At 40.9% G+C, this 144,179-nt stretch overlaps 1 protein-coding gene across 2 annotated transcripts; it reads left to right on the top strand.

The window, feature by feature from the left end:
* Positions 1–38,588: 38,588 nt before the first annotated feature.
* On the top strand, positions 38,589–106,276 carry PCGF5 (polycomb group ring finger 5). 2 transcript variants are annotated; one of them, XM_080822582.1, is made up of 10 exons: positions 38,589–38,762; positions 40,786–41,074; positions 58,100–58,196; positions 66,708–66,763; positions 66,878–66,937; positions 69,437–69,585; positions 85,997–86,095; positions 89,176–89,265; positions 96,422–96,481; positions 102,366–103,808. In XM_080822582.1, the coding sequence occupies exons 2-10, from the start codon at positions 40,963–40,965 to the stop codon at positions 102,411–102,413; spliced, it is 771 nt and encodes a 256-aa protein (XP_080678708.1). In that variant the 5' UTR covers positions 38,589–38,762; positions 40,786–40,962; the 3' UTR covers positions 102,414–103,808. The 2 variants fall into 2 exon arrangements, with proteins under 2 accessions (XP_080678708.1, XP_080678709.1); XM_080822583.1 differs by lacking the exon at positions 96,422–96,481 and having other exon boundaries at positions 102,366–106,276.
* The last annotated feature ends 37,903 nt before the right edge of the window (positions 106,277–144,179 follow it).

Below are 144,179 nucleotides of genomic sequence, written 5' to 3'. Positions count from 1 at the left end.
AGGAGTCAATGATAATAGCTTTATTGCATGAAATACCTATATTTTCTTCATTTAATCATAATCTAATATTCTGAATTCTACTGTCTTCTAAGGCTCAATTAAAGCGTCAATACCAAATGTGGTATCCAGAAAAGGGTTCTTTTGGATACAGTTTTTTATGATTAAAAAAAGGAAATGATGATAAACATTAAAATAATTGGAGAAGTATCTTAGCTGATCTGGTGTATCTGTGAAAACAGAAAAGCTTTGAGTGTTTTAAAAATTGATAAAGAAAGGCTCATCTTTTGGGGCAGTTTCTGTGGTTATAAGATTTGGTTGTGGAGACTTTAGGTTCCACTTTGGTGGGCTGAACGTGTGTTTACTGTCAGTTCCTGCCGAAACCCCCCTGTAGTGATGGTGTGAATGTGAGAAGCGGCAACAGCAGATGGGAGACACCAACACATTTTCAGAGGACGAAAAGCAAACACACGGTGGCAGTGGACTTAGTATAGTGGGGAAAGTTGGTACTTAAGTGCCCTGAAAGGAAGTTGGGAGTAGATCCTGGAAGAAACAGCCAGTTTATCTCCCAGATGGTTCTGGAATGAGAGGCTCTGGAGCGGGGCTGAAAATAAGGGAGTGATTGCAAGTCTGTGAAAATGACCAGCCCTCAGTTCACTTTCCCCGTCCCATACAGCAAGATGAAGCCCTTGCTGGACACTGGATATTTTTCTCTGATGAAGTTGAAGTAAATTAATTAATAGTTCGGATTTAGAGTTACCAGGCAAAAAATAATAATAATTTAAAAAAAGGTGAAATGCTCAGTGAAAACAGAGGAATTTAATGAAACCCTGTATACTATACAGTGAGACCCCGTGCTCTTGTTCCTCTGCCCAGTCCTAGGAGAGGGAGGTAATTAACCACCAGGCAGGGTATTGAAGGATTCTTGTCTGCCTGTAAAGAACGGTCGTAGAGGGGAGACCTACAGATAGTGACGTTGAGGGCCCACACTGAAGAAACTGACTTACTACCCATTCTTCCTAACCCACCAGGCAACAACCCTCTTCCCTCAACTCCGTTGAGTATACAGCTTGCAGTCAGCATTTTAGCACCTTACTCTTGAATACAGATAGACATGAACACTCTTTCTAGTATGACGGAACATAAGGCCACTAGGATGGAATGCCTGCTGGACTAATCCTCTAATCGTGTTTCCTCTCTTCTATCTTTTTGCTTTTATTTCTGCTTTATCATCTGCTCCTTCCAGTGATTTTTTCAGCCATCTTATTTTTAAACTTCTAATATCTGTTTCTTCTTGTTTATATAGGCTCCTTCTTATTTTATGATTTATAGGTGGGTTTCGGAATATGAAATTTAATATCAAAAGAGATAGCCAGAAGTTTTAAAAGTAGTTTGCCTTTAGGAAGTGGGTTTGAGGGTGACGATGAGGTAGGACAGGCTGCTGCCGTGTTTCCATTTTAAGCATGGTAGTATTATATGAATTTTAAAGTAATCTGTATGAGTTAGGTTGACAAATAAAATCAGTAAGAAGAAAAAGTAAGGCGGTGCTAGTAAAGTGGATTAGGGAATGATTTACATGTATCCAGAACGTTAAAAATATACATTAAAAGTTAAGAAGTGATTTTTTTTTTTTAAGATTTTATTTATTTGTTTGACAGATAGAGATCACAAGTAGGCAGAGAGGCAGGCAGAGAGAGAGGAGGAAGCAGGTTCCCCGCTAAGCAGAGAGCCCGATGCGGGGCTCGATCCCAGAACTCTGGGATCATGACCTGAGCGAGAGGCAGAGGCTTTAACCCACTGAGCCACCCAGGCGCCCCAAGAAGTGATGTTTTGATGTTAGAATCCTTCCTCACAACTGGGATTCCTGCCCTCCGTCTGTCTCAGAATCACTGGAGGGAGGTTTTTGAAAATTCAAATGACTGCTTCTATCCTAAGATTCTTATTTATTTGGCTTTGGGTGGGCCCCTGGGAATCGGTAATTTTTAAAAGAACCGCATCAGCTTCTGATACATGGCTCGGGGCTAACTCCTAGCTAAATACTTTGAACACCTTTGCTCCCTCTTAATTGTTTCTTTTATTTTTCCTATTCTCTCTCTCTTCCTCTCTGTGTCTGTCTCTCTGGGTTTCTATCTGCTTCGCTATCTCTCTGCTTCTGCTGCAAATCAGATCTTTGCTCTCAAGTCAGTTCAGAACTGATACAGTCTATTTCAGGTCGGGAGAGTAGGAGGGAAGAAAGGGAGACATGGGAGAGGCCATTTGGATGACCATGAATGAGAGTGGCTACACAGGGAGCTAATACTTGTTTCCTTTTGTTTTGTAGAAACTACTTAAATTAATGACCTTATCTTGAATTTCCTTGGGGTAATTTTGGAGCTCAACGTCAAGTAAATTTGAACTAAATTTGTTATTTCTTTACCTGCAGTTATGCCTCTTAGGGCTAAATCAGCTGCACTCTGAGGTTATCCTCAAGTTCTTTTACCTCCCTTGGGTTTTGCCCCAGCCTCTCCCAGCTGTGGTCTACCACATGTTCACCAATAGCAGCATTTCCATTTTGCACTTGAGAGCATGAGCAATTTTCATGGCTTTCTAGTTTTCTGTGAGGGAATTCTTAGAAGGGTGGTTAGCAAGCAAGAGATGGAGGAATGTAAGAATTACATAATTTCCCAAGGGTGGAGGTCTTGTTGCATTGGACCTTTGACTACAGAGAATTTATACATCTAAAAAAAGAAGTGTTTGTTATATGGAGGAGAGAAACATTTTAGACTCCGGGGACAGACTTCCTTAAAAAAAAAAAATCTGACAAACTTCAGGTTTATAAAAATATCAGTTATTACAGAGAGTAAATGTTTCCTTTGAACCTTTCCCCGGTCCCATCTCCTGCCTCCGTAGATCCAACGACTTGGGAATCTGGTGTGTTTGTGATTTACTTGTAGGCACTTCACATCAAGACAGTGCCCTGCTGCATGCAGTGGTAGGACGGACCGCTCACATTCCATCCAGCACAGGGAGCGGTTTCTGCTGGTGTCTGAGGGATTACTGCACATTTAGCGCGTTTACACAGCTAGCCCAAGCATGATCTCTAAGGTGCGGCGTTGGTTCATCTCATCAGTCAGTCTTACTTGGAGCCTGCCCCCATGATGCAAGACTCCTCTAGGCCAGGGCTTCTCACAGTTTACTGTGCCCACAGATCACTGTGGATGGCATTACACTGCAGATTCCAATTCAGTCCATCTCAAGAGGGACCTGAGATTCTGCATTTCTAATAAGCAACCAGGGGGTACCGCTGGTCTACAGACCACACGTAGAGAAGCAAGGTTCTGGCTAGTGGTTCTCGGCCCTCGTTCCTCATTAGAATCATGTGGGTGCTTCTTGGAGCTATCCTTAGTGATTCTAATTTAACTGGTCTAGGGTAGAGCTCTGATATAATACGTGTGTGTGTGTGTGTGTGTGTGTTAATCCCCCAGGTGACCCTAATGTGCAAATACGGTTGAGAGCCACTGTTAGAAGTTCTGCCCACTTTCGTTGTGACGCGTGGGTAAAGATCTTCATGGGTGGACTTTGCAGCAATCTGGGAAGCACGTTATATAGCCTTTCTGTTGTAGATACACTTGCTTCATGGGTATGGTCCATGGAGAAGAGATTCCTCTTGGATTGCCAGGTTCCTAAAGATGCGATGGGAGTGGCAATTGGTGGGGAACATACCTAGGAAGAAAAAAAGGGGCCTTTTCATTAAAATTGTCACCTGATACCAGAATGAGGTTTGAAGTGATGAACAAATGCAAAATTGGTGTCTCTTCATTCAGGGGATCCTTCTATTTTCTACGTCCTTTCAGTAAGAGATTATGGGAAAAGTATGTTATAAACTTTGATGCTTTATGTTTTCTCCAGAGAAGTCCATAAATTTGCTTCTTACTATTTCTATGTATATGTTTGTCTATAAATATATGTACTTGCAAAGTTTCTGCATAACCAGAATTCTAGTATGTATTTATATTTTTCCTTTGCCAATTATTTAGAAAAATTTAGAGTATTTTCTATGCATTTACTTTTGGGTCTTAACTTGTCCTAAAAAATTCAGTGATAGCATTCTGATGAAGGGACTGTTATTCTCAGGAGCTCCCAATGCTAATGGCAGACTGGTGATTCAATTTGCTCAAAAATCACAGGCCTTAGCCCAGTTCAAATGTTAATTGTTTTATTGTTATTATAAGGATGATCCTAGTAGCAAATAATGCAATTTTATGTATATTAAAATTATGTGATTACAATTTCTTGGAAACAATAAGCTTTAAAATCAATGGTTTGAAGTCAAATATAATCATGCTGCTAAGACATTGGAATTCTCTCCTCCACCTCCCCACTACTCAGTCATAAAATAGGCCTTTGATCTTATTTCCTTAACATTACCTTGTCTACTTCATGACTACTGACTTCAGTCAGATACTCATTACTTCTCATCCACTTTAACTTTCTCCCTGGACCTCGCTCCCTCCAGACTTGCCCCTTTCAGTTCTTCTGCCAGAATCCTCTCTAATGGAGAGAAATCTGTGGTTCTCCTTTGTCTGAGGATAAAATCCCAATGTCTGGACTGTGATGCAGAGCCTCCAGCCTGGCCCTCCCCTTCCTCTGCCCTCATTACCTGTCACTTCTCAGGATGGCAGTGTATTCATTCCTTAGCTGAGCTTGAGGATGGGGGAGTAAATATTGGAGGCATGAATGAGCGGTTTAGGAGAAGGGGACAGGAGGTGGCATGAGGGCTACTAAGTGTGGCTGCTGGCGGGGGAGGCTGGATGTAGGGTGAGACCAGGTAGCATATGGCCACAGAGTTACAGAAGCAGAGGTGCCCGACTTGCACCTGCATTCTGCTGGGTGCCTGACTAAGCCTTTCCACTTCTTGTCTCGACCTTTGTACGTGCTGGGTCCTCTGTGGAAAGCACTTCCTCTATCTTCTTTGCCCAGAAAAATCTTTCTCCTCCTTTGAGAAATGCCAGTTGATCCTTTTCTCCTTTTTCCAGATATTCTCCCTTCGTTCCCATGATATCTGATCGTCTCCCTCCATTCTGCCCCCGTTGTTCCATTAACCAGCTGCTGTTACTGCACTTACCACACCACCTGTTCATCCCGGGGTCTGCTAGATTGTGGATTCAGCAAGGGCAGGAACTCGGTCTTTTGATATTCCAGTTCACAATACAGAGCCTGACATGCAGTACACATATATAATAAATGCTGGATACATTAAAACAGGTTTTCTCTGTGAAGTGTTGAGAACCTGCTCCTACCGGACTGGGGGTCATTTTTTTTAAGTTTATTTATTTATTTCAGAGAGAGAGAGATTGAACACAAGTTGGGGGGAGAGCAGAGGGAGAGGGAGAAGCAAACTCCCTGCTGAACAGCGAGCCTGACGTGGGGCTCAATCCCAGGACCCCGAGATCATGGCTTGAGCTGAAGTCAGATGCTTAACCGACTGAGCCACCCACCCAGGTGCCCCTGGGCATCATTTTAAAAATGAATTCCACTTAGCAGTATATGACATGAAAAATTTTATTGCTTTAAGTTTTAACTGATCTACCCCTAACAAATATCTAAGTTAATAAGATCTGTCCAAATATACACATATAGGTACATTATGTATATATGTGTGTATACATACTTATCTGCATAAAAATGGAAGAAAATTAGAGGCCAAAGAGTATGAATAAATATTAAATAAGACTTCATAGAGGCCTGCACAATGCACATGACTGATCTGGTCTCTTTTAGCTGGGCTCCCTTGGCTAGTAGGGAATAGGTTAAAACCCCAAGGAACATATGAATCAGTATTGAACACATGTGTATTTTCAAGTTATGTTGAAGTTACGAGTATAGAAATGTAGTTTTGAAAAGGTTTTTTCAAACCATGTAGAAACATGGGGATTTTAACTGCCAAAATAATTTTGTACAGTTTGCAAATGAATAAAACCACAGAGAAATTAAGGGGTACCTTCTTCCTGACGTAATGGCTTCCCACTTTTCCTTATGAGTTGGGGGAGGGAGTTGAGTTCTGTTGCGATGTGTCATTAAAGGGCTGTGTTGTCAGATGATCTTCCCCACCTCTCTAAGCTTCAGTTTCTCCATGGATAAAATATGAGATTTGGTCTAAATTATTACCAAGGTCATTTTGAATCATCTGTGATTCTGTAAAGTTATGAAACATGGCCTGTAACCATGGTGAGGAAAGTTGATTGGTGATTCCAAAAATAGACTTATTTTCTCCTTCTGCAGAACATTGATGCTCTCCCATTGAAAAGTCACTCTGTACATTGCTGTAATAAACAGGTTTCTTGATTTTTTTTTCTTAATGCTGAGTGTTCAAAAGTGAATGAGAGATTGTCTAAAGAAATACCAAAGAAACTCTTGTCTCTTGTTTTAAATATAGATCTGAATTATTGTGCTCTTTTGCATTCCTGTTGTAGATATTCAGAAAGCAGAAGGTAGTGATTTGGTAAATTAGAAACTATTTCGCATCAGTTCCTGCTGTCTTTTGTGTTTGCGTGAGAACCCCATTCAAAATATGTCTTATTTATTCCCTTTAAAATATACTTTCCTTTGTTTTTGTTTTGTTGCTGGCAACAAGTCCTTATCTGCAAATACTTACAAGTTTTCTCAAGATCCTTAGAAAACAGTTATTTTTCTCTATTTATAGATAGATAATCTTGTCAGACATCATTACATTTTCTCCCTGAAGCCCTTTGATTTCTTGATGTGTTGCACGATAAGCCTATCCTCCGAGCAGGGATGTCCAAAGGGGCCCTCCTGGAATCAGTCTGAGGTTGCAAGGTCTATGGCCATGCCTTGCCCCTTGGGGACTGTCCCCAGTCTGCAGCACTCCACCTGAACTGAGATATCTTGACCTAGTTGGGCCAAATACAATGCTGGTCGGCAGAATCTCCCTGTCTGTGAAAATCTGTGCTGGATCCAACCCTTTGAAGCAGAGAATCAGCTCATTAAATGAACATTTTAAATGCCTAGAGAGATAATAGAAATTGAATTTTCACTCTGTTCTGTAATAATATGTATCCAAAGTATCATATCACTGTCCAGCTCTGTGTGATCAGATGAGTCACTGACCCTCTCTGAGCCTCAGTTTCCTCCTCTGTAAAGTTTGGATTTGATTTCTAAAATGCCTTTGGCTCCAAAATTCTTTTTTTTTTTTTTCTTTATAGCTTTGTCATCTCTCTAGCTCTAGACTGACTGATGACAATCTGTAGTCTTAAACCCCAGCAAGACTTAGTCCTTTCCATGGTGCTTCCTCAAACCAGTAATGTTCATTTTTCTACCCACAGGCATTTGTAGAGATTTTTTAAAGGCATCTATGATTATTTTAGTCCAATTTTTTTGTACAGTTTGAGACCACATGACCTCAACAACTCAGTTGTTTTGCTTGTGTGCCTGGATAATGACATAAAAATAAAGCATGCTTCTTTTTGTAGAAATAACCAACTTTTTTTTTTTTTTCCCAGCAAGCATTGCTGTGAGAACTGAGCTGGTTAGGGAGAACTGAGCTAGTTAGTGAGAACTAAGCTGGTTAGATACTGTTGACCTCAGCTATGAGGCAACATTAAGAGAGCAATTATTTGGGGGTACCTGGGTGGCTCAGTGGGTTAAAGCCTCTGCCTTCAGCTCAGGTCATGATATCAGGGTCCTGGGATCAAGCCCCACATCGGGCTCTCTGCTTGGCAGGGAGCCTGCTTCCTCCTCTCTCTCTCTACCTACTTGTGATCTCTGTCTGTCAAATAAATAAATAAAATCTTTTAAAAAAAGAGAAATATTTTTTAAAAAGAGAGAGAGAGCAGTTATTTGGTATTTACCCATATTCCTCATCATCAATCAAGAATCTTTGTTCTAGTGTATTAAAACCATTGAAACTAAAAACAGTCTGCGGAAGTGGGGTTAGAGAATGTTTTAGGATAGGATAAGTTTATTTATTTATTCAAAAAATAGGGGCGCCTGGGTGGCTCAGTGGGTTAATGCCTCTGCTTTCGGCTCTGGTCATGATCCCAGGGTCCTGGGATCGAGCCCCAAGTCAGGCTCTCTGCTCCGTGAGGGGCCTGCTTCCCATCCCCCTCTCTCTGCCTGCCTCTCTGCCTACTTGTGATCTTTGTCTGTCAAATAAATAAATAAAATCTTAAAAAAAAAAAAAAAGCCACCGAGCGCCTACGAGGTAGTCTTTGGATTATCAGTGAAGAAAACAAAGATCCTTGACCTTATGGAGTTTATTTTCTAACAAAGGAAGACAGACAATAATCAAAAAGCATACGAAATATTTGTTATATGGTTTGTTATAAAATGATAAGAGCTATGGAAAACAGAAAGCTGAGCAGGAAAATGGGAATGAAAAGTGGGTGGGGAGTGGAGAGCTAGATTGTAGTATAAATACCATGGTCAGGAAAGGAGGTGTGGAGGGCAGAATAGCCCCCAAAGGTGTCATGCCATAATTCCTAGAATCTGGAGATGGGTTAAGTTGTATGGCAAAAAGAACTTTTGACCTTTAATTGAAGTTACACACCTTAAACTATGGAGACTGGACTGTCTTGGCTAAACCAACCCAATCAGAGAGCCCTTGAAATTAGGGTTATGGTTAGAATCAGAGAGATGTGGCTGAGGTTAAAATCTGAGAGAGACTTAGCCCAGAGTGCTAGAGGGTGGAGGCGTGGAAAGCGTGGGGGAGGAAGGAGGGAGCCTCCAGGAGCAAAGAGCAGCCTCTGACTGATAGTCAGTGAGGAAACGGGACCTCAGTACTACAGCTGCAAGAAGCGGAATCTGGCCAATAACCTGGATAAGCCTAGAAGTAGATTCATCCTCAGAGCCTTTTGTAAAGTAGTGCAGCCCCACTGACACCTTGATTTTGGCCTTGTGAGACTCTGGGCAGTGGACCCAGCTGAGCCAGGCTCTACCAGAACTTCTTACCTACAGAACTATCAGATCACAAATAGGTGTTTGTTTGTTTTTTTATTTCTTTTCATCGTAACAGAATTCATTGTTTATGCACCACACCCAGTGCTCCATGCAATACGTGCCCTCCATAATACCTACCACCTGGCTCCCCCAACCTCCCACCCCCCGCCCCTGCAAAACCCTCAGATTGTTTTTCAGAGTCCATAGTCTCTCATGGTTCAGATGGAGAGGAGAAGGGAGTTGAGGGAAATAGGTGTTGTTTTAAGCCCCTGAATCTGTAGTAATTTCTCATGGCAGCAATAGAAAACTAATACTGGGAATAAGAAAGTTAGCCAGGTTGATACTTGGGAAAAGAATCTTTCAGGCAGAGAGAACAATGAGAGCCAAGTTCTAACATGAGGTCTGCTTGGGATAGTAGAGACTGAGCAAGTGGCGAGTGTGGCTGGAATGAAGAGAGCAAGGGGATGAGTAGTTGGAGTTGAGGTCAGAAAGGCAACTGGAGTGGAGGGTGGAGACCATAAAGGGCTATCATTCCAAGTGAGCCACGGAATCATTGCACCATTTTGATCAGAAAAGTGATATGATTTGACTTAATTATTAAGATCATTCTAGCTCCTCTGACGGTAGACTGTAGGGAAGAAGCCAGGAGACCAGTTAGGAAGGCGATAATAGAAAATCCTGACGCAAGATGGTGGTGGCTTAGACCAGTGGTAGTGGAGATGACGAGAAATGGTCAGATTCTAGATATATTTTGAAGATAAAGTCATTTCTTTATGACTTAGATGTGAGATCTGAGGGAGAGAAAGTAATCAAAGATGACTCTGTAATCTGGGACCTATTAATAGGAAAAGATGAAGGTGCTGTCAACTGAGAACTGGAAAGCTGAGGGTGAAGGAGATCTGGGGTGGAGGGAGGAGTTAGTGTTCAGTTGGAGCACACCAAGGATAGGTTGTCTGTTAGACATCCAGTAGAAGATGCATAGTTTGGTAGCAGAATAATGACTTCCAAAGATGTCCACAGCGTAATCCCCAGAATTTATGAATATGTGTCTTTAGGTAGCAAGAGGGACTTTGCAAGTGTGATTAAGTTAGGATCTTGAGATGGAGAGACTTTTCTGGATTACCTGGGTAGGTCTTTTTTTCTCTCTGACCTCTTGGTGTTGCAGTAGCAAAGCACACCGAGAGTGACCAACCAAGAAGGCAAAGGGCAAATGAAGAGAGGTCAGTGTCGTGGAAAGCAAGTGAAGAAAGCATATCAAGGAGGAGGTAGTGGTTGCTTATGACAAATGCCACTGATGGGTTAGTGAGTTGAAGAGTGTGGCAATGCTCACGAAAAGCTGAGCTGCCAAGGAGAGGAGCTGCTAAGGATGGTCTGAGGGCATGGGTTGGGTGACTGTTTCAGTCGGAGAATGGTGAGTTCTTTGTGGTGCCTGGGGAGAAGGCAGAGAGTGCAGGGTGGGGGAAATGCGGTGGGAGTCCGGGGGCATTCCCTTCAGATGCGTCCATTTTCTCAGAGGAATAGGAAGTTGATCAGAATGAGGATGGGGAGGGTGGTTTGGGTGACTTAACAGAAGTGTTATTAATATTCCTAAATCATTGAATATGTCACATTTTACTAAGTCAAATTTACATGCTATCCTAGCCTGGGTTCCTCTGAATATCAGAATGTGGACAAGTTTATGGACAATTCATTTATTCTGAGGAGTAATCCCAAAGAACACAATTTGAGCCTGGGAAGAGTTAACAGGGAAAGAAGGAAACCCAGTTTAAGGCTCATTCAGCAACTTGATCACCACTGTGGGCAGCTGAGACGTGATCTCACAGGGGACTGGCAGCCCAAGAATGTACCTCAGAACTGTCCAGCAGAGAGACAGGGAGAGGGAGGGGTAATTCATTTTCCTGTTCTTGCTCCTGTCCCCTGCGGGTCTGGTGCTTGCCCACCGGGTGTGGAGTCCATCACAGGACCATTCCCGTGTCCGAATGCTCAGCAGGTCCCTACGGATGAGATGAGGGTGCAGCTCAAGTTCCATGAGGGTGGCTTGACAGCATCCCCGGGACCACATGGAAGGGGCTAAGACTCTACTCCTTGGGTACATGGTTTCCATCATTCATCTTCTTGTCCACTTTTTTCCATGCTGTGTGGCTCATCTTGCCCAGTGAAGCCACCGCCTGGATGAGGAGCTGCTGGGGCTTTGGGGTTCACTGGTGGACAAGCTGCAGTCCCTGCCTTCGAGTCTCACGTCTGTTGAGGAGCTCCCAGGTTCTTTTTATTCTGGTTCTTTTACCCTGTGTGGGAGGTGGAGCCCCACGGAGTCCTTTTTAAACAGAAAAATCACATGATATGGTTTCTGTATTAGAAGTGGACAAGGGAGTTGATAGGCAGAATTCTGGTTATCTAGTGCTGAGTGACAAGCCACCCCCAAACTTAATGATCTAAAAAACAACAACAATCATCTATAACTCTCACGGTTTCTTTGTGGTGGGAACTTAGAATCTGGTTAGCTGTGTGGTCTCTCTTCATTCCACTCGGCATCAGGAGGGAAGGCTCAAGGGCTGGGGGCTGGGGGCTGGGGGCTGGGGTCGTCTTCAGGTTTGCTCTCTTATGTGGTGCCTGGTCTGGGACACTTGGGCTCCTCGAACGTGCTCTTCACTCTGTGAGACCTCCCCGTGTGGTCTCTCCAGCAGAGGCGTCAAGGGAGCCAGATTTGTTACTGGCCACTGGGGGCTCTCAAGACGCACGTCCCCAAAGAGAAAGAACCGGAGGAAAGCTATATCACCTTTTATGACCTAGTCTTATGAGTCCCACTGGATCACATCTGCCTAGTCACAGGCCTGTCCGGATTCAAGAAGAAGGGCCACAGACCCACCTCCGGCTGGAGAAACACCATCCTGTAAATAGAGCATGTGGGAGCATGTAAATGAACATGTATGTTGGTGCTGCATTTTAGGAAGTAAAGTCTCACGGGCAGTATTATCATCACCATGACTGCTGGCATTTTGTAGGAGCTGACTAAGGTCCGGGCACTGTGCTAAGTGCTGGTGGTATTCTATTCTTTACCTCCGGATTTGTAACGTAGCCCCCTTTTTACAATGAAATAGTGAGACTCAGTGAGGTTAAATGACTGGTATAAGCTCACAAAGAATTTCTAAATTTAGTGATAAAAGGGCAAATAGTTGTAAAGAGTATGTAGGAGCCTTACTTCCAGAGGGAAACTTAACCATGGATCCCTTGAGGGACTCCTCCTTCAGCAGTTCCTGCACGGTTTCCCACCACCCCCATTCCCTCCTCCCTCTTCCCCCCTCCCCCTGGTATCAGCCTCTTTTCAATTTGTTCATTAAATTCCAGTGATGTTTTCCTACACATTTTTTGTGCATGCAAATCATTTCAGTTATGTTTTGAGTCTACAGATTGATCCCAAAACATAAGTACTATGAAAAGGCACACAAACGGATTTAAAAAAAAAATTCCTGGGTCATAAATTACTGGTATGTTGAAAACTTCTTTATGTAAAAAGGACACATTTTCTTAAACCAGTGAATCTCAAACATTTTTGCAATCCTGGCAGGTTGGGAACTCTAGTATAACTTGAAAATACTATCCTCCCCACCCCATCTCCCCCCGTCCCTCCCCCCAGCCACTTCTTCTCTCCTGCCTTAAGACTGGCCATCCTGTAGCACCCAGAAAGCCAGTAGCTCTGAAATCCTATTCACTTTAAACCTCGTCACTGAACATCTCATAAACACTACCGCTCTCTATGTGTTTAATGAAGGAATTCCACAAACGTAAAACTTCCCAAACTGCTGATGCTTCTGTCATCTTCTGCATCGAGGCATCCAGTTTTTAGAAATTAGAAACATATTTGGTTTTAGAGCCTTGCCTAGGTGCTTAAAAGAGCTAATAAATAATCATTTGTTATTTTGGCCTTACAGGACAAATTTAAACACACACCTTCCAAGGAAGCAGAAACATTATTATTTTTGTCTAGATTCACATTGCCATTTAGAACAGAGTTCTTCAGAGGCACCTGGGTGGCTTAGCCAGTTAAGTGTCTGACTCTTGATTTTGGCTCAGGTCTCTGGGTTGTGGGATTGAGCTCCGCATCAGGCTTTACACTCAGTGGGGAATCTGCTTCAACTTCTCTCTCTCCCTCTCCCCCTCCTCATGCTTGCATTCTCTCTCTCTCTCTCAAATAAATAAATAAATCTTGAAAGAAAGGAGGAAAGAAAGAAAGAAAGGGAAGAATTTTTCAAGTTCTTCTCAAGATGATCCATTCATTAATTCAATAAATATTGATTATTAAATGCCAGACACTGGGTGTGGCCATGGGTTGGGCGAGTCTACAGTAGTGAATCAAAGAGACAAAACTTGTCTGTCCTCATGGAGCTCACATTCTAGTGGGTTGAGACAACCAATAAATATACAACATATAATCTGTCAGAGAATGAGAAATGCTGTGGAGAAAAATCAGTCCACAGAAGTGTCAGAGTATATCCCTGTACCTAGTCATGTTTCCATGGTTCCCATCTTCCCCAAGTAGAAGGACTTACAGCAGCCCAGAAAGCCCTGTGTGATGTGGCCTCTCTTCTCCCTGACCGCAGCACCTTCTCCATTCCCGGTCACCTTGGCCTCCTTGCTGCTCTTGGGCATCGGCATCATTCCTGTTGGTGGCCTTTCCATGTCTCTGTTCACTGCTGCTCTTCCTTCAGAAAACCATAAGACGAACTCCTCATCTCTTTTTGGTCTTTGCTCAGATGTGTCCTTCTTGTTAATGTCTTTCCTCATTTTAAATGTTAGTCACTCTCCTTATCTACTGCTTGCAATGCTGACTCTCCAGGAGGTCACAACCCATCAGAGGAGGTGATGGGATGCCACCAGCCAGGCACCATCAGAAGCAGAACAACATCATGGGCTTCCTCTCCAGAGGCAGGTCTGCCTTTGGTTGGAGAGCCCTTGGACTTTCAGTGTCGTTGGGTGAATTCTCAGTAAAGGCCCTGCCTGGGGTTAGCACTGCGGGGCTCTCCCAGGCTTCTCCAGTAGCAGTGATCCAACCCTGAGCTTAATTAGCAGGAATTCCCAGAGTGGCACTTGCCTTTGTCATGCCGTGGCATTGTACTTCTTAGGGACTGGATGTAGTCTCCTGCAATAGAGGGCCCTCTTTTAGATGGATTGTTTCTCCCCCGTGATTTTTGCCTGGGTGTGTTTGGTATGTTTAGTCTGCTTCTCCTCCTTGGCAAGGCCATTCTTGTTTTGCTTCTCCCTCTCATTACCCACCGTGACTGCCTCTTCTGAGTCCTCTGCTTCGAGTTTCACTGACTATGCTGACCTTTTATATATTTCTTGTTTCTGTTCAGAAACCAAAACAGCATCTCATACATGGCTGGCTTATATCTGCCTCATTCCCATTTTATTAAAAAAAAAAGACAAAAAACCTTTTTTTACACCTTGTCTCTATCGCATCTTTACAGCATTAACAAGAACATCCCTACTTCCACAGGCCGTTCAAGAGTTTATGACTAAACACCATTTGAAATGTGATTTTTGTCATGGGTTGGGTTTCCTGGGAAGCCAACCCTGAGGTGTAGTTTAGTGTTCGGCATGTTTGTTAGTGGGTGGGAAGGAAGTAAGGGAAAAAAGAAGTTGAATTTTGGTACAGGCCCAGCAATGACCTTGGTCAGCCCCCCTCCCCCCCCCCCCCCCGTATCTCTGCAGTTATAATGGCTCTTCAGAGTTGTCTTGACTTGCGCTGGAATAGTCAGGCCTTTACCCTCCAGCAACCCTCAGTCATTGCCTGTTGGCCACCTTGGGAAAGTGTGTGACCTTGAGCAAAAAGAGCCTCTGCAGCAGAGGTCATCCCTGTAGAAGCCAACAACAGCCCCAGCAAGTGTGGCAAGAGGGGGGATCTGGGCAGTACCTCTCAGCGTCTTCCACGTTAACGTAGGTGCCGGGCAGAGACAGCTCCGAGCGATGATGCAGTGCTTTCGGTATGAAGTAACCTCCATTGTCACTTTTAGTTCGTGATCGAAATTTGCTTTATTTAACTGAAAGCATAGGCTGTTGGAGCCTGAAGAGGCCGTAGAGAACCTCTGTCCAGCCCTCCTATTCAGTGGATGGAGAAATGGAGTAATAAGGAGAGGAAATCTCAGTTTGGTTTCCCCAGAAACAGACCCTAAGACAAGGATTTGAAGAGTAAATGGTTCATATGAGAGCTTCTCCCCCAGAAATATCAGCCAAGAAGTGGGCAAGTGGGACAGGGACGAGAAGAAAGCCAGCAGAGTTGCATTTGCAAAAGGATTACTTCTGTGGGTCCCTGGAGCTCAGTCCCTTGGGGGAGCTCCGGAAAACAGTGCACCTACTTCAAAGTTCCCCTCTCCAAAGGGCAGAGAAGCTGGCATATTTGCCCAGCGGCTTGCCCCATCCATCCTTGGCTGAGGGCAATTTCCTGGAGGCTCTAACTTCCCTGCATTCCCAGCTCACTCAGGGAGGAGCCCAGCCTGTTCCCAGAGCCAGAGTCGAAGCCGCAGGTGGTCACAGAAGGCTGCCTGCCCCGTGGAGAGGTGAGCCCAGAAGGACGTAGGAGGGAGTGGGAGGCAGAAAGAGCGGGGATCTAGTCCCTCCTTCTGAGAAACAGTCTAATTGGTGGGCCAAGCACACATGCAGGCCTGAAAGAGCACAGAAGTTCACAGGCATCTGTAGCAGTTTGTGGGGATGATCCTGTATTCAAAGCCGTGCATTGCACGTGTTAGTGTCCAGGTGCTGCTAAAGGGCTGCCTGAGAAGAGGTTTTTTGTTTTTTTCATTTTTAAGAACAATTCTCAGTCAAAATTTTGAACATGGATTGATGTGGCCTGAGGGGCAAGGTAGCATACCGGTGACGAGTTGGGTGCCTTTGGAGAGGGCCCATCTGGTTTTTCATCCTGCTTCCATCACTCAGTGATCATTGAATGGTGGGCACGTGAAGCCTCAGTCTCCTCCTCCTCTTAAAAATGGGGACAGTCATGGAACACATAGGAGTGTTCAGAGCACTCATGAAGTAACTGATGTAAAAACACTGAACCAAGAACCTGCCACGTGGAAGGAGTTTGATAAACGTTAGCGGTGGTCGTGATTCTTGTTGCCAGAGAATGGTAAGGTAAGGTCAAGCGGGAAAATGATTAGGGCATGAGATTCAAGAATCTAGAAGAGGAATGCTGTGAAGTACAACCTCTGGGATGCTGGGGGAATTGAAGGGGAAGGCTTGATAAAGTCGAAAAGGGCTGCTCCTCAGACCAAGTTCTCATGGGAGCCTGGGTCCAATCAGAATGAAAGTTTTGGGGGAAACCCAATATGTAAAAAATACAAACAGAGCTGCTCGTTTGAAGGTGGAGTGGGGAGGCAGGGTCCTGTGTTCTCCCCTCCTCCCTCAACCACCCACAGCCTCTGAGGGAATTCTGAGAAACCCCAAAGCTGTGAGAACAAAAACAATTTCTAAAGAAGGATTTTAAAAAGCTACTGTAACACCTCATTTGGTCTGTATTGAGTTAGTTTTCCAGAAAAACATTTTTTCAGAAACTCATCTTGGTTGAAATTTTGTTTAAGTGTGTTACTTTTTTGCCTTCTTAACAAGGCTGAATGAAAATCTTTTAATTTGTTCTTGATGATTTTTGATTATAGTAATGAACATTTAGTTAGGGTTCTGTGCTTTAATGTGGTGATTTCCAACCTCAGAGGTTCTGAAGAGTTAGGACTGTTAACTTAACTTAAATTGTGCCTTTTAAATTGTTACAAGAAGCAGCATGGCTTCAGGGAGGGTCTTGGAATTGGGAGCCAGACTATCCAGGTTTGTCCTTCAGTCTGGCATCTTATTAGCATAAAGACCTTGGGCAAGTACTTAACCTCTCTTTGCCTCAGTTTCTTCTTCTATAAATTGGGAACAATCATCCTATTTGCCCGGTATGGTTATTGTGAGAAATAGATAAATTTTGTTCTCTTGATGCTTAGAATAGTGCCTGCATATAAAAAGTGTCATATAAGTGCTGTTGTGATAATAACGGTGATGATGATTTTATCTGTTTTTATAATTCTTCCATCGTTGTCTTTGACGTAGCTTAGTGGTTAAGCCTATGGGCTCTCAAGCTAACCAAAATGGACTCCCACCACCACTGTGATCTGGGGAAAGTTCACTAGTGCTCTGTGATTCAGTTTATTCATCTGAAGAGTGGGACTAATAATACAAACTAGTTATAGGATTGTTGTGAGGATTAAGTAGGATAAAATTTGTAAAGCCCTCAGCACAGTATCTGGAGTATTGTGTTATAGTCATCATTATTATTAATTATTAAGGTTCTAGATGAAGGATACTATAACAGTAATGTAATATAGAGCCAGAAGTTTTTACTATATAACTCCTTCAAAGCCTTAGAAGAAGGTTCCTAATTGTTACTTCATTGGTTTTTAGTTAGTAGAGTTTTGGGTTTTTTAAAAGATTTTATTTATTTGACAGAGAGAGAGAACACAAGCAGGGGAGCAGCAGAGAGAGAGGAAGTAGCAGGCTCCCTGCTAAGCAAGGAGCCCAATGTGGGGCTTGATTCCAGGACCCCGAGATCATGACCTGAACTGAAGGCAGACGCTTAACTGACTGAGCCACCCAAGTGCCCCTAGAGATTATTAATCTTACTTAAACAACAAACATTTTCAATTTGCTTCTTAACATTGGAGTAAGGAGTAGATGGGCAGAGGGATTAACCGTTGATGCTGTGTAATACAGTGTTCATTATCAAACACTGACTCAGGACTTTTAGATATATTTGTGTGGAAGGAATTAGATATTTTTTGATTAAAAGGTTGACATGATTAGTATTCATACAAAGGGATACTGTCAAAGGAAGAAAAACAGTAAAGAACTGTGTTGGTAGAAATGACTAGAAGCAACACAGGGTAGGCAGCAGATTTTCTGATATAGAAGAGAGACCAAACGTGATAAAAAGCAGGCAAACAGTGGTTTTGCAACCTTGGTTGGGGGGTGGGGAGAATGTTCAGCCACCAGCCGCCAGTGTACCCCTTGATACTCAACATTTTAAGAGCTAAATTAGGTCTGCAGATCATGCCGCTATCAAGACTAACCCATTGCACGAGGATTTTGTATAGCCAAAGTTTTACTGCATATTCAAGTGTTAAGAAAAATTAGCCAGTGCTGGAGAATAAGGCACAAGGATGAATGCATGTCCTTGCAGTGTTATGCTGGAGCGTTGTCAGACATACCCAGCCAAGGACCACATAATTCTCTAGGGAAATGTTCCTTTCTTTAACTTACTAGTTGCTATTGATCAAGACCCAGATTTTATAAAGTTAAATGTTAATTGTAGATAACTTGCAAATTACTTGGCTCTGGTGGAGAAGATAACCCCAAAGTTTAGAGTTTCAGTGACCTATAGGACCAGTTTTATATCTGAACTATTTTTAAGCTTAATGTGTTCTTTCATAGACTATACATACTTCAGTCTTTCCTATTCTCACTGAACCAGATGTATCGTCCTGCTGGTTTTCTCCTTAATGATTTAAATAAATATTGGTCACGTGCTTAATTTATATTTATGTAAGAGTCACATCTTTAACTTCTTCAAAACTATATCCCAACAACTATATCCCAACAAGCAACCTACCTGTTAATGGAAATTTCCTTTCTTACTGTTTGCTACTTCCCCTAACATTTTTATTTTTCATTGTAATTTCAAAATTGGGATATATTTTATAGGTCTTTTATTTATTTTTTAAATTAAAGGCATTCTGTGAAAAACGGAAGCAAGTGTAGGTAGTTAAAATTTTTAAACCTGATTCTTTTAGGCTAAGGCGAATCGTGAACCTAATGGTTGCAATAAGATCCACATCTCCGAAATGTGTGTAAGCTGACGTAGCACTTTTACACAGCTTTCGTGTGATTGTATCGCTAGCTGGTCTCTGTGGTAGTTGATTGAGTTTGTGGACCATGACATCAATGATTGTAAGCGTTCCATTTTATGTAATCAGAACTACAAATGAGATAGTGATGAAATTTAGAGAACGTGTTCTTTAATAGTTACTTGCATTTACAAAGAAATGTTTTAGAATTATGATTATATGTTTAATTTGGATACAGTCCTGCCCACTCTTTACTCCTCATAAAATATTCTGACAAGACATATGGTAGGGAAGAGAGGTATTTGTCAGGGATGTCTTAGACAGGATCCCAGCATTGGATCATAAATTTAACTTGTGACTTTCAAGGTTGTCACTTGGATTGTTAAATCCTAAGATTTTCATGAAACACTTCTTATATGTTGCTCCTCCTTTTGTTAGAAGTTTGCTTTCAACTGTCTTAGATGCCTTAACTAATATTTGTGTGATAGATATTTAATATTTAATTCTTTTGGAATGGAAGCTCCATGAGGACAGGTTGTGTCTGCTTAATTCATAATTGTGTTCAGGCACCTGTCACAGTATCTGGTATGCAGTAGGCCCTCAGCGAAATAATCCAGGCTGAGTGACTACGTGCTTGCCTTCACTCTGTTATAAAACAAGGAACAAAAAAACAAGAAAAAACAAAACAAGGAACACATTTAGAACTTGATCACAGGTGGATGATTTCAAACGCTGGATGTCGCTGGAGGTTTAGTTCAGGCCTTTCCCCACCAGTAAGAATCATGGACATCGTGGACACACAGCATATCCTTCAAGTTCTCTTGTTGTCTTCTGTCTCAAACTCATCCATTCTCGACAGTGTTGGTTGTTGTTGTGTAATTAGCCAGTTTGGAAATTACCAAAATAGGAAATAAATTGACAGGAAATGATAGAGCCATTTCTATCCAGACAAACCTTTGGCTCTCAGAAGTCTTGGAAGATGATAAACCTGAGAACCCCCAAAATGCTAAGAGAATAAAAGCAATTAGTTGTACATAGCAAAATATCCCCCACTCCCAATTCATCATTGTTGTCCTTTTTCTCTCTCCTCCATCTCTGATTCCTTCTCCGTTTAACTACCTTGGTTCCTTTTTCTGAAAATGGGTACATTGGGTATTGATTTGGTGCTGTGTAAGCCACCAAGTTGAAGAAATATAATAAACTGCCTTTAGCTGGCACAGTGTCAGAAGTTTCCTAAGTGTTCAAAGTTTTAGCTTCTTTCTCACAAAATGCCAAAAATAGAGATTTTTGTAAAATTCAGAGCATGTATTCAGTGTGTTTAAATTGAATATATATGTAATTGAATACATTATGTATTAAATTTGTAATTTTTTATATAAACAACTCCTTAAAATTTTGTGGGAAAACCAAAGTCTAGGTAATACAGGTTTAGTATTCTCATCTTTCCAGTCCAGTGAGATTAGAACTATAAATACACTCATTTTTATTTTTTTTTAAGATTTTATTTATTTGTCAGAGAGAGACAGAGTACAAGCAGGGAGAGTAGCAGGCAGAGGGAGAAACAGTTTCCCTGCTGAGCAAGGATCCCAACGTGGGACTCGATCCCAGGACCCTGGGATCATGACCTGAGCCAAAGGCAGATGCTTAACCGACTGAGCCACCCAGGCATTCCAATACACTCATTTTTAAAGCAGCAAATATATTTCTATCTTCTCACTAGAATCACTAAATTGGGCAAAATCTTCATCTCCTTGATTCTCTGTGTCATCCATTCTTGAGCACAGTTGCTCCCAAATAGTTTGAAAGGATATTGTTAATTTTCTTTTTTCTGAATTTCCAAATTACAAAGAGCACATATCCACCATCCCTCCCCGAATCAGCCCTCACCAACAGTATGTGAGTAAAAACATTACTTGTAGTCCCAGGTAGCAATATCCCAAGTGACAGTATTGTATCCAAAGTTCATTTATAAACTAATTGTCATGAACCAAACCTAACATACATTTTTTCCTCTAAAAATTTTGTTATAAATATTGGAAATGATGGGTTTCATGTCTCCTATCTGATGTGCACCCTCTGCCTGCTGTGCTCTTTCCTGATTTTCTCCCACAGTTTAGTCCCCCACCTCATTCAGATATAAGCTCTATGAGAACGGGGTCTTCGTCTGGTTCACCTTTCTATTTCCTGTGACAGGAACAGGCCATGGCACATCATAGAAGAATTATGAGGTGCATTTTCAGAGAATGGGCTTTTAGCCCAAAAAGCACTTTTTCCTAAAAATCTTTTAAAGAGGAATTTTTTTCAGCCTGCCATTTGATTATATTCAATTTCAGGACCATTTTGGGTGGGGAGAGGGTGCAGTTGATGGTATTCCGTCTTCTTCAGTAGAAGGCTGGTATGAGGGCCATTTGCGATAGCATCATTTTTCTTTCACTTTTTTCCCCCTATTTCTAACTTTTTATTTTGACCAATTTGAAATCTACAGATAAGTTGCTGCAATAGTTCAATGAACATCCGTATACTTTTCACTTAGACTTACCATTTGCTAACATTTTACCATATTTGTTTTATATATCTATATACATATATTGTTACAGTTTCTCACAGAACTACTTAATGTTCAAGAATAAGTTGCAGGTGTGACTTTTCACCTCTGAATGCTTCAGTTTGTATCACCTAAAAAGGAGATACAGTTGCCATATTCAGGACAGAAACATTGATACAGTAGTACATCTAGTGTGCAGACCTGTCTCAGTGATCTTTAGAACAATATATATTTAACAACAGCAAAGAAGTCTTAATCCAGGAAACAGTCCCAAATCACAGATTACATTTAGTTATGGAGCTTCTCCAACCTTTCTCAGTGTTCTGTGTCTTTTGTGACATTAACATTTTTGAAAAGTACAGGCCATTTGTTTTATAAAGTGTCCTTCAATGTGGACTTATTTATAGCCCCTCATAGTTAGAGTCAGGTTATGTATTTTTTGGCAGAAGTGGTATTGTCTCCTCCTAAATCTATCAGCTCAGCAGGTCCATGATGTCAGGTGGTCCCATTACTAATGGCATTAAATTTGATCACGTGATTTGGTTAATGTCCAACAGATTTCTCCACTGTAAAGATACCTTTTTCCCCTTGTAATTCAGAAGTAATCTGCGGAGAGATACTGTAAAACTATGTAAAGATCCTACTCCTCAACAAACTTTCACCTAATGGTTTTAGGATCTCTGGAGATTCTTGCCTGAATCCATGACAGCAATGGTGGTTGCAAATTGGTCATCTTCTGACTCTTTCGTTCCTCATATATTTGTAAATTGTAAATGCCATTGTATATGCCATTGTAAAGAAAGGCTTCCACTTTACCTATTTGTTTATCGCCTTATTACAAATATGGATTCAGGGAGGGGCGTCTGGGTGGCTCAGTCGTTAAGTGGCTGCCTTCAGTTTAGGTCATGATCCCGGGGTCCTGGAATCAAGCCCTGCTTTGGGCTCTCTGCTCGGTGGGGAGCCTGCTTCTTCCTCTCCCACACCCCCTGCTTGTGTTCCCTCTCTTGCTGTGTCTCTCTCTCCCTCTGTGTGTCAAATAAATAAATAAAATATTTTTTTTAAAAAAGGATATCTTCAAAAAAAATCAAATGTGGATTCAGGGTTTCATGGATTCTTTTCTTAAATTCAGTGTGTTATAGTACATTACCATAATTTATTTCAATGTTCAGATTGTCCTAGAATTGGCCTGACTACACTGAGCCCTAGCATCTGGGGAGAGAAATACTTAATCCCAAGAGTAGGAAATATTTTTAGTACATTCACAGTGCTTCTGAAATTTTAATTGCATACAAATCACCTGGGGCCCCAGATTCTGCATTCCTAACAAGCTCCCGGGTGGTGCTGATGCTGATGGTCTGTGGACGGCAGGTGAAGTAGCAAAGCTGTAGGAGTCTGTAGGCCGATCTGGAAGACTTAAAATACATCTTGCTCTACCTCTATTAGTATGAAAATTCCCCTTATTAACATGGAAGAGACTGCTCATTTGAAGAGTGTGTGAGCTCTGCTAGGCATGGGCAGAGAAGAGCTACACCCCAGCTACCCGATTCCCAGAAATCATGATGACGTGGAGCACTGTATTGCACTCCTTCATGCTTACTTTTGAATTTCTTCTAGAAATCCTGACCTTTCAGGGAGCTGTCTTCAGCTCCAACAGGGATCAGGGGAAATTGTGCCACCTGATTGGAGGATGTGTCTCTGTGTTCTCCCTTAGACCCAACTTTATTGATACCAAGGGAAGTTAGGCAGTTTGAGCTCTCCTCCTCAAAATATTTATTTATTTATTTATTTATTTATTTATTTATTTATTTTTGGCTCCACAAAAGTTATGAGTTTCCTGTCATTGGCTTTTGGCCAGTGGATTTGGATTTGGATTTGGATTTCGATTTGGATTTGGATTTCAGTGGCTTTTGGCCAAATAATTTCCTTTTTCCCTTTTAAAGTTATTTTTTGACAAATAGTTGTTGGCAATCCGGCGCTCTGCAGTTTGTGACCACTACATTCATAAAAATTCCAGATGTCCATGGAATTTTGTATTGCTTCGTCATCTTGTCCAATCTGTTCACATTTTTATCAGTAATCCTTTTTCCCCTTGTCATGATTTCACTTACCTGTCTGTCATCTGACTTTTCTATTTCCCCTTACTTCACCCTATTAAGAATGGATACGGGGCACCTGGGTGGCTCAGTGGGTTAGACCTCTGCCTTCGGCTCAGGTCATGATCCCAGGGTCCTGGGATTGAGCAGCACATAGGGCTCTCCACTTGGCAGGGAACCTGCTTCCCCCTCTTTCTCTGCCTGTCTCTCTGCTTACTTGTGATCTCTCTCTCTGTGTCAAATAAATAAATAAAATCTTTAAAAAAAAGAATGGATAGAGTCTTCCCTATTGACAAAGAGCTTTACATCTGAGGGAATCCCTCCATGGAGGTTGTGGAGGTAGCATCAGAAATCAGAGGACAACAAGTGTGATGGACTGAGTGTTTGGGCTACTCATCAGCATTGGGAAATAAGTGAGTGTGGAACCCATGGGCACATACCAACTCATTTAACAAAATCCAAAGGATTTCTAAAATGAAGGTTTTGTTTCTGTTTGTTTTTATGTTTGTTTTAATCTCTGCCCATTTGTATCTTCTGCTGTTTCTGGCATTTAAATAGATAACTGATAATAGTATTAGACTAAAGTAAAGCTTAGGCAATTTCTGACTTATGAATGATTCACAAGTTCATATGCCCCCATCAGTGCTCTCTGTTAACTCCCAATTCCCTTCAGAAAACCAGCTCCCACTTCCCTGCTAGGGGATGCTGTCTTACTGTTATTGCAAAGAATCTCCCTGCTCCTAGAGCCTCCATCTCTAACAGAAAGTGCTGTAGCCCTTGTGATCTCTTTCTTGGTCATGGCACATAATAGCATGTTCATTGAATTATGTGGGGTTAGAAGGAATTTTATTCCCCCCTCTCTGAGTAACGTGTTACAGAGGGTGTTTAATATGGCCACACGATGAAAATATTATGTCTGAAAGCTAACCTGGAAATCTAGTAAGATACATAAGCAAGTAAATACCTTTTATGCTTTGTCTGTTGGAGTATGCAACCTGAAGATTTCTAGTATCAAACTGTATAATTGGCTTAGCCTGGTGATAGATGATTGTCCCTTAGAGGTTCAATGGTTGCTATAGAAGCTCAGGGCCAGAAGAACTGTGCTCTGTGCAGGCCACTACTAGGGTATTTGGGGACTGGGTCATGGCTGGGTGCCAAGGCCCTGTGGAAAGCAGAAAGGCTGTTTCAGTCCCTCAAGTGCTAGACACCTTGTACCAATTAGACCACACCTGCTTTCTGCTGGTTGGCCTCTCCCTTTCTCCCACCTGTGAGCTGCTCTTTAAAAAAAAATATCACTGAAAATGAGAAACTGTTCAGGTTCTGACTCAGATCTCTGTGTATCTTTACAACCTTTTGAAACTGTGAATTCTGGTGATGGTAGTAAGTAGGAGAAAATTTGCACCTATTCTCTCATTCATTTTAAGATTGAAAAATTCTCACACAGGTGAGCTGCTTCACGCACATACAAAAAAAAAAAAAAAAAACTCAGCAGGACTGGGGCAGCACCCTCCACGGTGCGCAAAACAGAGTTTGACATATAGGTCCTAGAAGTCCTTATTCAATGATCCAAGCAAAAAGCAAAATGGCAACAGAGTGCTTTTATTTTCATTTCCCATCTTATCAGCTTTTCAAAACATCATTTTAATTGCAACGAACTTGGATCCCTCGTTATATTTCCAATGCTGTATTTGAACATTGCTTGAATGTCTGTCCCTGGCTGTTTATACACACACATATGCATACACCGATTTGCTGTATCCAAACGCAGGAATGCCTGCTCAGCTGATGTGATTAGCTGGAGGAATTGGTTGTTAGGTTGAAGAATACCCTGGAGATTATTATAAAGTCTGCCAACATTTACTAAGCATCTGCTAAGACCTGAGCTGGGCCCTGTCTGTCCCTGCCTTTAGGTCATCTACCATCTTTCCTGATAGATTACAAAACACAAAGCATGAACACTAATACGAAACCAGCTAAATACCAGGTGCATGGGGCTCCAGCAGTTCTCAGAAAAGAGAGAGTCCAGTGAGGTGGAAGGGTTGGAAGAATGGACAGTTTGGAAAGATGTATCATTGCAGTTGGCCTTAATGGATGGTGAAAGGTGGAGAAAGAGGAGAACATTCCATTTAGTGGTGAACAATATAAGCAAAGGCAGGTGGTTTGCATTCACAGCTTTTTTTGTGGGTCAGTGATAGCTTGGTCCAGTTGTGGTGTTCTAGGTTGGAAAGAGTGGAGTTAAGATGTTAAGCTTGCTTGGTACCAAGTCCCGGAGGTGCTATGCTGCACAGAGCAAAGTGATCTAGAATGTGCTTGAGCAGCACCTGAGCAGTCCTGGAGCCACTCTGCTACGTCCCACTCTTGCCTCCATCTGTCCTAGCTTTGTGCTCCTGGTTGTCCCACAAACTCCGTGCCACTGTTTCCTCACATGTAAAATGAGAACGGTGATTTTATTTATCTCGCAGGGTTGCTGTTGGAGCAAAAGAAATAATAATCACACCAATTGTTTAGCACATTCTGGGTACTTGGTAAGGCTCATCGTATCATTAATTATTAGCAAGGGAGATAAAGAGTGGCAGCTGTGCCTTAGAAAGCTGACTTTGATTCAAGATAAGCTGATTGAAGCTCCAGGCTTTCTGGATTGCCTTTTGTCTGGATGGAATTGAAGACAGAATTTTAGAGGTGTCTCCGCAATCTCCATCCTCTGTAGGCAGGCATGGGAAAGAGTCTGGGGTGGCATGTTGCACAAAGCCATTCTGTTTCCACTACATCTCCCTTTCACAGATTTTAGAAATGATTGTGCTTGATAATCATTCAGAAATGATCTGGTAGGTGTAATCAGCAGTGTTCCTTAATGGCCACAGAGAACTCAATGTTGGTCAGTTAGGGGAAGTGAATTGTTGAGCTAGAAGTAACTGGAAGTTTATTTGCTTCTGCTTCTTCTTCTTCTTCTTCTTTTTTTTTTTTTTTTTTTGGTTAATATTTTATATTGTGTGCCCAGAGGCTGCTGTGCTGACAGGGATAAGATAGAGAATTGAATCTGAATAAATCAAAATGGAAAATAGCTCTGAATATCCCTACAAGAATTGCAGTGCCTAACTTCGATAACTCATGCATGCTAATTCTGTTTGTTGTACTTACTCTTTGGGTGGACAAGAAAACGGAAAGCAGTTCTCTCTATAAAAACAGGAATTCCATTTCATACCTTTCCTTGAAGTTGTTCTTTCTCTTAGCTGTAAGATTTTTAACTGGAAGTAAGTTTAATTCATCTAGTAGGAAGTTTGAATTTTTACTATGCTTCTTTTTATAAAAACATGAATAAGCTGTACTTCAGTCCTATCTTCATGGTGGAAAGTTGTATGAAAAAAATTTTACAGCATGAGCATTATGCTTCCTGAAGAAACCGCATCCTCAAAGGATAATGTTACAAAACATTTACATTTTTGTTTATCATGATAACTTTTACTTCCTAAGTGTTACTTGTCTATATTTTGACTCTGAATATTATAGATGTTTTCATATATGGTATGGAGTGTTCTTATATGCAGTTTAAAAAGGGTTTCAAAGGTCAAAGTTTATAAATAGTTCTGGTATAGTGCTCCAAGTATAATGCCATCATGTACTGACAGCAATAGTTGTTAATTCTTGGTGATATTTATGCCTTATAAAACATAATAGAAATAATCAGTTAAAAATGAGTGTGACTGGGGTGCCTGGGTGTCTCAGTGGGTTAAGCCTCTTCCTTCCGCTCGGGTCATGGTTCGGGGTCCTGGGATCGAGCCCCGCATTGGGCTCAGCAGGGAGCCTGCTTCCCCCTCTCCCTCTGCCTGCCTCTATGCCTACTTGTGATCTCTCTCTCTGTTAAATTAAAAAAAAAATCTAAAAAAAAAATGAGTGTGACTGTTATGTTTGAAGAAGCACATCTCTCTAGTTCTTCATCTGTGCAGTCTTTAATATATACTGTGCATATGTGCGTGTGTCTATGTATACATTTATGTGTGTATGTACCAAGGAGTCCCTGTAACTGTTTGGCCATGTGTAACACAGAGTAGTTCTATGCCAGGTATTGTAAGTATTACCTTGAATCAGATTCCTTTGAATGGATCCAAAAGAATGTCTAGAATTAAATACATGATAAATTGATTTTAAAATAAGTATATTCTGGCTTATATACTTGGCAATTATATTAATATGAATGGGGATTCACTACCCCTCCCTTTCTGTGTAGTTCAGTCAACCCCTGTCTGGCTTCCTTCTTTTCCTAGTTACCCCAGTGCCATCATCCTGACTTTTCTCTTAACTCCTTTCTTCTACCCACTGTATCTACAATTCTCTACCCTTTAGGTCAGTCCATTTAATCCTTTGTGCTGCTTCTCTACCAGCGTGGCTGGTTGCAAATCAGTACCGCTAGAAAGATGTTATCCAATTCCACAAGGTTCTCGGTACCGATGGGTTTTTTGGTTTCAGTTTTGGGGTTTTGTGGGAGGGGTTATTTGTTTTTATTATTTTTATGTATGTGCCTGGACAAATTCTCTCTCATTTCCTAGCCATGATCCTAAATTTGATCAGTTTCCATAAATTCTTTAACACAGAGGTAGCTGAGCTGTGGTTCCCTCTTCTGACAGGAACCCAGGAGGGAATTTCCACTCCCCTACCACAGAGAGTTCTGGTGCTGCTGCTCCAGTCTCTGCCTGGGTCATCATATGGCCATCTTCCCTCTGCATCTGTATCTGCACATGGTACTCTCCCTGTCTTTCTCCTGTTCTTATAAGGACACTAGTCCTATTGGAGTAAGAGCTCAGCTACTCTAGCATGACCTATTGTAACTTCATTATACCTTCAAAGACTTTATTTCTGAATAAAGTCACACTCACAGGTATGGGTTAGAACTTCAACATGTCTTTTTGAGGGACATAGTTTAATCCATAACAGGTATTTAGAATACATCTGTGTAATATTTAACACGTAATACTTAACATGTGTGTTGAGGGTTTGTGTTTCATGTGGCATACATATTAAGATGATGAAGTTAATGAACCAAGGATAGAAGTGTGAAACATTCACATGGTTGTTGAGTATGGGTATTGTATCACACATGTCAACTTTTAAAAGTTAAATTCTCTTTATTCAGTTTTACTGATGACTAGTTTATTGTTAGATACTTCTAAAGTGATTTAATTTATGTAACATAAAGTCTTCATGTAAGCACTCATGCCTGTGCTTATAAATTCGGTTCCTAATTACAGAAATTCTTTCCTTTTCCAGCAGAAATGAGTACTCCACTTAAAACTTCAGACTTTATTGGTAAAAAAATGATTAAAGAATAAATTGTTCAGGAAATACTATAAAGGAAACTGATCTACTAATTTATAATTATCAAGTTCCAATTAACTTCCTTGTCAGTATTTGTGATAAGCATCATTCTTCTAAAATTTTTAGGAAGTGAAGTACCACTGTAAGTTGTTCAAATCAAGAACAACAATTCTTGACAAAACTTACCTTTTAAAAGCACAAGTGAGTACATGTAATTGCCTCTCTTCCTTGGATTTTTCTGCAGTTTTTCTTAATTTAGTCAGTTAAAATGCCAATATTCAAATGATCTAATATTAAAGCCTCCTCCTTTATAATTCGGAAGCATAGTAGTGAATGGACCTCAGTTATGATAACTTATGTGAAAAGTACTTTGAAACTCTTTTACCCTTTCCACAGATTCTTCTTGATTTGTCTAGAACAGTCATCCAGAAAGCTGGAAGGGAAGAATATCATTACAACCTATCAGCTTCATCATAAGAATAGAAGCATCCCTCCCTCTCCTGAGACTGTCAGGCCAGATCTACTTCCCAGAGCTCCAGTATCCTCATTTTAAATATGTCCTCTCTTGTTGGAGCTGCTGTTCTTCAAAGGAAACAGGATGGTGAACGCTTACCACCTTGCCCTTCATGGCCTCTTCTCAGACCAGGATCCAGGCTGCTGAAGCTGGCCATGGGGAGACTGGTAGTGACATAGGCACACATTCCCGCATGACTTCCCCAGGTCAGGCCAGCTTGTAGTGCTATCTCAAAGTCTGTAAGCAAATAGCTTACCCCTCGAAGCCCTGTTTTTTCTCAACCCTCTAGAATCCCAGGTAGAACGGGGAAATACTTTCTTTTTAAATGCCACTGGGACTCTACAGTGTCTTGAAGTCGGAGGTGAGAGACTAAGTCTGCTCTTCAGCAACCAGGAGAGAATGTTTTTATTTAATATTCCTTTTCTCTTCGTTGGCAGACTTTCTCCATTGTGATGTAGGAGAAAGAGCAGATTATATTTAGCTTCTAAATAATGAAAGATGGTTTCTGTCTGAGTTATTTGATGATGATGATAGTGATGATGATGGTGGTGATGATGACGGTAGTTGAGCCATTCTGTCTATCCTATTCATTGCCTGGAAAATAGAAATCATAAAGTTAAAGTGTTACACTAAGACAAGAGCTTATTGGAATTGTAGAAGTTTTTAACCCTGGGACACAGTAAAGTTTTTATCGGATATCATCTGTACGTGTTCACAGAGATATGCTCTTGATCAGGAATAGATCTTGATCAGAAATAATACCCCAAAGGCCAAATCTAGTTTGCTGCCTGTTTCTTAAATAAAGTTTTATTGGAACACAGCTATACCCATTTGTTTGTTTATGTGTTGTTTTGGGCAGATTTACCCTATATGGGCAGAGTGGAGTTAAAACAGAAACCATGTGATCCACAAAGCCTAAAATATTTATCTAACCCTTACAGATAAAATTTGCCAACCCCTGCTCTAGGTAATGCTTCCAAATTATAAAACCATATAATTGAAGAACTTTAAGGGTCATTAGAGATTATGTATCCCAAGTCTAAAGCAATGTCATAGATGGGTAGACCAAGGCTCATGAATGGTCATGAGCCAATTGCCAATGGTCTTAACTGTTTGCTGTGATTTTCTTTTCCTTTTTAGAAAAGGAAGATTTTTCTTCCTTTTTATCATGGCAAAATGTACATAAAATAAATTTTACCATGTTAACCATGTTTCAGGTGTGTAGTTCAGTGGCATTAAATACATTCATACTGTTGTACAACCATGTCCACCTTCTATCTTCAGAACTTTTTCACCAACCTAAACTGAAACTCTATACCCATTAACCTAACTCTCCACTCCCCTTACCCCTAGTTCGGGCAACCACCATTGTACTTTTTGTCTCTATGAATTTGACTACTCTAGATACTTCATTTGAGTAGAATCATACAATGCTTGTCCTTTTGTAACTAGCTTATCCAAAATTTTTTCTTAATTGAAGGAAATGTGCTTTATAGAACCAAGAAAATTCTAGCCTTATCCCTGACTTATTTACCACTTGACTTGTCCCAAAGAAACTGAACAACTTAATATTCTCAGCTCTTAAAATGGCACATTTTATTATCTTTCTCTAAGGAATTCAATAGTGTCATAGTATTAGTCAGCTATAGTTTAAAAAAAAAAAGAAAGATCTCAAAATTTACAGTAGAATAGTACACAGATATTAATTTCACAGTTCAGGTATTTGTTTCCAGAATTTTGGTATAAGGGAACACAAATGAATACTCAGAAAGTAACTTTATGGTCATTGGAATCAGAGTCAAAGATGAGGGAGGATAATTCAAGTCTCATGAACCAATGATGGGTAGGCTCAGAGCATACTTCTCTGGTTACTAGTTCAAAATTTGCCAAATTCAGGGTCTCCCTGTCCTAGACAATGCTGCCTATGCACAGCTCACATCTTGCCCTTTGCTTATCATTCTTTTTCTATTAGCATAAAGCGACCCAGATGGGGTAAAATATAACGATTGTGTTTTAGTTTACTGTCATGTTTCAGTTCTGCCTCCCTAAGACTATCCCTAGGTCACTCATTTGAAATTTTGAGTGTTCATAAAATTCTTTAGATATCTGTGCATCCTATTTCTTGATTTCACCTTGAGTAATTTAAGTTGTGATTTTCATATTTTACTCATTTGCCACTTAGAAGTAACATTATTTTAAAATTCTTATAGGGCAAGAAAGGGCAACTGTCAGGAAAGTTAGGTGACTAAGTGTTGCCTGTACGTACATCCTCAAAGCAAGTAGATCGTACTAACGCATTTGTTCTAAGTATTTGTCATTAGGCCTTAAATTATGTCTTTTGTTTTATTTCTGTTTTGTCCAAATAGCGGGGAAGGATATGGATATGAAATTCTCAAGATGAATTCAGTGTCGTTTGCTGACTAAGTGTACTAAGTGCATTGCTGGTATTAGTTCCTTAAAATCCCCTTAAACCCCCCTGAAATATGTACTTTTATTATACCCATTTAGGTTATGAGGAAACTGAGAGACAGAATAGTTCTTTGCTATTCTGAGAGACAGAATAGTTCTTTGCCCTATGACATATAGCCAGTAAGAGACTGTGCCCGGGATGGCTCAGTCAGTTAAGTGTCTGCCTTTGGCTCAGGTCATGATCCCAGGGCCCTGGGATCAAGTCCCACATTGGGGGTGGAGGTGGGGAGGTCCCTGCTCATTGGGTAGTCTGCTTCTCCCTCTGCCCCTCCCCCCTGCTCTTGATCTCTCTCTCTCTCTCATTCTGTCTTTCTCTCTCAAATAAATAAAATCTTAAAAAGAGAGAGAGATTGTACCAGAACTTGAACATTGGCAGTCTTGACTGCAAAGTCAGATTTCATTTATTTGCTTGTTCATCTGTTCATTCATTTATTCCAACAAATATTTAATGAGATCCTGTTATTTTTTTTTAGAAGATTTTATTTATTTGTTTGACAGAGAGAGAGCACAAGTAAGCAGAGCAGCAGGCAGAGGGAGAGAGAGAAACAGGCTCTCTGCTGAGCAGGGAGCCCAATGAGGGGTTCGATCCCAGGACCCTGGAATCATGACCTGAGCCGAAGGCAGCCACTTAACCAACTGAGCCACCCAGGTGCCCCAGAGATCCTGTTATGTTTTAGAATTGATTCAAGGGATATAGCAGTAATGATAAAAGCCTTGTCCTCATGGAGCTTATGCTGTTAACCACTTTTCTTTATATATATATATATATATATCAAAGATATTATTTTATTATTATAACCACTTTCTATGAACCATTTTGTATTCTCCTTCATCATGTGTTCTAAGACGCTTGGATGCTAGTGCTTTTTTCAGCTTCTCATCAAGAAGCTATTAGGAGGTTTTGGTAAGTGGTAGGATCTTTTCCAGTCAGCTAGGATAACCCCTTTCAACAGACAGAAATGAAGAAACCATTGAGGACAAATACTGTTTCTTTCTTCTTGAACTATCACAGACAAGTTATCATAGCTTCTGAAACTTCTGTGGGGTTTATCACCCTGAAGGCCAAGAATTAAGAGTATCTACCTCATAAGTAATGCTCTGCTTTAATTTAGGCCTGTGTTCTCTTAATTTTCCTGCAAACCTGAACACAAAGTAATCAGTATCTTGTCATTAAGTCTGAATAGTTGAAGACTGTATGAACACACACTAATTTGCTTTTTGTTTTCAAGAGTGTTTTTTTGGTTTGGTTTGGTTTTGATCCAAGACAGAATTGTGAAGTACAAGAGAGAAGGTTGTCTTTGGTGCTGTGCTCTCCTCCTCTTTCAGTTACACTTTCCTTCCTCCTGCTGGTTCCCAGACCTCCCCGCCAGCAAAGTGTTACAGTTAATATCCTGCTGAAGTGTTAGGTCATAACTAAAGCCTCCTGCCCTTCCCTGGCCTCGCTCCCTTCCTTTAGACTAAGAAGTCTACTAATCCTGGTGAGTGAGGAGCCCCTAGCTCCAGAGGTGGCTTGTGAGGACTTGACTGTGACCATGCCCAGAGATTTTGCATTTTAATGGAAAACATTACGTTTCTGCTACCCCTTCATCTGAGGGGAGTAAATAAAGATTTTACACACACTTCTGCAATGTCGAACTAACCCAGATTATTACACATTTGGGGGGAATTAGTTTTCTTTGTGTGTCTTTGAATTGCTTAGTATGAAATACTTAGGTTTTCCCATCTTTTTAAAAATTGGGTGTGATAAATATTGAGTCCAGAGGAAGGAATACTTGGTGACCATTGCATGCCTTACTTTATGCTGTGTCCTAGATTCATGGCCTTGCCTGGAGTGTCTCATTTATCCTGTAAATTCTCTCAGCATCCAGGACCTCTGCTGGGTGGTACAGGATTACCAGGTACTATTCGACTGCTGGGGGTCTGCAGGATTGACACTTAAACCTTATATTTTTACAGTCCTTTACAGCTGATAATTTAAAAAACACTTATCATCTCATTTAACCTTCTATATGCTCATTATAATAACACACAAATATAGAAAGAAAAGACTAGTGATTAAGGTAACATTAATCTCAGTTTTCATAAGAAGAAAATGAAGCCAAGGGAGGTTAAGTGACTTGCCCTGACTAAAAACCAGGTTCTCTTCCTAGGTCCAGTGTCCCTTCCTCTAAACCACAGCTACCTATAAAATGAGGACTTTTTCAAATCATGTGCCTAGTCTCCTCTGGTATTTGAATGTTTATGTCACTAAATTTTTATATTGCACTTGCCCCATTTGAATTTCATATCTTTTTTTGGTAGGGCTTTTTTCCCTAACTTTTCTATAATCACTCCTAACTTAGAATCATCTACATTCAGATTTGATGGAATATTCTTAGTTTCTGCATGTCAGTCATTTGTCCACTGGTGATCCTGAAGGATTTAATCTGACCTCCAAAAATAACAGTTGTGGTTTTGTCATGATGTTTTAAAGTATCCACAGCCCTGATGATGGGAGTGATGGGAGTAAATGCAGTTTTTCCTTATAGTCTGTACCTATTTTAGTTACATTCTCTGTTCTTCCAGTATAAATGGAACTTGCTGCAGCCAACTGTTGAAATCGCAGTAAAGAAAATACAGCTAGTTTTTTCTGCCTCTCAAAAAAGGGGGAAAAAAAACAAGTTTTGTTAGTCTATCTTTTTAGCATAATGTACTTAAGGCACTTTAAAATATTTATTTAGCTAGTTGCACAGTCTTTCATAGACTAATCTTGCCCCTCTACCTAATGCTATTTATCTGTACTCCCTTTTAGGTATATTGACTTAATTTCTCTCTTTTTTTCTGGCATTCCCATTTATTTTTCATATCCATAGCTTTTAGTATTTTCCCTTGCAGTCTTTATTACTGGCAGAGTCTTGAGCATGTAGGACTAATTTTTTGACCACCAATAGCACTCCTTCCTTCAGCTGGAGTTTTTGTCATTTAATACTTTATTATTAAATTTGGTGTATTGCTCCATAATTGTTTCCTGTGGATAAGTCTCTATTCCCTGTTGTGATTTTAATTAGTAGTCCTAGATGGCAGGGATTATGCCTAACATATCTTTGGAAAGATCCCTCCAAGAAGAAGCCAGACAAAGAATACACAGAATACGTCTTAGAGTGTGTGCAAATATTCAGCTTTTCATCCAGTATTTACTTAAACGCTTACCATTTTGTCATCCGTTCTGCTAATGAAGCACAATCAAGCCATGGGTCACCTGGGCTTATGCACTAGTAGGAGGTTAACCAGTCAATTCAAGACAGTGTGATGTGGGACTTCAGAGAGTAAGTTGAGTTGTTATGTATGTATGTGGTATATGTATATCAAAAAAGCTCTTCAGCAACATCAAGGTGTCTGGGAAGGTAGCCTTTGATATTGTCAGATAACTGAAGGATAAACAAGGGTTGACCAGATTTAGCAAGGGTGGGGACAGGTAAGGGAGTTGGGACAGGATGCGCTTTTGAAAGAAAGAAGACCCATCTCTCTAGCTAGAGGGTAAAAATGTTCATTAGGGCTACAGCATAGAGTTCAGGGGAAAGGCTATAGACGTGATGGGGATCTGGAAAGGGCTTATTAAGTGTTTGAGCATCAACCTAAGAGCACGGGTTTTTAAGCTGGGGAACAGCATGATCCAATTTGTAGTTAGAGAGTCCTCTGGTTGTGCTATGGGGAATGGTTGTACAGATAAGAGCTATAGCTAAGAATTCATTGAAGTAATGGAGGGTAGAGATAATAGTAATCTCAACCTGGGCAGGTTAAGTGGAAGGATTCAAGAGACATTTAGTAGAGAGAGTCCTTGAGAATTATTGATTACAGGGGAGAGGTGCATTACAAGAAAAAGAGACATGGCTGAGGGTGATTGGAGGACCTTCGGTTCTGTTCCCTTCTCATACCTCCATCACTGATTTTAGGTAGTCATAGATTTTGAGCTGTCATATCCATGGCTATAAAATAAATACATTTGGGCCCAGGGGAATGCTTTAAATTTTACTATTTTCTAAAATCTCTGTAAGAAGACTTTTATAGAAGATAGTTTTATGTTAGAGATATTCTATATAAAAAGATTAAGTAGCATACCGAGGTACATAAAATAATTTACAAAAATGAAAAAGCCATCTCATTTAATATCCCAGAGGAAATGTAAAGTTCTAACCCCATTTTTATACATTATGCTATTAAACATCAGTTCATTGATAATATATTTATTAGCCAAAGACAGAATGTGAACTTTTCAGTATAGAATTATCCCTACCCAGCCTTAACTGAAATAAAAATCTAGACATAAAATATAGGTAATGAAAATGTTTGTTAGGTATACAGGTAGATCCAAGTAGTTGCAAGAGTTATCAGGAGCCATTTGTGGTTCCCTGGAAGAGTCTGGATCAATGATCAAATGAAACAAGTTACTGCTTTGGGATTACACTTCTTTGGTAGGAACTCACCAGTGGCAACTCCCTCCTTGATACCATATAGACAGTCATTTCCCTCTCTCCCTTTATCCATTCTTCTCTCCCTTTGTTCCTTATTTTCTTTCAAGTTAACTTGTTTCTTACCCAACCTCCCTTAAAATCCTGGACTTAAGAAGTTCCTTGAGAAATGGAACTGGTACCTTTGTTTTGGTCTTGGTTTTACCAAAAGCAGGTCTGTGATTATGAACTTGCCACTTTTCAGGATCTTGGTTTCTACATTTGTAAAATGAGAAGGCTGAAGTAGATTCATGATAAGGGGAATCCCAGCTATGATTCTTTTATCTGCCCCCCCCCAGTCCTGCATATCCAGTTGCTTCCAGGCCTTTGTTTGTTTGAGGGCCCCACTGGTACTTGAGATTTGTTATCAGAGCTGCCCTCTCACATTGAGGCTTCTATGGTTTGTTCCAGCCCCACTGCCAGCACCGGAGGACTGAGAAGTGAGTTACTGGAAAGCATTCCCAGGTGAGGCGGTTGCTGAAGAGGGAAAAGGAGAAACCACTGAACATTTTACTACAGATCCTCCAGGGACACAAGGCACAGGCTGTGTTTGTCTCTCCCACCCCTAAGTCCACCATCTGCAGTCTGGGTTATGGCAGTGCACCCTCTACACCTGTCTTCAGGTCCTACTCTAGCATATTCCTCACTCCTTCCATTTCTAAGGAAAGCCTTCCTAATATCCATCCTCAAGCTCGTTTCCTCAGGGAATGCTGATTAACCCCACTTACTATCAATCACCAATCACATTTAAGCCCGCCCCCACCTCTGTAAGTGTTATTCTTTAAAAATATATTTTAAATGGGTTCAGATGCAAAATAGGAAAATACCAATTTATAACAGTATATACAGTAGTGTCTTCCATTGCTTGAAACAGGGTGACTGTTCACATATTGATCTGTTTTTTCTCTGAGATGAAAGATCTGAAAGTACCCTTCACCTATAAAGTCATTTAACCAAACTTGTTTTCTGTGCTCATTATGAGTGCTTGACTTATTGAAGCTGATCCTAGCTTAAAAATTGGCATGTGTGCTTTTGCAAAATGATTCTTATAAGGACTATAAAAACGTGGTCCTTGAAAGCTGTTTGAGAAAATGTATTGCTCCTGCTGTGGTATTAGCAATGGTATTTTTTTTAAATGTTATGTCCCCTCTACATAAGATTAACTATAAATTGGATATTTTTAAAAAGATGTCTTTCCCTACTGTTTTGATGTATTCAAATTCGAAATAGATCTTGGAACACCTGTTTGGTTGCTGGACCAATGGTTGTTGGGTTTGTTGGTGTACCACTAGAACCATCTCCACAATCTATCCCTCTGATAGTAAGGATAGTGACTACTTTCAATAGGAGAGAAAACAAATACTTTGCATTAATCCTCCACCCCAACCCCAGTACTGTCAGTTCCCCAGCCCCCACCACTCTCACTTCTACAGAAGCAGGATGATATAATTACAACACCTTTTCCTTTAATACATAAATTGAAACCACCCTTAACTGATTCCCTTTGGGATGTTTGTTTTAACTTTCGTTTTACTGGTGGAGACCACACTGATTTGCCTGCCACCCTAGGATTACTTGATTGCAGTCTTCTAAGAAGCAAAGAACCAGGTCTAATTTAATGTTTAGCAAAATAGAGGTTGTGGTAGAAATTTGTAAGTTTTTGGAATGCAGTAGAATAGGATTGAATGACGTTAAGGAATCCTTTAATGCATGCCTTTGAATAAATCTTTAGCAGTGAATGGTCTCTTGTAGATCTCAAAGCCACTAGAAAGAGAACTGGGGTGTTTGTTTTGAACCTTGCAAATAGTAATAACTCTTTACCTTGCTGCTGATACTCCCACCCACCAACCCCCTTCCCCCACCACAACGCTCCTGCTTGCTTACAGTTGTCAACAACCCCCACCCCACAGTAGCAAGTTCGTTAGTGATTTTTACATAAGGTGCAAATCAAGGAATGTCTTCGTCCCCGCGGCGCGCAGGTGGGACTGGCTTGGGGAAGACGCAGCTGAGTAGACACTTTCGCAGGGTGACTCATTATCAACACTGACCATTGCTTTTAAACCCACCAGGGAGAATGTACCAGACATTGTTATGATGAAAACAACCGGGAGGGGTGGTGAGGAGAAAAACCGAGATAAAATTTGGCCAAGGCCACGTGTCGCACTGAAGCCAGGGCAGCAGGGCGGGCGGAGAGGCCAAGGCACCTGCGAGGAGCGCGGGCAGGCGGGCGTGGCCTGCGGGCGTGGCGCCGGGGGCGTGGCTGGGGGCGTGGCCGGCCGGCGGCCCCGGCGGTTGAAAGGGGGTGGAGTTGCCCTTGGAGGCGGCACCGGCCCTGGGCCCCAAGGCCCGCCGCGCCCTATCGGGCCCGAGCCGAGTGGCCCCGCGGAGCCGGCGCGCTCCCGCCTGCAGGGGGAGGGCGGACGGGGCGCGGGGACCGGCCAGGCCGCGGCGGGCGCTGTTTCTCTTTCACTTTCCTTCCCTCTGAGGCCGGAGCGCTGGCGGGCGAGGAGCGGTGGTGGCGGCGGCGGCGGCGGCCGCGGGGTAGGTACCGGGCGGGCTGGAGAGGCGGCCGAGGGGCCCAGGCCGCCCCCGCGCTCCCCGCGCAAGTTTGCGCCCGGGGCGGGAGCGGCATCTCCAGGCACCTGCTGCGGCCGGCCTTGCCTGAAGCCGGGAGAGCCCCCCGGGGCCGGGGATAGGGGTGGCCAGCGGGGCTCCGGGGGCTTCGGAGCCGCGTCCTGCCCTCGGGCGCGGAGAGGGCGGTGGGTTGCCGGCCCTCGGCCCCGGGGGAGGCGGCGCGTCCTCCCCCGCGTAGACCCGGCCGGGCCGGAGCGGCGCGTCCTCCCGGCCCGGGCCCGCGCACCTGCCGGGCGGGCGGGTCGGACTAGTGCTCGGACCGCCCAGGGCCGTGGCGCCGGGTCCCGCCGGACGACGCGGAAAAGTTCCGTGTCGCCCCGTCACTCCAAGTACTTGCTTCCTTTAACTGTCTTGGTGACAGGGCTCTGTGGCTTACTCTCTTCATACCTCCCGAGGTCGGGACCGTGCATTTCTTCTTTCAGAAGACTCTCAGCTCTGGAGCTTCCTGGCAAACCTGTGGAAAAGGCAGGGCCGTTAGTCCCTATGTATAGCGGAGAAGCTGAGACCCGAGCACGGGTATTAAATGCCTTTACTGAAGGTCATACAGGACTAAGGACCAGAACCCAGACCCCCTTGGCTGTTATGTATGCTCCCTTTATGTTACACCTTGGGCATAACTTTCCTGAGCGGGTGGGATGATACCACGCAGAACCTATTCCATGCACATTCTTAATGGCGATGTGTCCATGGAATGATGCCTTTTGCCTCCCGGCTTGCTTTATACCTGAGAGTTAACAGCTAAGCTAGGAGAAAAGTTCCTGTTTATAGGATTAACTTAGGAAATCAATACCTTGCTTTCTCAGAGAACACATTTGTTTGTAAGAAACCTTTTAAACTTTATTTTTCTTTAACAACCCCATCTACCAGCCAACAAGGCTAAATATTTCTGGGGAAAAAAAATAATGACTTTTAGCTTTTACTGTGTGCTAGCTTTATGTATATGGTCTCATTTAATCCTCACCACTCAGGGAGCTGGCACTCTTATTTTTATTTTACAGTTTAAACAAACAGATTTAGAGAGGATAAGTAACGTTGCCCAGGTTATACATTTACTAAGTGTGATTAGTTTCTATCAAAGATTGTGTAGTCTAATAGAGGACCTAAAGAATGAATGTAACTATGAATCAAAAGGAAAATGTTACAAAAGAGAAGGATTAAATTTGAGAGTACACTGAGAGTAACTTTGGAGAAGGGTTTCAAAGAATGTAGGTAGGATTTAGACAAAATAAGGGGGGGCTTGTTGGACACAGGGTATATTGCCTATGCAGAATGGACTGTGAGGGAGTGATCCTTTCAGTTTGCCTAAAGAAAAGTGTTGAAGGGTATGCTAATGTCAGCCTGTGGAAGGTCTTATATGGAAAGCTAAGGAATTTAAATGTCTTTCTGTTTGTAAAAAGGAGACATTGGCAGTCTCTGAGAAGAAGGCCCAAATGTGATAGAATAAAATAAAGCTGGTAGAATGTAAGATGGACTGCAGGTGGAGAGGTAAGCTTAAGTAGGGTGGCTATGGATGAAATGAAAAAGGACATCAACTTGATTTCACTGACTAGATGTACAAAATGGAAATAGGAAGCATAGTGGTAGGGAGGACAATGACTTCAGTTTTGAATCTTTTAACTTGTATTGGTAAGAACTCCTAATAAAGCAGTCGAGCAGATAGCTAAAATGCATTACTGGAGAGGTAAAGATACCAAAACTGGAGTTAACTGCCTTGGGTGTCATTTTTTTAGAGGTGATAGTGAAGCCTCCAGGATTTGATGTATTTGTCATCCTGAATTAAATCAAGGCAGGTTTACAAATTAATGTGATAGTAAGAGACATGTTCTGTTCAACCATTCACCTGTAACACTTGCCGCTAATATGTTATTAATATAGTATGAGGAATTTGACAGTTTTTTCTCTTATCTTTTTAAAATTACTATGGAAACAGATATGGGAAAGCAGAATCACCAAAAGGAGTGATGACCAGCGATCTCATGATAAATCTGGATGTTAGTTCTCATGCCTCAGGACATCCAGTTGGGAACTCCACACCAGCTCCTGGGATCAAACTTCATCCACTTACTACCCCTCTTTGCCTGAACTACTAAAGCCTAGCTAACCACGAATGGCTACCCAAAGGAAACACTTGGTGAAAGATTTCAATCCTTACATCACCTGCTACATCTGTAAAGGGTACCTGATCAAGCCAACTACAGTGACGGAATGCCTCCATACCTGTGAGTATTCTTTTATGTCCTTTACCCATCAGAAGTTATGGGTTACACTTGTTCTTTTAAAACTATCACTTTTTTTTTAATATCTAGATTTTCACTTTCAAAACGATGAGTATTCCAAGAATCATTAACTTTGAGTTTATTTTCAGGATTAAATTTGTCATTGGGATACCAGTGGCATGAAATTTTTCTTATTTTTTTTCTTATTTATTTCTTATGTAATAGTTGACTTTTATCTAATCTTAATGTTCTAAAAATCATAAACATGTTATTGGTTATAGTTTTTTTTTTAAAGTGAACTATTTTAGGTTTTTGATTTTTTAAAAAAAGTATATCACACACACTCACTCGCTCTTTCTCTGAAATAATAAAATCTTTAAGAAAAAATAAACCAAGCCTAAATAGATTTTGGGAAAAAAATATTAAAAATTAAGTATATTGAAGGACTTGATCTGCTCCCAGGTTTTGTTTGGGTATGCGTACTTCAGTTCATTGGCTTTTTTACATCCCTTTATTGAGGTATGGTTGACATACCAAAAAAGGTATATATTTAATGTATGCAACTTGATGAATTTAGGGATAAGTATAGACCCATGAAACCATCACCACATCTGTGCCATAAACCTGTCCGTTACCCCCAAAAGTTTTCTCCCAGCTCTTATTTATTATTATTTTTGTGATATGAACACTTAAAATTTACCCTCTTAACAAATTTTAAGCATACAACACGGTAATGTTAACTATAGGCTATTCTGTGCAGTGGATCTCTAGGACTTACTCATCTGTTTGACATTCTGTACCCTTTGACCAAAAACCCTGCAGCCTCTGCATCACCTGAGAACTTGTTAGAAATGCACATTATCAGGCCCCACTCCAAAATTACTGAATCATGTGCTCCCTTCGGCAGCACATATACAAAATTACTGAATCAGAAACTCTGGGAGTGGGCCCAGCAATCTGTGTTCAGTAAGCCCTCTAGGTGATTCTGAAGCATGATCAACTTTGAAAATCTCTGTTCTAATATTATCATATCTGTGGAACTCTTACCAAGTTTCTTTGTCACCTAGCCTATCAGTAGAAGAAGGTGTGGTGGATCAGTGGTGGTGAGGTCCATGGGTGTGTACTTTGGAAAACCTTTCCAAGTGATGGCAATATATATTACCTTTGGTTATTATTGGCCTATGCTATTCAATTAACTGTGAATGGTCTTGAAATATTAATTTACTGTTGCCCTGTATCATTATTTAACCTGAACATTTGCCAGTTCAGTATCATCAAACAAATATTTATCGAATACATACTGTGTGCCAGGCACCATCCATTCCAGAAAGGATACAACTGTGAACAAAATAGAGTAAAAAATCTATGCTCTTGTGAAGTTTAACATTCCAGTGGAATTTAACATTCTAGTGTTTATTAATAAACTGATAATAAACATGTGCCATGTTAGATAGTGATGAATGCTATAAAGGGAATAAAGAAGGGCTGTAGGTAAGACAGATGGGGTTATTTTACATAGAGTGTCAGGGTTAACATCTTTGATAAGATGACATTTGAATGCAAACCTGAAGGAACTGAGCTCTGTGGATATATGGGAAGAGCATTCTAGACAGAGGGAAAAGCCAGTATAAGGCTTTGAGGCAGGGAGGTTTATACAACAGCAGTCACTGCAGATCCCCTGAAAGATTAGAGTCTTCAACCAGAGTAAAGAGGTGTGAGACTGGGAAGAGTGATTGGATTGTGGATGTATTTTTGAGGAAGAGCCAGTGGATGTGGCTACTCTAAGACAAGGACTTTCTGTTACACTTCCATGTTTCCTGCTATACCAAGCATGGTACCAAGACATGGTCCCAGTCTGTTTTGTTTTGTTCCTTCTAATATTTTTGCATTATTTTCACATTTGGATTTCTCTAGCAAAAACCATCAACTCTGGAAAATGAGAATAAAGCCCAGATTCTCCCAATTTCTGCCTTTCTTACACAGATTTTATATCTGTTTTTCTGAAAGAAAATTTTCTCTGGGGCATAATGAAATCTCAATTTAAATGTCACTTTTGGGGAGGAAAATGAAAGATTCCAGAAGTATAAACAGGTTATAAGCAAGGGCAATGCTTATGTTTGCAATAGCAGTTTAAAGTCTAAAGGGGTAAATGACAGTTTAATTGCACAAGTCATTCTAGCCTGAAAAACTCCTTGGCTGTCATCAAGCCCCTTTACTGAGAGAAAACGTACGTGGCTGAAGTGGAATTAAAAAACAGTGGTGAGGGGTGCCTGGGTGGCTCAGTGGGTTAAAGCCTCTGCCTTCGGCTCAGGTCATGATCCCAGGGTCCTGGGATCGAGCCCCACATCGGGCTCTCTGCTCAGCGGGGAGCCTGCTTCCTCCTCTCTCTCTCTCTCTGCCTACTTGTGATCTCTATCTGTCAAATAAATAAAAATCTAAAAAAAAATAACAACAACAACAACAAAAACCAGTGGTGAATCATAAATGTGACCTTTATCATCAGCAGGAATACAGAATAGCAGAGTTAATGATGAAGAAGTAAGGTACTCAACCCAGTGTCTGTGGAGACCTGACAATCCTATAGTACTCATCTTAATGCACTTTCTGATCCCTCAATTTCTGGGTATTATTTTGTTTGTATTTATGTTGGGGCTTGTAAGCAAAAACTATCCTATTTGCAAAGTACCCTCTTATTTGTAATGAGAGTGCTGCAAAGCAGTGTTCCTCAGTCATTGGTTGGGTCTTTGATTTTACCCAGTTTTCTTATGTATAATGTGGGTCATATTTAATGATACTGCGATTTGAGAGAGTAAGAAATAGAAAAGTCAGATGGCCAAATGGGACAGGAGGAAAGTGAGAAATGTTAAGTGACATTATAGTACACCATAATATTTTTTATCTTGATTTAGGCAAATAAAATAAATAAGAATATCTTATTAAAATAACTTTGTACAAATACTATGATTTTGTGAGTCTTTCTCCCATTGAGAAATTCTGGAGCTAACCTTGCCTGGCTTACCCATCGATGTAGAAATAAGGGCCAACAGGACCAGCAGGATGACTGACTACAGTAGCCCTTGAAGATGTTAGCTCCACAGCTGCACGGAAGAAAGAGAAAGGGCCAGTTAGAAGGATGGGAGAGGCAGAGATGGCAGGGCAGACTGTGTCCCAGGTTCCTGGCAAAGAGTTGCAAAAAAACCAAAACAACAAAACTCTTATAAAAGTCCCGTTTTAAGTATGCTCATATCTCACCTGTTAACGCCACTTCTCTTCAGCAGGCCAAGGACACTTGATAAAAAGATAAAATTTTAAAACGAGGTAGAAATTAAAACAAATTAGTCATAGCTTTGAATGGTCACTTCATGCTAGATGAATTAAAATCCACATTAATTATGGTTATAGATCTGTGAGATAACTTTAACTCAAATTAAAAAAAAAACCTTAAGGAAATAAACATGTCTAGCAAAATAATAGATAATTATTGAATTACTTTAAATAATTAGTTGTCAGGCACTTCACTAGCCACTGGGGTAGAGTGGTAAAAAAGACAAATTCGGAACGTAAAATTTATCAAGAAAAACTGATAAGCCAAGAAGAAATTTCTACATGTGTATTTGGATCTTTTTCTTTTCTGTGTGAGCTCATCTACTGTGGGACTTAAGCTGCATGTGCTGATGTCTCCCAGATCTTTATTTCTGGCATAGACCTTCCTTCTGAGTTTCAGAATCCTACTCGATATGCACTTGGATGTCCTAAAGCCACTTGGGGCTCCGTATGTCGAAAAATGAATGAATGGGATGCCGACACTGAGTTATCCCACCAGGAAATAAGCTCCACACTTGACTCTGTTTATCCTCCCTAACAAAGTGGGGACCAAGTCCTGTCTGGCTTCTTTCTTTAATATCTCTCAAATCTGTCCCTTCACTTATGCCCCCCTGTTACTGTTCTCTCAGACCCTCATTACTTCTCACCAGTCACTGCAGCCCACTTCTAACCTGTGTCAATGCGTGATCATTTAAAGTAGCTTCTGTCTTCAACACTCACTCTTCAACCACCCCAGCATTTCCTAGAGATATCCTACTGCTCTCAGGAGAAATTAAATCTACTTAGCTATGCCCACCTCTTCCTCCCTCACCACCTACTTCACACACATGTACATACTTGGCTCAGCTGTGTGTTCTCCTTGGAATGCACTTAGCCCATATGCCCAGCTAGCCGTTACCCATCCTTAAAAACTCCTCTCCTCCAAAATACGCCACCTACCTGGAACCACAGGCAGATTTGGTGTATCCTTGGTACCTGGTACTTGAGTGCTTAATAATGATTAAATGAATAAATAGATGGCCAATTTGTTGATTATTTTACTGTTTTTCCTTTTAAAGATTCACATGCAGTAATAAGTAGCTTGAAAGGCAGGTAGGCAATGTCAGTTAGGATTTACGTATTTTGAAAAACTGTCTTCTGCAGTAAAGGTGGAAGCCATGTAGGTCTTTGGGAGAGATGCCGGACTGGAGACCAGAGATTGGCAGTTCTAAAGTAAGGGATGCTCTGTCTCTTGTACCAGGATCCTCAAAGTTTTCGAGGTTACTTAGAGTATATTTGCTTGCGGTTGTATAGATTGTTGGCTTAAAATGAAAGACTTTTCACGTAACTTAACTTAGAAACTTTCACTTAACTTAGAAACAAAGGAGCTTTGTTCCAGGAGCAAAAATGTGAAGAATACAGTACATTGGTTCTTAACTCTTTTGTGGTTAGAGGACTCCTTAAGCGTTTGATGGTTCTTTCCTCAGGAAAAAAAAAAAAAAGAGGGTTATACACATAGAAATCTGTGGTACGGGAAAGGAAAGCTTTCTTCTTTGTGCCCTTTTAGAGATTATGGTGGTAATCCCTTCACTAGGTACAAATTCTTTGGAAAAACATTGTTGTACTTAGCTTTTAACTTATGCATAGGAGACAGATTAATTGATAATTAAGCGTAGTTGATGTGACAGTTAAGGGACTTGGTGATTTTATGTGATAATTAGTAAACATGAAGGAACAATTAATCAGAAGATGATAAAATTTAAGTATGACCAACCGTTTATTGTTTTGGAAAATGTGTTAGAAATACACAAGTATTTTAAGGTACAGAGATCTCTTGATGTGTAGATATTCAATGTTTAAAACTTTAGGTTACATACACTTGCTATTCAAAGTGCGGGCTCCAGGCTAGTGGCTTCCACCAGCAGCAACATTATCTGGGAACTTGTTAAAAGTGCAAATTCTTGGGCCTTGCCATATACCTGCTGAATCAGAGTCTCTGTGGACAAGGCTAGAAATCCGTGTAATAAGAAGCTCTTCAGGTGATTTGTGGTGTACGAGTTTGAAAACCACAGCTCGTGACCAGACATTTATAATACTAGCATATTTCAGTCAGGCAGTTTATAATCAGACAGTAATTAAATCATACCATAATTAAAATAAATGCTAATAAATGGTAAACTAATAGCTGTTATTTATTGAATGTTTGCTGTGTTTGTGGTCATGAGCTTTACATTTATTATCTTATTTAATCTTCCCAAGAACCTTCTAGTTAGGTGGGATTATTTAACCATTCAACACCTACATTGTCCCAGTCATTCTTCTAGCCTGTGGAAACAGGGCAATAAACAAGATCTGCCTAATCTTTGCCCTCCTGGAACTTGTGGTCTAATAGGAGAGGCAGACAATAAGCAGGTAAACAGTATCGTTTCAGATGCTATGTGTGTCAAATGCTGAGAAAAAAATAAAACAGAGGAAGGTCTTTCTTGGGAGTTACCAGTTGAGCAGAGACCAAAATAATAGGAAATAGCAAGTTGTGAGAAGGCTTGAAGGAAGAGCATTTCAGATTTTATTCCAGTATTTTTCACAGAGACAGGACGCAGAATGTTTAAGTAACAAAGCTAGTAAATGCTGGAGCTGGATTCTGAGTCCTGGACATCTGACTCTGGCATCTCTTCATAATAAATTATGGCATTTTCCTAAGTTTATTTTTTCTTCTTTCTGCTTGGTTTTGTCTTTTGAAATTTCTTCAGGTAAACAGGTGAATTTAAGTATATGTATATGTATACACACACACACACATATATGTATACATATGTGTATATATATAGGCTTTATATGTATATAAAAAGCCTCTTCCTGCTGTTTGCATGACAGGATACTTGTCTTATGTACCCAATCATGATATGAATTTATTAATTCTGAATAAATAGCCATTATAATGAAGTTACAAATTGAACTTTTCAATAATGTATTCTTTATAAAATTCAATTTTTAGGGCCAAGACTTGTTTTTAGAATAAAAACCAAAGGCCTAATTGGAAATTACATTTAAAGTCTCAACAGGTAGCAAATATAATGTTTCAGTATTGTATTAGAAATGAGGTCATTGGTACACTGTTAGATCTTTCAAACAATATTTTGGCAGAAACTAGTCATTCATGAAAGTGATTATAGCATTCATTTTGATGATTCTTTTTAAGTAAGTAATTATAGGTCTTAAACAGTCTAGGTGTCATCCGTTATTAACAATAATGCTAAAGAAAAATTGTATTAAATTTATGGTTCTTTTAGCTTTTGAAACTGCATTAGATAGTAAAGAATGTTTAAACAGTTGAGAAAAATACAGTGGACACTCAAAGCCAAAACTAGGGGCTAATAAATTAAAAAATGAAATTGTCTTATATTGGCTTCTGAGAATAAATTATATCTAGGTCATAATCGTTTGGAAACAATACCACTGACAAGAGTGAGAAAAAAATATCTACCCTAAAATATGTAATTATTAAGAGTTAGAAGTCACGGTTAGTGCACAGGTATGTTTAAGAGTCTAGCACAGGGACTTCTGGGTGACTCAGTCGATTAAGCATCCAACTCTTGATTTTTGGTTCAGGTCACTATCTCAGGGTCATGAGATCAAGCTATGCACATTGGGCTCCATGCTGAGTGTGGAGCCCGCTTAAGATTCTCTCTCCCTCTCCCTTTGCCCCCCAAACCGCTGACAGCATTCTGTCTCTATGCCTGTATAAATAGAGTTTGTTAAAAAAAAAAAAAAAAAAAAGTCTGACACATGGTCGAATGTAAACAATATGAATAAGTACAGTTCAAACATGTAGAAAAGACAAAAGATAATTTCTCTTTGGATACTTTGAAGACTTTTTATAACTGCTGATGTTTTATAATATACTGGTTTTTACCAGACAACTATATTATATCAAAAATTTAAAAACCAGTGGACAAAGCTTTGTTCTCTCAGAATGCTCAACCACGAATTTCTTTACTCAGTTAGCAGAAAATTATTGTATTTTAGAAAACTAAAACTTTTAAATTTGTGTTGAGTTAACTTTTTTAAATTGTCAGAAAAATTGCTAGTAAACTCAAAGAAAATCTCTTCCCTTACCTAAGTTGAAAATGTAGGCTGACCTCTGACTTGACTACAGTAGGACACTATAGGCCCTAGAATCCTGCCTGCCTCTATGATTCCTAACCCCATGTCCTTGTTTATTCCATAAATATTTACTGAGCACCTTCTCCTCCAGGTACTATACTAGGCACCCAGGACACATGAGGCAGCACAGAAGGCAATAGGGAAATCATAGTGTATCGTGGAAGGTGCTAAATGCTGTAGAAAAAAGGAGAGGCAAGCTGGGTAAAGGGAATTGGGCTGTCAGTGAGATGTTACAATTTAAAATAAGCCTATGTTCAGGGTAGACCTCATTAAATGACATTTGAACAGACTGAAGGAGGTGAAGGAGTTAGCTAATCACAGATCTGAGGGAAGAATATTTCAGGTAGAGAAACAGCAAGAGCAAAGGCTCTAAGGAGACAAGTGCCTGTCAGGCTGCGAAGTGGCCAGGAGCCCACTATGGTTGGACGGCGGGGAACGAAGCAGAATTGGGAAAGCTAATGGGGTGGTGTGGGCCCCAGGCACAGTGCACGGTTATTGTGGGGCCATCTTAAGGATTTTGGCTTTTACTCTGAGAGAAATGAAGACCCAATTCAGCAGGGTTTTGAGTGGAGGAATGACATGATCTGACTTAAATTTAAAAGGATCATTCAGACGACCATTGAAAATGGACCTGTTAGGAATAATTACAATAAGCCAAGCAGGAGGTAGTGATGGCTTACACAACGTGGTGGTGGTGGTGGGAAAAGTGGTCAGATTCTGGTTCTATTTTGTAGGTAGAGTTGTATTTGCTAACGAACTGTCATTAAGAAAAAGGAATCAGGGGCACCTGGGTGGCTCAGTGGGTTAAGCCTCTGCCTTCAGCTCAGGTCATAATCCCAGAGTCCTGGGATCGAGTCCCGAATAGGGCTCTCTGCTCAGCAGGGAGTTTGCTTCCCCCTCTCTCTCTGCCTGCCTCTCTGCCTACTTGTGATCTCTCTGTCAAATAAAAAAAAAAAAAAAAAAAAAAAGAATCAAGGATATCTTCCAAGATTTTTGGCCTCAGGAATTTGAAGGATAAAGATATCATCAAATCATACAGGAAAAACTCTGGGTGGAAGATCAGGTAGCTATATTTTGGCAATTGAATGTCAACTGTGAGACATCCAAACAGAGATACCGAGTTGGGAGGTGGACACATGCGTCTGGAGTTATGAGCATATGGTTTGTCAACAATGGAAGCACCAAGGGAATGAGTGTACATTGAGAAGTTGAAAGACTGACCCTGGGGCTTTAAGAAGGAGAGGAAGAGGCATGAGTTAGGAGGAAAACTGCTTATCCTGTCAAGGAGAGGAGTCAACTAGATCGGCTGTGTAGAGTAGGGGGGCACGGAGACTAGACCTCTAGGTTTAACTACATGGAGGTCACAGATAATCAATGGAGTGGTCAGGAGCGAAAGTCTGGATAGGTGTGAGAAGATGGACATTTCTTAATTTCCTGGTTTTGATAATTGTACTATGATTATACAAGTATTTAACCTTAAGGTAAAGAAGGTGAAAAAATTAGAGCGGTGCTGGGGAGTGAGTGAATGAGTGTACTTCACTCTGAAATGGAGTGATAGCTCACAAGGGAAGTAGGGTCAACAGAAGTTTTTTAGTTTTTGGTTTTTAAGATGGAAACATATGTTTGAATATTGTTGGGAATCTCAGCAAAAGACTAATGTAAGTAAAAGGGGAGAAGCACTGGAGCAATGTTCTTGGGTCACTGGGAGGGGTCTAGTGCACAGGCCAAGACTGGCTTTAGATAGGCACGGGAATGTTTTAGAGATAGGCAAGAGCAGAGAGGATAGATGCTAGTAAGTAAATAGATGTGGCGGTATGAATTCTCTTTGTTTCAACTTTTTTTTTCTTTTTTTCCTTTTGCTTTCAGTAAAAAGGAAGTGAGGTCATCAGTGGAAAGTGAGGATGGGGAGGAAATGTTGGGGATTTGAGGAGAGGAGAAGGTATGCAGTATTAGCAAAGAGCCTAATGGACTTGGGGAGTTGAGTGTGACTGCCTGGCAGATGCGGCACCCATGGTGTTCATGGTCAAGAATTAAGGTGAGAGACCAATCAGCATGGTGCATGTGTTTCTCCTAGTGTTCTGCTGTAATCCTGCAGAAGCAGAGTATGTAGAGAGTTGGATTTGGCCAGGGTGTAATATTTTAAACGAGCCAGGTCTGCTGAAATAAGAGAGAGGCAAAGAGGTGAAGTGGAAAACAGCAGAACTATTCAAGAACATGTGTAAGGAAGTGATTATATTGATTGATCATGAAACTTCTATTGATAAGGAAGGGAGATGAGGGCAGCCCTGGACTGACTGAGCTACCACCAGACTGTATCTTGACCTTGGAGTCGTACTTAACTCCTTAAACCTGGCTGTGGAAGTGGGATAAGCTTTCCAGCCTTTCTGAACCTTTTGGTCTCCTGGTCTATTTGGTCTAAGATCCCGCTACCATGCTTAAATCCCAAGATTCTATCCTGACCCTGTTCAAAAAACGCTGCTGCCTGTTCCTCCGTCTTGTAGAGACAATAATAAAGCATTCTACTCAATAGAAAGGAATGCTGTTCTTAATGTTCTCCGTGAAATTGCAACTCATGTGAGCCTTTGAAAGAAATGTGCCATGTATAACGTAAGAGAAAGATGTTCGTTAGTTCCTTATGTAAGTAAAATCAGAAGACACTGTCTCATGGAAGCAAATTACAGCTATTCTGGAAAACTTTTATAAAAATGTCAGTTTCACACATTAAGAATATGTATCAAAAGCAGGAAACTGATGCCTCTTCTCTTTGCAGATGACCACGACTTACTTACAGACTGTTAGCAGATAATAGATAAATATTTCAAAGGCAAACTGTATCAAGTGAGTGCTATCAAGAAGGGTATATAAAGATAGTGATGTGCTTGAGGAATGAAGGAAAAGTATGCTTCTATGTTAACAGATAAAACTAACACATTCAGATGATTTTAATAAAGGAAGTCAGCATTTGATCATTTTCAATAAACAGGGCATGACTAATGAATAACTACACCAAGGACACGAAAGAAAAGAATATTATTGTTTTACTATCAGTGATAGCAGAATTAGTGCTCATGAAGAGAAATCTGTGTAGATTACTTTGTGTCATCAAAGCTAGGAAGCTAGCTCTCTGATACAGAAGAGACGTGGGTGGACCATACATCCAAGATAGCAACAACAAATGGTCCTACCTATTGTGAAGAACCCCCTCCACCAAGAATCTGAAAATATGGGTGTCTGGGTGGCTCAGTCAGTTAAGTGTCTGACTCTTGATTTTGGTTCAGGTCATGATCTCAGGGTCATGAGATCACACCCCACACTCTGGACTCCACCATGAGGAGCCTGCTTAAGATTCTCTCTCTCCCTCTCCCCTACCCCACCTCTCTCTCTTTCTCTCTCTCTCTTCCCTCCCTCTTTTTCTCTGTCCTTCTTTCTCCCTCTCCCCTTCTCTAAAAAAAAAGGGAAAAAAAGAATTCAAAAATAAGGAAGTAGGATAGATAGCCCTTGGATAGTTAAACTATGAAATCAACAGATGATCATGCTTCAGAGCAGGTATGTGCAAAGTGATCAGGAAAAGACAGAACATGGTAAGGCCTAGACCAGTGGGACTGTGATGAAATTATATTAAACATAGAAGTTAAGGAAGGAATGTATAATGGAGAAATGGTCAATCTTGGACCCTCTACCCCAGAAAAAAAGTAATATCACATGTAGAGACCAGCAGTTTCCATTCTGGTGAAGCAGTGTGTCATAAATATCATACTTGAATTGCAAGACTATCTCTAGGGTGCACATGGCTGCAGAGGATTAATACCAATACATGATAGACATTTCAAGTTCCATTAGGAAGCTCATCTGTTATTTAAGATGGACACATGAAACTAATCATAGTCTGATGCCATTCAATATATTCAGTTCCTCAGAGTCTCCTCCTTCTTATTTTACGCTCATCCAGTGATCTAATATATAGTGATAGCTCACATGAACTGAATATTTACAAGTTCGCCACTTGTTTATACACTTTACATATATTATCTCATTTAATCTTCACAAGAACCCTGTGAGATAGGAGCCTTTGCTATCTCCCTTGTACATAGAAAAACACAAAGTAATTTGCCTAATGAGAGAACTGGGATTCAGATCCAGGCAGTCTGCTGCAAGATTATTTTTATCTAGAGCAACTTTGTTGTACTACCTCGCTTCTCATGTAAATCTGCATTATGAGGAAAGAGTGCATTAATCCCATATTTTTTTTTATTACATCTTGTCCCTTGACAGTGATTTCCTAATGGTGAATAATAAAGTGACTTCTGACTGAATCCTTGGTCAGGTTTCCCCATTCTTTGGCTGCCTCGGTGAGAGAGCTTTGCAAAGTTAGAATCCTGGTGCTAATCTCCCAGAGATTCAGATTTAACTGGTCTTGGGTGTGGTTCACAAATCCGTTTGTTTTGTTTTTTTTTTAATCTCACTGGTGATTGCGGTGATTTGAGAAATCACTGCTTTTTAAAAAAAATTTTTTTAAAGATTTTATTTATTTGACAGAGATCACAAGTAGGCAGAGAAGCAGGCGGAGAGAGAGGAGGAAGCAGGCTCCCCACTGAGCAGAGAGCCTGATGTGGGGCTCAATCCCAGGACCCTGGGATCCTGACCTGAGCCGAAGGCAGAGGCTTTAACCCACTGAGCCACCCAGGTGCCCCTAAAAAAATATTTTTATTGAAGAATAATTGACCTACAATATTGTTTTAGTTTTGAGTATACAACATAGTGATTTGGTGTTCATATATATTATAAAATGGTCACCACAATAAGCCTCGTTACCATCTGTCGCCATATAAAGTTGTTACAGGAATATTGACTGTATTCCTTATGGTATACATTACGTCCCATGTCTTATATATTTTATAACTGGAAGATTGTACCTCTTAATCACCTTCACCTATTTCATTCATTTCCCCATCCCCACCCTCTTCCCCTGTGGCAACTATCAGTTTGTTCTCTATCTATGAATCTGTTTCTGTTTTGTTTGTTCCTTTTTTTTCTTTTTGAGTCCACATATAAGTGACGTCATATGGTATTTGTTTTTCTCCAGCTTATTTCACTTATCCTGTAGGTCTACCCATGTTACTATAAAGGGCAAGATTTCATTCTTTTTTTTATGACAAATACTCTCTATATATACCCAGAAAAAGAACCACTGCTGTAGATGATACAAGGACTCTTACTGTATTAATTTGTACAACAACCTAGTTCAAATATGAGAAATGGTCAAAGGAAAGATTTGGTCTTAGTAGGCTTTAGGCAGAAGTTGAATGCTGTTTGTGATGGGCTACATATAAGCATCAGTTAAAAATATGAAATCTTGAGGTGCCTGGGTGGCTCAGTGGGTTAAGCCTCTGCCTTCGGCTCACGTCATGGTCTCGGGTCCTGGGATCAAGCCCCGCATCAGGCTCTCTACTCAGCAGGGAGCCTGCTTACCCCCCCTCTGCCTGCCTTTCTGCCTACTTGTGATCTGTGTCAAATAAATAAAATCTTTAAAAAAAAAAATGAAATCTTAATGAAGGGACCAAGTGTTACAGACATTAAGATGTGTTGCATCAAGGTGTGGATTTTAGGCCTGGAGCTGCACAGCCTGAGGGTGGATATGGTCTCTGGTACACAGCTGGCCAGCTGTGGGCAGCCTGCTCAGGCACTCCGATACTGCATTTCTCATTTGCCAAAGGGGGTGGTCAAAGTCCATCCTAGAATCCATACAAAGCCTTGAGCGGAGAGCCTGATCCTTGGTTAGTGCTCAGTAAATGTTAGCACTTGTTTCTGTTCAAGTGTTTTTCCAAGTAGAGAGATCTTTGGCAAGCCCGACTCCCTTTCCGACTCAGGTGTTTTCTTGTGGCTACAGCACCTGTTTGTAGAGTAGCTGGTGAGAGTGAAAACTCTAGTTGGTCTCCATACACAGTCTTAACCACGGGGGGGACTTTCTCAACATCTTTCTTGGACCAAGGGAATTAACCAGCACAGCAGCTGAGCAGTTAGAAAGCTTGGTATTAAATCTTGAAGATATTTTAAAAATTTATTTTCCAGCTAATATAAACAAAATTATAAACTAAGAATCAAAGGTCAGTTTTGTAATGATGGGTTTTTTAAGCATCTAAGGGAAAGAAAATCCTCCTTTTACTTTTTTCAGTTTCATTGAAATTCTGGCCTGAATTTTCTCAGGTTCTAATTCATATGAGGTTGTGCTTTACTTAACAGCTTTTAAAAGCATGTAATGTATTTTCTACAGTTATTTTTTTAAAGGAATAAATAAGCTGCTTAAAGGGGCTATTCTGTGCAAAATACTTAGCTTAAAAGGAGATCTTATTCTACAAACAGACATTTTTAAGGTTCCCAAATTAAGGGGTAAGGCATTCTTTTTCTATGTATATATAGGCCTATAGAAATAAAATTAGAAAAAAATGTGTCACACAGGCTGTGTTAGTTAAGAAAATGGGCTCTTGATTCAAACCCTGGCTTTTCTCACTTACTCAGTGATTTTTGGCAAATTACTAAAGTTCTGCTCAGTTTCTTCAGCTGTAAGAGACCTAATATTACCTAATAGGGCTGTAATGAGGATTAAATTATTAAATAGTGTTGAATTAAATAAATGAAGCATTTAGAATGCTGTCTGATACAACTGGTATTTTTATATAACATTCTTTTCCTTTGTGAAGTCAAAATCTTTAAAATTTGACATAAAATTTGTGATTTCATATCAGAAAACCTAGATTCAAGTCTCTGTGCTGCCATTCATCAGAGTAGGCAGGTAACCTAGCCTGTGGAAACCTCTTCTTCATATTCAAAAGTAGAAAAAAGTACTGTATCTCAGGTGTTGGTGTGAAAAATAAATTCACCTCCTGACGGGGCTTTCTGCATCCCTCTAAAACAGCTGTCATTCAGTAGAAATAAAATGCGAGCCACTAATGTAGTTTTAAATTTTCTGGTAGCCACATTATAAAAACAAGAAACAAATGAAATTAATTTTAACATATTTAATTCAGTATATCTAAAATATCATTTTAACATGTTACATGTTAAGTAACATTTTAACATTTATTAATATAACATTGATGAGATTATTTTTTCATGCTGAGTCTTTGAAAGCTGATGTGCATTTTATACTGAAAGCGCATCTCAACTTGAACTAGCAATATTTCAAGTGCTCAGCCACATGTGGCTAGTAGCTGCAATATTGGACACTCCACATCTAGATCCCAATGAATATTCCCCATCAGCATCCTTGGGCACTGGTGCTGCCTTCGCCTTAAGCAGTGAACACAGCCTTGTTCTTGAAACTGATGCATGTCTGGTTGGATGAGCCTTACATTTCTTCCTGCAGCAACCTAGATTAGTATGTTAGGCCCTGGGAAGACAGGCTCCTACCCATAATCTTTTGGCTGACCTGGATGAGGACTTGCTCTGGGCATGTCACGTGCCTCTATTTGGGCCAAGGCTGGTAGACAGCCAAGAATTCCTAAACCCTTTGAGTGTGATAAACATTTTGAACCACAAGGATGAGAGCTCCAGGGTCAGATCAGAGATTCAGGATAGGATCAGGTTTGTAATACTCTTCATTCTTGCTTCTTATCTGTCCTTTTTTGCCTTCTTTCCCAAATTTCAGAGACTTATCTAGTGTCCTGGGAAAAGAGCAAATACCAGCAATCTTTTAAAAGATTTCAGCTTCTCTGTTCTCCACTTTAGTATAGCTTACCAAGAAAGTTCTCCCTTCCCAAACACTGACCTTTTTTAAAAGACATTTAGAACCTTTTTGTGGCCAAGAATTGTGGAAGACAGAGGAAGTACTCATATTTAAACCCTTTAATTTTTAAGGTTTTCTGATATTGTCTTAAACCCAAATTTGAGAAGAATTTTAACGAAGGGGTATTATCCTTAAAGCTGTATGTAATGGTAAAAAGAGGTGGAGAAAATGGGATTCAGATGTACTTATCCAACAAAAAAAATCTCATATGTCATCTTAGAAAGTCTTTCCCTGGCCAGGCTAAAATAGCTGCCAGGGCTCAACACTCTGTCTACTTTTTTTTTTTTTTTTTTTGTAAATATCACGTGTTACTAACTAAAATTCTTTGTTTGCCTTTCCAAATAGAATATAAGCTACATAAAGGTATGGGCTTTGTTTTGTTTGCCCCTACATCCCCAACTCCTGATACAGTATATGGCCTTCAGTGAATGGATGAGCAAGCGAAAGGAAATACCAAGATACATTCTGTGTATATGCTAATGACTTTAAAATTAGATAGCTAATAGAATTCTTCCTTGACCGTTGTTGCTCTGACCAGTGTATGTGATACGCTCGAATTTTCAGACCTAATCTCAGAAGAATCCTAGTGTTTACTTTTGATCAGTTGTTTAGATAAACTTTTACTTCTTTTAGGTAATGTGGGGCATGAGGAGAGGGAAAAGAAGTAGTTTGTAGTGGAGTTGAAAAGGGAGTTGGGAGGCACCTGGGTGGCTCAATTGGTTAAGCGTCTGCCTTCAGCTCAGGTCATGATCCCAGGGTCCTGAGACCAAGTCCTGCATCAGGCTCCTTGCTCAGCAGGAAGCCTGCTTCTCCCTCTCCTTCTGCTGCTCCTCCTGCTCATGCACACCCTCTCTATCAAATAAAAAAAAAAAAAAAAAAAAAAAAGAGTTGGGGTAGCTGATCCATAGTGGGTAAAAATTTCAGATTATACAGCGTAATAAAATAGAGGAGAGCGGTATTGGGATAGGGAATTAGATTTAAAAAATTTTATAGTTCAGGTGCTGTAAATATGTTTAAGGTTTTTGGCAAGACAGTTGACATAGTAGGTAATAAAAACGTAGGGAAAAGGTGAGAGAGATAGCCAGAAAGATTTGTACTACTAGAGGAAGCATAGGCTAGTAGCCAAAAATCCACAAATCATATTTCTATTGTCTTTGTTTAGAATCTTTATTTAAAATCTTACTTATCCCTGTCGGTTTCTTAGTTGTCCTACTTTTCCTCTCGTGCCTTTGTACCAAGTTGATGCCACTACCCATACTTCATGCTCCGTGGAATTACAGTGCTTGCGAGCACAGACTCAGAATGCTCTGCAAAGGCTAGAAGTTCCATTGTAACTCCCCACTTGTCCCGGGAGCACCCTGCCAAAAGAAAGTAATCCAAACAGGTTGAAAACTCTCAAATTTTATTAAGAACTGTTTATGTTGCATTCAAAAGAAGTCCTTGCAGACTTTCAGGTATACCTCTCTTTGTCCTTCTTTAAATGAGAACTGTTGTTTTATGTCAATATACCAGCTTTTCCATGATAATATGAATAAACTATTTGGTTTGTGAATATATTTAAGAAAGCAAGCAGCAGAGTAGTATATACTTTTTATATAGTTAACTGTAAGCTTTGTTTCAGTTGGCTTTGTTTGTTTTTTACAATGTTAGAATTTTAAGTCTTATAAAGTTTGGTTAAAGAATAGCATTCTGCCTGTAATAGGCAATTCTTACAGACTGTTTCTAATTACATTAAGTTCAAATGATGCGTTTTAATCTAACGTCGTCTTTCTTCTTAGTCTGCAAGACTTGTATTGTCCAACACTTTGAAGATAGCAATGACTGTCCGAGGTGTGGCAACCAAGTGCATGAGACAAATCCATTAGAAATGTTGAGGTAAGTGAATGTACTCTATAGTTCATCTAAGTTATATGAACTCTTACTATATTATATTATGCATCATAATATTTGTTAGCACCTTGACTCAGTTAATACAGGTTTTACAAATTTTTTAATTTTCATCTTAAAGCATTTTGTTTCATTTTAAACAATTTTATTAAGAGGAATTTAAAAATAAGTGTACATATTAGACATTAAATATTTAAGAAATATATTTCCAAATTTAAAATTATAACTTTATCTCAGAGCTACTTTAGTTGTAGTTATTTTCAGTATTTTAATATTCTGCACAAAACTCTGCTTTTATTGGGCAACACGGTAGTGCTGGCAGACATAACAGTGAGAGAGGCTGACCTTAGTACTATTAATTTTTTAGTTATATCAAAAAAGTATACAAACATTTATGTAAAACTTAAAGAATTTTTTTAAATGACTACCATTCACTTAAGAAGTATAATTATGTAGTTTTAAAGCTGAAAGTAGTCTATAAGATCCTAATCTAAACCCTTTTTTTCCAGATTAGGAAACTGAAACTTAGAGAAGTGACACAGCTTTTCCTAGGGCTTCAACAAGCACACATGTCATTTCACAGCTACATGCCAGATATTCTTACCACTAAACCCATTTACTTTCTTCCTACTTTTCCTACCATAGCTCCACCACAGATTAACTGTGTGATTTTAGGGAAGTACACATCTAAAAACAGCTAGACATTCTCTATTTAGCCCCTCTGCAACCCTCATAATTTGTGATGTTGCCTTCATTCTATAAACCTGGATTTGCAAGTCTTTTTTTTTTTTTTAAGATTTTATTTATTTGAGAGAGAGACAGTGAAAGAGGGAACACAGCAAGGGGAGTGGAGAGGGAGAAGTAGCCTCCCCGTTGAGCAGGGAGCCTCACCTGGGGCTCGATCTCAGGACCCTGAGATCATGACCTGAGCCAGGTGGTTAACCGACTGAGCCAACTAGGCACCCCTGGATTTGCAAGTCTTACATTTCAGACTTTTTTTTTTTTTTTTAATTTTAGTGCATGTCACTGGAGTAATTTTTCTATAGGTAAATGTCAAGCACAGTGGTTTTCAAAGTATGGTCCCCAAACCAGTAGTAGCTTGTTAGAAATGACAATTCTTGACCCTACCTGGGACCTGCTGATTCAGCAACTTGAGAGTGGAGCCCGTTTTAGTTAATAGCAATCCTCCCAGGTGTTTCTGATAAAAGCGAGTGCTGCAGAACCACTGTTCTACTGTAGTCTGTCGTCCTGATCTGTGCTTCTCCACCACTGGTGATTTTGCTCCTCCCTTTCACTCCCCCTACTTATAGCAACATGTACTTATAGCAACATCTGGAGACTTTTTTTTTTTTTCTTTTAAAGATTTTATTTATTTTCTGACAGAGAGAGAGAGATCACAAGTAGGCAGAGACGCAGGCAGAGAGAGATGAGGAAGCAGGCTCCCTGCTGAGCAGAGAGCCCGATGCGGGACTCGATCCCAGGACTCGGGGATCATGACCTGGGCTGAAGGCGGAGGCTTAACCCACTGAGCCACCCAGGCACCCCCTCTGGAGACGTTTTTGATTGTCAGGTCTGGGTGGCACTGCTGGCATCTAATAGGTAAAGGCTAGGGATGCTGGTCCCCACTGAGGATCCTATGATTCCCAGAACAGCTTCCTCCCACACCAGAGAGCCAGACAGTACAGAGGTCAATAAACCCTGATTTAAGTCACTCAGAGAAGAACAGGGCAAACTCTTCCTCTTAAATTTTTTTCTGATGCTTTATCAAAAACTATACCAAACAGTTAATAATAATTACCTACTCCATTTGAAAGTGCTATGTTGGAAGAAAAATTAACTTTTGGTTTTGAGTGTTAGATATCTGGAGGGATCCAATCACCATTTAATCAAATGTAATCCCTTGGCTAAAGTATATCACATTTTTTTAACTTTTTCTTTGGAAATAATTTAAAACCCACAAAAAGTTCCCAAAATATAAGAAATGCTTATATTCTCTTTACCCAGATTAGTTTACTGTTAACATTTTATCCCATTTGCTTTATCATGCACATGCCTGCCTGCTCTCTGTTTTTTCTGAACCATTTGAGAGTAAGTTACATGCCTCCTGGCTCCTTACCCCTGATGACTTTAGTGTGTATTTCCTACAACTAGAGATACTATCTTACATAACTACAGTGTGATTACATTGGTATAATATTTTAATCTATCCTCCATATTCCAGTTTCATCAGTTTAATGATATCCTTTATTGAGTTTTTTCCTCCTATCCCACTAAAATTGTTCTACAAAGGATGAACTTTTAAAGACAAACTCACAGAGATGATAAGAACAAGAACTCGGTAGTGGCATGGGGATAACTCCTGGAATACAGTGGGAACCAGTGAAGCCTTGGGGTAAAGCTGAGAAGTGATAGGAGCAAGAATGGGAAGTGGAAAGCAGACTGATGGTAGTGATGGTCGAGCAGACTCAGGAGAGCAAGTCTGCTGGGAGGTGGCAGGTGGAAGAGCTTCACCAACAGGTCCCCCAGCAGGCTTTCTCTCACATGCAAACTTAGGTAAAGGGTGCTGTGGGGGTCTAGAGGGGCCTTGGCAAATTCTGATTTATTCCTAGAGCTGAACATACTGCTGCCAGAACATAAACAGATTTTGTTAGCGAAACATAAGGGGGACCAAGGCTTCTTCAATAGGTAACATTGTGTCTGCTACACAGCTATCAACAGATTTTCCTCCTACATACTTTCTTAGGAGCTATTGGAGGGTGGGCTGGAACCTAAACTGAGAAGGAAGGGAGTCTAACATGGGAGCGAGATGCCAGAGGACGGCAGTTGTGCAGAAGGCCGGGAGAACAGTCTGTGTCAGTGCTCTTCAGTCTCCTAGCCATTAGCCACATGCGGCTCTTGAGCACTTACAATGTTGCTAGTACACCTGAGGAATGGAATCTTAAATTTTATTTAATTTAAATGAAACCCTGAAACAATAGGAAGACCTTTACATTAAATAGAACCTTACTGTTACATAAATTAAAATTACTAAACAAATGCATTGTTAAATATTTTAATGCATAAATAGAACATTAGAATTTTACACAAAACCTGTAAAATACTTTTGTTAATGCGCCCATTAGAAAATTTAAAATTACGTATTTGACTTATATTTCTACTGGACATCGCTGATACAGATGGTAGGAGGAGGATGGAAAATGCTCTGAGGAATCATTCATTCACGTATTTACTAAATGCCTGCTATGTTCAGGCGTCATACCAGGTGCTGTAATGGGCAAAATAGATAAAGATTTTTGCCCTTGTAGGATTAATATTTTTGTGGGGAGAGATAGACAACAAAGTGTATAATAACTTATATGGCACATTAGAAAGTACAAAAGGGGAAAAAAGGAGAAGGTGCTGGTGAAGGCGATCGGGAGTGTGAAGGGAGAGGCTGATTGCAATTTTAAATGAAATGGTGAGGATAGGCCTCATTGGGAAGTAAGCTTTGAGCAAAGAATTAATGGCCATGAAGGAGTTAGCCATATATAAATCTATAAAGCGTGCCTGTACCATATAAAGGGAGCAGCCAGTGCAAAGGAACTAAGTCGGGAGTGCACGTGAAACTTGTCTGAAGAACAGCATGGAGACCAGTGAGGGAGGGAGGAAATAGTGGGAGAGGAGGGCAGAGAGACAATGGGAGTCGTGTATGCCACTGTAAGAATGTCACCTTTTACTCTGAGTGAAATGGAGAACCACTGCCAGGTTTTGGTTAGAGGATGGACATGACTTGGCGTAAGAGGATCATCTTGATGACCCTGCTGAGAATACACTGTACCTCGCAAGGCAAAGGCAGAAGCAGGGAGAGCAGTTAGAAGCTAATGGCGGTGGGGCACCTGGGTGGCTCAGAGGGTTAAGCCTCTGCCTTCAGCTCAGGTCATGGTCCCAGGGTCCTGGGATCGAGCCCCGCATCGGGCTCTCTGTTCAGTAAGGAGCCTGCTTCTCCTTCTGTCTGCCTGCTACTCTGCCTACTTGTGATCTCTCTGTCAAATAAATATATAAAATCTTAAAAAAAAAAAAAAAAAAGAAGCTAATGGCGGTGATCCAGGTAAGAGATGGTAGCCGCAGAGGGCGCTAGAGATGGTTATATCCTAGATAGAGTTTGGAGGAGGATCCAGCAGGATTTGCTGGTGGGTTGGATATAGTAGAGTATGAGAGAAAGAGCAGACCCTGACCTGAGATGCCTGACTGGGCACCTGGAATAATGGAGTTGTCATTAACTGAAACAGGGAAGACTAAGGATCGAGCAGCTTTGGGGGAGGGGTAAATTGGGAGTTTGGCTCTGGACATAATGCGTCTGTTAAACCTTTCAGAGAAGAGAGCAAGGCGGCAGGTAGATATCCAAGTCTGTGGTTCAGGGAGAGGTCTGGCTGGAGAGAAATACTTGATGGTATTCAGCATGTAGAAGGTGTTCAGACTGTGAGACATGGGATGAGTTCACTTGAGGGAGTACAGAGAAAGAGGAGAGGACCAAGGGTCGAGCCTTGGAGCATTTCCGCATTTAGATACCAGAGTGAGGAGAAGGAACAAGCAAAGGAAGTTGAAAAGGCCCAGCCAGTGAAGTAGAAGGAAAATCAGGAGTGAGATTTAGAAGCCAAGTGAAGAATGTGTATCAAGAAAAGAGAGTGATCAGCTGTGTCAGATGTTCCTGGAGTCAGGTCAGGTGAAGACAGAATTGGTGGTTGGATTTAACAACAGGAAGTTCATCAGCCTCCACAAGAGCACTTCCAGTAGAGTTGTGAAGCAAAAACTTAATAGGTTTCAAGAAGAAAAAGGGACAAAGAATCATTAGAAACAGTGACTACAGGCAAATCTTACAAAGAAATGGGATAGTAGCTGTTAGGAGAATACAGTCAAGAAGGTTTCTGTTGAATTTAATACAGGCCAAAAACAAAAAAAACAGGAATGTTTGAAGGGAATAGTCCAGCGGAGAACAGAAAGTTAATGGTAGAGTGGAGTGGAGGGGTGTTTGGTGAAGCAGTGTTCTTGGGTAGATAAGAGGGAATGGACTCTCCCAGAATAAGAGAGAAGAGTGGCTTTCTATAGGAGCACTGACCCATCCTCTGTGTAGCAGCAGGCTGGAGGGCAGAGTACATGGGGTGCATGTGCTGTAGGCACGTACGGTGGTCAGAGTCTGTTGAAGTTTTTCAATGAGGAGAAAGTGTTTATCTACCAAGAGATAGGATTGAAAGATGGGATGTAGTGGTTTGAGAGAAAAAAATGTGTTATCCAGGAATGTGAGAGAATAAATTGACTGGGAAAGAATTCCTAGCGACTTAGAGGCACATATTGGAGTTGTAGTTAGGAATTTGTAGAGGTGTGGTGGTGTTTTTTCTAGCGATGTATAGAGGTTAATGGAGAACTAGATTTAGCCAGTGTTGTAGTTGTACCAAATAATTTCAAGCAAGTGTGAGAGGGACAAACAAGGGAATTGAAGGTACATGCAAGGGTGTGGTTTTAATGACTGACCTTGGAGTAAATCAGTCCTAAACTGTGATAGAGGGCGTCAATTTGGTGTGAGGGATGGCTCAGAGGAACAGAAATGAAACTCGTCAATTCCTGATCTGTTGGAGAACAGTGAGACCAAATTTTTTTAAAGAATTTGGAAATAGGTACATAGAAAATGAAAGCAATTACTAACACTAGAGAAAGAAAAAAGTTGAATGAGGGGATGTCTATAATCAGAGTACACTGTAAATATATAATTATAACCATGTAAACACTGGTTATTAAACCAAAAAATGGTAATAAAAGCATAGCAGGAAGATGAGAGTAGTATATATATGTTGGGAAGAAAGAGCTGGCAAGATGATATCCAAGAACCAAATCCTTACTTTCTATAAAAGGAAGTCAAAAGAATCTAGACAGCAGAAAAGGCATGGCTACCAGAAGAAACAAGTTGGATTTGAAAGTGGCTGCCTCTGGGGTTGTAAGGAATGGGGAGGGTGGATCATGAAAATGTTGTATTTTAATATAAGTTTTGTGGGGAAGTTTGATCTGTAAATTTTGTGTGTGTGTGTGTTACTCTGATAAAAAACAGTAAGAAAAATATTTCTCTTATGTTTACTACTACTAAATAGTCTGGGGGAAAACTTTGTGAACGAGTTAGTATTTGAATTAAGTCTTGAAGAGTAAGGTAACATTGGTTGTGTTGGAGAGCAAGAAAAGAGTGGAGAAGCCAGAATGAAGAGCATGAGAGAGAAAAACAGATTGGAAGTGACAGGCATTCTTAAGGATAATTGAGTAAAGCAGGTGGCTAGAGAAGAGAGACAATAGTACCAGTTAAGTTTTAGGTTGAACTCAAGTTCTATAAACACTCAAAGCCAGGTGGTGGGAAGAAATTAGTTCCTGAACAGGCAGATAATGATCAAATTAGTGCTTAAAGAAGAGTCACTATGAGCCTGTCAACTTAAAGGGAAGGAGCTCTGTGCTGTCCTATTAATATGGCAGCGGTTGGCAGAGTGGAAGCATGGAAGGTACGGGAAGACAACGTGGGAAAAACATGGAGAAAGCATGGTCATTGGGGCTGGGTGAGTAAATGTGGGAACTGAGAGGGGGTTGAGAGAAGGCTCAGATAATTCTTGCAATTTGAGTCTATTTGGGGGAGATATGTTATCATTTCTAAATTTAATTTTTAAAAAGTAAGACAGAGGTATTCAGTATTTTGTTGAAGGATAGATGAGACGGTCTTGAACAGTGATGGGCAAAAGAAGGTGCTTGAGATCTTCAGCATTGGTTAGAAACACGGAACTTGAGCTCAGCAGAGAGATGTAATGTATGTGTGTGTGTGTACACATGTAATCTGCCTGTATGCTAGTTTTCATGCCATGAATTTGGATGCAGTTATCAAGGCAGGCAGTCTGTAGAAGAGGTCGAAGAGTACAGAGTGCACAGCAATGGGGAACACTCAAATTTTGAGGTAGCTGGAGGAAGAAAAATACTTAGGGACAAAGAAAAGTAGACAGAAAAAAGAACCAGGAAGGGGAATTTTCAAGGGGCAGTGTTAGGCAACACTATCAGACTGCTATAGAGGAGCGCCTGGGTGGCTCAGTGGGTTAAAACCTCTGCCTTCAGCTCAGGTCATGATCCCAGAGTCCTGGGATCGAGCCCCACATCGAGCCCCACATTGGGCTCTCTGCTCAGCGGGGAGCCTGCTTCCTCCTCTCTCTGCCTGCCTCTCTGCCTACTTGTGACCTCTGTCTGTCAAATAAATAAATAAAATCTTTTTTAAAAAAAACTGCTATAGAGAAAAATGACTTTTAAAAATCATCTACAATTTTTAAACTGTAATTCTAAAACAAGAATTTAAAACTATTTAGTGTGGAAGTTATGATTTCCCTAGGTAAAAGAAGCAAAGCCCAGGTTGTGTGGCAGAAATAATGTCGATCATGCTTTCAGACTCTTCTAGTTAAAAGAAAAAATTGAGAAACTGCTAACAGCTCGAAAAGACAATAGGTTCAGCAAAGGTTTTAGGGTTTTTTTTTTTTTCAGATATGAGAAAGTTGTCCGTATTTGTATTCTAGAAGAGTAATGCTGCTGAGCCCCGTGTCAGGGATGGGGGAGAGAAGAGGGCTATGGGAGCACAAGAGACTGAAGGACCAGCCATGGAAAGGAGGCATTTTACTCCTCCATGGCAGGAAAAGGAAATGGGGAAAAGGCCAAGATAAATATCTACATTTCTTATCTAGAAGATAGAATGACTAAAAGGTCTAGATTGTTTCAAAGAAAGGAATGGACATTATTCCTTTCCAGGAACTAGCCAGAGTTGTGGGAGAGAGTTTGAGAGCAGGTGTACCAGCTGTATCAGCTGTTGTTGCATAACAGACCAGCCCAAATTTCATGTTTAAGACAGTAACAAAAGCTTTTATTATTCCTCACAGTTCTGTGTGGTTCACAGATCTAGGTGATTCTTCTCGTGTTGGCTGGCCTCACTCAGGAGACCGCAGTGAATGAATGAGTCTAAGATGGCCTCAGCAGGGCAGCCTGGTGCATGCATGGTGTCCCAACCTCCAGACTCATTCTCGCAGTGGCGGGATTCCTAGAGCGAATGCACAGAATTATGGGAGGCCTCGTAAAGCTTTGGCTCAGACTAAGCACGGTGTCACCTGTGCCACATTCTGTTGGCCTAACAACCACATTTCAAAACTAGCCCATGTATATCCTCAAGGTGAGGAAGTAGATGCCATCCTTTAATAGAGGGAGGAATTTCCAAGCCCTGTTCAGAGAATAGAGCCATAGAGAGAGCTGGGGACTGGGACCATTTTTGTAATCGACCTGCCCCTGCAGGAAAGGCTAGAAATGGGTGAGCTCTGCACGCAGAAGAGTTTGGGATAGTGGATGTGCTAAAATTGTCTACGTCTTGTATTTTGTAATACCTGTAAGATACAGTCTCTAACTGTTTAAATAGTGGATTGCGGTATCTTCATTGTTAGTATATTCTCTTTTTCTCCCCTTTGGAAGGTTGGATAATACATTAGAGGAAATTATATTTAAGCTGGTCCCTGGACTACGAGAACGTAAGTTGCTTTTTGGCTTCTTGCAGATTTTTATGTTCTGTGAAGTCACCGTTTCTATTAAAGATTTCATGATTGTTTCCATTATTTTTACACTTCTTTTTTCTTTTAAATTAGAGGAACTTGAGCGTGAATCTGAATTCTGGAAGAAAAATAAGCCTCAAGAAAATGGACAAGGTGACTTTTTCTTTTGTCTGTATCTGATACACTCCCTCAAAGTGGCTAGGTTTTTGTAGCCTTGGTGAACTAGTATCTCTTCAAGCTCACATTTCTCCTGTACAAAATTTATGTAGCCCTTCATTTATATTATGATCCTTTTGTATAAAACCATGAGATTTTATATACATGCGTGTAAATCTGGAGTCACACCAATGAAGGCAATTGGAAGTAGAGAAAATTGGGCTTTGGGAAGAGAAAAGGAAGATAAAACTGAAACTCCCTACTGATTATAGTAGTATTTTCTGGGGAACTAAAGGAAACTGAAGAAATAGCCATAGTCTACAACTAAACCCTGAGGAGATTTCTGTTTTATTTATTTTATTCTGTATGTTTGTTTTATTGGAGAAAGAACCAAGATGTGGCTGAGTGCCAAATCAGGGGATCTGTCTATGCTCTGATAATCTGGAATTATGTGTTAGTAGGTGGAACTCAGATGATACAAATTTATATATCCTGAGATATGAAAAATACTTCTCCGTGCTTATGGGAATTTTCTCCACCACTTATACTAAGTGTCCACATGTCTCTTCTGGGTCCCAGGAGACTCTGCCTTCAGTAGTTTTTAATAATAATCTCGGCAAAGTGGCAAACCTTCCTGGGCAGAGAAAAGGCTTTTAGTATGTATAATTCACACAAGGGGGATAAAAGCTATATTTTTACCTGAAATGAAAAGAAATAGTATGCTTTCCCATTGTTATTTAATACGAGATTTATTTCAGGATAGTCTAAATACCATTGAAATCTTTTAAGGATGTATTCGAGTTTTTATAGGCTCATTGTGAGCTCAGTCTTCCACCTCTCTTTTTCCCTTAAGATCATAAGATTATCAGTTAGATATCATTAAGATAGGTTGAGGAAATCCTGTCTTTCTCTTTTTATCTGTAAACTGAGGATCATAGTTTTATTAGTTCAACTTAACTGTTCAAGGCTGGCTTCCAGTAAGGGGAGGGGTGGGGCTTAAGAATAGTTTTCAATTACTGGAATAAGGTAGTTAGGGATTATTTTTTATCTGTAACAACAAAATGGGCAAAGAAGCCCATGAAAAAACATGACTTCACTAAAGACTTGTTTTACCCAAGTGTAAATTGCAGTTTAGATAGTAGTGCTATAATGAAAGTATAATATAAAGTTGACTAAATGTTCCAATTTTTGACTGTCTTTTCAAGAGAACAGGAAACCAAGGGATTGTCATAAGGTATATAGCAGGTTTAGTCCACTCAGCATATCATATGGATAGACTCATGAAGGACTACAGCCTACTTTGTGTGTATCTCCCTTTACCCACATTTCTCCCTTTTTAAAATATTTTCTAATGTTTTGTCTTGAGTTTGGGTAGAGAATGTCAGTCTTTTCTTGGTGCTGGGAGTTTGGTTCATAAAAGGTAGCTCCTGCCTGTGTGAGTTCAACATAACTATATAGAAGAAGGAATGCAGAAAAGAACCCATCGGCCATTTATGATACAACTGTAAATGCTTTTATTAGACATTGAAGAGGAGCTAACCTTTTTTTTTTTTTTTCCCCTGGGATTTTCTGTACCATAATGCTTGGCTGGTTAGTTCTTTTAAGTTTCAGCTTGGATATATTTTATCTGGAAATCTTCCCTGAATTTCTGCTTCACCCCAAGTTTGGATACCTCTCTTATAGGTGCCCACATAGTCTATTTTTACCTCTTCCATCAGAGTCCTTATCATACTTCTCCATCTGTCTGTTTTCTTTACTTGCCTCTATCCTGACCACTATGACAGTGAGGATGAGAACACTCTAGTTTCAGTAGTCCCCCAAGCCTAGCACAATGCATATCAAATACAGAGTGAAAGGGACTCTCTTAATAAATGAATTGGCACATGAGTTGTATTATATGTAGGGTGCAGGTATTTCATAGGTTCAATACATTTGTATATAGCAGAGTATGTGATTCAGATTTCTTTCATGGATTTTTTTAAATGTTACATAGCTACATACATGTTTTAAAAAGCTAATTCATTCTAATATCTCACTAGCTGATTTTGTGTCTAATAATTTGAAATTTTGAGAACTCAGTATTTTATACTTTGAAAAGAATACTTGTTTCAAATTTGAATATATGTGTATAAAATTTGGAATATTTTTATATCCTGTCTACTTTCTAAGTGGTCTAATCATTAATTGCAGTCATTTTTGTGGCCAGATATAGCTAGCTCTGAATCTTTCATTTGGATTTCCCAGTGAGCCTAGAAATGTTAGGTTATATTAATAAGTCAGTGATGGATTTTTAAAAATGTTTCCATTGTTGAGTCGGTCAGAACATTTTAGAGATATTAAAATTTTCAAGTATTCTTCATCAAAACAAAAATGGTTAAAAAGCATTTCTTAGTTTTTTAAAACTTTTTTCTTTAATGATTTTTTGTCTTAATATACTGTTTAACTTTAAAATCAACTTTGAGTTATATCTAACTTAGTTTTGTTTAAAATATGCAGATGATACTTCAAAAGTTGACAAACCTAAAGTAGATGAAGAAGGTGATGAAAATCAAGATGATAAAGACTATCACAGAAGTGACCCACAAATTGCTATATGTCTAGATTGTTTACGAAATAATGGACAGTCAGGGGACAATGTAGTAAAGGTGAGTGGACAAGCAGTTATATTTTTATAATCATTTTATAGTAAATCTTTGATAATTTGTTGAAGAATTTGACTAGTGTTTGCTTTCAAAATTTTTATTAACAAAATAGAATGCCATTCCCTAACAGCCCCATAGCTGCAAATGACCAAACAAGTGCTTACTATTCCCAGCTGCCACAACTGAACAGTCCTGGGCCAATGCCACCACCTAGTGGCTAAGTCCAAGAATCACGCCTCCAGTTTTCTGTCACCTCCTTTTATACCTTTGTTGGGAGTTCATATACATTGTTTCTCCCTGTTGGGAGTTCATATACATTGTTTCTCCCTTTTTATGTGTGGTAAGCAGTTCAGACTCACATCATTACATCACATGATGGGCAGGGTCTCCAACTCTTTCATTCATCCTCTCCTCATTTTCTCCTTTATTTTTATGTTTTTATTTATAACTCAAAAGCCATCCATGTCATGGCTAATACATTTTATAAGTAATATAACTGGTTTTGAAGTAAAATTGGGTGTCCTAAAGTGCCTGTGAGCTTTGAAAGTCCTTAAAGGCCCCCAAATAGTCCCTGTAGGATCTCCATTTTTAATCCAGTTTCCCCCTGCATCTACCTGCTAATTCGACCTTTTTGTGAAGGATCTATATACGAGAGAGTTTAACACACCCTATTCACTTTTATTTTCTTTGGTCTGTAAATGCTGTTATTTAAGTAATGTTTTCTGCTTTTTTATTGAAAGCAACTTCCCTTTACATTATAAATGTTCACTACTTTAGCTCTTAAATAGTTTTTTGTCAATGATTGAGAGTATTGTTTTTCTCTTTATACTCCATGTTTTATGCAAATACCTATATTCAGTGTCCCTTATTTTCTTCCTCTATAAATCTGTGAATGGGTTTTTCACTAATACATTAAATGATATTTTCCTATTAGGAAATTAAAAGTAAATAATTTTCAACTCAGATTAAGTTTCCCAGCATCTTACAACAAAGAATATATAGGAGCATAGTGATTCAGTGAAGGAACAAGTAATAAAAAAAATTCTTCACTCAAGGAACTTAACTTAGGACTTTCACGTACAAACCAACAGTTATAATAAAATAATCGATTTAGTTAAGAGGGGTTGGTTGGACCAGGCATGGAATGAGCTGCAGCAATCTTTAGAGAAGTAGCCATGGGACTTATTTATCCTTCCGGGCTTCTCTTGGATTTTATGCTGTGGTGCAGCTCCCCTTCCTTTTTGTAAGTCTTTTTTCAGGGTTTTTAAAAACCTTACATTTATCTCATTGCCAATCATTTCTATAATCCTCTTTTTAAGAAATTCTTCTTGGGGCGCCTGGGTGGCTCAGTGGGTTAAAGCGTCTACCTTCAGCTCAGGTCATGATCCCAGGGTCCTGGGATTGAGTCCCACATCGGGCTCTCTGCTCAGCAGGGAACCTGCTTCCCTTCCTCTCTCTCTGCCTGCCTCTCTGCCTACTTGTGATCTCTGTCTGTTAAATAAATAAATTTTTAAAAAGTCTTAAAAAAAAAAAAGGAATTCTTAATGGAGATTTTGATCATCTTTACCTCTCTGATACATGAGTTACCAGCTTGTAAATTGTGTCATGTATTTTGAAAAGTCAGTAGAAAAGCTGAATATCTTTTCATAAATAAATGTGAAGTCTACTTCTTGTAAGATTTCTAGTATGAAACTTATAAAGCATTGATTGAATTTTAGAGATTCATCTGAAAAGTTACCCCTTGCCTTGATATTCTCTTGACGTCTTTGACACTTCACCATCCCAACTGACCTTTTATTCATTCACTCTTTCTTTTGTAGACTTTTCTTTATCCTTGTGCCTTCTATTCATAAAACAACTTTCATAGCTTATGTGACTTCTGCTTTGCTACCCTGATTCCCACCTTTTTTCTCTGGCCTTTCCTACACTGTCTCTACTTCTTCCTGGATTCCACTTGATACATGTATCTCCTAATACCTTGTCTTCCACTCAATTACTCTTTCTCTGGATTTATCCTAGGAGGTCAGTTCTACTTTGACTTCAACTCTGCAAAGAACTTTTAAATCTCTATTTCCAACTCTGCCACCTCTCCCAAGTTGAAGAATGAAGTCTTTAACTACTGTCAAATATTTCAGTTGGAAGTTTTACTAACATCTGAAACTTAACACGTTTAAAGACAAATTCATTATGCTTTCACCTAACTTTATTCCAAACTTGCTATTTCGGTTATCACTGCCGTCTTTCTACCAATCATACACGTTCAGAACTTTGGAGTCATCTTTGACCTTGCACTGTTTTCCTTCAACCAGCCATAGGTGCTGAAAACTTTCCCTCAGTCTAGTGCTGCTCACCTTGGATAGATTTTTTAAAGCAGTCTCTTAAGTGTTCTCTGTACCCTTAATTTCTCTTTCATTATCCAGGATTGAGGCTACAGCCTAAAGGTGTGGGCCAGAGCCATAGCCAATATCGGGGGTAGATAGTAAATATTTTGGGCCCTATGGAACGCCCAACAAAGATATAAAAGGAGAGATGAAATACGCTTTCTGTAGCAACTACTCAGCTTACTCATAGTGCTAAAGTGACCTTAGATGATAGTGAATGAACTGGCTTGTGTTCCCATAAAATTTTACTTACCAAAATAGGGTAATTTTGTCTTGAGGGCTGTGGCCATATTTTGCCACTTTCCGGCCTACAGAGTCAAGTCTTACCTCCTTAAGTTAGCATTCATGGCCTTTCACTAGCCCCTATCTTGACAAGTTTTTCTTCCCTTATACCTATCAGTGAATCCTCCTCTCAAGACCAATGATTTTTGCCTTATATCTGACAAAGGATTATATTAAGAATGTTTAAAACGTCTAAAACAGTAATGCTTCTTTTGGCAGGTTCTTGCCTTTTCTCACCACTTCACTATGCTTCTGTCGAGACCCAAGCAGAGACCTCTAGTCTTTGTGATGCTTTTTCAACCCTAGTGAATCCCTTCTCTGAAATTCTGTAGAATTTGCATTTATAACTCAGGCGATTATTTATTAAGTCGGCATTCATTGTGTTCCTGAAGGTGGCAGGTTGCTTTTACTGTCTTTTGTCTTTTGGAGATACGTCTTATCCTTGAAACTAGATTGTAAAGCCGTTCAAGGCAAAGAAACCGTGTCTGTGTTTCTTTATAGTCTTCTCAGGTATCTCACTTCTTTGCAGTAAGGTGTGATTCTCAAACGTGGTATAGCTGCATGTACAGTTTATACAGCATACTTGCTACTTTTGTAATTCCAAAAGTCAAAGTCAGGAGCAGGAAGGCAGTGAAAATAGTAGCATAAGGACCTTCAAAAATTCATTCTTCCATAACAGAAGTGAAAAAACTGCCACACACACACACACACACAACCCCTCAGAATCAACTTTCTTAGGAATTTGATAATTAATCAAAGGCTTGGAGAACCTGGGTGGCTCAGTCATTAGGTGTCTGCCTTCAGCTCAGGTCATGATCCCAGGGTCCTGGGATGGAGCACCACGTTGGGCTCCCTGTTCAGTGGGGAGCCTGCCTCTCCCTCACCCACTCCCCCTGCTTGTGCTCACTATCAAATAGATAAAATCTTAAAAAAAAAAAAAAAAGGCTTGCAGAAACTCATAGAGCATTTGGTCAAAGAAAATGGTGTGATCAGTGAGGTTTGTGGCATTTTAATTTGCCTTAGTTCAATCCCCCAACTCCAGCTTTGGAGTAGAGTAATAGCCCACTAACTTTCCCGCTGTAGCATTTCAGGCACCAAAGGGCAGAACAGGTGGAACTCTTTCAAAGCCTAATTGCCAAATAATTGTCATTATTTGACCTGTCCAGTGGTTCCTGGAACACCCCACTTATAGGCCTTTCTGTATTAGGCCTGACATGGAGCTTGTCCAGTAGAAAAAACATCTGTGAGCTGGGAAGGGTAGAGCATTTTTCAGAACCAATTACAGACAAATATTTGAACTTCATGGCTGTCTTAGGTATAGATGACATTTGGAGAAAACGATAGACAACCACAAATCTTAAAAAGAAAACCTGGTGAATAAGATGTCTATAGATACAGGCTTTGAGCCTATAGGAGCTTTGAAAAGCTCTAACATACTCCTGGGAATCTCCAAGTCCAAGCATATACTTAGGACTGTGTACATGCTCAGGAAAGATCTAAGTAGCCTTAAACTCTCACCTCTGGCTGACCTTGAGGCTCTGCACAAGCAGGATGTGGGGATTAAGGCAGAGTTGTCAACAACCTGGTTGAGTATTGGAGGTGTGCCCCAAAACACATGGTCTCCTAGCAAAGACTGGGAGATTTATTAGTTCCAAGTGTATAAGGAAATCTCTGTTCAGTCACTAGCCAACAGGTAGGTGGAAACTTCAGTGGCCACATATTATAAAGAATACAGGCTTCACAGAATTCGTGTAGGAAAGTCACTAAACAAAGAGAAACAGCAAGACATAGCCACAATAACAAAGCCTCTGAAGCAGGTGGGAACCTGATTTCCACTGTTGCCACATTATATTATTTTAAACGTCAGGTTTTCAACAACAACAAAAAAATACGACACAAATAGATTAAGGTGTAGCTCATATACAGGAAAAAAGTAGTCAATTAAAACTTCCCCTGAAGAAGTCCAGACATTGGACTTATGAGGTACAGCGTTTAAGTCATCCATTTTAAGTGTGTGAAGAGAACTTAAAGAAACCATATGTCAACATTTAAATGAAAGTGTAAGAACAGCAGAACTGAGGGCCAGATAGGATCCTGAGCTCACCATGTCCCACAGACACACCAAAGCAGCAGCTGCATCTATTGCAAGTAATTTTAAAAATGACCTCAAGACTGGCAGAACAGATCTTCCACAGCTAATCCTCGAAAGGCAGCTACATCAAAAAGGGTAAAAGGAGTGAAGATATGATTGGGAACCATACTAACCACAAACAGGAGGGACATCACAAGCACAGAGGAGAAAGGAGATCAGACCCCATCCCAGTCACCCTCAGCCCTGGGGACCCACTCTGGGAACATGAGTCCCTATAATGTCTGGCTTTGAAAATCAGTGGGGCTTAACCCCAGGAGAGCTAGTGGGTGATAGGAAACCAAGTCCCCACCCTCAGAGAACCAACACAATAACTTGGCCTAAAACACAACATAGCGGCCACAGTTTGAAAAGAATTTGCGATATACATGAAGGGTATTTATCAACTAATCTCAGGACGTATACCAATGGGACAGGGATCTGCAGATTTCTCCAGGAACAAAACTGTTTGCAGGTGCCATTTTTCTCGCCCTCCCCAGGCTAGATAGCTGGATGCTTACAGAAGCCAGTTCTGACACTCTCCATCTACCTTGCTAGCACCACATACCCAGCGTCAGGGTTCCCCTGCAGATTTGCCCCACTGAACACATTTAGTTCTGCAAACATCCCTCCAAAGTGGCTTCTGCCCTGCCTTACCCAATAGGCAGTCCCAGCCAGGACTGGCACCACTCCAAAGTGACTCATGCCCTGGAGAGGGGAACATTTAGCCCCCACACACCCTTAGTTCCTGTAGCCAGGCCTTGTAGCTGGCTACACGGGGAGTGAGCCCTGTCCTTCAGTGTGCCTGCAGCTGTTGCAGAGGCTAATTGCAGACGGCTAAGCTGAGTATCAGCCCCACTCACCAGTGAGCCCATGGCAGCTGCAGCCAAGCCTCTCAGTTGGCCATGCAGGAAGCAAGCCCTACCCATCACCGTACCCACACCTTTCCCAACAGCTAAGTGAAGACAGGTGAGCTGTGTGCTGGCCACCACCCACAAGCAAGCCATGGAAGCTTCAGCCAGACCTCTTAACAGCATGGGGAACAAACCCTGCCCAGTCTGCCCACAGCAGATGCAGCAGGTCATTGCAGCCACCTGGGCTAAAGGCCAGCTTCACTCACCAGCATGTCCACAGCCATCACAGTTCAGCCACACCAGGAAGGTGTATGCAGCCCACATGGGGAGCACACCTGGAGCATCTTGTTCTGGTGACCAAGAGGTATTGTGCTACAGGGACCTCTTCTACACAAGGCCACTTATTTCAAAACCAGGAGATGTAGCTGACTTACCTATGACATAGAAATGGAGACAAAATGAGCAGACAAAGATGTCCCAGATGAAAGAACAAGATATAAAATTATAGAAGAGGAAAACGAAATGGTCATAAAGATACTTACCAGACTTGGGCTGCCTGGATAGCTCAGTCAGTTAAACATCTCCTAGGATCGAGCCCTACGTCGGGCTCCCCACTCAGTGGGGAGTCTCCCTCTGCCCCTCTCCCTGCTTGTGCATGCAGGCATGCTCTCAGATAAATAAAAATCTTAAAAAAAAAAAAAAAAGTTACTCATCAGACTTGAGAAAAGAGTGGATGAACTCACTGAGAACTTTTCAACAAAGAGATAAAAAAGAACTAGTCAAAACTGAAGTGTAGAATAACTGAAATGAAGAATACACTAGAGGGAATCAACAGGAGATTAGAGGATGAAGAAAAATGGATTAACAATCTGGAAGGCAGGGTAATGGAAAGCAGTGAAGCTGAATCACAAAAAGAAAAAATAATAAAAATGAAAATAAAGGTTAAGAGAATTTTAAAAAATCATCAAGCATAAAAACATCCTCATATAGAGATTCCCGAATCAGGAGAGAGGAGGAGGCAGAAAACTTATTTGAAGACATAACAGCTGGAAACTGTCCTAATCTGGAAAAATAGTCCAGGAATCACAGAGAGCCCCTCATAAGGTGAACCCAAGGAAGTCCATACCAGACACACAATAATTAAAATGGCAAAAAGTGATGACAAAGAGAGAATCTTAAAAGCAGCAAAAAACCTTAGTTACATATAGGGGAAACCCTTAAGAATATCAGCTGATTTCTCAGCAGAAATTTTGCAGGCCAGAAGTGCTGAAAGGAAAACATGTAAGATCTACAACCAAGAATAAGTCAAGTTATCATTCAGAAATGAGTGAGAAGAGATTCCCAAAGAAGTTAAAAGAGTTCATCACCACTAAACTGGCCTTATAAGAAATATGAATGGAAACTCTTTAAGTGGAAAGAAAAGACTGTAACTAGTAATAAGAAAATTATGAAAAGAAAAAAAATTCACAGGTAAAAGTAAACACAGTAAAGATAGATCACTTATAAAGCCAGTATGGAGGTTAAAACACGAATTAGTAAAATCAGTTATATCTACAAAAGTTAGGGGGATACACAGAAAGATATAAAATACATCAAATGTGGAGGACGGAGTAAAAAGTTAATGCTTTTAGAAATGTGTTTAAACTTAAGAGATCATCAAGTTAATATAGACTGCTGCTATAGACGTAGCATGTTATATATGAGCCCAATGGTTACCACAAATTGAAAACCTACAAAAGATATACAAAAAATAGAGAGAGAAGAATCCAAGCATAGCACTAAAGAAAGCCATCAAACCACAAGGGAAGAGCAGAAGAAGAACAGAGAAGAAATATAAAACAACCAGAAAACAGTTAACAAAATGGCAATAAGTACATACCTATCAAAGATTGCTGTACATGTAGATGAGCTGAATCATTCCATCAAAAGACTTAGGGTAACTGATGGATTAAAAAAAAAAAAAGACCTATGTATATGATACCTCTAAGAGAGTCACTTCAGACCTAAAGACACACATAGACTGAACGTGAAGGGGTAGAAAGAAATTTTCCATGCAGATGGAAGCAAGGAAAAGAAAAGGGCAGGGTAGTATTACTTATATCAGACAAAACACTTTATAAAACAAAGACTGTAACAAGAGACAAAGAAGGGCACTACATAATAATAAAGGGATCTAGCCAACAAAAGTATTTAACAATTGTAAATATCTGTGCATCCAACATAGGAGAACCTAAATACATAAAGCAATTTTTAACAGACAAAGAGAGAAATTTACAGTAATAGTTGGCCACTTTAACACCACACTTAACATTGACAGATCATCCAGACAGAAAATCAGCAAGGAAATGGTGGCTTGAACAACACATTAGACCAGATATATACAGAACGTAACAGATTTAAGTCTGGACTTAACAAATACGTACAGAGTATTCCATCCCCAAACAGAATACACATTCTGTTCAAGTGCACATGGAACATTCTTTAGGATAGACTACATACTAGGTCACAAAACAAGTCTCAGCAAATTCAAGAAGACTGAAATCCTATCAGGCATCTTTCCCAATCATAATGGTATGAAACTAGAAATGAGTTACAAGAAAAATACTGGGGAAAAAAAAAAACAACACACAAACACCTGGAGGCTAAACAACTTGCTACTAAACAACCAATAGGTCAATGAAGAAATCAAAGAGGAAATTTAAAAGTACATGAAGACAAACGAAAAGGGAAATACAGCCATCCAAAATCTTTGGGATGCAGAAAAAGCTGTTCTAAGAGGGAAGTTTACGGGCACCTAAACTTGGTTAAGCTTCTAACTCTTGATTTCAGCTCAGGTTATGATCTCAGGGTTGTGAGATTGAGCTCTCTGCCTGTCTCAGCACTAGGCATGGAACCTGCTTGAGATTCTTTCTTTCTTCTTCTGGCCCTTACCCTCCCACTTGCACACAGTCTCTCAAAATTAAAAAATAAATAAGAGGGAAGTTTAGAGCAATCCAGGACACCTCAAGAAACAAAAATCTCAAACAATCTAACCTTATACTTAAAGGAACTAGAAAAAGAACAAAGCCTGAAGTTAGCAAAAGGAAGGAAGTAATAAAGATTAGAGGGAAATAAATGAAATGGAGACTAAGAAGATAAATAGAAAACATCAGTGAAACCAAGAGCTGGGGGGTACCCCGGTGGCGCATTTGTTTAAGCAACCAACTCTTGTTTTCAGCTCAAGTCATGATCTCAGGATTGAGACTGAACCCTACATTGGGGCTCTGCACTCAGTACAGAGTTTGCTTCAGATTCTCTCTCCCTCTCCTTCTGCCATTCCCCCTTAGTCCTTCTCCCCACTCACACACATGCTGTTTCTCAAATAAATAAAATCTTAAGAAAAAGAAGAAACCAAGAGCTGGTTCTTTGAAAAGACAAGGAAAATTGATAAACCTTTAGCTTGACTCATCAAGAAAAAAAAGAAGCCTCAAATAATATCAGAAATGAAAGAAGAGAAATAACAATTACACCAAAGACATACAAAGAATTGTAAGAGAATAGTATGAAAAATCCTATACAAACAAATTGGGACAACCTGGAAGAAATGGATAAATTTCTAGAAACATATACTCTTCCAAAACTGAATCAGGAAAAAATAGAAAATTGGAATAGACTGGTTACTAGTGACAAAATTGAATCAATAATCAAAAACTCCCAACAAGTGAAAGTCTAGGGTCACACGGCTTCAGAGGTGATTTCTACCAAGTATTTAAAGAAGTTAATACTTATTCTTCTCAAAGTATTAAAAAAAATAGAAGTGGAAGGAAATTCGTTCTACAAGGCCAGCATTACCCTGATACCAAGCCAGAAGAAAGACATGACAAAAAAAGAAAACTACAAGCAAATATCCCTGATGAACACAGAGGCAGAATTCCTCAATAAAATATTAGCTAGTTGAATTCAAAGATACATTAAAAGGATCATTTACCATGATCAAGTGGTATTTATTTCAGGGATGAGAGGCTGGGTCAGTATTGGCAAATCAGTGTGTTATATCATATTAACAACAGTTATAGGATAAAAACCATATGATTTTGACAAAATACAGCATCTGTTTATGATGAAAACTCTCAACAAAGTAGATTTAGAGGGAACATACTTCAAAATTTTTTTTAAAAAGGCCATATGAAAGGCCCACAGCTAACATCGTACTCAGTGGTAAAAAACAGCTTCTCCTCTGAGATCAAGAACAAGACAAGACTGTCCATTCTTGCCACTTTTATTCAACATAGTACTGGAAGTCCTAGCTGAGGAGACAAGAAAAAATAAATTCTCAGACAAGAAAAATAAAAGTCATCCAAATTGGTAAGGAAGGAGATAATCTCATTATTTGCAGATGATATGATACTATATATAAAATACCCTAGACAACCAAAAATCTTTGGAACTGATACATGAAGTCAGGGAAGTTGCAGGATATAAAATTAATATAAAGAAATCTGTTGCATTTTACACATCAATAACAAAGTAGCAGAATGAGAAATTAGGAAAACAGTCCCATTTACAATGGCACCAAAAATAATAAATTATCTAGGAAATTTAAAGAGGGGAAAGATATATACTCTGAAAACTAGAAGAAATTATAGATGAAATTGAAGATAACACAAATGGAAAGATATGTTTGTGAATTGGGAGAATATTGCTAAAATGTTCATACTAAGAACAGTCTACAGATTAAATGAAATTCCTTTCAAAATACAAATAACATTTTTCAGAGAACTGGAACAAATAATCCTAAAATTTGTGTGAAACCACAAATTTTGAATATCCAAAGCAATCTCAATCTTAAGAATTGTGAATATCACCACAGTCCCAGATTTCAGGATATACTGCAAAGCTATAGTAATCAAAACAGTGATATATTGGCACAAAAACAGATCCATACATCAGTGGAATAGAATGGAAAGTCCAGAAATAAACCCTTAATTATATGGTCAGTTAACCTACAACAAAGGGGCAAGAAAATACAATCAGGAAAATACGGTCCTTTCAATAAATAGTCCTGAGAAAACTGTACAGCTGCATGCAAAAGAATGGAACTGGACCACTTCATTATATCATACACAAAAATAAACTCAAAGTGGATTATAGACTTAAATATGAGATATGAAACCATGAAACTCCTGAAAAGAAAACATAGGCAGTAATCTCTTGGACATCAATCACCCTTGCAACATATTTATGGATGTCTCCTTGAGCAAGGGAAACAAAACCAAAAATCAACTATTGGGACTACACCAAAATAAAAAGCTTTGGCACAGCAAAGGAAACTACCAACAAAACAAAAAGGCAACCTACTGAATAAGAAGATATTTCCAAATGATCTGTCTGATAAGGGGTTAATATCCAAAATATATAAACAATTTAACATCAAACAATCCAATAAAAATGTATAGAGTACCTGAATAGACATTTTTCCAAAGAAGACAGACAGATGGCCAACAGACACATGGAAAGACCCTCAACATCACTAATCATCAAAGAAATGCAAATCAGAACCACAATAACGTAATCACCTCACACTCCTTAGGATGGCTATTATCAAAAAACAGAAAACAGCAAATGTTGGTGAGGATGTAGAGACATTAGAACCTCTGTGCACTAATTGCATTAAAAAAAAAGAGTAAAATACTTAGGAATATACCAAGAAAGCATAAGGTTTGTATATTGAAAACTACAGGAGTGCCTGGATGGCTCAGTGGGTTAAAGCCTCTGCCTTCGGCTCAGGTCATGATCCCAGGGTCCTGGGATCGAGCCCCACATCAGGCTCTCTGCTTAGCAGGGAGCCTGCTTCCTCCTCTCTCTCTCTCTCTCTCTCTCTGCCTACTTGTGATCTCTGTCAAATAAATCAATAAAATCTTAAAAAAAAAAAAAAGAAAGAAAACTACAAAACATTGAAAGAAATTAAGAAGGCCTAAAGAGTAGGGGCACCTGGGTGGATTAATTAAATGTCTGACTTCCAGCTTAGGTCATGATCTCAGGGTCCTGGGATCAAGCCCCCACCACAGGCTCGCTGCTCAGTGGGGAGTCTGCTTGTCCTCTCTCTGCCCTTCCCCTCTGCTTCTACTCCCTCCCTCTCTCTTTCTCAAATAAATAAATAAAATCTTTAAAAAAAAAAAAAAGGTCTAAGTAAATGGGAAGATATCCCATGTTTGTGGATTAGAAGACTTAATATTGTGAAGATGGCAGGCCTACCCAAATTGTTCTTCAGATTCAGTGATAACTGGAACCAAAATTCCGATTGCCACTCCTGCAGAAATTGACAAGCTGATCCTAAAAGTCATAGAAATCCAAGGGACCTGAAATAGTCAAAACAGTCTTGAAAAAGAACAAATTTGGAGGACTCAAAGTCCCAATTTCAAAACTTGCTTCAAAGCTACAGCAGTCAAGACAGTATGATACTGATAAAAGCATAGACTTATAGATTAGTGAAAAGAATTGAAAGTCAGAAATAAACCCATATATTGATAAGGAATTTCTTTTTGGCATGGTGGCCATGATAATTCAGGGGGGAAAATTGTCTTTTCAACAGATGTTGCTGAAACAACTGAATATCCATATGCAAGAAATGAAGTTGGATCCCTACTTCATGCTATATATGAAAATTAACTCAAAATGGACCCATAGCTAAATGTAAAAACTAAAACTTTAATATTCTTATAAGAAACATAGGGATAAAATTTCAAGACTTAGATTTAGAAGTAGATTCTTTTTTTTTTTTTTTTTTAGGATTTTATTTATTTATTTGACAGATCACAAGTAGGCAGAGAGGCAGGCAGAGAGAGAAGAGGAAACATGCTCCCCGCTGAGCAGAGAGCCCGACTCAGGGCTCCATCCCAGGCCCCTGGGATCATGACTTGAGCTGAAGGCAGAGGCTTTAATCCACTGAGCCACCCAGGCGCCCCTAGAAGTAGATTCTTAAAAATGATACCATCAGCACAGGCATCAAAAAAATATGTTAGATTTCATCAAAATTAAAATTAAAAACTTTTGTACATCAGAGAATACTACCAAGAAAGTGAAAAGACAATACACACAATGGGAGAAAAGATTTGCAAATCACATATCTGGTAAACCTTTAGTATTTAGATTATATAAAGAACTCTTACAAATTAACAAAAAGATAATTCATTTTTTAAAATGGGCAAAAGTATTGAACAGACATTTCTTCAAAGAAGATGAAAAATGGCTGGGGTGCCTGGATGGCTCAGTCAGTTAAGCATCTGCCTTTGGCTCAGGTCATAATCCCATGGTCCTGGGATTAAGCCCTGAATTGGGCTCTCTGCTCAGCAGGGAGTCTGCTTCTCCCTCTCCCTCTGCCCCTGCTCTCTTGTGCTTGCTCATTCTAATAAATTAAAATCTTTTTTTAAAAAAGATTTAAAAATTGACCAATGAACACATGAAAAGATGCAAAACATCATTAGTCATTAGGACCTATGCAAATCAAAATCACATGACATACCACTTCACACCGAGTAGGATGCCTTTAAATTTTTTTTTTTCAAAAAGGAAAATAGGATAGTGTATAATAAACTCTAAGCTAGAGTCAAATACTAATACATGCTACAACATGAATGAACCTTGAAAACATGCTAAGTGAAAGAAGTCAGACACAAAGTTCACATATTGTATGATTCCTTTTCTATGAAATGTCCAGACTAGACAGTCCATAGACACAGAAAGTAGATTGGCTTTTGTCAGGTTGAGGGAGAAGGAAGTAGTAGTGACTGCTAATGAGTAAGTTTCTTAGTGGGATAATGAAATGCCTTGAAATTAGGTAATGGTACTGGTTGCACAACCTCATGAGCATATTAAATATTACTGAAGTATACACTTTAAATGGTGACTTTTATGGTATTTGAATTATATTTCAATTTTTTAAAAAAAGTCAAAGTCAAGCTTGACAATTGCTTTAGCTGGTGAAGGTACTAGCCATACCATTCCAAAGATGAAAGAAAAAACACTGTTAAGAGATTTGAATTTTAAAAAACAGAGGTGCCCGAGTGGCTAAGTCGGTTAAGTGTCTGCCTTCAGCTTAGGTCATATCAGGGTCCTGGACTGGAGCCCGCATTGGGCTCCCTCCTCAGCGGGGAGCCAGCTTTCCCTCCTCCCTCTGCCCCTTCCCCCCACTCCTGCTCCCTTTCTCTCACTCAAAATCTTTTATAAAAAAATAAAAACAAAAAAACCTCAAATAATCATAAGAATTAGGATTTGTTGAATTGTATCTTACAACTGGAAAACTGTGTAACCCATAACATTGACCACTAGCTGATTTCAGATCTAATCTCCTAACTCTTCTAAAAAAAAGGTGGAGGGGAGGGGATAAAGGGTAAAAATCCTTCTAGGGTAACCACCTTAGAAGCAGAAGAGCCTTTTTTGAACTGTTCCTCTTCTGGCCTGAATTTGAAGGAACAGGCTAGAAGCCAAGGGCATTGTAACAAAGGTAACAGATCTTTTTCCATATAATATTTCTTCAGATATGCAGGGGAGGGAACCTAGAATGTTGATCCCACCAGAGCAAATGGCAAGGCGTGGGGTATACAGCTGCTTTCCCAGGCAGCAGTCTCCCCTTAACCCATGTGTACAGTACAAATGTTTCCATTTTTTTGTCTGTGTTAGGAAACGAAATGGCGGGAAAGAAGCACTCTCTTAAGATCACCTCTTTAAGTTTCTCCCCACCGTCCCGTCATCTCTGCTAACACTCTTAACTGTCATTGCCCCTCTTAAAATGTGTTGATTACTTTTCAGAGACCTGTATAGCAAGTCTATGGTATATCTAGCTGGGAAGCAGCAGGATTACTTTGGTATAATTGTAGAGTGTTTGTATAGAGAGAAAATGCATACTTGTTATATTGTCATTTTCTAAGTACTTCCAAATCAAATATTAAATAATTCTTGGGATGCCTGCATGGCTCAGTCAGTTAAGCACCTGCCTTCAGCTCAGGTCATGATCCCAGTGTCCTGGGATCAAGTCCCACATCTTGCTCCTTTCTCAGCAGGGAGCCTGCTTCTCCCTCTGCCTCTCCCCCTGCTTGTGCTCTCTCTCTCTGAAAAGTAAATAAAAATCTTAAGTAAATAAACAAATAAATAATTCAGGCCAGAATTTTGTTAGAGATTAATGTCAAACCTTACTGAATTATAAACTCCCGAAACAAGCTTTTGCCTAGTTTTTAAAAGCTTCGCTTAAATCTCTGACACCTCTATACTTGTTAATAACTTCTGAGACGTTAGGAGTGGTGATGCCATGATAATTTCTATAGGCTCTTTAAACATCCGAGATTTCTCTGAAGATGAGAATACATTTAGAGTGTCTTTCAGTAATCACACATTATACTCTTACATACTCTTATATACACACGTTAACTTAATGGGGACCCAGAAAATGTGGTAAGCATCCTCTATAAGCTGTTTGGAACAAGGAAATAGACAGGAAACCTTAGGGTAGTTGAAATGTTGTGAATAGATATAGGGAAGATCTGTTTGATTATTTATCCCTTTGTTTCCATGCCATCAAGAGTATCAGTCTTCCCATTTGAAATGGCTAGAGTATGTTTTGCTTTAGATGTAACTTTTGACTTCTGTTTTCTTTTAATGGATACTTTACCATCTGAATAGTGACCAAGCACCATTTGTAAATTTGTTTCTGTTGGTTTTCTGTTGGAAATATATTTTGCTAGGAACACATTTGCTAAGAACAGATATTAACTGGATGGCTTGCTCTTTTCTTTCTCTCTTTTTTTTTTTTTTTTTTTTTTTTAGAGAACAGGCATGTGTTGGTGGGGAGGGGCAGGGGGTGGAGGGAAAGCAAGAATCTTAAGCAGACTCCATGCCCAGTGTGGAGCTCAAGGTGGGGCTCAGTCTCACAACTCTGAGATCATGCCTGAGCCTAAATAAAGAATCAGACACTTAACTGACCTAACCACCCAGGCACCCCATGGATGGCTCTGCTTTTGGCTTAGTGAATTTAAGAACAATTCTGCTTGCTGACCTAATACCCTATACATATATGTAGAAGTAATACTTTATATCTTTGAAAGATTCAATTGCTGGTGTTTGTTTTACTATTGGTTTGGAGATGTAATTTTGTTTCACAAATTGGTTCATTTTTATCATTTTGACTCATTGGCAGTTTGAATGTTCATTCTGGATTGGTTCTTATATTTTAGTGATGTTCATGCTTAAAGAGTAAATTAGTACTGCTAATGGGAAAATCAAGACACAAAGAACATTGTTTTTCCAGTAAAGTACTACCACAGCCCATCAGACATCTGACTTTTAGTTGTAGGGGATCTTGTGGCCTATCTGGCCTCTGTTGAACCCGGGGCTCCTTAGAGCCCCATTTGAAATCACTGCTCTTTTATAAAAAATAAAGTTCCTAGACTTTTTAAAAATATCCCTAATACTTTTAGAAGCAACATTATATAGTAAAATATTTTATATGCTTTTTGTGATCTTTATTTTTTATTAAACTTATAATGTGTTGTTAATCGAATTGTCTAGAGGTGTGGAGATTGTCAGATACCCAGGATTTTCCCTATACATTCTTGAAGAATATCATGTAAGTATCCAAGAATTAGGAACATTTTTACTCACTAGTACTAAGGAGTTATACTTTGAAATGTTTTCAGAAAATATTTTGAAAAATCCTTAAAATGACAGTGAAAGTGACACCGGTGGTTTCATTAAAAATAAAGTAGAATATTTTAATTAGTAATCTTTATTTCCTTTAGGGTTTAATGAAGAAATTCATTCGGTGTTCTACACGTGTAACTGTGGGAACTATTAAAAAATTTTTAAGTTTAAAACTAAAACTTCCAAGTTCTTATGAGGTAAGTTGTTATTCTAATCTAGATCATTTTGATGATTCTGATCTGAACAAAATTCTAACAAAAGAAGTAAAAATTAATGGAAAATACATTTAACTTTTTGTGGAAACTTAGGTTATTTTCATGTTAAAAATGTAACTTTGAGAATATAGTATTCTATTTGTATAATGTGTATTTTTTAATTTAACATCTGACTAAAACTGGCTACTAATGCATTTAGTGGTTTACAATTAGAAGAGATACTTAAATAGCTTAAATGTTCCCTAAATAATACTACAGCTAGATTTTTTTTTAATGCCAATATGCTTTAGGTTCCTTTCTTTTTTTTAATTAAAGATTTTTATTTATTTGACAGAGATCACAAGTAGGCAGAGAGGCAGGCAGAGAGAGAGAGAGAGTGAGTGAGTAGGAAGCAGGCTCCCTGTTGAGCAGAAAGCCCGATGTGGGGCTCAATCCCAGGACCCTGGGATTGTGACCTGAGCCGAAGGCAGAGGCTTTAACCCACTGAGCCACCCAGGAGCTCCCCCCCCACTTTTTTTTTTAAATGAGCACTTCAGGTTCCATTTCTACTTTATAGACTTATCAGAATTTAAAACATTGTGTTTTTAAAAAGGATTTTGTAAATAATTTTCCTTTAATTGTGTCATATGCAAAAATGATATTGTGTAGCAGTAGGTAAAACCAGCATAACTGCATCTGCATAAATGCCATTTACCAGTTTCCTTATGGAGAGATAAATTGCCCTCATGGTGATCACAGCACAGCTTGTAATGTGTTCAGTGTTTGGAGAATGTTTATGATCCTAGGAGTAATGAGGAGACATGGCTACCATTTCTCACCTGTCCAAATGACAGTGTTAACTACTTGAATTAATTTCTCTTCCTCCTCTTTGGGTTCTGATAGTAGTAGCTTCTGAAGAAACAAAAGACTGAGACTAGTTTTGTATATAAACAAAGAGATCTGGGCGCCGGGGTGGCTCAGTGGGTTAAAGCCTCTGCTTTCGGCTCGGGTCATGATCCCAGGGTCCTGGGATCAAGCCCCGCATCGGGCTCTCTGCTCTGCAGGGAGCCTGCTTCCTCTTCTCTCTCTGCCTGCCTCTCTGCCTACTTGTGATCTCTGTCTGTCAAATAAATAAATAAAATCTTTAAAACAACAACAACAAAAAAGATCAAAGGCAACATTAGTTCTTCATTATGTATACCAATATTAATATGAACAGTTTATCATAGCAGAAATAAAATAAGATGTGAACATAGACATTGACATGTATTAAGTATATATTTTGAGGAAGCTTCTGATCCTAAATTTATTTAAAAACTCTTAGACAACTAATAACCCATGGGTTAAAAATTCTTACTGTGGTTTGGTCCTACAAAGATTAAAACGTTTCCAGAGACATCAACTTTTACATTAGGGGAAAAATTGTGAAAGTTAATCAAAGCCCTATGTACTTGGTAAAGTAAAAAATGACAACTTAGATACAATAGTGAAAATAGAAAATGAGATTGTTTTTATGATTCGGTTTTGTACTTTTTTCTCTTCTTAAAAATACCACATGCAGTTTTATTTCCTTACTTCTAAGCGTGACCCACTGAGTCATTTTCTAGGTTCCAGGAAGTTGTTAGAGCTGGGAGTACTCTCTCTTTCATACAGTCTCGCTGCTGGCCCACAGTGTCTCTCTCCCCAGTGGAAGCCAGCAGGGCTGGAGACACTGTCCACTGACAGCTCCATATCTATCCCAGTGTAAAGGACTGTTCCTGTGATTTTTAGTAACATTTACTGGTCCCACCCCACCCCTTATTTTGCTGTCTAACACATAGGGTGATGTTTTAATGAAATACCTACAACTGAAGCTTTTGCAACAACATTGCTAATTGGGGCAGGATAGTTTGGTTTTTAAATGACAACAGAAGCAGTGTACCTAACTAGGAATTTCATCCTAAATCTCTTTACTTCTTTGCTTGTGAATTTATTTTACAGGCAAGATTAAAAAAATAAAATTATCTACATTGTCCTTTTAAAAATAAAATGAGAAACATTTTGAGGTCCATACAAGTCAACATAAATCATCAAAATATCAATACAATTCAGCTAAAAATTTGTCTAATACAATTAGAATGTTACTTATTTTAGACTTAAAGTTCAAAACTCTCTAGTCTCTAACCAGACACAGAATTATTTAAAACCCATTTTTCTTCCCCTTCCCACACTTCAAACTCTTTATCAGTTTGCTTTTAATAGCTAGAGAACTGAAATGTTTTATTTATAGGGACCTATGATAAATGTTTAACTATGCTTTGTTGAATTGGTAAATCATAGCCACAGTTCCTGGGGCCTTAAGGATTTGGGGTGTTGTTTTGTTCCTGCAACTCTAGAGCAAAAGTGAGCTTTGGGAAGCTCGTCCCTTTTTGAAGTTTGATGGAAGGTGAGAAGAGGGTCCTGTAAGTATTATGCAAGTTACCAACCAAGCAAAACAGGCCCGAGAGCCCGAGAAGATAACAGGCCTGTGGCATTGCTGGCCCTAACTGTTCTATCGACTTAGCTACAGGCAATTACCAGAAATTCTCAAATGCCTTGAAGTACCCACAAATCTTATATCCACACTCATTCCTTTACCCTCTTTGACTACATATTAATGAGGGGAAAGCAAGTCCTCTAAATCTTGAGAAGATGAAAGCATTCTGAAAGGTGAATTCATAAGCCAAAGATGCTGTGAGGCCTCCACAATTCCTTCCCATTCTGTAAGAGACAATCACAGAAATATGTCTAAACCTTTAAGGGTGCACAGAGACATGGACTGAGACACCTTACACTGCATTTCAAAATCATGTGCGTAGACTTAAGTGACAGGTACGTTGGACAAGACAAGCACCGCTTCATGTTACTTATATCTGAATTGTTAATAATTATGAGATGGACCAGTGCTTTTAATAAAAATATTCAGTGTTCTTTTTAAATAACAGTTAATACTTTTATTTTGTTATATCTATTTGAATCTTTTTTGAAATTTGGGGAAAAAGTGTTAGACACTAATGAATTAAAAATTACTTTTGTTAATGGATCTGTAACTGTTCTTTTTAAAGTTGGATGTGCTGTGCAATGGTGAAATTATGGGGAAGGATCACACTATGGAATTCATCTACATGACAAGATGGCGACTGAGAGGCGAAAACGTAAATTGCTTTTATATTTACCTATGTGTATATTTAGTTATATTGCCATTTTGCTACTCATAATAAGCAGTATTACGTAGAAACAAACAAAAAAAACTAGTTTGAAAAGAGAAGAAATGGATTCCTTTTACTGTTTATCTCAGCTACTCCATGATAATTGGTCCTAAAGATGAGGCCAAAATCTGTGTTAAATGTGGTTTTGTTATATTTATGGTGAGTTAAAAAACTCCATCTAAATATGTTCAGCACTCTACTTACCTCAATACAGAAAAGATGGCACTTAAATTTTTTTAAACCCCGATAAAATATGGGAACGTCTAACTGTATGGAGTCAAGGGAGAAGACTAAGTTTTGCCCTGATTAGTATGTTGTTTAATGGTTGATATTATTTTTTGGTTGTGCCAGAGGGAACAGATGGGGTAGAATCTAGGTAATCTTTTTTTCAGGTACCTCGTTTATGTGAAAGTATAAAATTGGACCAAAGGGTAAGTGAGTTTGCTGTGGTTTCTGATGTCAGAATTAGATTGTTGTGGCTTAGGCCCAAGGCAGTATGAAAGAAATGAGAATAAAAGTAAAAGGAGAAAACCTGAGAAAAATCCAAAACACCCAAAAGGAGAATTCTCTATTTTGAACTGTACCTTTGTTTAGGGTTAATTAGAAGGTTCAAGCATATCTTATCTGAGTTATGTAGGACATTAATAGTAGAGAAATCCAAGGGGCTAGGGATTATAAGGCTAATGTATCTCAGTGAGGAGTGTGGTCCTAATGTTACCAAATTCTCTTCATAATCTGATTACATGAATACACGTTAATTGAGATTGACTAGAAGGTTGTACTAGATGATTTCCAAGGTCCTCTCAGACATTAAGAGTCTATGGTGTTTATGGTACAATATGTCCTACTTCTAAACTCTGCATAATTTTAATCTCTCTAATAAGCTGGGTTTTATTACATTTTCTTATGAAAATATAAATTAACTGTAAAAAATACAAAATTAAGAAATATAACCCCTCTCAAAGGCAACACAGAATCTGAATATAATTAGGATTGTTCAAAAACATATTTCTGTGGAATGTAAACATCTGTGGAATAGTTATAAAACCTCAAAAATCATTTTCGGGTGTTGTATTCAATGGGTAAGAAAATTGGCTATGTTTTCCAGAAATATCTTGATATAACAATAAATAAAGCACCTAACTTCTAAAGTCAGTTTTTTTTTCTGAATCCCGCTTTGGTGAAGACTTCCTTGTGAGGCTGAATTCTCATGACCAGGAAGAAAAGATTCTGTTCTAGTACCGGTTACCAGCTGGTCATGTGCCAGGAAGAACTCATTAGACCTCTCTAAGCCTCATTTAAAAAAAAAAATCTAATTATCTTTGTATTTGGTAAATTATTACCACCTTTCTAGGATATTTTATAGTTTTTTAAAATGGTTCTACATACATCACCCTCATTGAATCCTTCCAACCAAAATGTTTCAGGTACCAGGTGCAGATTACAGAGGCAGTCATTTCTCCCTTACCCTGCACCGTGGCGGCCTAGATATTGTGATATCACATATAATATCATAATGTAATTTTAGTTTTCTTTGATAAGTCTTTGAGCATTTTATTATGTATTAGTGATTTTCAAGTGCTATGAATAGGTTTGCCTTAAGGTTGAAGAGATAGCGCTTACTTGTCCTTCTCAGAGGTCATCCACACTGCCAGTTATTTTAAAGTCAAAGCATTAAAGAGCTAATTTGAAGAAATTGTCGTTAATTGACTATCAGTTAAATCAGTCTTTACTACAGTTGTGTTTCTGATTACATATATCTGATAGTTTAAACTCCTATGTTGTCTAAGGCATATTTTAATATGGGTTGGTTGGGAAAATGGTTCAGTACCTTATGATTTTTCATTCATGTAAAAACTAGACCAATAAATAGGAAAACTAGATTTTATCATTAGTACAGCAATAATATATTAGTCCATTTTATTTTTTCAGTCTTTACAATCTCAGTAGTTCTAAGATTTGTAGTTCCATTTTTTCCAGCTTCTCAGACCAGAGTCCCTGAAGTCAGTCTTGATTAGTTTCTTTTTCTTTCATCTATCCTTAGCAAATTCTGTGACCTCTCCTATCAGAATACCATGATCAGAGGCCAGTTATGTCTTCCCCCCTCCATGTCTGCCACTCTGGGCCCCGCAGCTGTCACCATTCTCCAGAAGTTCTGTAAAAATCTCCCTGGGCTCCATGCTTCCTCTCCTGCCTCCACCCAGGGTCCCACTACTGTCCTGGCCCAGCACAGCAGCCAGAGGGATCCCCTGAAAACAAATTAGAACATGTCACTTCTCCGCTCTCAACTCTCCAGGGACATCTCATATCATTTAGATAAAAATCGAAGTCCTTCCAGCACCTATAGGTACATACCCCCACAATTTTCCCCAAACACCTCTGTGATCTTACTCTTTACTCTCCTTTGACTCACCACAGCCTAGCCCCACTCACTTCGGTTTCCTCTGACATGCTGGGCTTTCTCCTACCTCCCGAAGTACCCATGTGAATCATTTTCTTTACCTTCTTCGCCCAAGGAATTTGGCTTCTACATCTCCTTCTCAGTGAGGCCTCCGACTTTCCTTAATAGTACAACCCCCACTCCCAATATGGCATTCTCCCAATCCATTTTATGTTCGATTGTTTTCTAGAGTATTTTTTTCATACCATCTGGCATACTATGCCACTTATTTATGTTCTTTGTTTATCCCCCAACTCAAATGTAGTCTGAGGATAGGGATAATTATTTGTTCACTGCAGAGTCTCCAGTACCCAGAGCAGGGCCTAGTACTAATACTAAGTATCTGTTCAAAGAGTAAATTGAATGAAAAGTTTCTTTTATAATGTCATAGTTAATGCAAAATATATCCTAAAGATCATCTCATTTATTTGAATCTCCATTTCCCATTTGTTTTCTGTTAAATTTTAAATTTTTGCAAATGTTCCAACTAATTATGAATTATTATTATAATAATTGGTGAATTCTAACAGTTGGAATGAATGGACAAATTAGCAATAAAACAGTCATTTCGTGATCAAGCCCCTTCTAGTGTATTTGATGCAGTCACGTCCCTCCCGTCTCTACCCTCCGCTTCCAGCAGGATGCCAGGATGTCTGACAAGCTCACATGACTCTGCCTGCTGTTCTTGGTACCTGGCTGTGTGTTGGGCTGGGGTCAGCTGATTACTGAAACTCATGACCACCACGGGGGATTCTTTTGCTTCTTTCCAGTACTTTTTTACATTAAACATTTTGATCCACTTAAGATTTACTTACTTACGTGCACATACCTACAGTGAGGCTAAGACTCTAACAAAAATTATTCTAAGATTTTTCGCCAAAAACGTAATTTATTGAATAAGCCATACTTTATATATCTCAGTGTTTTGAGTTGTCACCATTATCTGTGCATATGTATCCATACATGTATAAGTACACACATGTTCCTGGACATTCTATTTTGTTCTTCTGCACGGGTCTTATCCCTGCATATTACACAGTATGTATAGTTTTTATAAAAATCCGATCATATACTGCTCCTAATTTAAAGCCCCTCAGTTGTCCATTTTCTTTGGGATAATTTTGAATAAAGTTCAAACTAATTTATAAGGCAAACAGGCCTTCTAATTTGCTTTACGATGTATATTCATATTTGTTACAGCTAAGCTCGTTCTTTTAAAAATGGTGCTAATTTTACCCATTTATTTTTTTCAGATGAACTTGAGAGTGGGATTATGATTGGCATTGGAATAAATTTTTAGGTTGATATGGCTGAAATTGGCATCTTTGCAGGTTTTTTACTCAGTGCTGTGGGTGTGGGGGCAGGGGTGTTCTCCTCATGTGTTCCAGGCTCTCCTAGGTCTCTGAGTCAACCCTGTACTCTCTTCCCTCTTCACACGGGATGCTGCCCCTGCCACCAGGGTCTTCTGTCTCAGGCAAGGCCACTCTGTTGCATCACCTCCTTACCTTGTCTGAGGTCTGGACTCCTAGGAAGAATCTTGAAGAAGTCCACTTGGCCTCCCGTTTCTTCAGAGCAACATCTCCCTGAGCCACACAGCATCTCCGCCTCTTTTCTCTTCTTTATCCTGGGGCAGTTCCACTGAAGGCTCAGCCTGTTTTCTGTAGTCCTTGTACTTTTGGGGTTTTAGCTTTAGGAATCAAACATCTGGTTAAACTTAGCTAATTCTTAGAGATTTTTCAATTCATAATAACATTGATACCTGAAGGTATTATACTCAAGATTGGTGTTCATCTTTCACTTATTAATGGAAGAAAATGTACCTTTTCTTAAAACCAGTGCTTCTCAAACTTCAATGTGAATAGAAATCCCCCGGGGATCTTGCTAAAATTCATATTTGACTCAGTAGGTCTGGGGTGGGGTCCAAGATTCTGCATTTCTAACAAGTTTCCAGGGAATGCCAGTGCATCTAATCTTTGGACCATCTTTTGAGTAATAGGGGTTTAGGAAACGTGATCCATGACTACTGACTTACCCTGTAGCTTCCACATCTGTAAATTGAGGGTGTAGAGTTACAGAATTAGATCTCAGTCGGGAAGGAACTTATCTAGACCAGTCATCAAGAATACATGATCCTGTTCATAAGTATATGCAGTATTCACCACATTTCTGAAACATGAATGGACTCACATGTACTGTTCAGCAACTTTTTTTTTCTCATTTGTTGATGTGTCATATAGAGAATCAACAAACTTGATATAATTCTTTCTAACAAGTTGATAGTATTCCATTTGTGTGGCTGCAGCATAATCTGATTAACACGCTCCTTTGGTGGAAATTCAGACTTTTTCAAGTTTATTAAACATTACAAGCAGTGCTAGATTTCAGCACATATATATATTCTTGCACATGTGCAAGCATATTCATTGGCTAGATTCCAGATATGGATTTACAAGAGAGTGTGCATGTTTTAAATTTTGATAGATACAGATTTCCTTCTTAAAAGATTTTAGCAGTGTATAATTCTACCGGTAATATATGAGAGTTCCCATTTTCTGAAATCTTCACCAACATTGCACATGATCAATTTTGTATTTCTTCTGTGAAGTTTCTTTTCCTATCCATTGCCTTGCTGCTGTTTTTCCATTGTGTGGTTGTCTTTTTCTAACTAACTTCTAGGAGCTCTTTACATATTCTGGATTCTATAATCTTTGGTTATGTATGTTGTAACTGTTTCCTCCCAGTTGTGTTCTGCTTCCTAGTTATTGGCTTTTTTTTTTTTTTTTAAGATTTTTTATTTGTTTGCTTGAGAGAGAGGGCGTGAGTGAGGGGAGGGGCAGAGCAGGCTCCCCTCTGAGCAGGGAGCTCCACGCAGGGTCTGATCCCAGGACCCCGGGATCATGACCTGAGCCGAAGGCAGATGCTTAACCAACTGAGCCATTCTGCTTCCTAGTTTCCACTCTTGTTTTTTGTATTTTTTTATCCTTAAAATTTGGGTGTAATAATACCTGTCTTGAAATTTTTTAGTAAGAATGAAATATTATAAAGTACCTAGCGGAATGCCTGACATAGTAAATGTTAGTGAGTTTATGAATAGCTTATGCATGTTGCATTTTGTTATTGTAATTCTCACTTAACTTCCTCTCATCCCTGGGAGCTTGCTATTCATATTTTTCCATCTGGCCTCAGCTTTCATCATGAACTCATGTTCTTCCTGCTCTCCTTTTTCTCAGGTAGGTTGAGTACTAACTCTCAGTACAGCCCCTCCTTCCCAGCTGATCCTGGTTGGTTTTGTCGCTTCTCACAACTTCCTGCCAGGACATACCCCAAGTTACCGCGCCACATTTGTCTTGCTTTGCTTTATCTGCATTATTAATTCTAGGAAAAACAAACATCCTTCTTGACTTATAATCACTTAGTGAAATAGCCTCCTTCACCTTAACTCTTCACTCTTAAATGCTGTTCGGGACTTGCTGTTCGGGATAGGCCAGAGTGTGGGGACTTTTCAGAGAGAAAAGGAAAGGTTGCTGAAGATAGTAGTGCTGGGCATGGCTTCCAGCATGTTGATGAGCCCTGTACAGGAAGTCCAGGACTCACTCCTGGAAAAAATGGCTAGTCTTTTGGGGAAATGGAAAATTTCTAAAATTTTATTTAAAAGGCTATCAGTACATTTGTTTTAATCATTTCTTACCTTAACATTATTTCAAAGTCTACCTTTTAAAAAGCTGCTTGCTCTAGGATGTTAGATTTTTCCTGGTTAATTTATACCTATTTTTTATGTATATTTTCCTATTTTGAAGAGGCTTGCAATGTTAAGTTCATATATACATAATTTTAAAGTATATATTTCATTGTTTATAATTGTGTTACAATTAAAATAAAGTTCATGTTTAATAAGTATTTAGCTCAACATTGAAAAATCAAGATTTGGGAATGATTTTTTTCTTTACTGTGAATGGTTAAACTGTTAAAAGTTAGTGGGTTTACAACTGAATCTACTCAGTACTTTAAAATGTGTTCATTCATTGATTTACTCATGAAACATTTTTTTTGAGAAGCTGCTGTATGCCATTTCTGGGCCTTAGTTATTAAGACAGTGCATGAGAATAAGATAAAGACTCAAGGAGTTCGTATTCTCCGCTCTTAAAATAGATATGGAGACTAAAAATCTAATCTGAGCAATATAAAGAACCTAATCTAAAATAGAAAATGGACCCCTTACATGTTGGGGCAAACTGCATACCCCTTTCAGAGCTCTGAACTCTAAACAGTGTTGCTTTCACGGGTAGTAGAAGAGCGAGCTAAGCGAGATTAGTCACTGGCAGGGGTGGAAGAAAGAGGGTACCCCTCCTGGATTGAAGAGGTGAGGGTTTTCCCAGGAATTATTATCTGAAGAGGAGATGGAAACGATAGGCACCATTTTCGTAAATACTTGCAGAATATTAACAAAACTGATATTTAGATACTAAAGTTGTCTCAGGCTACATTTTACCAGTCACTAAGTTATTAAAATCTTTAAAAAAAAAAACTACCATAGTTTGGAAAGTGTTTACTTAAAATTATCATGTTGACTCATGTTTGACGTTAAAATAGTTTAAATAATCAGTTTTAAATATGTATCCAGTTGTGGATGCCTCTTATCTGATGAGTTCATCTCCTCCGCAGTTTCGGTGTCTGAACTGCTCAGCTTCGCAAGTCTGCTCTCAGGATGGCCCTTTGTATCAGGTAAGAGGCACTCACGACTGTACATATGCCCGCCTGACGCCCGCCAAGGTGGTGATTGCTTTCGTCCCAAACCCGAGTTTCTAAGACCTGCAGCTTGGCAAAACCAGTATTTATCTGAGCTACAAAACTTCATTTTTCAATTTATGTCCTCAGAGTGTCCCATTATTTTAGTTCTCTTGCATTCATCTATTTAATTTCACTGAACTGAAAATGAAATTATAAGTGTTAAGGCCATTATTTATGAGAGTTTTAACAATTTATTAAATTATTTTTTAAATTATTTATTAAATAATTTAAAAATCAGAAATTTTTAATAATTACTAGTTTCACCCCTTGAGAAATCTACTCCATGTTGGATCTCTGCTCCATACCCAGTACTTCTTTGCATAAATTTTCGTGTGTTTTTTTTTAATCAGTCAGTCACCCACAAGTGAAAGATAAAATGCCAGATCAGGGAAATCACCCTAAGGGCAACAGCGCAGTGGAACTGTGAGCTTGCTTACTAGGCCCCGCCCTGAGTGCTCTCCCTGGGTTACCCCTTTTAATGAAGAAACGGAAGAGGACTAATTTTAAAATGCACTGAGAAAAACTTTCCTCTGATCCATTTTCCAGTTACCTAATAAAAGTACATTTTAATTGGGATGATAAATTTTAGTGATGCTTCTGCCTTGAACTAGAACTCATACATACATGGTTTTTTGCTTTCACTCTTGACACTGATGTCTGTTTTCTTGAAGATGTTCATAAAATCTGACCTAAAATATTAGAGAACTGGAGTAAGATCAGATTTTTTAAAATCCTCACAAATTCTCTTTTCTTTCTTCAACACTTCATTGTGGATTTTAGTCCTGTCATGGGGTTGAACTTAAAATTAACAGGATATACCTTTAGCCAAGGTTCAATTAGAAATTTTCAGGGAAAAAGTTATCACTTAACTTATTTCAAGAAAACTTTATGTATATAGCTTTATACTATTTTATTTTAAAATTTAAAAAATTTTTAAATTCCACAAAATGGACAGTTTTCTAGAAAACTACCAGTGGACCAGAATTTACCATGAAGAAAGAAAATGTAAATCACTAAGTCATAAAAGAAAATAATAATCCTTCCTCAAAGGATGTCTGAGTAGTTTTATGGTCATATTCTCTCAAATTTTCAAGCAATAAATTATTCGCATTCTAAATTGTATTAAATTGTTGAAAGAGGGGCACCTGGGTGGCTCAGCAGGTTAAGCCTCTGCCTTCGGCTCAGGTCATAATCCCATGGTCCTGAGATGGAGCCCCGCATCAGGATCTCTGCTCAGCGGGGAGCCTGCTTCCCCCTGTCTCTGTCTGCCTGCCTCTCTATTTGTGATCTCTGTCTTCAAATAAATAAATAAACAAATCTTAAAAAATTGTTGAAAGAGGTAGAATTCTTCCAAATTCATTTTACAAAAGTAACATAATCATGATACCAAAAACTGACAGAGAACCTCAAACTAGAAAATGAGTATCAATCTCATTTTTAATACAAATACAAAGATAATAAATAATACACTAAAATCCTATACTAAAAGAATAACAAGACCAAATAGTATTTTTATCAGAAATACAAGAATGGCTTAATATTGGGGGAGGGAAGTAATATATGTTATATAGTAGAAACATATTTTATGCAGACAAACACACAGTCAAATCAAAACCATCAGTAGATACTAAAAAGGCATTTGATAAAATTCATTATTAAGTCCCAATTTCTCCTACCAACTTATTTTGAAAATTTTCCAAAAAACAAAAAAGCTGAAATAATACAAAGGAATATCCTTTACTTTTGCTTAGATTTCTACTAATTAACATTTTGCTACATTTTCTGTCCCTTTTTTCCTTCTCTTCCTTTCTCATTAATCCCTTTATAATTCTATTGTTTCTTTGTGAAGCCATCTGAAAGTAAATTGCAAGTATCATGACAGTAGACCACTAAATATTTCAACATGTATTTTCTAAGGTCAAAAACTTCCTCATAAATAACCAAATACCACTTCACACACAAGAAATTTAAATCGTATATTAGATACTATAGAGACGTCCTTTCTCCCCCATAATTAAATTATGGAGTTAGATGTAGTTCCAAGCACACTTTTACCAGATTCTTGTTTAACTTAACAGAATCAGTCATTCTGAAGTTCATCAGGAAGTATCAACCAGTGCTTCTGGTCAGTCACATTTTTCAGTGAGTAATCAAGGGGCACATGCATTGCCACATGCTAAAATGTGTCTTAAAGCTGAAGTCATTAAAATAGGTACTGACTTAAACAGAGACATACAAATCAAAAGAATAGCTCAGGAACAGACTGTCTGGTATGTATGAGTCTATAAAGAGTATTTCAAGTTAGCGGAATTAAAAATGATTCATTTAGCAAATACCAATTGAGCACTTAAGTGCACTGGGCAGTCTTTAAGGTCCTGGGGACACAGATGTAAAAATGAGCAAAATTCTTCTTCCTCATAGAGCTTATGCTCTAATGATGGTAACAGATGAAAAATAAATGAATACAATTTGTAGTGTGAAAACATAAATAGAATATTTTAGATAAAGGGAAGACCTCTTTGAAGTGGTGATTCTTGATCAAAAGGAAGTGAGAGAACTAGCCATGTGTGTATCTGGGGTAGGGTGCTTCAGAAGATGGGAACACAGTGGGAAGACCTGTAGGAGTGGTTACGTCTGGTTACTTGAGGGTTGCAAGGAGGCCAGTGAGGCCAGAGCAGAAACAGCAGTTGGCCGTTGGCAGGAGTAATCAGTGAACTCGGAGTATAGATGGTGGGGGGCTGGGTGTGATCTAGGTTTGTTTCCACTAAATTTTACTGCGACCTTTGGTGACAGGGATTGAAATGTAGTCCATACCTCATGTTACAGGAGATTCTCACGACTTAAAGTAGTAAATATTAAAATTGATACCATCAGAGATCAGGAAGAAGTACAATTGAGTGATACCAGAGTAGAGACAGCCTTTCTCATTGTACATGTAAGGGGAAACAAAGACAAACCAAGTCGACTGTTAATGTTGAAAAGTACGTGGCAAAAATACCATAACTGAGGAAATATTTGCAATGTATGACAGAAAGTTTTAATGTCTTTAATACATGAAGAATTCATATAAATCTATAAGACAAAGTTTACCTTTCCTTAGAAAAATGAACAACAAAACGAACAAAAGACATGCTTAGGAAAGTCACAAAAAAAACGGACTAATCAGCATACAAAAATGGTTAATTTCTTTAGAAGAAGTAAAATAATATTTTATGCTTAAATTGCCATATTAGGAGGGAAGAAAATATAGTACTCATTATTGGTGAGGCCATTGAAGAAAGCACTCATATATGTTTGGGAATGTAAAGATAGAATAACTTCCTTGAAGCCTAGTGTGACAGTATTTATCAAAAAGCCTTAAAAATGTGTGTGCTGTTTGAACTAGCAGCAGTGGAACTAGCAGTTCCACTTCTAGGAACCAGCCCTGATCATTGGGTCAAGATTAACTTATAAACACACACACAAAAAAAGGAATAAACTAAAACATATCAAAAGGTTTATTGATAACTTATAATTCTTTTATAGAAAAGCATTATAGTCATCCTTTAGAAATATTACATGGGATATTAGTGTAGAAGTCATGAATTTTTTAATGGAAATTACAATTTTATGTGGACAAAATTATTTTCCAAACAATATGTGTGCCATGGTTACAGTCTTGAAAAAATATATGTATATAGACAAAAAGTCTAGAAGGATATACACTAATTATGGTAGTTATCTTTGAATGTTGGTATGGTTAAATGATTTTGCTTTTTTCTTGGTGCTTTTCTGTATTTTCCAAATCTATCACGTTTACTTTTATGATAAAGATTTTTTAAGAAAAGCAGCACATCAATGAAGGTCAGCATTATTTTCTAATGTTACCACATTTGAAATTTATACTGTGGAAGTATCTATTTTTTATTTTAGGACATGATGAGACTGAGGACTAGCAACTCTACAAGTGGGTCTGTTCAGGACAGTCACTGAACACTAGGGGGTGACGTGCCATATTTCATGATAGTACGTGCAGTGCCATTTTACTACAGAAAGCAAACTGAAATACAAATTGAACTTCAAGTATGTCTTAACAGTTCCCAGCATTTTAAAACATTTCAGTAAGATTAAACTTCATATGTCATCATAGAACAAACACAAATGGTTACTTGGAGAACAAAACCAACTGGTTTTCAGCGAAAACGAGAAGATCCTGACCACAGACAGCTAAGCCATTTTACTTCCCTACCTTTATCCCAGTAGAATCGGTGATGGATTCTTCTATATATTATGAAGGGATTCTAGAACGAGTGGCTTAATTATTTGCCAAAAATATGTGGATTCAACAGTCCAGATTGGAGAGCACAGCTAGGAAGATAGTTGTGACAGAGGGCAAGCTGCCTCTTGGGCCAGGGAGAATGGGAAGTAACCAAGTTAGGGTAGGATGCCTGGGCAGCAGTCTCCACATCTGGCTGAGCTTCAGAAAACCCAGGGAGTTTTTTTATAAAATGCAGATTGCTGTGCCACTCCCAGACACTCTCATTCAGAAGGAACAAATTCTAAGTAAAAACAAGTAAACTAAATTTAAACCAAAATAGATTTAGACCATGGAAATCTTGAGAGACTGTGACTTTTATTCCAGCCCTTAGGACTGGTGGTGGCATCACCTTACGTCCTCACCTGGAAAGGGCAAGACCTAGAAATTTTCATTCCCATCCTCCAGTCCCATCCTGAGCTGAACGGGAAAAGACTCCAATGACGAGTCTTCTCAGTATATAACATAGCTATGATTAGTACAGAAATAGTCATTTTTTAGGATTATAGAACCTCGGTCCATCTCTCTCAGATGTATGAAATAGTACACAATTTTCTTTCCTAGAGATTTATGTTCACCTACACAGAGATAAAGGGGAACCATCCGTGACAGTCTCCGCACTGTCTTGGTTTTGTAGAAGTTGCTCCTCAAAATTGCATTTAGAAGGGGCTCTGCAGCTTTCAGAAAAAGGAAAACCATTGGTTCTCCAGACCTTTCTGACTCTGATGTTTAGGTTCTAAATGATACAGTCAAACTGCGGGACAGACAAATACAGAGGTGGCCGTGTGGCACGTGCCTCTCGCGCGCAGGAAGCACTTCCGTCTCTAGTGTGGTGATGTAGGACACCTTTTCCAGAGTCAGAACAACCAAGGACCACCTGAACCTTTCAATTATAGAAGAGTCCACAGTGAATAGATAGTTGTATCAACTAACTGTTGAGAGGAGGTAGCAACCTAATGTTCTATATAACACCTACTTGTTTTTCAGCATTTTTTAAGGACCATTCAAGTTTAAATGTTAAAAAGAAAAAGGTGTCAAACTTAACTTTTACAAAATGTGATTCGCGAAAACTCTCCCAATTTCACTGATTCATAGCAAGAGGTCTGTTACCTTGTGACTCAGTGGGCTGCCACAGACAGCAGCTCTGGGTAGAATCCAGCCCCACGTGGTTAACGATCGATGGAATGAATCCCTTTATGCAGAGCCCAGAACCTTCAGTCCTCCCCTGGCCCTCGCTAAGTGTTACATTAGTAATGGTCACATACCCAGCTGGTGTGACATCAGTGAGCCTTTCAATTTGACCTTTGTTACATAGAGTACAGAAAACTTCACTGATTCTGGGGGGGAGAAAAAGGCAACTTAAAAATAATTTTAAAGGTAACTAGTCTTCATTTAATTGTCATAATCACTAGTACCAGGAAATATTGCAAAGTAGAACGTTGCATTCTAAAAATCTTTTATATATAATCTTTATTGCTTTCATGTAAACACAGTCTCATTCATCATCCTGTTTTTATTTTGTAGTCCTACCCCATGGTATTGCAGTATCGACCAAGAATTGATTTCGGTTAGACCAAGGGGCCTCGATCCCCCCGAGATGAATCCTGCACTTTGTTTACTCATCAACAGATCGCACAGTGAACGGTGTGTGGACGAGAGGGACACAACCAGATTTTCAGCATGCAAATAAGGCCATTTGTCTGTCTCTTAATTGTCAATTACATTTATGTTGTTTCTATTAAGAGTGAACCAAGTGCCATTCTGCTACTGAACCATCTGCATAAGGTATCTTTGCCGTCTCACGGTGTCCAGTACGGCCAGGGTTGGCATCAGCTAGGTGTGCAGCCGCGATCCAGCCTCCCGCGTAGCTTGCTTGCCTGTTCCCAGACTGTCCTGATGTTTGATTACACTAGTACTATGACTCTGTGTGGTGTTGCAGTGTTCACATACTTAGTATTTTATTAACTTTTGTTTAGAGTACTGTACAAGAAATAATTACTGTCTCTTGAAGTTATTTTGTATGGGAAAGTATTTAGAAGAGTGGTTTTTGAGCCACTGTCCTGTTCTCAGTAAGCTTTTTGTGTGTGAAATAGTTCACTCTTGAGTGTGCAAGTCTTTGGGGAAGAATGCCAATCATTCTTATCATTAGAGCACATGATAGCGGTAGACCTTTTCAGTCCTCCAGCTGTGTAGTCTGCTAGTTGCACAAGGAGAGCAGCTTAGCCCTCGGATTGGAAAATGGGAGGGGCTTCATGGAGACCTGAGGTTGGATTCACAACCATACAAGACGTTGACAACTGGTCACATTTACTCTAACAAAATTAATGCATCAGTAAGGTCAAACTTTCATAATGCCTTATGACAAGCAGGTGCTGCTTCACGAAACGTCACTGTGTATAGCCTGTTTTATGTGTGCATCATTATATTGTGGCTCCCATTTAATGAGTGCGGTGTCTCTCTTTAAGTTGGCCTTAGGTGTGTGTCATTGTGGCATGCAGAGGGTTAGGATGATTTTAAATATTAGGACTTTTAGAGCAGATAACATTAGCTATTTTATGGATTTCAGAAGTCTCAAGGCAATTACCAATCAAAACTGTTAGTTACCTATCACATTTCCAAACCATATGCGTAAAATAGAATAAATGCTGTGTAGTAGGTAAATATGCTAACCAAAATTAATGGTTTGAGGATATTTCATTTTAGATCCTGTAGTAATCAGGGGGAAACGGGATTCTGGTTTTATACATAAATTCATTAAGTTCAGAGCTGTGATAATGTCCTTGATTTTGCAGTTTTGTTAAGTCTTCCATTCATTTTGAGATTAGTCTGCAAGTCAAAGAAAGTCTTGTTACCTTAAATTATATGAAGAACTTCATTTTAAACCTTTTAAAAATTACAGTTGTTTTCAAAAAGCTTCTTTGGAAATCAAGTTTTATTAATTGCTTCAAAATAAACAAGTTAACCTCTAAAACTTAGGAAAATCTTGAAAGTTAGGAAAAACTCTTTTAGAAATCTGACATGAGCACAATCTGTGTGTTACACACATAGTTTTTATACTGTATACATTATAGATGTGCTACATTTTCCAGTAAAATGTATCACGGATTAATGCCTTCTGAATCTCAAAATGCTTCTTGTAACATTGTACAACTCTAAAAAACACATACAAAATACAGCTAAATCTTGATATATTTCACAACATAAAAGGCTGAAACTTCATAATTATCTCTTCCATGTGTCTTTGTATTAAAGTCTTCTATTGTTTTTGTTTTGACTTTTGTGACAAAGGTTATGGCAATGCTTTCTGAATTTCATTTTGTTAGATTGTGTTTGTGCCTGGAAGGACTCACAAGCAGAATTTAAAAGGCAGATTTTTGTTAACTCTTTAAAAATGGTTAGGTTACACTCAACCAAGAACAGAATTTACTCTCCGCTACAGAAATTATTTTGCTGTGCTATGAAATCCAGTTCCCTGACATCTCTAAGAAATTTTAAAATCGCAGTCAGATTAAAATGGTGTTTTACATATGGAAGTTAGTTAACTCAAAATGGATTGAGAGTGTGTTTTAAAAACCACAAATGAGACCTGCATGTGATTGGGTCTCCAGCCAAACTTACGGCCTTAAATCAGTTTTGTATACCTGATCTCTTTCAGTCTGGCCTGTTGCTGCCTCGTCTCATGTAATTTCACTCTTTTCCAAGGAAATACATAGGAAGCAATTATGGGATTGAGAATAGTTTTATATAAAACTCCTTTATTCCATGTTAACCTGTTAACATTTTTACTGAAATGCAGTGGAATATGTGCCAAAACATGTGAAAGAAAACCTAAAGAAGGGTATCAGTTACAAGTTAGGGAAAGGTACTCATTTTGTGATGGTCCTGAGTAATACAATGTTACTGTTAAGAACCATAGACTTCTTCAACCGACTTCTTTTGGTATATTCAAATATGATTTTCTAAGTATGGGACTACTATCATGTCTAGCAATACACTAATTATCCCCTAAGTCAGATTGTGGAATTTGTAAGAAACTAGATACAGAAAAAAATATATAGGCAACTTTTGTGGTTAGTTTTATCAGCTTAGGGTACTAATAAAAGTCTTTATATAATCATTTGAATCCGCAAAATTGGGAAATCAAGTTAAATTTTTTTAATCTATTGTTTCTTAAGAAAAGAACTCAAAGAACTTCACTTCCATAAAAGATTTTGCCATCTGTTTTCTCTGCCTTAGATATCAGAGATGTAAGAGGGTCAAGGAACCCAGGGTATAAAGAAGGACTGTGGCCTATAGATCCCACTTTAGCTGGGATCATCACATCCATTAATAGGAGAATCAGAATATAGCCTTTTCTCTAGATTAACAAAACACTTTTAAGAAGTATAAAAAATGAACTAAGAGGCTTATTGATGAGGTAATATAAGGTCTTTCAGTCTGGGGTGCAGGTACCTTGGGTAATATCTTTTAATTACTTTTCTAAAAGTGTATTATTTCTTTATTCATTGGAAATATGTCCCATACGAATATGCCACATTTATAAATGTAATGAGTTTGCTCAACTACATTATACACTCCAATTTAATCTAAATTTAAATGACTCTGTAAGGGGGAAAAAGTGTGTTATATAATATTGTGAGCTGTTTAGCTTTACTGAAATCTTTAAGAGAAAGTGCCTCATTGCTAAAGTGCATTTCTGTTTAGATTTGTTGCATAAACTTTGAGTTATCTGTACCTGTCTCTTATGAATGGTTTTGTATCTAACTAGGCACTCATAAGTAATCTCTTTTTGAAAGATTTTCATAAGAAATAGAGATCACCAAAGACATTCTACTGTTCATTAATAACCATGGTAAGAGAGACAGTTTTAACAGTTTGGAGGTTGGAAATTTTTAGGTTGCAGTTTAATTTTATATAGTTAGTAACTCAATAACCTTGAGTAACTACTAAAATATCACCAAAGAAAGGCTTTAAACTGAATTTTTGTGATGAGATCAATCAAATGTGGGTTTTTCTTGCAATAATCAGAGCACACTTCCTTTCAAATATGTCCCTTGTTTTTCCAGCATCACTTGATAGGTCTTGGGAAATCCTCAAAGGTGAGAAAGAGATGAAACACCACAATTGGCTCCCCCTGGATGCAAGGGGGAGAAATGCATCCTTTGAAAAGAAAACTAAAATGGAAATTTTAAATTCTAATTTGAGAAGCTCTTTAATCCATTTCATGGAGGCCATATAAACTAAAACTCTGTTTATTTTAGTTCCTGGGTTCTTAATAACAGAAGAAATTTTACTAAAGGCAGACTTTAGTAGAAGTGCTGACCATGCTGCTTACATGTATAGAAAAATAGTACATTCTATTAGACTTCCATAAGTAAATGCTTTTTTTGTATCCAAAAGCAAATTTTTCATAAAAGCCTATTTTTTTTTTAAGTAACTCTTTGTCCTGTTTCTCAGTGATTACTTTATTGTGATTAGAATTTAGCCGCACAGCCCAGTTTGGCACAGTGGGTCCCAGATCAAGAGCATATGCATCAAGGAAGCATTGCCACCCCCCCACCCCACCCCCATTTTCCTTGGGAGCGGACACTGGGGCCACCTTGAAGGTACAGCTCACACGGTGCAGTCTCTCTGATCGGCCACTGGACAAACCTCCTTGGAGACACTCTATTACATACTCTGGTTTATCATAAGGAATCTTCCAGCAGGCTAAGCCTTAGGACCAGTAAGACTTTGGTTATAGGAATTGCAAAAAATGAAGGAGTTTGTCATAACTTTAATGTTTGGGATGAGAAAACATGAAAATGCTCTTAATACTTTAAGATTTATATCCCTGCCCTAAGGAACATAACATGTCTGCCAGATCTGGCCTGTGAAAACCTGAAAAATATTAAATATACTAGAGACTCAGAAAGCCTTTTGAAAGCACAAAATAACCAGCCAATTCTGGATTTACTTGATATACCTAGTATTGTGTGTAGTATTTTGATGGAAAAACGTCAAATTGAAAGTTCATTAAAATGCACTTAAATACAAGATGTTTATGGTTTTTTCTTAAAGCAAAGACATTTTCTCAATAATTTGAAATTATTCTCTTCCTCATGTAATGTAGTCTTCACAAATAGTATGTTTACTCACTATCCTTACTGTATTTGCAAATAGAATTAAAATGCTTAAGCACTTCCTTTTCAGAAAGTTATGAAATTAAACTTAAATATAATTTATTTTAAATGCTCACTCAAATATGTATACTCATTATGCCCCTTTTTCTAGGATTCAATACTGAGACATTCAGAAATCCTTTTAGTTTTAATTCTCTTCAAATAGAGAATTAAGTGAAACAGGTGTTAAAATACTGGGTCTAGTTTTCTTTCACCTTTCAGAGCTTTGTGGAGTAAGAAACTAATCTAGAACAAATGAAGATTAAATATTTCTGGGCAATGTAGAGCTAGGAAACAGATCGTCTATCCCTAGACTTCCCCTCAGTCCACTGGAACAGGCAGAAGTTCTACATGTTAGAAATGTCATGGGATCAGCCTACCATTTTGGGGGGGTCGGTTTTCTTTTGCTGTATTTTTTAGAATGGGGATGGGGGCCTAAGTGTCCTTACGAAGCTGTGGCCCACGATAAGAGCTTGTGGGAGAGCGCCAGTGTCCGCGGCCTTCCCACATCTGGCAACACAACAGCAAGCACCAGTTTTTAATAGAGTAGCCCTCACGTGACAGAACCATCCTAGAATATATTGTACAGTTATGTTGCTAATTTTCCTTTGAAATATAAGATATTTTAAGCTTTTTTTGTCAAAAGTGGTAACATCTTAATACAGATAAAAACCTTTTTGTGGTTGTAAGATTTAGCTTATAAATCATTCAAATTGAAGTGAAAGATTACCAGGTCATTGTTAATGACTTAGTCTATTAAGAATATATGTATTTTTGTAAAGGAAAAGCACTTGTAGATATTTAATCAGTACAAGATATATGTCTGTTTTGCAGAAATAAAATGCTGCTTAGAGATTCTCTTTAAATATTTTTTATTTTTGTGCTCAAATGTATTTTCTGTTGATCTATGGAATGTTCTGTATAAAAAAGGTGTATGGTTGTACTGTTGGGCTAGATTCTTTTGTTTTTTAAAATCTGGACTTAGCCAAGTATATTTGACCATGTTAAAAATAGTATCTTTGTTATTAAATTTTTGATTGCATAATTTATTGTTGCCTGTCATCCTTAATGTTAGTTGTAGATTGCAGCCTCTATTAATTTCTACTGTAGCAAATATCATTAAAATCTGATGAATATGTGAGAGCATAGATATGCTCAAGTTTTTTTTTTAAGATTTTATTTTTTATTTTTTATTTTTTATTTTTTTAAAGATTTATTTATTTGACAGACAGAGATCACAAGTAGGCAGAGAGGCAGGCAGCGAGAGAGAGAGGAGGAAGCAGGCTCCCCGCTGAGCAGAGAGCCCGATGCGGGGCTCAATCCCAGGACCCTGGGATCATGACCTGAGCCGAAGGCAGAGGCTTTAACCCACTGAGCCACCCAGGCGCCCCAAGATTTTATTTTTTATTTGACAGAGATCACAAGTAGGCAGAGAGGCAGGCAGAGAGAGATGGGGGGAAGCAGGCTCCCCACTGAGCAGAGAGCCTGAGGCGGGGCTCAATCGCAGGACTCTGAGATCATGACCTGAGCTGAAGGCAGAGGCTTAACCCACTGAGCCACCCAGGCGCCCCTGCTCTCAAGATTCTTGAGCTGTTTAGTATTTTTTGTTCTGTTTTGTTTTTTGTTTTGGTTTTTTTTAAAGATTTTATTTATTCCTGAGCTGTTTAGTTTTAAGACAGTGGGCATACTTGAGGTCTGCACACACACACTTTAGAACAGTTTATTTTGTTAGCTCAATCAAATCTAAATACCCTTCGAAAGTGATGGAGTATCAAAGAAGGGCCCAAGTGAACTGAAAGACAGACTGCTTGTTAGGAAAGAGTTCGGTTTCATTAAGGCAGGCATCCCAGCCAGGAAGGCTGCGGTGACTCAGCTCTTCCCCACTCACTGCCCCTCTGGTGCCGAGCGCTGGCTGATGTTAGGGGCTAGAAACCCCAGGCCTTGGAGTGAGATGTGGAAAGTAGCATCCTCTGATCACAGTTTGACCCCTCCTCCTTTCAGCTTCAACCCCTTCAAGGCCAAGTTGCAGAATGGGAAGTGACACAAGGAGAGGACGGTGCAGGGAAAGTGCGGGGAGAGGCAGCACACTTTACCTCTGTCCCATGTCACTTGCTGGCTGGCCAGGGACTCTGTCACATGGCCTCCCCTACTGAGGTGCAGGCCTCAGGGAAAGCCCGGTTGCCCGGTTGCCCGGTTGCCCGGAGGAAAAGAGAAAACAGGTTTGTGACCTGCTGAGCAGTTTCTGCCCAACCCCCACTCGAGAAAAGGGGTTACAGTGTCTCAGTTTTTAGAAGCATTTTGTCAACACAGGCTCGGGTGCTGATCTTTTCACTAGAGAGGACTGGGGGGTTCTTGGGCAAGGAGGCTGAGAAGTGGGGGCAGCTTCAGCTTTCTGTGCGGGCAGGGGATTTGCAGTCAGTATTCTGCTGGAAGCCACAGAGAACCCTGCCAGACACCTAGACCCCTGCTGTGGAGTTTGGGGTGCCAGTCATCTCCACACAGTCAAGTGGAGAACCATGTCCAGAAAAGAGACCGTCCACACACGGCACCACTCCTACAGCCCAAAGCCCTACTCCTCCCACCGGCCCGCTCAGATCCTAGCAACCCAAGCAGGCGCCGTCCGGACTCTCCCCCTTCTCATCGCTCCTCGTGGCAAGTGCGGGAACTGAGGTTTGTCCTCCCATGGAGAGCCTGAGCTCGGGGAGGGATGCGGACAGCCGTCCTGCGATGTCCACACCCTCACACAACCCATCTGCATCTTAACTGGCACCGTGCAAACCACAGGTGGTGGATCCAGATTGCAGGGAGCAGGGGATGCCGACAACAGCCGCCAGGTGTCCCTCCCCTGCGCGTGAGGAAACCGGTCTTACTGGATTTGGGCCCCACCCTCATGACCTCATCCAACTTCGTCGCCTCTTTAAGGCCCTAGCAATAAGTCAGGGTCTAAGGTACTGGGGTCTAGGGCTTCAACCTAATGAATTTGGGGAGACACTCTTCAGTTCATAACAGAGAGCCACATGGTGCCCGTAAACCGGAGTTTAAATTCAAGGTCATTCCAGCAGTTTACTTAACACGGCTGAGTCTCCGTGTCCTCGTGGTAAAGATGGTAAAGCAGAACAGTAACAACTCACCCCACAGGCTCGAGGGGGAATGAGATGCCCCAGGACACGCTCAGAGCAGGGCCTGGGGAAACAGGAAGGCGTGGCACCATGTCTCTTCTCCAACTGCTGGTCACAGATGGACCCAGTGTTGCACCACTGTTCTCCCCGACTTGCTGGAAGCTAAAATGTGGTCAGAGAACTCAAACCTTGCTCACCGCACACTATTCCCATCACAGCGGCTCACAGAACTCACACCCACCCAACACGCTCATGCAGAGAGGGCCCAGCACGGGGTCAGCACGTGGCAGGCACTGGACAGGGTCTTCCCTCTCTTCCACCCCCATTTAATCAGCAGGATAAACCTATTTTAGCCCCCATTTTAGTGATATGGACGTAAGTCTAAGTAATCCCCAGAATGTATCTGGGTGTCCAACACAGGCCTTTCTTGGTCCAAAGGTGATCCTGTGGATCTGAGAGTTCAGGCATCTAAAGATCATGCTCAGGCCCTCCAGGACCCTCCTGGACAGCTCGCTAGCCAGCATGTACCGGAGGACAGCTGGCCTGCTAGTCCTGGGGTCCGCACACTGTTTGGAACACCCGCTGCATTTTGAGCCAGCACTGTGCTGGGCTCGGGATGTAGGCAGTCAGCCAAACAGATGGCCACCCCGATCTCTAGGAAGCTCAGGTCATCCTCTCTCTAGGAAGAGATAGACGTTGAACAAACATAGTAAATACATAATAAAAAGAGTGGTAAGGAAGCATATAAGAATGGGAGATCCAGAACTTTCTGAGAAGATGATGCTTAAGCCAGGACCTGAAAGAGAAGCCAGAGCGAGCCAGACGAAGGACAAGGGGAAGCATATTCCTGAGGGCAAGAAGCAGCACGGAGACCTCCATGCAGCCCAGCCGTCTGCAGGTAGCTGGTGTGGCCAGCGAGGAGCGACAAGGCAGAGAGCAACAGGAGAGCGTTCTGGAGAAGGCGGCAGAGGTCAGGCCCTGTAGATAGTTTTTGGTCCTATGAGAAGCTTGTATTTTACTCAGAGCATGATAGGAAGATTTTAAACAGGGGACTGATATCTCTCTTATATTTTAAAATTGTCACTCTGGGAGCTTTGCAGAGACTCGGTCATTAAAGGGGTAGGGCCTAGAACAAATGGAAACAGGTTAAAGCCTAGAGCAGGTAAGAAAAACCCAAGAGACCCAGGCCAGTGTCGGTACCCCTCAAGGTGAATTTAAACTGCTGTGGAGAAAAGGTTCCCCATACACATCAGCCGCAGCCCAACCCCAGCAGGCCCAAGTTCAGTGTAGCCCAAATTTCATGGGTGAAGCTGTAGATGGGGGTGGGGAACACAGACCAAGAGGGTGGGAAGAAGCTGTGAACCAGAGAGCAGCAGCCACACCCGAGCTCCCACTCCACCTTAGGGAACCCTCAGTAGGCAGGTGACGGGAGCAGGGGCAGGGAGGGAGTGTTTGGAGTGAGTTTGGAGTGAGTAGGGGCAAGGATCCTGAAAAGCCTGTTTGGAGTGAGTAGGAGCAAGGATCCTGAAAAGCCTTAGCCACCAGCCCAGTCCAGGGCCGTCACCCATGGGACTTGCTCCCATGGGACTTGCTCCCTGCCGAGGCCCCAGCCTTGCCCAGTGAGGCCCCTCCTCCATCCTGGAGGCCCAGTCCCCCAAAACTGCTCAGAGGCCTTGTCCAGGAGTCCCCCATCCTCCCTCTCCGGGGCTGGTTCTGCATGCCCTCTCCCCCAGGCCTTAGACAGCCCTGTCCTGTTACGGGCGTCAGGGGATTAGGGGGAGGGAACACACAGCCCAATGCCAGCGCGGGTTCCCCTGATCACCTCAGAAGTCAGTGAGACCCTGAAGCAAATGCGACGTTCAAGGAGAACTCACAAGATGTCATTAAAACACCTACTTCTTTGTGTCGTTCCCAGTCCCCTTCCACTGGGCGAAAACATCAGCCATCCCCACAACTTTCTCAGTGCACCTTAAGTCACAAGACACGCTTTCAATTCAAAATCAGAATGGCCACCAGTCCATTCACCAACACGTCACTCTTCATTGAAGGAGGACACTTCTTCCCTGCTCCTCAGCGGGGCCTGGTAAAGGTTTACCTTCCTTCCAAAAATAGAGGATGGTGGGTTTCCCTCCTTCCCTCCTCCTCTAGGGTTTTGGTGCCCAGTCTGGAAGCAGGAAACCCAGCAGAGCCAAGCAGGTTGGAAGCAGGCTCCCAGCAATCCGGGCCTGGCATTTCAAGCTTTCTCTCCCGGTCAGTGGAGGATCCCTCTCCGCTATCTCAGCCACCACGCCCTTGGCCGGGAGCCATGCCTGGATTTCAGTGGGCTGTTGGCGGCCACGCTCACCTTCTCTTCTAGCCAGCTCTCGCCTTCCACAGGAGCTTGTCTTGGGCAGGATCCCTTGTTAGTGGCTCCTCGCGGATGCTCCTAGCTCAGGTCCCTCAGAGAGTCCCAAACAGACAGGTAACACTGCCCCACTGCCAAACAGGAGTCTGTTTCTTAGCCTGGCATTAACACTCTCTCTCTCTCTCTCTCTCTCTCGTCCATCCTGATGCCTTAGGACCAAGAGAGACGCACCTTCTGGGCTTCAGTTCCCTCTGTCTGTGTTGACTCTGGACACCATGCCCCCACAGCCACAGTAACACACAGTGAGCCTTCCGGGGTACTGGGACACCTCACCCTCACTGGACCTGGGTGGATGGGACAGTTCCCTCCACCTCCCCGTCTTGAATGAGGTTCACAGCCCAGCTTACTCCCTAGGAAACTTCTCTGTAAATCCTCCCTCCTTAACTCCTGCAGCATGTGAAGGACGGCCCACCAGGTAACTAGAAACCTCAGACCATTTATGATCGCTAGTTATGAGCAGAGTCTTCCCTCTACCTTCCTTCCATTTCATGCCCTTAATGTCCAATGGAACAGAGGCTGCCCAGGCTCCCAGGAGAACACAGTTCTCTCCATGGTCACTGTGTCCAGAGGTGAGATGACACACAGCCCATCAGCCACGATTCAGCTCCTGATGGCACCAGCAGATGAAAAGAGAGCCATCTGCACCCTGCCTTGTGGTCCCAGGCTCAGCCCAGACTGAGGAACTAAGCCCTGGCACCAGCCCAGGCCAGACCCTCCAAGAGCTGCCCCCCGAGAGCAGAGTACAACTGAAGGAAGAGAAAGCCAAATCCTGTCTGACCCACCGGAGTCCAAGATGGCGGACTCGGGTGCTCCGAGAGCAGAGTGAGCCACCCAGGGACCTACACGGAAGAAGCAAGGCTTGCACAAGCTTGTGTGTGACGTGGAGGGCTCTGCTCCCTGACTGTGGACTTGTGCCAGCTGCTCTGGGCTGGTCAGCACAACCCACTGGCATCAAACTGCCTGTATTTCTCAACTCTTTCTCTAGAAGCAGTTGGGTGTAAAGCCAGGGTGTTCTGGGAAGTTTTCCCACTGGAGCTGACCAATACGGGAGTTGGAAACAGCCCAAGGATAGTATCTCCTCGGGTTCTTACAAATGTGCTCACTGAACAGTGTCTTAGAGCTGCTGCTGGGGGTTTCCATCAGAGGTAGCCCCAGAGCTCTGGGGTTGAGTGGAGTGGTACCAAAGAAATGAGCAGCGCGATCCGGGAGGAGAACCAAGAAGACTTCATTCCCAGTTCAGCACTCACTAGCTGTGTGTCTTCAGGCACATTTGCCCTCTCTGGTCCCTGCCCTGGTGACTTTACCCTGTACCTCCCTTTCTGTAACACTAATCTCTGCTCCAGTGACTTGTGTGGCAACTGTCTTCCCAGGCAGGCTGCAAGCGCCCTGAGCTGTCAGGCCAGTCTGTGTCACCTGGCCCCGGGGCCCAGCCCCTAGCATAGGCGAACAATGGTGGTGACTCTCTTATACCATGAACTTATAGACACAGTGGGGTAGCTGGGTGGACGGGGGTGGGGGTGGGGTTCCAAGGTTTGTTTTGTTTTTTTTTAGGATTTTATGTTTTTGACAGACAGCATGAGAGCATGAGCAGGGAGGGCAGGCAGAGGGAGAGGGAGAAGCAGGCTCCCCACTGAGCAGGGAGCCCAATGTGGGACTCAATCCCATGACCCTGGGATCCTGACCAGAGGGCAGTCGCCCAACTGTCTGAGCCACCCAGGTGACCATAAGATTTTAAGTAATCTCTATACCCAACATGGGGCTCGAACTCACAATCCTGAGATCAAGAGTCACATGATCTCCCCACTGAGCCAGCCAGGCACCCCTACAGATGCTGTTTTTCATGGAAATCCAGTTGTACCTCCATCAGCACCCCTAGACTGGGGCAAGAAGGTCCTGCCTAGCACCGGCGTTCTAGCAGGCCCCCTCTTGTGCGTATCGCAAGCTCCACAACATGGTTTTTGTTTGTTTTCCCCATTTTTGGTCTTTGAGGAGACTGTTGAAAGTTCAATAACCCACTGAGTGAGCAGGAATTAAGGGAGAGGAACATGCCATCTAATCAGACCCGCTGGACCACAGGATGGTGCCAGGAAGGGGAGGGGGGGTCATGGTCTCCATCCTGAGAACCACAGAAGGGGGTGCCGCTTGGTCAAAGCATGTGCCCAGATCAACCCCCCAAGTGAATGTCCAGGCAGACAGCTGCACCCTCTCTGCCCCCTCTGCTTGGCTCAAATAATTTGGGGGAGGCCCTGACTCTCTGGGGATCCTGACAAGTCAGTTTCCCCCCTTGGGTTCAGGTGGGTTCTGGGGGCCCAGACCACCTGGGAGCCTGGGCCAGTACCCAGCGCCCCCCCCGCCCACCACAGGGGGCCCATGAAACCCCTTAGTCTCCCAGGCAGCAGGACTGCATGGGGGAACTAGGCCTCCTCTAGCCTTTGCGGGTCAGTCTGCGGAGTCCTGAGTGAGAACAGAGGCTCGGGGGATAAAACTTTATAAATAACTAAAATCTTGTAGGCACAGGCTGCGTGGCCTCCATCTGCATTCTTGCTTCGGACCTTGCACACTTAGGGGTGCATCTGTGTGGCTGCTCAGCGCTCAGGGTTAGTTAGTCCTGAGCCATCATTCCTTCTGTGGTAGATACTGTGCTAGGACAGATCCTGCAAAAATTTCCATGTGCAGTGAGGCTGACAGACGCATAGGTCAGTCAGTCACAATGCGGCGTGCTCAGAGCAATGCTAGGCAGCTAGGCAGGCTGTGTTTGGGGAGCACAGAGAAAAGGGTCTCCCGCAGGAAAGGAGTAGGTTATTTTAGACTTCAGTGCCTCCCTCCCCAACAGACTGAGGGCAAATCACACTGCCAATCTGGAATCCAAGAGCCTTCTGGGAAAGCTAGAAGAATCCAACAACAACAAAAAAAATCAAAGACGGGTAGGGACAGCAGCAGCAGAAAGCGCCCTGTGATTCTCAAGTGCGGACTGCGGCCCAGCTCCGAGCCCACAGGATCTGCCTCATGACTTTCCGAGGTTCGGTTATGGTCCTCATTTCCCAGATAAGGAAACTGTGGCTCAGCCCAGAGAGGTTAATTCTTTTGCCTCACATCACAAAGCTAGTGGCAGAGCTGGGATTTGAACGCAAGTTGGTCAGATTCCAGAGCCTATGCCTTTAACCCCGTGGCTTTGAAAAAGCAACAATTATGCACCTTGTCCGCGTTGATGGATCTTCCTGGCACTCGTTATTCCCAAAAGAAGAACCCTACACCTGCCACGGGCTTCTCAGCTATGGAGCTGATTCAACAATCAGGCAAGTTCAACAACAGGAGGAGGGTTGTTTATGACAAATTAAATGAAGAACCCCTCCCGTGAAAAGAAAGGTGGAATGACGACCATGGTGTGAGGCTGGATGGAGGCTGCCCTAGGCGGAGGGAAATGGGCAATGAGGGCGGCTCGGTCTGGCTGAGTGAAGACAGACAAGGGCACTCAGAGAATCTATTAAAGAGTGGAAAGCCAAGATGAGGGGATCTTCAACACATTCGTCTATCCATCTCACACAGCACATGGTGCGTAGGCACACAAAGAAAGCCAAACGTCTTTTTCAGTGTCTAGATGATCTGTCCCCGTAGCAGAATTCAACAATGGTGACCATGGCTTCTTCTTGAAAAAAATTCTCTTTCCCCACCTTTTACTGCCAACTCTCCTGATTCTCCTTCCTCCTCTCTGGCCAACAACAAAGGGGCAGGCGAGGTGGAGGCAAGTGTGATGTCTGAGTTGGGATTTTTAAGGAGGTGCTTACTCTGAGGCCTACAGATGCCTTCCTCTCCAACTGGGTCTTTAATGATGGGCAGTCCTCTGGGCGGGACTTGGCTTCTTCCTTCTTATCAGCCTAACTAGCCTCCTTGAGGGATCATCACCCAGGCCCACACTTCAATGACCACATCTACTCAGAGGTCCTGCAGACTGATATCTGCAAAGCCCATCATTCCTCTGAGCTCCTGGGCCAAATAGCCAACAGCCTCCCCAGAAGCCCCTCTTGATGGTTTCAAAGACATCTCAAACTAACCAATCTCAAAAGGAAAATCTAAAATCCCCCCTCCCCAAAGGGTCGTTTCCAGTACTCCCAGACTCAGTGAATGTCACCACCAACTATCCAATGCCCCAGACCTGAACCCTTGGAGTCCTCCTTGACACAATCCTCTTCCATCAAATCCACCAAGCCCAGGAGGTATACCTCCTGAAGATCTCTTCACGTGGCCAACATCTAGTCTACCACCACCACAGTCTCATCTGCCATGTTCTCCACTGGAGAGCTAGAAAAGCCTTGTTTCTGGTTCCCTACCTGCATTCTCACCTACACCCCCCTGCCTAATGCCCGTTCTCTGTTTTCACAACACCATTTCCAAATTGCAAGTCTGATGATGTTTCCCCATGCTCTCCCCCTACCCTTCTTTTGCTGAGAGCACTTTAAAGGCTTCCCATTGCTCTTGGAATAATCAAAATCCTTAACATGGCCTCTGGGGACCTTTATGTTGTGTGTGTTATATGTATTACATGCTATATTCCTACAACAAAGTGAGCTAGAGAAAAGAAGAGGTTATTAAGAAAATCCTAAGGAGATAGTACTGCATGGTAAGAGATAAGCATCCTTGTGGTGGACAGAGCCTAATGTGTACCCCGTTGAATCACTATGTTGTTCCCCTGAAACTAGTATTACATGGTGTGTTAACAATACCCAATTTTTTCACTACTCAAATGTTTTTTTTTTTTTTAAAAGCATTACAGGGAAGCATTCACAAAGATGAAAGTGTATGTAATGTATTTTGCATAAGTAAAGCTTCATACTTTCCTTTTGGAATGCACAGACATGGGATGAAATATGTACTTTGGTAGAAGTATAATCAAAAACAAATTTCAGGTAATAACTACTTCTTGCAAGCAAAGTTGGGATGCATAGTTTTCAATCATTAAGTGACATTTTATTTTGTGAAAATGTCCCAAAGGAAATGTGGAAGATTGATCACAATTGATAAGACTGGATGAGAGCTAAACAAATGTTGGGTTTATTTTAGGCTATGCTAAAATATTTTATAATTTCAAGAAGAAATCATAAGGAAAATATATTTACAGTACTGTTAAAAAAAAAAAAAATCTGCGTATCGAGTGGACCTATGCAGCTCGAGCCCATGTCAGTCCGAATCTTCTGCAGTCTGAGTGAGGGCAAATAAGACCCACCTGATACCACAACAGATTCCAGAACACCGTGGGTTACATAGCACTCAACAAATTTTTTTCAATAAATGTCCTAGAAAACTTTTTTAGACACTTGTAACAATTCGAAAAAAACCTCACAGACACACCACATAGCTTAGAAATATCCAAAAAATAAAGAAAAACTTATGTATTATTCTAAGAATACAATGTACAATGCACATACCATGCAAAATGTGTGTTCATCGACTGTTTCTGTGATCGGTTAGGCTTCCGGCCAACAATAGACCACTAGGAGTTAAGGTTGGGGGGAGTCGAAAGTTATGTATGGATTTTTGACTGTGTAGGGATTGGTGCCCCTAACTCTTCCGTTGTTCAAGGGTCAACTATAATCTCATGGCGCTCAGATCAGATAACTTGGTCCAACGGTGGAATCCAAGGAATTCATTAGAGGCTGCTGAGAAGATTGGACAATTACATTCTGTGGTTAGTCACACTGTCGTCGTCTTCTGTTCACATTCTTCACTAAGAGATGCTTTTCTGGGCATTCTGTTCTTATGACTCTTCTCCCATCCTTCCCTCTCTCTTTCCTGTATAACTTTCAAACGACTTCACCATCAGAAAAATCAACCTAATATGCAAGCTCTTTGATCCAGAAATTCTGCCTGAAGGATCCAAGCTTATAGGAATACTATTACCATTGCAAATGATGTAATACGAAAGAATATTCACTGTGGCATTTTCTGCGATGGTGGGAAAATAGAAACAATATCAATGCCTACCAATAGAGGAACAGATGAGTAAGTCCACACTATGGTATCATAATGCAATAGGTTCTGATGAGGACAGTTGCATGTAATATCTTGATAAAGCACTATGTACATTATGATCCCTCACCCGCAATAAATATAGGAGTATATGTCTGTCTAAGCTTGGGAAAAATCCGGAAGGATACACATTAAATTACAACAGGGGTGATGCGTCGGGAAGGCATTGGAGGAAGCCTGGGAAGGAGACCTCATTTCTTGGTTTATGTTCCTCTGCATTACCTGAATTGGTGACAAAAGCATGTTATATTTCTAACTTTAAAACACCAACAATGTAAATAACATATGTATTTGTTTATTATCTGTCTCTTCCTGTTGATAAGTCAACTACACGTGGTCAGGGACTCTGTCCATCTTTTCTCACCCCAGTACCCTCCCCGACCCCCATGCCTAGATTAGTCCCTAACACATGCTAAGTGCTCGATGCCTATTTTTTATGAAAGACACATCTATTTTTTAAAAAGAAAATTGTAATTTAACATAAACGATCTTCCACATACCCTCCTGCTGCGTGTCCCTACCTGCGCAAGTGATCGTGTCCTGAGGAATCGAAAATTCTCTGCGTCCCTGGGATGGGCCCCAAATCGAGGTTAGTCCCTTCCCCACGCTTGAGTGGAAAACCCAGTGGCCCCCAAGTTACAAGTGTGGAAAACCCTGACGCGCTCTGAGTTCTCAAGTGAGGACACTTGAAGTAACAAAGACTGAGTAGTTTTTTTTTTAATTTTTTTTATTAACATATGATGTATTATTAGCCCCAGGGGTACAGGTCTGTGAATTGCCAGGTTCACACACTTCACAGCACTCACCATAGCACATACCCTCCCCAATGTCCATAAACCCACCACCCTCTCTCGACCCCACTCCCCGTGGCAACCCTCAGTTTGTTTTGTGAGATTAAGAGTCTCTTATGGTTTGAAAGACTGAGTAGTTTTAAGAGAAAACTTGATATTGGAACAAAGTCGATCCACTCAAAAAATAAGAGCTGAGAAAGAACACACTGCGCGACAAAGAAGAATGTGCTGTCACGTTACACACTCAGTCACTGAAAGGTCACAACGGCTTAACCACCAAATGGTTTAAGCTAGTTAGAAGAATTGAAACAAACCACAGCTGCAGATTACAGTTAGGAAGAAATCTGCCAAAATATCCATCGAACACTCCTCTGTGGTTACAGTTTCTTTTTAAACTTGCCTCTTGTTTCCTGCAGAACACACACACACACACACACACACACAGCAGTGCAAAGGAGAAGCACAATCTCCAGGACACGCAGGCTTTCCCCGCTTTTCTTCACGGGGGTACTCCTAAAGTTTGAGGGCCACAGCATAGAGACACTGGTTGGGTCAGAGGACCTCAAAACTTAGGGGATCCACCTTTTGGGCAAGCAGGGAAGGGAAAGAAGGAACAGGTTTGCCCATATCACCTGGGCCTAATAATTTCAGGTCTCGCATGTCCCTGACTGTTGTGTTCTTGATTTTTCCTTCCTGCATCAACAGGCTACTGGAGAAATTAGTACAGTAACGGTCTGGCGCTGGCCAACCAGAAAGATGCTCAGTGAATTCTTAATGAAAGAATGCAGGCACACTTGATTCCCATTTAGAGCTACAGGGGAAAAAAAATATGTAACCTGCTAATTTAATTTCTAGAAGCTAATGGAAATAAAATGCTAATGGCTTAAAGAATTTCCATCTCAACCGCTGATTATTTTTTGCCAGTGATCTTTATTTACAAAAGAGAAATCTGTTGTCTTTCCCTGCAACAGCAGCTTAATGTGATCTCATCACATCTGGGTGAAAGTTAAATATTTTTAAGGGTAAGTCCTAGAAGTAGAAAAGGAGGTGGATGAAGTTTATTTGAAGGGGAATATTTACAGAAAAATTAAAGGAGGTGTGTGATTTGAGGTGGGGAGAAAGCAAGAGAAATTTTCACTTTTAGCTTCCTTCTGTATTGTTTGACTTTGTGTCAAGAATCAAGAAATACATAGCAAACATAAAGGAATAAAAAGTGAATTCAGATAGGATAAAATCTACAGCTTTCGCCAAGTGCTTTAGCTAACATTGCCCCATAAGGCGCTTGGGGTCCTTTTCCAAGATGTCATTCCCCTGCCCTATTAGCACCAGCAAAGACCTCCATAACACTCAGCTCAACATAGGACTGCAGCTCAAATGTGATCTCTCCTCGCACACTGGGCAACTTACAGGGGAACTTTGCGCTGATCAGAGGAAAATTCTAATCCACAGGCAAGAAATCATAGGCAAATGAATTGTAGACTATGGAAAAATTATTGGGATTGGAGGACAATTTTTATTCAATTTCAAGCAATATGCTATTTTGGTAAAAATATATGTGGTTAAGAACACAGGCTTGGTGGTCAGAGAGACCACCGGGTGCAAATGTTTCTCCACGGTTTGCTTTGGGCAAGTTATCTGCCTAAGACTCAGTTTTCTTATCTACCAATTAGGTATGATAAAAAAAAAAAAAAGTGTATTTCTGAGGAGTACATGTAAATGCTCAGTAAAAGGTAGCCATTAACCTAAAGCCATCTGTAGGTCCAGTGCAGTCCCTATCAAAATTCCAATAGCGGGGCGCTGGGTGGCTCAGTGGGTTAAAGCCTCTGCCTTCGGCTCAGGTAATGATCCCAGGGTCTTGGGATCGAGCCCCACATCGGGCTCTCTGCTCGGCAGGGAGCCTGCCTCCCCCACTCTCTCTGCCTGCATCTCTGCCTACTTGTGACTTCTGTCTGTCAAATAAATAAATAAAATCTTTTAAAAAAAAAATTCCAATGGCATTTTTTTCACAGAATTGACACAAACAATTCTAAAATTTGTCTGGCACCACAAGAGACCTTAAATGACCAAAGCAATCTTGAGAAGGAAAACCAAAGCAGGAGGCATCATGCCCCCTGATTTCAAACTATATTACAAAACTGTAGTAATCAAAACAAAATGGTTTTGGCATAAAAACAAACACATAGGTTAATGGAACAGAATAGAGCTCAGAAATAAATCCATACATATACGGTCAATTAATAATGACAAAGGAAAGGGGCGCCTGGGTGGCTCAGTGGGTTAAAGTCTCTGCCTTCGGCTCAGGTCATGATCTCAGGGTCCTGGGATCGAGCCCCGCATCGGGTTCTCTGCTCAGCAGGGAGCCTGCTTCCCCCCTCTCTCTCTCTCTCTCTGCCTACTTATGATCTCTGTCAAATAAATAAATAAAATCTTAAAAAAAAAAAGAGAATGACAAAGGAAACACACTGAATATACAATTGGGATTTGTAATTATAATTTATAATTGTATATTCTTGCTTCAAAAATATACAATTGCTTCAAGAATATACAATGGGGAAAGGACAATTTCTTCAATTGGGAAAACTGGTCAGCCACACGCAAGAGAATGAAACTGGACCATTATCTCATACCATACCCCAAAATTAATTCAAAATGGATTAAAAACTTGAATGTAAGACCTGAAATCATAAAACTTCTAGAAGAAAACATAGGCAGTAAGCTCTTTGACATTTGTCTTGGCAATGACCTTTTTTTGGATTTGACACTAAAAGCAAAGGCAACAAAAGCAAAACTAAACAAGTCAGGTTACATTAAACCAAAAAGGTTTTGCAGAGCAAAGGAAACCATCAACAACATGAAAAGGCAACCCACCAAATGGGAGAAAATATTTGCATATCATGTATCTGATAAGGTGCTAATATCTAAAATATATATGGAGGTCATACAACTCGATAACAAAGAAATAATCCCACTTAAATCCTGAAACTAATGTTATATGTCAATTATTTTTAAGTGGGCAGAGGATCTGAATAGACATTTTTCTGAAAACATACAGATGACCCACAGGTACCTGATAAAGTGCTCAGTGTCACTAATCACCAGGGAAATGCAAATTAAAACCACAAGGTGAGGACATTTGACACCTGTTAGAATGGGTATTATCAAAAAGACTAGAGAGAACAGCTGTTGATGAGGTTGGGAAGAAAAAAGGAACCCTTGTGCACTTGGTGGGAATGTAAATTGGTGCAGCCACTATGGAAACAGTATGGAGTTTCCCCAAAAAATTAAAAATAGAACTGCCGTATGATCCAGCAATTCTATTTCTGGGTGTTTATCTAAAGAAAACAACAGGAACTCAAAAAGATATCTGCAACCCCCATGTTCACTGCAGCATTATTTACAATAGCCAAGACATGGAAGCAACATCAGAGTCCGCCAATAGATAAATGGATAAAGAAAACATCGCACAACACACACACATACACACACATACATAAAAATGGAAGGTTACTCAGTCATAAGAAAGAAGGAAATCTTGTCATTTTGCAATATGGATGGACCTTGAGAGCATTATACTAAGCGAAATAAGTCAGACATAGATAGCCAAATGCTGTATGATTTCTCTTACACATGAAATCTAATAAAAAATAAATTAAAATTAAAATTAAAAAAAAAACCCTCAGAGATACAGAGAACAGATTGATGGTGCCTGAGGCAGGAATAGGGGAGTGGGTGAAATGGGTTAAAGTAGTCAAAGAGCACCAACTTCTAGTTATAAAATAAAGAAGTCCTGGGAATGTTATACACAGCGTAGTGACTATAGTTAACAATATCGTATTATATATCCGAAAGTTGCTAAGAGAGTAAACCTTAAAATTTCTCATCACAAGGAAAACAAATGTGTAATTACGCATGGTGAATGGTGCTAACCAGACTCATTGTGGTCACTTCACATATATACAAATACTGAATTACGTTGTACACCTGAAACTAATGTTATAGGTCAATTATTTCTCAACAAAAAGGTAGCTATTCCTTTTTAGCTTGGTGAGATACATATGCTATTTAGAGTCATAAGAAAGTGCACAAATTAACGTTTCTCTGGCAAAAATTCCGAATTGTTTTTATGTTATCTGGGGAATTTTACTAGGAGAGATTCAAAAACGGCATCAGCACTAGGTCAGCATTAAAGGGAATTCAGGGTACTAGCACACCTTCCGGACTGTCTGAGAGCGTGGGTGTTCCCCAAATGCCCATAACTTCCGGTCCCGCTCGTTTTCTCTTTCCTGTCCTCTCTCAGAGCTCTTCTGCTTCTCCTGACTGCAGCCGGGGGGGGGGGGGGGGGGGGGGGCTCCCAGGAGACAGAGAGCCCCTCGCTGCCATGGAATCCTGGGAGCAGGGTGATCCAGGTAGAGAGAACGGAGGGATTTCCTTGTGTGGGGCTTTCGGTGCTAAAAATGGGACAGTTCTGGGAAAATTGGGACTTTTGGTCCGCCTACTCCCAGGATTCCGTGGCACCCAGATCAGGCCCAGTGGGGAGAATCTTTTTCTTTTTTTTAAGAGTTTATGTATTTGACAGAGAGACCGAGAGAGGGAACACAAGCAAGGGGCGTGGAGGGAGAAGTAGGCTTCTCGCCTAGCAAGGAGCCCAATGCGGGGCTCCATCCCAGGACCCTGGGATCATGACCTGAACTAGAGGTAGATGCTTAACCTACTGAACCACCCAGGTGCCCCTGATCTCTTGTCTGCACTCAATTTTTACCTCAAGCCGCTATCATTTCTTTCCCTTAGTAATTTCACTAGCACTCCTATGAGTCTTGTCAGACGTGAGTAGAGTTAAATTTGGTCAACATAAATGGAGTGAAGAAGGGAGATGGAATTATTTTTCTCCCCGAAATAAGTGGTTAACCACAGAGATAATTTAAAGGGTTAAAGAGGGGATTGCATGGCTCTGAGTACACACATACGTGAGAGAAAAGAAGAATGTGAGAGTGAATGTGTGTGCGTGTGTGTGTGTGCGTGTGTGTGCGTAATGCATCTGGGAAGAGACAGAACAGGCAGTAGCAGCCCCTGGAGGGGAACGTAAGGCCTGGGTGGTCGCACAATTCCCCACGCTGACCTCCAGGGGGTGCCATCAGCCCGCAAGAGTTGTGTTGCCTTGGGGGCAAGTTGGGAGGCAGCCTTGGACCTTGGGGGTAAAGACTGAGAGAATGCACCCCACCAGCTTTAGGGGTGGGGTGTGCAAGAATGGAGTGTTAACAGGGCAAAGAAGTGCCCAATTTCCTGCTCACTAACCTTCGCGGAAAAAGCACATCCACCTCCTAAGAGACACGTTCTTTCATTCTGGCTTTAATTCGCGGGCCTCCTTTCTTTTGGAAAGAATGAAAAACCTCACCCCAGCCATCTCAAGAATCTGCTCTCCAGAGAAAGAAAGCCTGTCAGAGCAGGTAGTGGTGAGGCCAGGCCTCCCACGTGGTGTCCCTGCCACATAGCTGCTCTTACGGGGAACAGGGGGCGGGGAGGGGGGAGGGGAGCTCCAGGTCACCAGCCGGAATGAATAGGGAGCTGATTGCTGATTGCCACTCCACGCTGATTGATGTATGTTTACTCCATTTGAACTGTTCTGAGAAAAGAACTGTTACTTAAAAGGAGAAATCTGTGTGAGCACAATGAACATTACAGATTCCAAAACCACCACAGGCTCAGCCTTCCTACTACACAAGGATATGCCACAGACCCCACCAGGGGGGCTTGAACCCAGGACCCCAAGGTCAAGAGTCAGATCCCCAACCGACCAAACCACCCAGGCACTCTGAGCATGTGCCACAGAAAGCAGAAGGGGGTTTCTAGCACCCCCCGCTAATCAAGGAACACCTGTGAGAAAGACTTGATCTCCTCTCCTAGCTCAAAGCCATCAGGGAAAATTGTGAAAAACGAGCCTACAGACCCAAACTGGAGTGTCTTCTGCGAGGTCCCATGGCAACAAACCGAGGCACCTCCATTACAATGCCCCAGATATGAACTCTTAAACCATCAGGAATTGCCCCGTCAACAGCAGTTAGGAAACGTGCCTGACAGACTCCTGCCATCCCCTCAAGGAAAGAAGCCTTGCCATGAACAACCCGCTTTCTTTGCCGGGTTTAACCGCCTTGTTCCTGCTCCTTTCTGCCTGTGAGTCTTTCACCTTATACAGCTCCTCAGAGCTCCTTTCTGTCTGCCAGACTGGATGCTGCTTGATTGAAATCAATTTATTCAAATCAACTCTCGAACTGTTTAATATGCCTCCATATTGTCTTTTAATAGAATCAAAAAGTAGAGCAGCTGGCCCGGTGCTGGTTCTGGCACTACCCTTTATGGGACCTCCAGGCAAGCCACAGGAAATGTGGACCTCAGTTTTCCCATCTGTAGAATGGAGCTGGGCTGCATGGGACCCAAAGTCCCCCCAGGTCCACACTTCATGTGGTGATCTCATTCACCACAGAAGCAGTACCAGTTCTCAAACTTCTCACTCTCCGGGACTCCAACATCACTCTTAAAACTGTGGAGAACTCCAAGGAGCTTTGGTTTCTGTAGGTTTTCCCTATCGACATTTAGCTTGTTAGAGATTGAAACTGAGAACATTTTAAAACAGGAATACAAAACTATGTTCCCTTCACCCATCATCTCTTCCCTGGAAAATTCCTCTGTAAGAACGAACGTGAAATATAATAACTTCTTAGTGTTATGGTGCAAGTTTGGACCTCATTCACGTCCCCCCCACCTCCCCGGAAGGGTCTCCAGACCACACTGCGCCAGTGCCCCTCATGGAGTGAAGGCCCCTGCAGCCAGAACTTGCCTTTGAAGCCTGGTTTTGCTACTTGCTAACTCTGTGACCTTGGACATGTTACTTAACCACTTTGTGCTTCAACGTCCTATAAAGCCATAACAATAAGAGTAGCTAATTCACAAGCCCTTTAGAAGGGTTAAGTAAAATAACTCATGAACTTCAACATAGGTCAGCACATCATAAATATAGGTGATTATTAATCAGCGAGAGATACATTTCCACCAAAGAAGCACATTTGGAAACTTAACAAGAGAAAAAAGAAAGAAAAAAAATGAAAACTTACCTGTAACCAAGAGGCTAGGTTTCCAGACAGTGGTCAGAATCGCAGGCTTGCGCAGGGACTTGAGGCTGATGGTTGGGTCTCTGTGCGGGGGCCATGTCTGTGTTACTCAAGGCCAGGAAGGGGTGCCCCGCCAAAGCTGTTTTCACCACGTTCAGCGCTAACTGGGGCCCACGCAACATCTTCCCAATGACTCTGAAGCGTCCTCCCTGCTGGCATGCCCCACAGCCCAGCACATATTCGCAAATTGCTTAATTGACCAATTACCTTACTTTCAACACCTGAGCCCCCACAGATATCGGGGGGCATCTTTCGCTATTTGGCAGTCAGTACTGATCATGCCTGACTAACGGGCATCTGAGGATTTCGGTGTATACTCCCTCGGTGCAAGATTCTCTCCAGGCCCCCATCTCTGCCTCTTAAATTTTCCCTTTGTCTCGGTTGAGTCGAGTACTGGTTGTAACTGAATGCCCAGTGGAATCAGCTGGAGCGCTGAAATACAGCCCGGGACCCACGTCCCGGAGATTCTGATTGTCTCTGCTGGGGCCTGCAGGTGAGTCTCCTGCAGAGCCAGGCTTGAGAACCACTCCTCTAGGAGCCTCGTGGTTCTCGGAGCGTGGTCCCGGGCCAACCGCATCAGCATCACCTGGATGCTTGTTAGAACTATGGATTCTCAGGCTCACCCCAGACCCACCAAGGTGGGGCCCAGCCATCCATGTTTTCCCAAGCCCTCTAGGGGATTCTGATGCATGTTCAAGTTTGAGACCCGGTGCTCCTGCTTGCGGCATAGCCCCGACTTCCAGGTCCGCCGTCACCGCCATCAACTAGACAAGCTCTCGAAAGGGAAGCTTCTGGTTCCTGTCTTCCACCGGGCAGATACCCCTGTGTACTGAGGTGGCAAAGCTTGGAGGACACTGGATATTTGCATGCAAAGTCCTTCCACACAGCTGCTGGCTTCCTGTATGAGAGAATGAACCAGAGGTCACTCAATTCAGCAAATAATTAATTGCATGTTTAGTGAAGCAACAGGCTACTGCTGAGGGCATTAGAAAGACAGGTAAAACTCAGCCCCAGCCCTAAAGAGCCCATAGTCTAACAGGTACAAGCCCACAGCCAAACACAAAGGCAGAATACCAGGGCCTTTGGAGAGACACAAAGTTACAGCAACATTAAGATCCCATGGTAGCTAATACTGATTGAGTGCCCTCCCTCTCTGTGCCAGGTCAAGGGCAGAAAGCTGTATATGGAAAGCCTCACAAAACCTCCCTAGATGCCCACAATGGCCTGAGACAACATAGGCTTTAGTATTACTCTTATTTTATAGGCAAGGAAACAGGCTTACAATGAATGAATGTGTCACGAGGTGACACGGTTAGCAAGTGGGGAGCCAAGATTTAAAGCCAGGTCTGCTGACCCCCCACCCCTAGCAATCATGTCCCTACATGTGCTCTTGGTTAACAGACAAAGGGTATAAGAGAGACTTGGTAAATATTGCCCGGCCAGTTCTGAAAAAAGAAACTTTTCTTAAATGGGGTTTGAGTCAATGGGTTGAGATGATGACAGGATTCAAACAGCTTCTGGTGAAACTGAGAAAACCGGAGGAAGCGGGGTGTTGAATTTTCATACCCTGTTCACCTGCAGAGTGCTTAGAGCATAGGTGATGCTTCAGAAATGCTATTAAAGAATCCTCAGCCATTCTTCATGGTGCCCAGGAACCAGGGCACTTCTGACCTCCGACATCTAAGAGAGACCCTCATCCTTAGGAATCCCGAAGAACAAGGGTCTCTCTGGCACAACAACAAAAAAGAAAAATCACAGTCCCCTCTAGCCTGGTGCTTGGCCTTCTCAACACATTTGCTCAAAAGAACGGAAAGTATTTGCAATATTTTGCAAATATGAAATATTATTTGAATCTTGAATAATTAATCCTAATTTTTAGTTCTTCTTTAAAGATTTTTTTTTAATTTGTCACAGAGAGAGCACATGCAGGGGGAAAGCCAGGCAGAGGGAGAAGCAGACTCCCCACCGAGCAAGGAGCCTGATGTGGGACTCGATCCCAGGACCCTGGGATCATGACCTGAGCCGAAGGTAGCTGCTTAACCAACTAAGCACCCAGGCAACCCTCTTAGCTATTCTTTATAGAAATGCCATCTTTTTGTGGAAACTAACAAGGCTAAGAGTTCTAGCGAAGATCTATAGGACTTGGCTGCCCAACACTCACCATACTTGTTTTGCTAGAAACTGCCACTCACTCCACCCATGTTTCTCACGGCAACTGCTATATGTGTTTCTCTGTGTGTGTGTGTGTGGTTTGTTTTTTTTTTTTACATGACCCACCAAACCCAGTCACAGTTCATTTGTATGAGTTGACAGCCAGTCCAAAGCAGGCTGTTAACTCCCTATCTTGGGATTTTGGGACTCTGGGCTGACAGTCTCCCTCTGGTGACTGAAGTTGGAAGGTACACAGCAGAGTTGGATTTTTTTTTTTCCTGGCCACGTGGAATTATCCAGTCTGTGCCAGCAAGGAGAAGGAAGCTGACAACATACAGACAGAGAAGCAAAGGCGAGGGAGAGTGTCCTCCTGCTCTTTGAGAACCTGACTTTGGTCGTTGCAGAGACCCACCTGCATCCCTGCCCTTTCCCAGGCTCGTTTCCTTAGATTTTGTGACTCAGTCAAATCCCCTATGAAATAGAGCTATTTGGAATTCTGATTCTATCACTTGTAACAATAGCCCTGGCCAAAACAGGTGTCTGAACAGCTTTCAGGTGAACAAAATGAATACAAAAGAGAAATCAAGCAGTAGCTCTAACTTCTCATTTTCTGCTGCCTCATGTTTTTCTTAATTTAAACAGATGGATTTCAGTAGATATCCTCTAATGTGGGTTTTGTAATTTTTTTTAGCAAACTTCTTATTGAATTATAACACACACACACACATGTCCCAAAGCACTGCGCCATCACTTCTCACGAAATATACACACCCATGGAACCAACAGCCAAATCAGGAATCAAAGCCTTTCCAGCGACCCAGAAGGCTCCCTCACACCCCCTGCCAGAAGCATATGTATCCTGTCTCACGTTGAGGTCTTTTATCCATTTTGAGTTTATCTTTGTGTACGGTGTAAGAGAATGGTCGAGTTTCATTCTTCCACATATAGCTGTCCAGTTTTCCCAGCACCATTTATTGAAGAGACTGTCTTTTTCCCACTGGATATTTTTTCATGCTTTGTCGAAGATTATTTGACCATAGAGTTGAGGGTCCATCTCTGGGCTCTCTACTCTGTTCCACTGGTCTATGTGTCTGTTTTTATGCCAGTACCATGCTGTCTTGGTGATCACAGCTTTGTAGTAAAGCTTGAAATCAGGTAACGTGATGCCACCAGTTTTATTTTTGTTTTTCAACATTTCCTTAGCAATTCAGGGTCTCTTCTGATTCCATACAAATTTTAGGATTATTTGCTCCAGCTCTTTGAAAAATACCGGTGGAATTTTGATCGGAATGGCATTGAAAGTATAGACTGCTCTAGGCAGTATAGACATTTTAACAATGTTTATTCTTCCGATCCAAGAGCATGGAATGGTCTTCCATCTTTTTGTGTCTTCTTCAATTTCTTTCATGAGTGTTCTGTAGTTCCTCGAGTACAGATCCTTTACCTCTTTGGTTAGATTTATTCCCAGGTATCTTATGGTTCTTGGTGCTATAGTAAATGGAATCGATTCTCTAATTTCCCTTTCTGTATTTTCATTGTTAGTGTATAAGAAAGCCACTGATTTCTGTACATTGACTTTGTATCCTGCCACGTTATTGAATTGCTGTGTGAGTTCTAGTAGTTTGGGGGTGGAGTCTTTTGGGTTTTCCATATAAAGAATCATGTCATCTGCGAAGAGAGAGAGTTTGACTTCTTCATTGCCAATTAGGATACCTTTACACTATGGAGTATTATGCCTCCATCAGAAAGGATGAATACCCAACTTTTGTAGCAACATGGATGGGACTGGAAGAGATTATGCTGAGTGAAATAAGTCAAGCAGAGAGAGTCAATTATCATATGGTTTCACTTATTTGTGGAGCATAACAAATAACACGGAGGACATGGGGAGATGGAGAGGTGAAGGGAGTTGAGGGAAATTGGAAGGGGAGGTGAACCATGAGAGACTATGGACTCTGAAAAACAACCTGAGGGTTTTGAAGGGGCAGGGGGTGGGAGGTTGGGGGAGCCAGGTGGTGGGTATTAGGGAGGGCACGTATTGCATGGAGCACTGGGTGTGGTGCAAAAACAATGAATACTGTTACGCTGAAAAGAAATAAAAAAAAATAATAATAAAATTTAAATTCAAAAAAAAAAAGAAGAAGAAGAAGAAGAAGCATATGTATCCCTGCCTTAAGGTGGCCAGCCACTGTCCCAGCTTCCCACATCGGAGATGAGTCTGTCCTGCTTTGGTGCTGTAAGAGATCCCATAGCAGGTTCTCTTTTGTGTCCGGCTTCTTTCTCACCTGTGAGACGCATCTGCGTCGTTGAAAGTACTTGTAGCTTATTCTGTCTGCTGAGTAGTATCCCCTGCTTTGAATTTTAAATCTGAATTTTACTTACATAAAGTAGGCTGGCAATCATTGGGGGGTGGGGCTAGGAAGAGTAGCTGTTTGTTCTCCCCACAATGTATGGATTATGATGGTGAAAGATCTAATTCAGGTAAACTGCCTGGAACTTTGCAGCAGAGAGAAATTTCTCTTAAGAAGTTAGAAGTTTTATTGAGATTATTATCTCACTCAGCTCAAGTGAGGACGCAGGCTGCTTCCTTCTTATGAAGGAGGGGAAAAAAAACAACAAATGACCTGTCTCCCATCCTCCTTATTTGGAAAAGAGCTTCTAAAAGAAAAACATGACACAGATCTCCTCAGAAGTGACCCTTCCAAAAACCTAATCAGACCACGTATTGTTTATTTCGGAAATAGCATTCAGTGACTTTAAAGGCAAATAACCCTTTACTGCAATTTGTATTGTAATTTCTGGAAGACAACACCATTATTCTACTTTTTTACCAAGCAAGGAAAGTTATTTCTTCATAGGGCTCTTCTGTCAGACCTTCCCTTACCAGCCCCGAGATACAGATTCTGAATATAATTGCCATCAGTCCTATAGTTCTCCTTCTTTATGCTCCATGGGAATTAGAATGCAAATAATTACAAGTTCTAATTCAACTGCTTTTAAAAATAAGAAAAGTTATTATTTTCCATCACAAGAAATATGGAGCTGGGTCAAACAGACTCAGTGACACCAACAAGGACCAGGATTCTTTCCATATCAGAGGGTCCATGGGAGAGCACCCCATAGATCCAAGAAGGCTGGGGCCATTCCAGGAGTTATATCCAAAAATAACTTCCAGCAGCAAAAGAAGCTGTGTCTTCTCACTCTCACTCTTGCTCTCGCTCTCTATCTATCTCTCTTCCTCTCCCCACTCCCCCACCCTGCCCCATCTCCAAAGAAACCTACCTCAGAAACCTGCTACTCTTCATCAACTAGAATGAAATACAGACCCATAGGTAAAACCAACCATTGGCAGAGGATAGAGGGAATGGGATTACCACACTGAGTGTGTGACAACAGTATCGTCCCTCAAGTTAGGAAGAGACTCCCCTTGCCTGAGTCACTTTCAAGCAAAACAATGGCCCTGCTGGAAAGAAAGCAAAGGAGAAAGATCACCGGTCTGACACCTGCCCAAATACTGGCTTCCACAGTCCACCTCTTTGCTGTTCCAACGTCCATCCATACCCCAGGTTCAACACATTATTCAAAACATGCTCCTCCTATCACAAAATACAGAGTTCCTCCATGAGTAAAAATAACCTAAAGTCACATCAAGGGGAAAAAACAAGATAAATCCAATAAAAACTCTCACCACCGGTCCCTAGCACATATTATTTCCTGAAGGATGGAAACAGCATGGACACTTCCCATTGATGAACTTCTAGAATATAGGTGAGGTTTGGTGGGGTAAGGTCCAGAGCCGATGACCAAGAATGTCTTGAGACATCTTTGGTGAAAAATGGTGGTTTATTAAAGCACGGGGACAGGACTGGTGGGCAGGAATTGCTGCTGCCCCGGGTTGTGAGGGATGGCAGGTTATGTACCATGGGGGTGGGGGAAGTAAGGAAAAGGAAGGTTTCACCATCCTTGTAACCCAGGGATGAATCCTACCTGGTCATGGTGGATAATCTTTTTAATGTGCTGTTGGATCCTGTTTGCTAGGATCTTGTTGAGAATCTTAGCATCCATATTCATCAGTGATATCGGTCTGAAATTCTCCTTTTTGGTAGGGTCTTTGCCTGGTTTGGGGATCAGGGTGATGCTGGCTTCATAAAAAGAGTCTGGAAGTTTTCCTTCTGCTTCAATTTTTTGAAACAGCTTCAGGAGAATAGGTATTATTTCTTCTTTGAAAGTTTGATAGAATTCCCCAGGGAATCCGTCAGGTCCTGGGCTCTTGTTTTTTGGGAGGTTTTTGATCACTGCTTCAATCTCGTTACTAGATATCGGTCTATTCAGGTTGTCAATTTCTTCCTGGTTCAATTTTGGGAGTTTATAGTTTTCCAGGAATGCATCCATTTCATCTAGGTTGCTTAGCTTATTGGCATATAACTGTTGATAATAGCTTCTGATGATTGTTTCTACTTCCTTGGTGTTAGTTGTGATCTCTCCCTTTTCATTCATAATTTTATTAATTTGGGCTTTCTCTCTTTTCTTTTGGATTAGTGTGGCCAATGGTTTATCGATCTTATTGATTCTTTCAAAAAACCAGCTTCTAGTTTCGTTGATACGTTCTACTGTATCTCTGGTTTCTACCTCGTTGATCTCTGCTCTAATCTTGATTATTTCCCTTCTTACGTGTGGAGTTGGTTTGATTTGTTGTTGATTCTCCAGTTCTTTAAGGTGTATAGACAGCTGGTGTATTCTGGATTTTTCAATTTTTTTGAGGGAGGCTTGGATGGCTATGAATTTCCCCCTTAGGACCGCCTTTGCTGTATCCCATAGGTTTTGGAGTGAAGTGTCTTCGTTCTCATTGGTTTCCATAAATTGTTTAAGTTCTTCTTTGATCTCCTGGTTGATCCAAGCATTCTTAAGCAAGGTGGTCTTTAGCTTCCAGGTATTTGAGTTCCTTCTGAACTTTTCCTTGTGATTGAGCTCCAGTTTCAAAGCATTGTGATCTGAGAATATGCAGGGAATCATCTCAGTCTTTTGGTATCGGTTGAGCCCTGATTTGTGACCCAGTATGTGGTCTATTCTGGAGAAGGTTCCATGTGCACTTGAGAAGAATGAGTATTCTGTTGTTTTAGGGTGGAATGTTCTGTATATATCTATGAGGTCCATCTGGTCCAATGTGTCATTCAATGCTCTTATTTCTTTATTGATTTTCTGCTTCGATGATAGAACAAATCAATAAGAGAAGAGAGAAAAACCACATGATCCTCTCCATTGATGCAGAAAAAGCTTTTGACAAAATCCAGCATCCGTTCCTGATTAAAACGCTTCAAAGTATAGGGATAGAGGGAACATTCCTGAACTTCATCAAATCTATCTATGAAAAACCCACAGCAAATATCATCCTCAATGGGAAAAAGCTTGCAGCCTTCCCATTGAGATCAGGAACACGACAAGGATGCCCACTCTCACCACTCTTGTTCAACATAGTATTAGAAGTCCTAGCAACAGCAATCAGACAACAAAGAGAAATAAAAGGTATCCAAATTGGCAAGGAAGAAGTCAAACTCTCTCTCTTCGCAGATGACATGATTCTTTATATGGAAAACCCGAAAGACTCCACCTCCAAACTACTAGAACTCATACAGCAATTCAGTAATGTAGCAGGATACAAAGTCAATGTCCAGAAATCAGTGGCTTTCTTATACACTAACAATGAAAATACAGAAAGGCAAATTAGAGAATCGATTCCATTTACTATAGCACCAAAAACCATAAGATACCTCGGAATAAACCTAACCAAAGAGGTTAAAGATCTGTACTCGAGGAACTACAGAACACTCCTAAAAGAAATTGAAGAAGACACAAAAAGATGGAAGACCATTCCATGCTCTTGGATGAGAAGAATAAACATCGTTAAAATGTCTATACTGCCCAGAGCAATCTATACTTTTAATGCCATTCCAATCAAAATTCCACCAGTATTTTTCAAAGAGCTGGAGCAAATAATACTAAAATTTGTATGGAATCAGAAGAGAACCCGAATTGCTAAGGAAATGTTGAAAAACAAAAATAAAACTGGTGGCATCACGTTACCTGATTTCAAGCTTTACTACAAAGCTGTGATCACCAAGACAGCATGGTACTGGCATAAAAACAGACACATGGACCAGTGGAACAGAGTAGAGAGCCCAGATATGGACCCTCAACTCTATGGTCAAATAATCTTTGACAAAACAGGAAAAAATATCCAGTGGAAAAAAGACAGTCTCTTCAATAAATGGTGCTGGGAAAACTGGACAGCTATATGTAGAAGAATGAAACTTGACCATTCTCTTACACCGTACACAAAGATAAACTCGAAATGGATAAAAGACCTCAACGTGAGACAGGAATCCATCAGAATCCTCGAGGAGAACATAGGGAGTAACCTCTTTGATATCAGCCATAGCAACTTCTTTCAAGATATGTCTCCAAAGGCGAAGGAAACAAAGGCAAAGATGAACTTCTGGGACTTCATCAAGATAAAAAGCTTCTGCACAGCAAAAGAAACAGTCATCAAAACAAAGAGGCAACCCACGGAATGGGAGAAGATATTTGCAAATGACAGTACAGATAAAAGGTTGATATCCAGGATCTATAAAGAACTCCTCAAACTCAACACACACAAAACAGATAATCATATTAAAAAATGGGCAGAAGATATGAACAGACACTTCTCCAATGAAGACATACAAATGGCTACCAGACACATGAAAAAATGTTCATCATCACTAGCCATCAGGGAGATTCAAATCAAAACCACATTGAGATACCACCTTACACCAGTTAGAATGGCCAAAATTAGCAAGACAGGAAACAACGTGTGTTGGAGAGGATGTGGAGAAAGGGGAACCCTCTTACACTGTTGGTGGGAATGCAAACTGGTGCAGCCACTTTGGAGAACAGTGTGGAGATTCCTCAGGAAATTAAAAATAGAGCTTCCCTATGACCCTGCAATTGCACTACTGGGTATTTACCCCAAAGATACAGATGTAATGAAAAGAAGGGCCATCTGTACCCCAATGTTTATAGCAGCAATGGCCACGGTCGCCAAACTGTGGAAAGAACCAAGATGCCCTTCAACGGATGAATGGATAAGGAAGATGTGGTCCATATACACTATGGAGTATTATGCCTCCATCAGAAAGGACGAATACCCAACTTTTGTAGCAACATGGACAGGACTGGAAGAGATTATGCTGAGTGAAATAAGTCAAACAGAGAAAGTCAAGTATCATATGGTTTCACTTATTGGTGGAGCATAACAAATAATATAGAGGACAAGGGTAGATGGAGAGGAGAAGGGAGTTGAGGGAAATTGGAAGGGGAGGTGAACCATGAGAGACTATGGACTCTGTAAAACAACCTGAGGGTTTTGAAGGGGCGGGGTGGGAGGGTGGGGGAACCAGGTGGTGGGTATTAGGGAGGGCACAGATTGCATGGAGCACTGGGTGTGGTGAAAAAACAATGAATACTGTTACGCTGAAAATAAATAAAAAATTAAAAAAAAAAAAAAAAAGGAAAAGGAAGGTTTCAACAGAACTTTCATATGCTAAAGAGGACCTGCAAAGATACAGGATACCAGAGGCCTTGCCATTGCCAAGGTCGTTTTGCCCTTTAGCAAGGTATTAACATTAAGATGGGTGGGAGATTCCTAAAGAATGTCACATATGTCCCACCCAGGAGTGGGGGTGGTGGAAAATTGGAGGGTGTCAGCTTTTGCTTTGTCCTCAACCAGCCCTCTGTTCCCTCATCACCGTGACTGAGCCATCCCTGGTTCTGCTCTCCCGGAGGACCTCCCCAGTCTCCTTGCCTTCTTGGCTTTTCTGTCCACCTCTGAGGTGACCACTGAAGTACCTGCCCCCTGAAGCCTGCTGGATTTAGCAGCCCACCTCCTACAGGTACAAATTCTACGACCTCAAGACCACCTTAGAGCTTGAATATCCCAGAATTCCATCAGCCAAGTCTGGAACCTCTGGTCAACTCCAGAGGTCAGTACTGGCCAACAGCAATCCTGTCTGAATGAGGTCTCCGTGTCCCACCATCCCTGTCCCCTCACAATGCTTCTCTCTGCTCTCCCACCCCAAGCACGAAGTTGCAGGGCTTCCACTTTGAGACAATTGATACAGTAGCCCTGTGGTGAGTGTGAGGGGGGCACAGGGCAGAGGAGGGAAGGCACCATGGGAATGCCAGCCTTCCTGGGCATGTCCAAGCCACATCGCACCTCTTTTCTTGTGAAGATGTGACAAGAGCTATTAAGGGGAGGAGTAGAGAATCACCTTTGCTTTTGTCTCAGTCTTTTCAGTCTTACCTCCTAGTGCTACATTTCTTTCTTCCCTACCTTTTTTTGGGAGGAAGAGGGGATCAATTTTGCACAAAATTGGGATATTTTAGCCTTGAAAATGTCTAAATTATGGGACCTTAAGTCAACTTAGATGGCAGGTTACAAGCAGAAAGAGTGTATTAGATGTTGGGTCCCCCAATAATGGGTCCGTGATCAAAGGAGCGAGACTGATACAAAGCGAAGGTCAAGCAAAGCTTTATTTCATGCCAAGCATCGAGAATCAAACCAACCAGCAGGGGCCATCTCTTACAAAGAGGCGACCCCTCCCTGGCTTACAGACTAACTTTTATAGAGCAAAGGCCATGTGGTTGAGCCTGGCCACACGGAGGTGGCCAATGAGATTGTAACACACAGAGAAAGCTGCACAGTCATGCTAGGTCACACACGGGTGGCCAATTGAGTTACAATTTACCCTAGTAGATATTTGAACTAGCCTATCACCTTGGTCAGAATTGGCGCCTGAAAGGCGCCCAAAAGGTGGGGCGCACACTCCTTGGTAGCTAGGGAGACAGTATGCGCGCCCCACTGATTGGATGTCTCCACCTGGCCCGACTCATCCCTGCATCCGGGCTCTGTTATCTCTATCTGACCTGACCCACCCTTGTATTTGGACTCTGTTATCAGGGACTGGTCGACCATATATTACTCGTTTCCCGGACTTGCTTTTAAGTAGGTTCCCTTTGGGGTACAGGGGGCAAGGTCAGTTTAAGTTTTACTGCATAAACAACAAAATCACTGTTTAACCAGATGGAATCGCTCTGGCTAAATAGGCCCTTACATTAGAAAGTCTATTTTCTTCCCTTCCTGCATTCAGACAAGCCTCTTTTCATCTGAATTTGTCCCCAAGACTTCCCTTTCTGGAAGGCTGCAAGAAATAAGCAAGAAATGCCAATATCCCCAATTTTCCTACCATTACCTCTAATCCTACAGTCTCTGTAGGCAGAGGATCAGGGGCCTGAGGTCCGACAGGTGACAGTTTGACCAAAGGCTCCAGACTCAGAAATTTCAAAATATGCCTCTTGCCCTTACAGAATCTATAAACGCTGCCTGTGGGAAGAAGGGTGGGAGCTGACCACCAGCCGTAGCCAGTACTACCCAACCTCAGTTCTTAAAATACCCGTTTTAGATTCTCTCTTTATTTTTTTTTTAAAGATTTATTTATTTGAGAGACAGGGAGACTGAGAGAGAGAGAAATCACAAGCAGGGCAGATAGAGAGGGAGAAGCAGGCCCCCGGCTGAGCAAAAAGCCCAACACCGGACTCGATCCCAGGACTCTGGGATCATAACCTGAGGCGAAGGCAGCCGCTTAACTGACTGAGCCACCTAAGGTGCCTCTGGGTTTTCTCTTTATACATGAATGAAGTCCAGTTTTCTCTGCCCACTCCACCTTTCCAGATCTTTCAGAATCTATGGCAAAAGGAGACTTTTCTGCTCACCAGTAACCACACTTCTGAAAAAAGATTTGAATACACATTTTGAAAACAAGGTGAGTCACAGCGAATAATGTAAAATACACATCTAAAAATAGACTAAGATACACTTCTCACCAAAAGAGAGGGGAATCATTATTTTAATCAGAAGAATGAAGGGGAATATAACACTGAGGGTTTCTTTGTTCACTGAGATTTTTCTATGACCTGAAGTCTGTTAGTTTTAAGAAGGAGGCTGGTCTTCATGCACACTCCACGAATGGCCAGTTGATTATCCTCCATGACCCCTGGAAGAAACACTGGGGCCGTGGAGCTTTCTGCTCTCTGCACTCTTATTAATGTCAGCACCTAACATGGCAACAGGCTGCAAGGAGGGAGTCTACACTAAAGCCCGTGGAACTGGAAAGTCTCAGTGGTCCCAGCACGAACACCAGCATCCCGGGACTCACCACATGGCTCTAGTGGTGTCTTTCGCACCATGCGCGGTATGGACGATTTTTAACATTATTCAGGCCAAGTCAGATTCCCTCCAGAAGTGAACACTCCCACTGAGTTGAATATTAATAAATTCTAGTACTTTACACAAGTTCGGATCTGACGCATTGGACCAAAAGAGAGCCATGTTCTGAAAGCAAGGTTGCTACATTATATCCTGTTCCCCCATTCATTTCATATGGTTAGCACATTCCTGGCACATTGTAGGGCCTCAGCAGTACGGTGCTCAGTTCCCATCATTGACCACAGGAAAAGAGACATGCCCATTCAGACATTTCATGGGTCACATTGAGTCGTTTGCAGTTTAGTAAAAGCGAAGAGAAGCCGGACATGGCAAAGCCAGATTTTTGTATATTTGAACTACTTTATAACTACATTAGACCTTGAGTCTTGCATTTCTTGTCAAATATTATCTATTGACATCCATTCCCTCCCAGACAGACCTGTAGGCAGAGAGCAGAAAGTAAAAAAATTCAGAATGAATCACTTTCTACAGGTGGCTGTGAGGTCTACGCCTGAAACAGCCATGATGATTGGCCCCATTGAGACTCCTTAAACCCTGCCTCTCCTTCCTTCTTCCCTCAGTCTCAGAAATAACTGCTGCCTTCCAATTTCCACAACATCCTTCTCACTCCTGGAAAAGCCATTGTGATTGCAAGTTGCAGACACATGGCTGAAAACACATGACTCCATTTCTCACTTTGCCATATGGGTCATACCTTGGGGGTGGCCCCCATTTGTAGTTCTGCCTTCTAGTGCAATGCTAAGCACATAATACACATTTGTTACATGAAAGAATAAACAGATAAATAGCAGAGATGTATATTTTTCCTCTCCATGAACTGAGAATTTAAAGGTTTAAAAAAGGAAAACTGGATAAACTATCTTATATTGGACAAAGGGAAAAGTAAGTGGAAATTCAGGACTTAATGGGCTGGAAAATTAATGGAAGAGAGGAGTAGTCTAATTCTCTTGGCGCTGTTATTCTAGGGAATGTAGGTAGTATATGAAAATTTCTAGACACTCTTCTTATCAAGACATGCGGGTCTGTGTATCTTCCCCTTGAACCTGGGCCTATCTCAGTGCTGTAGGTGTAAGCAACAGGTTGCCATGGAAGTGAGGCAGCCGACCTTCTGAGGCTAGGTCAGGAAAGGCTCCGCAGCTTCTACCTGGTTCGCTTCGGGTGCTCGCCCTGGGAAGTCTGCCCTTGCCACCACGGAGACTAGCTGGGACCACCAGCCTGGAGAAGCCACACGCAGGCCTCTGGTCAGCCCTGGTGGAGTCAGCCATGTGTGCGAGCCACCTCAGAACCCCAGCCCCTCCGAGCCTTGGGAGGGATCCCGTCCCGGCTGACATCCGACAGCAACCCTGGAGAGCCCCCAGCAGGGTCCCCCAATCCATTTCTAAATCTGACTCACAAAATCATGAGCAAGATAACACGGTGGTTTTAAGCCACCAGATCCCAGGACGGATTTGTTACACACTGAGGATCATCACTATAGGAAACCCCTGAACCTCGCCCCTGTTCCCGAAGGGGACAGCTGCACCCTCTGCCCTGTTCAGACCAAGCCCATGCTCAAGGACAGGCAAGTGCACGGTTGATCTGCGACCGTCTTAGTCCGTAAATAAAAACAACATCAGGGCTTGCAAATGTAGAATCCATCAAAATGTAAATTAAAATCACAAAGCACTTCTGAAATGGAAGCAGTCTCTGCTTAATTAAGAAATGCAAAACCTGTCTAAGATGAGAGTCATAAGAATAATTAGTAGAGGCTGCTACAAAGCCGTGTTTCTTAGTTACTGAACAAAGCCTCGGTTACTAGAAAGGCTCAGAAATTATTCTCCCCTGAAAGGAAATGAAGGGAAAAAACACTCAGAGAGTTCTCCTGTGACTGAAGCCAGCTCTGCCCCCGAGTAGGGGCACCCGTGTACGCCAACCCCATGACGGATCTCTCGACAGTGAGTCCGAACTCCCCAGTACTCCCTCCAGCCCAGGCAGCAGTAGGGAACCTGCCCCCACTGCCAAGTCCTTCCCCGGGTTTGCAGGACGCAGGTGTTAGACCTTTCTCTGGCACATAAAGGAAGAATTACACATGTGACTGTCTGTTCTTCCTTGTTTGTCCCGCTTCCCATCCAGATGCCCTGCGGCTGAGGGGCCATTCTCAGAAGCTTTGCCCTTCCCTGTCTGCCCTTGCCCCCCTCCACCAGCAGCCGCAGCCCTTTGGGAAGGATTAGCCTAGCCTGGCCTGAAGGTAAGCTTAAGGAGAGCTGAGCTGTCCTCACGGATCTGTCCTCACAGCCTGGCAGGCCAGGACCAGAGCAGCCCAAGGCGCAGAGCGCACGAGGCAGGGGTTTGGTTCCCAGGAATGCTCAGCGGGCAGCTCCCTGGGGCTTTCCCTGGGCCTGACAACTGAGAACTATCACCCACTTCCTGGCAGTCCCAGCAGCTTGAGCAACCTCCTGACAAAGATCCCTTAGCCATCCACAGAGGCAGCGGTCTGCCAGCTGCTCACAAAAGCCAGTGTGGACAAGGAGAGGTTACCACAGGGAACAAAGGGTGGGAGACAGAGACGTGTCTCTGAGCACCCCCCACAGAACTCCCGGAGCGCCCCTGCTTTTCTGTCCTGTGCTTGGCTTCAAATATTTCATTTTTAGAAAAAAAGTGTGCTGCCCTTGAAAATTATTTGGAAACCACAGTAGAGTAGAAAGAGGGTGAGCTTTGGAATTAGAGGACTGTGGACTTAAATCCCAGCTCGACCTTTTAAGGTCTCTGACCTTAATTCTTCTGTAAAATGGGGATAACGATGCCAAATTCACAGGCATAGTGTGGATGGAATGAGACGATGCAATCAGAGAGACTGGCACATGGTAGCTGCTCAATAAATGATAAAGCTTGGGGCTTTAAAGGGTCAATATATCTTACTATCTCTTTCTCTGCCTATGTTCTGAGTCCACTGAGAAAAGACTTGAGAATCAGACAGATAAAGGCCAAAAGGAACAAGCTGTTTGGAGAATGAGGTTTACCCCTGTGGCAAAGGAAGGCTTTCTAATACTATATCCCAGAATTAAACTTACCTACTTAGTCATAGGTAGAGCTGGAAATCTGTAATCCTCCGGGGGAAGGAGGACTCCCTTGTGCAATTTACGATATAGAGGATCTCTCTATAGAAAGGCAGATCCCGGGGCACCTGGGTGGCTCAGTGGGTTAAGCCTCTGCCTTAGGCCCAGGTCATGATCTCAGGGTCCTGGGATCGAGTCCCACATGGGGCTCTCTGCTCAGCAGGGAGCCTGCTTCCCCCTCTCTCTCTGCCTGCCTCTCTCTCTGCCTACCTATGATCTCTCTTTCTGTCAAATAAATAAAAATTAAAATAAAAAAAAAAGAAAGGCAGATCCCAAATATGAGGAAGGGGCTGAGTTACACACACTCAGTTCTCTCAAACTCAGTAACAGATAATCCTCCAGGGTCATCATGTACAGCTGCATATGTTGTTCACTGCACAACTGTGGACAATAGCATTTGTTATGTATTCTGATGTGTTTTCTAACAATAAATACAAAAGCTTCCACAGGCTGCAGCCAACTTCCTTGATTTCTCACAATTTTGTAAGACAGCAAGTGAAGCGCAAAGTGTCTACTGGAAAAGTATTCCAAGAGAAAATTCATCAGACTTAACCTTGGCCATCCCTTAATAAGTAGTTTTGTGCAAAATGAGGGATGGATTAATCCCATTACAGTCAAAATGGACAACGCTGTTTATTGCCTGAGAAACGTGAATATAAGAGCTGCAGGTTGCCATTGGTTTCTTCATCTGGGCTGATTGCCCCAGGACATGACAGATTTCACACACCTGCTGGGCCATATGTCATCAGCCCTGTCACGTATTTGTTGTCTGGGTAACCTTTGGGATAATTTTCCAGGGGTGCTTATTAGTTACTGTTAGTGGTATTCTTTGGTACATTTAACTTCTGTGGTCATGCATTGCTCTCTGCTCCCCTGACTCACAGTGTTTCTATTCACCCCCAGGGTGTATCTTGCCTGAAATTTATGCAGATTAAAAAAAAAAAAAAAAGACTTTTACAATAACTCCTCAGCCTCTTTTAACAGGAAGGCTAATGTTGGGAGAGTACCAGCAGCTCACCCTAATGTCACAGTGTTTAATGTGCGTATACCCAGCTGAGATGAAAATTTCAACTCAGCGTGAAGATAAGCGTTTCCCTGTATCTCTCTGAATGCCCTCGGTTTAACTAGTATTAACACTAGTCTTGTGTTGCCAGAAACACTTGGAATAAAGACAAAGGTTGTTTAGTTTATTTTGGTCTTGTTCCCTTTCAGCCCTTCTTCGTAGCTCTCCGCTGGGAAGATTTTGCCATATTTCATCACAAGAAATGGAGAAGGGTCTTATTTGTGGGAAGCGAGTGGGAAGACATAACTGCAATTTACTTGGCAAAATAGTAAGGCCTTGACAGAAAGAGGAGTATTGCTAAGGACAGAGGTTTAAAAGACCTGATGGTAGTTCTCCGTGACTGTGGAATTTCTCTGAACTTCTTTATCTTCAGAAACTCCCTGGGTTTGAACAAAAAGCCAAATACAATGAAAACAAGAGCTTCCATCTGTCGAGCTTCTGCTGCATTGTGTGCCAAGTGTTTTACCTCGGTATTCCTTTGACCCTCACCACACCTCTATGACATTCATTCTGTATTCTCCCCATTTTATAGACGAGGGAACAGAAAAGATTAAAAAAAACTCATCACACGGACCTAGAGTTGCTAAGTTCCAGACACGTACTTGGATGCAGGCAGCCTGACCCCTGAGGTTGTGAGAATATTTGGAAAGTATTGTTGCTCTTGAAAAGATTCAAGTAAATGTAACCTGTGTTGATTTTCTATAGAAAAACCACCCTGGTTTCAGCTGGAGTTGCGGGGTTTAGCCAACAACAGAACGCTATGAAGAATTTTCTTCCTTACCACTAGAAGCAAAGGCCTCCCTGATTTATGGAATAAGCCTGATTGGAAAGGTGTGTCTAGACAAGGAACCCCATGAAAGAAAACTGCTCTTGTCTGGGGAGTGCATACAATGGATTATGCAGTAAAACAGCCTCTGAATTAATGTGCTGAAAATGGCCCATCCCTGAACTTCTTCCCCAGTTCCTAGTTAGGAAGATACTCTATACATTCCATGTTGAGGAAAACCTCTGATTTCAATTAAAAAGGCACCTGGGTGGCTCAGTCA

This window comes from Martes martes, assembly GCF_963455335.1.
Source record: "Martes martes genome assembly, chromosome: 14".
Taxonomy (NCBI): Eukaryota; Metazoa; Chordata; class Mammalia; order Carnivora; family Mustelidae; genus Martes; species Martes martes.
The sequence above is the reverse complement of the archived record's forward strand: the minus strand, read 5'-3'. Positions and strand labels throughout refer to the sequence as shown.

Bases quoted from the DNA above. Each gene is read 5' to 3' on its own strand.
- PCGF5 (XM_080822582.1), top strand. From the start codon at position 40,963: ATGGCTACCCAAAGGAAACACTTGGTGAAAGATTTCAATCCTTACATC. The intron at 58,197-66,707 runs GTAAGTGAATGT...CCCCTTTGGAAG, and splicing joins AATCCATTAGAAATGTTGAG to GTTGGATAATACATTAGAGG. The intron at 86,096-89,175 runs GTAAGTTGTTAT...TTCTTTTTAAAG, and splicing joins AACTTCCAAGTTCTTATGAG to TTGGATGTGCTGTGCAATGG.